This window comes from Lepidochelys kempii, chromosome 21 (assembly GCF_965140285.1).
Source record: "Lepidochelys kempii isolate rLepKem1 chromosome 21, rLepKem1.hap1, whole genome shotgun sequence".
In the NCBI taxonomy this organism is placed as follows: domain Eukaryota; kingdom Metazoa; phylum Chordata; order Testudines; family Cheloniidae; genus Lepidochelys; species Lepidochelys kempii.
Window position 1 is genome coordinate 13,360,436 of NC_136400.1, and position 142,273 is coordinate 13,502,708.

The window sequence follows — 142,273 nt, forward strand, 5'->3', positions numbered from 1 at the left end:
GGAAAGTATCTATTGATCTGATAGCTCACACACAAAGCCCACACACTCTGTCTAATTCTCACCGATTCTCCTTGACACAGGCCCCAATTCAGCAAAGCGCTAAAGCACATCCTGAGCTTGAATCACATGCTGAAGTGCTTTGCTAAAGCGAACTCCCCAGGTCTCGTACAGAAGGTCCTACAGCCCCTTACTCACTGGGTCCGCTCACCTGAGTACGGATGACTCACTTGTGTGAAGCTTGCGGGCTCAAAGCCTGATTCTGCCTCGACCTAACGCGGTGGACTTCAAGGAGATGGCATGGGATGTACGCAACAGCTTGTGACCACTGTTGTAATCTGGCTATTATTTATTCACTTATGCTTTAGGCCATGGCTACACCACAGGGCCTTATGCTGTATACTCACCCTGGTCTAGCACAGCCCTACCCTGACGGCAGGAGGCATTCTGCCACGGGAGGAACACCACCTCCCAACCCCTAGCTTTGCCACTATCTGGTTTTCTCACCCCCAACCAACATGTCGCTATGCCAGTCTGTTTAAAATGTAGATCAGGCCAGAGTTTCACTATGTCATTCAGCTGTTTGTGTTTATAGAGCTGTAACTATCTTATTAACCCTGTAATGCCTATGAAGCTATAAGTAGACATTATATTCTCTGGTCCATGGGGGACCTGATTCCAATCCCAGCCTACCTGCAAATTATAGCGCAGTTTCTCAGCTCCCTGCTAAGGGCCCAGTTCCTGTTACCAGCATAGGGCCTGAGCCAAAGTCCTTTGGAAGTCAGTGGCTGGCTTTTCCATTGATTTCAACGGGCTAATGGTGCAGACACATGGCCAGCAGAACACATAGCCTTCCCTCCAGGTGTAATTAACACAAGACTTTTGCTGCAGTTAAGTCAGGCAAATATTTCCCTTCCCTACTTGCAAAGTGTGTAACGAGCTGCATTTCCCCCCCTCTTCCACCTGCTTCTTTCACATGGGTGTCAGCACTTTGATTTGTGCCAAGCTGGCTGGTGTTATTCCCCAAGACTGGTGAGCAATGTGCAAGAGCACCCCCCCCCTTTCCAACCACCAACACCTGAAGATTATTGTCCTGCAACCATTACTCATCCCTGCCCACAGGTGTTCGCCCCTTCGCCCAGACCGAACAGGCACTTGAATGCCGCCTTGGCTTGGAAAGCTCTGTAACCTGATGTTCATAAAATGGGGGAAGAAAACAGTGGGGTGGGGGAGGATGTTTCTTGTTCTGGTTGAATTGCTTTTCATGCTCATTTTTCCTCGTTCTTTCCCCTTCTTGATGCTCGTTGGGGGGAGGAGGGATTTGGAGAACTTTGGAAGAAGAGGAAGAAATGTATTGTATTGCAATAGCTGCTCCTGGGAGCCTGTCAATGGAGCCTCGTGCTCGGCGCTGTACATATAACAAAGTGTTTGTTTTGTTGGTGGGTTGTTGTCTCTCCAGTTGGGTGTTTTTCTTGCTTTGATTTGATTGTGTTTAGTTGTTGTTGTGTCTGGGCGTTTGGATTGGGAGAATGTTTTTGTTTGGCGGGGGGTTTTTTTGCATGATTTGTATTTGTTCCCTTGGGAAGTTTTATGTTTCTTTTAAATATTTATTATGAATTAATATTATGAATTATTTCTGGTTGATCGGTTAGTCGGTGGGGGCTGTTTAGCTGCCTTTTGTTTCGGTGAGCTTTGGCTAGTTGGTTTTGTTTTCATATCAAGGGACTTTTTCTTTTCTTTTTTTTTCTTTTTAAACCCTGAAATTTTAAGGGGAGATTCTTTTACCTCTCAGGGATTCACTTTCCAAACTCTCTCTCCTGCAGCATCGCAGAGGAGACGGACGGCTGCGGTTGCAGTGGAAAGAGAAAAGCACTCAACCTTGAGCTCAGCCGCCCGCAGCCCAGCGGAGCCTGGCCCCGGGAAGACCGTGACCCCGCAAGGGAAGCAGGCTACCAACATGCCGAATACGGCAAAGCCAGCCGGGCCGGCGATTGCCGCGCAGTGCAGCCAAGGACCCCGGGACAGGCAGAGGCCCTGGCTAAAGCAGATCGCCCTCGGCAAAGAAGAAACGTGCCTAGGGGGGAGGATTAACCCCATTGCTCCCCTGGCCCCCGCATGTGTGGGGCGAACACGGGCGCAGGGTGCAATTCGGGCTCCCTGGGAACCCATGGCAGTGATTCAGCCCGCAGGCTGCAGGGGCAGAGCGGGGAGTCGCCCTCCAGGCCAGGAGCAGCGTGCCCCTGATGGAGTTCAAAGGAAGTATTTGTCCTCCTCTGGTCTCCGCCTCCCCGCGCCCACCAGACTCTCCCAGCCGGTCCCTATTTCCCAAGCCCTGGTGTCTGTTTCGGTGCTCCCCCTGCGAGGGCCGCTGTTGCATTCAGGGAATGGGTGCGGGGTGATTTACCTCTGTCCGTTTCCCTCCTAGACCGTGGATTCTGGAAGGGGAGGAAGAATAATGCCATTCTCTTCTTGTCAATTGCATTTACACAATGCCCCCCCACACACACCACCCCCACTGTAATACGCCCCTTGTGGCACAGTGAAAAGGGAAGCCCCTCTTTCCTGGGCGGCTTTAGCTTGGCTGGGAGGCAGTTTCTGCGCTCCAGATAGAGGGAAAAGCTCCCCATTTGGACCCCCTCTGCAATAAACTTCCACAAACCACGGGGCTGTTTTGCTGTTTTCCCCCTTTTCAAAAAAGTACTGATTTTTTCAGACGACATGTTCTCCTTTTGACCCGCAATCCTCTCTGTGCCTGTCATATACAATATGGAACAATGCAAGCGCTTCCCAGGCGCATCGACTTCATATACTGTGAGAAGGAGGCAGAGACTGTAACCGAGCACAGACCTCCAGCTTGGGTGGGACGTATGCCTGGGGACGAGACAGCCTATTCTAATATCAACTGTGTAGATTAGCTAAACCGGGAGGCTAATTACGTGCAGGTGATCGGAAGAAAAAATAGCCTGACTGACGAAAAGGACCAGGGGAGACCTGGGGAAGAAAAGCCAAAAATCTCATCTTCCTTGTCTCCAAGATCCGGTGGAGCCCGGCCGCTGAGACACAGAGCAGAAGCTGGCTCGGTTATTTGGCTTCTGGTAATTAAACCAAAAAAGATCGTGGAATTAAAACGCAAGCCCAGGGAAAGCCATAAGGGGACCCTCACCCCAGCTCTTCCAGCCAAATCCAGCAGATCCTTGCCAAAGGGAGAGCTGCCAGATCCTTCCCTCCCCGTTGGGAGCTCTGGGTGCTTTCCTGTGCTGGGATGAAGGTTTAAACAAGGACAGACCTGGCGTGGGTGACTGGGCGGTGCATTTCCAGCCAGTCCCAGGAAAGCTGAGGGGGAGTGGGGAGCCCTGGAGCGCTTCAGGCCTGCGGGCGGCAATAAGGACCACCGGGCTGTAGAGGGAAGGCAGGATAGGCCCAGGGGGAGTCCTGGTCCCTCTGTTTTAGCCCAGGGGGCTGGGCTGGGATTAGAGAGTTAATAAACCTGATGAGGGACGCACGTGACTGGATCCCTAGTGGTTTAAGTCAGGCTGAGCCCGGTTTTCTGAGGGGGGAGGGGGTTTGCGATCCCTCCCCGCTCGGCTCAAAGTCTGCGCCGCGGCTGGGTCCCCGCAGCCCCGTTATCTGCCGGCCATGGAGGCGCAGGGCTGCCTCTCCTTCTGCCCCAGCGCACCCCCGCCACCGCCCGCAGGCAAAGCCCCCCCAGCTCCAGGCCTGCAGCGGCGCACCTTCCAGGGCACCCAGAAGCTACCGACCCCCCCTCAGCATCACCCGCTTCCCCCGCAGCCCTTGCGGCTCAGCCCCAGGCCGGGCCGCTACCCGGACACGGACCCTCCAGCCCAGGAGAAAGCGGCCCACAAATACCTGGAGTCCCCCAGCCCGAGCCACCAGGCGCTGTCTGTCAACGGGAAGGCTTTCTACCAGGCCGTGGCCGAAGGTAAAGGGGGGTCTGGGCCCTGCACTGGCCTCCCGGGGGCAGGAATAGCCAGGGGTGGGTAAGAAGGGGCCGTGCTGGGAGCGAAGGTGGCCTTGCACACAGGCACCGACGGCCAGGGCTGGGGCAGCCGGACCCGGCGAGGGGGGGACTGTGTGACTTTAGCCAATCTCTCTGAAAAGCGTTACAGAACCACTGCTGGGGAGGAAGAGCCGTTTATGAAACGCATTGCCATCTGTTTCTCCTCTCCCCCTTCCTTCCTGGGATAGCGCTTCCCTTGTCTCTCTGTCTTTCCTTCTTGTCTGTCTGTTTCTTTCTTTCCTTCCTTCTGTTTCCTTCTTTCTTGTCTCTCCTTCCTTACGTTTCTTCCTCTCGTGTTTTCTTTCTTGTATGTGTGTTTCTTTCTTATCTCTATCTCCTTGTCTTGCTTGTCCTCTTCCTTGTCTTTCTTCGCTTTCTTTCTTTCTTGCTTTCTTTCTTGTCTCTCCCTCCTTCCTTCCTTGTTTGTTTGTTTCTTTCCTTCTTTAGTGTACGTCTCCTTCTTTCTTTTTTATTTCCTCGTATGTTCCTTTCTTTCATCTCTCTCTCCTTCCTTGTATACTTATTTCTTTCTCTTCGCATTTTCCCTCCGAGCCCAGTGATTGTATTTCAGACACTATACAGCGGTTCTGGGCTTTTCTCTCATTGTTTTCCAGAGCAATAAGCAGCTCAAATGAACCTGTGCAATCCGCCCCCATCCCTCCCCCCTGCATGGTAGAACTGTCCCGTTTTCTCCCTCATTTCATTCGATTCCAGGGTCGACCCTGCAATCCTCCGGCAAAGCTCCCGTTGAAGCCAAACCTGCAAGGTCGGGGGGTTTCAGAGGGATCTCCGAGCAAATTGCAAATTTCCCACCTCTCGCTTGCAAAGGGGAGGGGGGAACGTGGGACAGAGGACCAGGGAATTTATTTGAACTTAAAACTGAAAAATAAACTTTGTTTGGCAATTCACAGAAATCCCCGCTAATACTCCAGGAAAATCAAACGAGTTGTTTTCTCTGCCGGTTCTCCTTAGCATTGACAAGCACCAAATTGTAATAATCCTCACGGGATCAAACTCCCTGCATTTTTTCAAAGATAGACAAAGCACCGCATAGAGCAAAGAAAGATATTTTACATAGTCCTTCTCGGTCATTCTTCTTTCTTTTCTCTCCTCTCTTTCTGTTTGGCTTCTACACATTTATTCTGTGATCAGCTAGATCAGAAATCGAAGGAACTTTGAAGGGAAAGTATTTTTTTCCCTCTCAATCTTGTTCTGACTCCACATCTTATCCCTCCTTCCCGCATCTGTTTCTATTTGTGTGTGTTTTTAAATTCACTTTCTAAAATGTCTAAACTAATAATAATAATAAAAAAAAGCCCTTCCTGAAATGCTGGAACAGTTATTTCCTTCGTATTTATATTTAACTCTGGGTGGTGGTTTTCTTTCCTTTTCATCTATCGATCTAACTATTTCCATATTTGTTGGATTTTAACAATAATTGGTCATAGATACAAAAGGTCGTCGTCTGTCCCCCCCACGTGCTGCAATATTAAAATTGGGGAAAGGTATATTAGGAAACAAAGGAAAGCAGAGAGAAACGTCTATTGGTGAATGAATGTTGCCTATGATAGACCAATATATCAAGAGGTCAGTTTTCGTTTTATGGACCCCAGGTTAGCTTAAATTATTTGCTATTCCATTGTTAAGTATTACCACGATCAACATTGTGCTTAACAATAGATGTGAACATACTGGGGTTTATTATCACCATAATAATCATCTGCGATGTGCAACGCTGCATAAATCGTGCAGACAAATATTATCGAAATTCATTAAGAATTGCGCTCTTGCCAGCCTCCTGCGCGCAAAGATTTACGCACGGGCTTAATTTTACAGGCAACGGGGGAAATCCTGAGCCCAGTAAAATCAACCGAGAGTTTTGCCATTGACTTCAGCGAGGGCAGAATGTCTCCCCTGTAGGGCAGACCCTGCCCCTTGTAAGTTATTCCCAAAGTTCCCCTTGACTTCAGTGGCGCAGAGTCAGATTTAGTCAAGGAACCAGTGGGCAAAGTTAAGCGTGTGGGCATTCGGACTTTGAGAATCCAGCCGTGTTGGTGCGGGCTCTACCTGGAGAAATAAGAAAGGAATATTATACATACATAGAAATTAGAGTGCCTGTAATTTCTACTGAAAACTGTGGGAAGGAACTGGATGGAGATTGCTCCCACCGCTCCATCCTTTGCTGATGCAGACTGGGGGATCCCGTGTAATAACCCCCTTGTATCTTCCTCGCTCAGGCAAGCAAGCTGTTATTGAAGTCTATGGGAACGAGGAGCACAGGACTGTGGGGTCAAATCCGGGCTCCCCCGGAGTCAATGGGATTTTTGCCGTTGGCTTCGATGCAGCCGGGATTTCACCGCAGCCGGTGTGGACCTGGGCTTTGCTTTTTTTCCCATGCAAAGCGAGCATACCACAGTGATTTTCTCCACCAGCGAAGAGGGCAGTTTCAGAAGCTGAGCAGCACAAAAGGAGATGGGGGAAATCAGTGCAGAAAATAAAGAATGGAAAAAGCCGAGGCGAGGTGCGAGGGAGGTTGTAAAAGTTCTGGGCTCCTTGGCAATCGCACAAAGCTTTCGAGAGAAGAGAAGCTACTTTCCTGTCTTGACAATTCGCTGCTCACGTTTGTCTCCTTGTCTTTGCCCCGGATAATTGGCATTTGGGGCGCTATTTAAAATCCCCTTATTTATACACTCAGATTACTGCCCAAGAGGATTCGGACAGAGAGGGGTTAAAACACGGAAGGCGAGGGCATTACATTGACTGTGAATGCCGTCCTAATGCTTTGAAAATCTGCAAAGCCCCTTAGATCCTTTGGCCCGAAAACCATCCTGGATATTAATGCCGGGTGATCTATAGCGTTAGATAATGATGAATCCAAACCTACCAGTCTGCAAGCCAAAACACAACGCTGGGGGATAATAATCTAATCTAGAATAGGATTGTTTTTAACGTATTATTTCATAATACCTAGCTCTTAAAAATAACCAGACTTGAAAATGATAAAACACAAACAATATATACCTGAAGGATAATACTCTACGGACATTAATGCAACCTAATAAAAGGCAAATAACAACACACACTAACAGACAACATAATGATACCTACCGATACAACAAACTTTGATGATGCTGATGACAGCAGGAAAACAACACAACACACAAAATATTACACAGCTAAAATAATCATCCAGTATAATAATAATCAAATGCCAATTAATTATAACAATGACGGTTGCATTGATGTTAAAATAACTGAATAACAGAACATCAACAATGACTTTCAGCCATAACAATACAGTTATTAAAAAAAGAACAGGAGGACTTGTGGCACCTTAGAGGCTAACAAATTTATTAGAGCATAATAAATGCTCTTGGGGGTTGGACTAGATGACCTTCTGGGGTCCCTTCCAACCCTGATATTCTATGGTAAGTTTTCGTAGGCTACAGCTCACTTCATGGGATGCATAGAATGGAACATACAGTAAGAAGATAGATGTACAGGTTTCAGAGGAGCAGCCCTGTTAGTCTGTATTTCCAAAAAGAAAAGGAGGATTTGTGGCACCTTAGAGACTAACCCATTTATATATACACATACATACAGAAAACATGAAAAGGTGGAGTAAGAGGCCAATTAATTAAGATGAGCTATTATCAGCAAGAGAAAAAACTTTCCTAGTGATAATCAAGATGACCCATTTAGACAGTTGACAAGAAGGCGTGAGGATACCTAACATGGGGAAATAGCTTGAATATGTGTAATGACCCAGCCACTCCCAGTCTCCATTCAAACCCAAGTTAATGGTATCTAGTTTGCATCTTAATTCAGGCTCAGCAGTTTCTCGCTGGTATCTGTTTTTGAAGCTTTTCTGTTGCAGAATTGCCACCCTTAAGTCTTTTACTGAGTGGCCAGAAAAGTTGAAGTGTTCTCCTAGTGTCAGATTTGTGTCCATTTATTCTTTCGCATAGAGAATATCCAGATTGGCCAATGTTATTGTTCTTCTTTCACTCCATTTTTCACCATTAAATAACCTCTAGACTTCACTGCCACTTATTAATTACTGTTATGGTTAAAAAGTGTCTGTGAGTTCCAACGGTTAATGATCAGTTACTGTTCTTGTTAAAGTGGCCCTGAGTTCCAAGGGTGAGCTCAGGGTGACAATGCAGTCGCATAATAAACTAAAATAATGACACTACATCTTACCGAAAGGAATGCCCTGCAATTGCATCAGGTGTCTCCGTGCTGTTGGGGTTCCCACACATGGATACCCAGCCTGCCCGACCTGCAATTCCTACCCCCCCCCCAGATGTAAATCCTTTTCCCTTCAGATGAGCTTAAGCCCCGTTTCCCATCCCAGCAGCCCAGTCATAGACCCTGGCCCCGCTGCTGAAATCAAAGGCAGAAAACGGGGCATTTGTTGAATCTTCCATTAAAGCGCAGGCCCGAAGGGGGGGGGGGAGCAGGAGCCGCTCCCCGCAGCCCCAGAGCCTGCAAAACGCAAACGCAGCTCGGGCTTATTGTCCCCGCGCTGCTCCGTAAAGCTGGGGAGGAGAGCCCCCTTCTTTGGGCCAGAGAAGCAAGCATTCATCCTTCGCTTTCTCCTTGCTTTGTATGCTCACCTAGGGGCTACAGTACTTCACAAATCAACACTCTCTCCTGGCGCAGCTACTGGCTGTAGGTTTCAGAGGAGCAGCCCTGTTAGTCTGTAGCCCAAAGAGAACAGGGGGACTCGTGGCACCTTAGAGACCAACCCATTTATTTGAGCATCAGCTTTCCTGAGCTACCGCTCCCTTCATCGGAGGATCTAGCATTTGTGCGTCTAAAATATACCCGCGCAAATCCGAGAACATTCCCATCCCATTTGGAAGAGCAGTACCCATATTTTGGCTAAAACCCTAAACGGTTCTGCGTCTCTGTTACCATGTTCCAGTTGCTGAATTAATTTCAAACCTCTATGTACCTCTCTCGATGATGTATTTCCTCGTAGGAACGTCTGTCCATATTTATATCACATGTTAATTCTCAAGAATAATAATTCTCTCATGCTAATTATTCATAATTCTCGATCATTCTCAGTCTGTTAATCCCCAGTCTCTCTCGGTCTCGAGCCACACAAATATGTGTAAAGGGGTAAACAATTCTTCAGATGAAAATAATGTAGGTCTCATGCAAAGTCAGACATTTCTCTGTATTCTAGGCAGAAGTTCGTTCATGTTTATAGAGTCCAAAATGCTGCCGAATTGGATTTGATCTTTTATTGTGTACACACACGCGCATATCCACTTGCATTTATCTATACATATACACACCTGGCGATCCATCACACAGGATAGAGAGATTAGATAGTGCTGGTCAGAAATGCGGTATTTTTTCACACACCCCCCCAAAAAAAAATCAAACAAAATATTTTAATTTCATTTGCTCATGGGGCGGGGGGGGGATTTTTCCTGTTTTTGATCAAGCAAAAAACCAAAAGAAAAAAAGTGATTTGAAAACAGAAGTTTCAGGTTTTGGTTTCTCATTCGGGGGGAAGCCCAAGAAGATTTCTTGTAACACAAACTAACCTCTTCCATGGCCAGTTTAGTTTGTCCACAATAGCAAAAAATCCATTTTCGTGGGAAAAATTGGATCAGTGGAAACATTTCAACCCGCGGTGATTTATAGAGGCGCGCCCTTCTCTGAGAAAGGCAGCTCTCTGTCTGTGCGTTTCATATTGAACCCAAGTGCGCACTAAATCTGTTCCATTTTACTATCCTTTCCCCCTCTTCTCTTTCATCAGATTCACTTAACACCCTGGCACTTTCCTCCTAAATGAGCCGAGATGAGGATTACTAGAAACTCAGGGCTGAAATGAAAGGCCCCCCTGCTTCTCTAAGCACAACATAAATTCTGGGACGAATCTTTCTGCGAGTCTCCGCTGGACGGTCTTGAAATATTTAAAGCCAAATTCGGGGCAATCCCTAGCCCTTGATTTCCTTCCCTGCCAGACAGGGTCAGCTGTAGGAAACTATTTACTACGTGGCCCTTCATGTCTGCGCCCTTTGAATCTAGCCCTCCTGATAAAAAACACAGTTTGAGCTTAATTAGAAGCAGTTGGAATGGACGGACCCTTGTAGACTGGCAGGCAGCAGGCTGTGTAAACAACTCTGCCCCTGAGAAAGGGGAAGCAGGTACCGCAAACAAAGGAGAGGAGAGAGAAAGGCTGGGGGGGAGAGAAAGAGAAAAGGTCTGGGTGGAAGAAAAATGGCAGCCCCCACCCCGCTATCAGGAGACAGTTGTAGTCAGAGGTTTACCCAGCAGCCCCAGCGCTGCCCCCCCCCCCAAAATCATGTTCTCAGCTCCCCCTTTAAAAAGAAAACGGGGGAAGATTCTGGGAGCGGCGAATCTTCTGACCAGGCTCGCTGGGGTTCGCCGCTAAACAGGGGCACGGGCGGAGGAGAAACGGGCCCGCCAGTGCAGAGGGACAAGGGAGCGATTTAAAGTGTGAGAGGGAAAGTTTGACTCTCACTTTTTCCTGCTTTCGTCTCCCGAAGCCGATCTCTCTCATGCGGGGGGTGGCTTCCTTGCTTGTCTTTGGTACAAAAGCAGAGCGGGGAATCACAGCTGTCCCTAGGATTGAGCAAGGACAGACACAAAGCTCCCCCGCCCATAAGGGTCCTGGGCAGAAATCATTCATTCCCTGATGACTTTTCTGCTCCGTTTATTTCCCCAGCGCCCCATGAGATTGCGTGGGACGTACAATTAAAAACAAAACAAAACAACAAACAAAAAACCCTCTCCGATTTTTGCTTTGGCCAAGGAAAGAAATTGGCAAGGGAGGAATTGCTTAAGCCAAGAGACATTGACGAGGTGAAATTGACTAGGTTTGATGCCTGGTTAGTCCACAGGCTAACCGGGGCAGGGCCAGGTCTCCCTTGACTTCTTAGCGCGCCCAGATACCGCGGTGATGGCTGAGTATACAGGCCTGTATCCATTTCCTCCCCACGGCGGGAGAGTTTCTCTCTTGCCCCCATCCCTCGAATAATGGTCTCCGCGTTTTTCCCCTTTACCCGAGAATTGTGGAGCTGTTCCCCAGCGGCTCACCCTGCCAGCTTCATAACCCGTCTGTCTTCTCTGAGTCGAAAGAGCCCATCAAAATACACACGGGAAACTCTCTAGCACCGCGGAGCCACTTCTTCTCTCGTCTCTGATTTTCTTTATTACCCTGCCTGATTGATTTAGGTCCCCGTGTTGCTGTGTATAAATCCGCAGACTCCATAGAAATGGGATGTGTGTTAAAGAGAAGCAGCAGGAGAAAAACGGCAGGATCATTTTGTTGATCAGATTTGGGGGATCAATTCAGCCCAAGGATCTTTCCATGTTCAACAGAACAATCTCCCATCTCTTTACATAACAGTTGGGGTCACCCCCCTCGTTGCAAATTTAAAAATATAATCTCAGCTAAGGGCATTGCTAAATTTTGTCCCATTGATCGCCCTTCAATCCTGAATGTTTGCCTCTGTTGAGACCTGGGGAAATAAAATTGGGAAAACCCAGGACTTTGTATTTTTATCCATCCCAACTATCTAATTTAATTGCTATATCGGTCGCTATGTATTTGAAATAGCTCGATAAACATAGCTGTGGAAAAGAGAGAAAGCTCTCTAAAGTGTCCTGTTGTCTACCTCCAGAGAAAACATTGCCCCCGGTGGGAATTAGTCAAAACAACTAACTCAGTCTCGGCTGTTCGGATAAACCCCAAATTGGTTTAATTAAGAGAAATTCCTTAAATAAACCCACTTCCTCGTCTGGGGAGAGAAGGAGCCGATTCGAATTAGAAACGGTTTAAGAGAAAGGGGAGGCGCTGGGTTCCTATTAGGGTTACGTGCACGAATTCCGATTGATTGAGTTCTGTAAATTGATTCAAGGCATCCAGTGAACACAAGAAAGAGTCGACCTTCCTTTTTCAGGTTTAGGTCTAGGTGCAAGATCCCGACTTTAGATCCGGTGTAAATTCGGATCCTGGACGGCCATTCTAGTTCTCCAGAGCCTCGCGGTTGTTCTTGTTTTGTTAAATGAGGTGGAGGAATGAAATGGGACTTCGGGGCGGGTGCGGAGAACGGAAGGGACAGACGAGCCGGCTGACAAGCGAAGAAAGGAAGAGAGAAGCGATGGGGGGGGGGGGAGGAGAAGAAAGGAGGGAGGAGGGGAAAGACAAGACAGAAAGAGGCTACAATGGATCCATTCAAATGAATCTCATGCAATATTTCAAGGTAAACGCTCTGCTTAGCTGCAGGCCCTCGGCGGCCTGGGGTCAGTCACTTTCCAGCAGACATCTGAAAGGAACTTTCTCTCCAGCACCTTCAGACAGGCCGGTCTGCGGCTCACCCCAGCGCCAGCAGCCACCCTGCGGCACCTCGCCTTGGCTGACGCAGAAATTCTTGGGGGGGAGGGAGGGAGGGGCAGAAGCTCTGGGGCTGCTCTGTGAGCCCAGCTGCAAAACAAACCCTGGGACGGAACAGGAATAGCCCACAAGGAAGGCACCAGGCCATACCCCGGGTAGAGGACCCGTCCCATACAGTCTGTCCAGAATCCAGGGACCCTCTCATTCAGTCCGTACCGGATCCATCCCATACAGTCTATACAGAATCCAGGGCCCCACCCATTCAATCCGTACCGGATCCATCCCATACAGTCGCTACAGGATAGCGGGTCACCCCAGACAGTTTATACAGGATCCAGGGCCTGTCCCATGCAATCCGCACTGGATCCATCCCACACAGTCTATACAGGATCCAGGGCCCCACCCATTCAATCCGTACCGGATCCATCCCATACAGGATCCAGGGTCTGTCCCATTTAATCCATACTGGATCCATCCCACACAGTCTACACAGACTGGCAGGTCACTGCATAGAGTCTATACAGGATCCAGGGCCCCTCCCATTCAACCCGTACCGGATCCATCCCATACAGTCTATACAGGATCCAGGGCCTGTCCCATTTAATCCATATCGGATCCATCCCACACAGTCTACACAGACTGGCAGGTCACTGCATAGAGTCTATACAGGATCCAGGGCCCCTCCCATTCAATCCAGACTGGATCCAGTCTATACAGGAGCCAGGGTCCATCCCATTCAACCTATACGAGACCCTGATAAGCAAAGAATATTGGGCCCAATCCTGCCCTCACTGAAGCCCACGACCAAAATCCCCATTTGCCCCCAGTCATGCAGGATCAGGCCCAATATCAAGAAAGCAAGTTAAAGCTCTGTGCCCTGGGGCCCTTTCTGCTGGAGAAAGAGACCGTGATGGGGAGAGGAAACCCCAGAAGGCTGGATGCCATTAGGAAAGAAAGCATTCCCTAGACTGAAACCAGGACCGGAACTTCAGCCCCAGGGCTTCCTCTGGGCATCCCCAACCCCAACTTCCATGGTGTCCACATCTGCTGAGACCAAGTCCTCTTCCTCCCCTGGGCCCCTTTGCCCCATTTGCACCTGCTGAGAGTAATAGCCTGCAGGTGAGTTGAACCAGGTGTGAGGAAAGCAGTTTCCTAGCAACCCCTTTCCCCTGAGGGACTGAGGGGGTAAAATGTCCCAGGCAATGCAGAAATAGGGCACCGAGCAGGTTAAAGGGGCTGGCACGGCAGCTTCAGGGTGGGCCCCACCGAGAGCCCCGGATAACCTGGGAAAGTTTTGCCTGCCCACGTTGGTAAGAGTGCAGGGAACAGTCATCAAGATTCAGGGCCCAGAACATTCCAGGCCTGACCCGTCAACACACCAGCCGTTCCCTGGAACGGGCAGGCCGGGTTGCTGCCCCCTTTGCAGCCTCCCTCACGCTGGTATTTTAGACTTTGGCTTCTGACCAAGAGCCAGGTCCTTGGCTGGCAAAAATCAACAACATTCCACTGGTGACAACGATGCCAATTTCCACCAGCCAAGGGGCTGGCCCCAGAAGACCTTCCCCACTGGTGCAGTTCCCTCTTGTGTTCTGCTTGTCACCATCGCAGCCAAGCGTGTGCTAAAGAGAATGCTCCTGGCTTGCGGCTGGAAAAGACAGCCTGAGTTCCTCTTTCAGTATGTGGCTCTGATTTATTCCCTCCAACACATTTCAGTACAAATTCCAGACACGGGGCGGGGGGAGAAAAATGCAACATAAATATATTGCCACAGACCCCAACGGGCTGTTTTGTATAAAGCAATTCCTCAAACAATTGATGCGGGCTGGGAAATAGATTCCCTAGGCAGTGCCGTTCAAAGGCGCTGGGATCGCTTGCATGGGGGAGTTCTTTCCAAATAGTTTCTGGAGAAAGATTGAGATCTTTGGGGAGCCCCTGGCCTCCTGCACATTTGCAAAGGTGGTAGCTGAGTGGCTGCAAACCCAGGGCGTGCAAGAAGGGAGTCGTCTCCACGCGTCAGGGTTGTGCATTGCGTCTGTTTGCTGCCACACCAGGCAAGATGTTGCTCCGTCGGTGGCGAGACAGATATTGTGTCCATCTCGTCTGGAGATGGAGAAAGAGTGGGGGGAAGCACATTAGGCAGGCTGGGACAATCTCATCTTGGCTGTGCTTCGGGACAGATCCTCAATGGGTGTAAATAAGTGCAACGCCATTGAAGCCGTTGCTGATTTACACCAGCCGAGGCTCTGCCCCTGCAAGGGCACTCCGCCTAACTCATCCCGCTCACTAGCCTCCATTCATCTCACCAACCTCCACTGCTCAGCTGCTCCCCTCCTTACTCTTCATTTCACACCCCTGGCCTCCTGCTTCATTATACCTCACCCATCCCATTGCTAAAGACTCAGAGATCCCTGAAGCAGCAGGCAGCTGGGCAAGCCCTAGAATGAATGGTTCTGCATGCCCTCAATTCCAGTTGGAGGCAAGGGGATCAAAACATCGTCAATAATTGTCCTATAATCATAAGAATGGCCGCACTGGGTCAGCCCAATGGTCCATCTAGCCCAGTATCCTGTCTTCCAACAGTGGCCATCATGAGGTGCTTCAGAGGGAATCATAGAATATCAGGGTTGGAAGGGACCTCAGGAGGTCATCTAGTCCAACCCCCCTGCTCAAAGCAGGACCAATCCCCAATTTTCCCCACAGATCCTAAAAGGACCCCTCAAGGATTGAACGCACAACCCTGGGTTTAAGCAGGCCAGTGCTCCAACCACTGAGCTATCCCTCCCCAAACGAACAGAACAGGGCAATTATAGTGATCCATCCCCTGTGCTCCACTCGCAGCTTCTGGCAAAAAAGAAGCTAGGGCCATTCAGAGCATAGGGTTGCATCCCTGCCCATCCTGGCTAATAGCCATTGATGGACCTATCCTTCATGAACTGATCTAATTCTTTTTTAAAACCAGTTATACTTTTGGCCTTTACAACGTCCCCTGGCAACAACTTTCACAGACTGGCTGTGTGTTGTGTGAAGAAGTACACTTTCTTTTAAACCTGCTGCCTATTAATTTCATTGGGTGACCCCTGGTTCATGTGTTATGTGATGGGGTAAATAACACTTCCCCATTCACTCTCTTCACACCATTCCTGATTTTATAGACCTCTCTCATATCCTCCCGAGTCGTTCCTTTTCTAAGCTGAACAGTGCCACTCCTTTTAATCTCTCCTCATGTGGAAGCTTTTTCCTTCCCCTAATAATTTCTGTTGCCTCTCTCTGTACTCTTTCCAATTCTAATCCCATCTGTTAAATTGACAGGAGACACACATGTACCATGCTCTAGGCCAATGCAGATAACAGAATCTCTCTCTGTTTTAATAAAAGAACAGGAGCACTTGTGACACCTTAGAGACTAATAAATTTATTAGAGCAAAAGCTTTCACGGGCTACAGCCCACTTCATCGGATGCATAGAATGGAACATAGAGTAAGAAGATGTATATACATACAGATAAGTTGGAAGTTGCCATACAAACTGTGAGAGGCTAATTAGTTAAGATGAGCTATTATCAGCAGGAGAAAAAAAACTTTCATAGTGATAATCAAGATGGTCCATTTAGACAGTTGACAAGAAGGTGTGAGGATACTTAACATGGGGAATTAGATTGAATATGTGTAAAGAGCCAGCCACTCCAAGTTTTATTAACTTCAAACCCAAGTTAATGGTATCTAGTTTGCATATTAATTCAAGCTCAGCAGTTTCTCCTTGGAGTCTGTTTTTGAAGCTTTTCTGTTGCAAAATTGCCACCCTTAAGTCTTTTACTGAGTGGCCAGAGAGGTTGAAGTGTTCTCCTATCGGTTTTTGAATGTTATGATTCCTGATCTCAGATTTGTGTCCATTGATTCTTTTGCATAGAGACTGTCCAGTTTGGCCAATGTACATGGCAGAGGGGCATTGCTGGCACATGATGGCATATATCACATTGGTAGATGTGCAGGTGAACAAGCCCCTGCTGGTGTGGCTAATGTGATTAGGTCCTATGATGGTGTCACTTGAATAAATATGTGGACAGAGTTGGCATAGGGCTTCGTTGCAAGGATAGGTTCCTGGGTTAGTGTTTTTGTTGTGTGGTGTGTGGTTGCTGGAGAGTATTTGCTTCAGGTTGGGGGGCTGTCTGTAAGTGAGGACTGGTCTGTCTTTCAAGATCTGTGAGAGTGAGGGATCATTTTTCAGGATAGGTTCTAAATCTGTGATGATGCGTTGGAGAGGTTTTAGTTGGGGCTGAAGGTGATGGCTAGTGGCGTTCTGTTGTTTTCTTTGTTGGGCCTGTCCTGCAGTAGGTGACTTCTGGGTACTCTTCTGGCTCTGTCAATCTGTTTTTTCACTTCAGCCAGTGGGTATTGTAGTTGTAAGAACGCTTGATAGAGATCTTGTAGGTGTTTGTCTCTGTCTGAGGGGTTGGAGCAAATGCAATTGTATCGTGGAGCTTGGCTATAGACAATGGATCATGTGGTTTGTCCTGGATGGAAGCTGGAGGCATGTACGTAAGTATAGCGGTCAGTAGGTTTCCAGTATAGGGTGGTGTTTATGTGACAGTCGCTTATTAGCACCGTAGTGTCTAGGAAGTGGATCTCTTGTGTGGACTGGTCCAGGCTGAGGTTGACGGTGGGATGGAAATTGTTGAAATCATGATGGAATTCCTATGTGGCCTCCATCACATTAGTACCCAAGTGACTCTCACTCTTTAAGGAAGGAGCTAGGAAGGGCTATTACCTCTATTTGACAGAAGGGGAACTGAGACACAGGGTTGCTTGACTTGCCCAAGGTCACACAGAGCTCAGTGGCAGAGCAGAGAACTGAACTCTGGTCTCCTGAGTCGCTGTCTACTACCCAAAAAGGTGTTGTAACCCTAGCCCTTCATTGGCTTCCCCCAGGAGAAAACCTGGGCCTCACTCGCTGGCTCTGAGCTTTCACCTATTCCCCAACAGAGGAGTAGTCTTTCCCCTCTGGGTATATTGCAGTCGTCGGCAAGATGGATTTGGACCCACTATCTGTCCTGGTGTGTCTTCCCCCTTTTAATGATTTCATCCACAAATCCCACCAGCCCTGCCTTCCCCCACCCCAAGGCTGAGCCATTCAGTTACAGGAGTCCTTAATTCTTGCCTGATGGGGCACGGAGGAGATTTCCCCCCAGAAATACAGGCCCTAATCTCTCTGCACCCGCCCCAGACCCGTGGTGCTGTTTCAGTGTTTAAGGGGGAACTTGGAATGTGTGCTCCATGAATTTATTCAGAGCCAGCAGCCAAGCTCCTGGGTCCGGAATAGTTTAGAACATCCACAGAGAGCAACGTTTGAGGGGTAGGGGAAGCAAGCAACATCATGGCTCTGTGATTCCTTAACCCACTGCTCTGTGTGTTCCCACTGCAGCTGGAACGAAAAGCGCCAAAGGGCAGGGGTACCACCCCGTGCCCACAGACTGCAGAGCCCAGCTGGAAGAAGCCCCTGATCTCAGCTGCTCCCCGGCTGCTTCTCTGGGCAGCTTGAGGGAGCACATCTCCCCCGAGCTCACTGACGCCATGGAGCTAACCAAGAACAAGAACAAGAAGAGAAGGAACAGGACGACCTTCAGCACCTTCCAACTGGAAGAGCTGGAGAAGGTCTTCCAGAAAACCCATTACCCCGATGTGTATGCCAGGGAGCAGCTGGCACTGAGGACAGACCTAACAGAAGCCAGGGTCCAGGTAAGAGAACGAGGGGCAGGCAGGGGATTGGTCCTGCTTTGAGCAGGGGGTTGGACGAGATGACCTCCTGAGGTCCCTTCCAACCCTGATCTTCTATGATTTCTGCAAGGCCCCCTGCTCCTTTCCACAAAGTAAAGTGGCCTTTGCCACCCTACTAATCACTTCACCTGGGATTGTACAAGCCAAGCAGGGGCAGGCCAGGTTGGTACTTGGATTGGAAGATTGCCAAGAGATGCTTACATAGTGTCAGTGTTCCTTCTTCTGTCTCTGAAACGAACACAGCCTGGTGCTATAGGGCGCTGTCTGCTGGAGTACCAGCTTTGTAAAATGGAGTGAGCCACGGCCATTTGGGCCCATTAAATATCCCATTGTGGTATTTTGGCCTAGAGAAGGCTGGTTAATCCCAGCGTCCAGGGCAAATTCCAGTCGGAATAATTACATTGTAACCGATCTTTCTCTAGCAATCGTCTCATGTTCTAAAGTGCTCGGCATTGTACTGGACCTAGGCACAAGCCTGTCTCCCTGAAGTCCGCCTGTATTCTCAGATGGCTATGAAAGCCATCTTTACCTCTTTTCCTAAAAGGCCAAGAAGCATTCCTGTAGGGTCTGCTGTTAAACTTCTGCCACATTCCACCCTCCGTAATATCTTTTATTGGACCAATTTCTGGAACCCACACAGGGTATCGTCAAACAACTTCAAGCCCATAATCGACAGGGACCACATCCTGAACCCACTCTGAACCCATGAACCTTCTCTAAAACCGCTCCTCTGGCTTCAAACAACCCCCCAGACTCACCAAGCTCACTATCCGAAGCAAGCTTCTCACAGACCAAGACACACCAAGTCAAAGCAGCACTAGACCCTGTCATAACAACAGATGCAAAACCTGCAGACATATCTCTACTGCTACAATGATAAATCCCCCCCACACACACACACACCACACTTTTCAAGGTCCCTGGGTCCTACATATGCCTATCACAACATGGGGCATACCTCATCCATTGCATCAAATGCCTCAACAACTTGAAACCAGACAATCACTATGCTCTCAAAAAGAAAAGGAGGACTTGTGGCACCTTAGAGACTAACCAATTTGTTAGTCTCTAAGGTGCCACAAGTCCTCCTTTTCTTTTTGCGAATACAGACTAACACGGCTGCTACTCTGAAACCTATGCTCTCAAATGAACTCACATAGAAAAATCATAAAAGAAACACTCCCTGTCACCTGCGGGTGAAAACTTTTCACAAAACGACCACTCTATAGGTGACCTCTCAGTCCTAGTCCTCAAAGGACACCTGCACAATACCTTCTAAAGACAGGCCTGGGAGCTTAAATTCAGAACTTTGCAAGATGCTAAAAGCCATGGACACTGGATTTACTTCTCATAACAAAAATCTGTAACTCACTATCCCTCCTTTGTTCTGTGACTGTAGAGGTGTTAATTGCCCTCTTCATCTTGAATGGTCTCTTGCAACATGTGTTAAATTCTTATGCTTACCAAGCTGTTCCATCTTGTATTTAGCTGTGATACTTAAATTTCCCAGACCTGAAGAGGAGCTCTGTGTAGCTCCAAAGTTTGTCTCTTTCAACAACAACAGTTCGTCCAATAAAGGATACTACACCTCACCCACCTTGTGTCTCTCATATCCTGGGACCAACATGGCTACAACAACTCTGCAAACAAAGTTTAAACTCTTGTTCAATGTCTTTCTTTTAATAACAGCACCATCTTGCATTTATACAGCACCTTTCAACCCAGCTAAAGGGTTTCTACCACTGGCATCCCCAGGACATGCATAGGGACTGGACTGGAGTGGATAACTTATCCCTTCGCTGAATGGAGAGGCCACGCCAAGGAGACCTGGGCATACAGCTTGGAGCAGCCCAGCTTTTCCTCTGGCACCCCCTTCACATCAGCAGGGTTAACTCTCCCCACAGGCATTGGCATGTGGTTTCAGTCTCACACTGGAAAGCCAGAAAAGTTGGCTTGCAGGAATGCCTCTAGGAATGTGCAAAATGAAGTGAGTGCGAGTGATGATCGAAAGCAACAGGAGAAACTGGCGCTCAGAGCTACGAACACACATCTGGACAGGAATCCGCGCAGCCTCGCCACTCTGGTTATTAAATATCACTGTAGAGGACGAGCCAGTCTGCAAATGTAATGCTGGGTGAGGGAGAATGTCCCGTCAGCGGAGAGGGGGATGTAACAGGCCAGTGTGTCTGAGCCCGCGCTCATATGCGGGGACTCCACCAGGATATGCTTTGTCACCCAGCCTGCCACAGCTACAGAGTTAGCTGGGAAGCACATTCTGAGGCAGGATGGGTTCTGGGGAGAAGCTAGTGGTGTCCCCTGGTGGCAGCCGTCGGAGGAGACTAAGGAGAGTTGAAGCAAGTGTGATGGAAAGGAGGCTGCGGTTGTTTGCTTTGGGGACAGAATAATAATAATTCCTAGTTTTTATACAGCACTTTTCATTTAGAGACCTCAAAGCACTTTACAGAGGAGGTCAGTAGCATTCTTCCCATTTTACAGGTGGGTAAACTGAGGCACAGGGAGGTGAAGTGACTTACCAGCTCAGGGCAGAAATGGATGTAGAGTTTAAAGGAACGGGACGTTGTGAGATGGGTGTGGAGAGCCAGATCTGAAAGGGCCCAGAGTTTGGTCCCAGGGTTTTGGTTTGGCCTGTTACACAGTTAGGGGCCGGTCAGAAAGTTCTAATCTGGATCTGAATGGTTCAGGGACACCTGGATCTCAGACTGAGGCTTGGGTTCATCTCTAACAGTCAGTGCTGCAGCTAGTGGAATAAGCGAAGAGTCAGAAAGAGGTCAGCCAAGGAGAGGCCCTCCTAGCTATAGACTCAGATTTTAAGCCCAGAAGGTGCCCATCTAGTCTGACCTTCTGCACAGCAAAAGCCAGAGACCCTCCCCCAGTGATTCCCTGCATCAAGCCCATAGGAAGATACCTGCAATGCTATCTTGGGAAATTCCCCTGAATGCAGTTATTTGAGGTGGTAACTGAAGTGCTAGCAACCTCAGACTGGCACTTCCTGAGACAGCCCCACTGAAACCTCAGCATCTCTAGCGCCTGCCAGAGACACCGTTACCAGCATCTTGCTAGATAGCACCAAACTGCCGTCATCATCCGAGGCTTGCACCATCACTGCATCCCAGGACAGTGATGCCTGTACCATCAGACGGAGAACCCGCAGCTAGTTCCTCCAGGCCGAGGCTAGACCCCTGTGAATATACTCACTGTTAATGGACTGGAGTACATCAGAATAGAAGCAGCTTGGGGAAATCTGAGACCCAGGAACGCATGAATAGAGGTTGTGTGTGTGGTAACCGCCTGTAGGCTGCAGCTATTCATAGGAAGCATCTGACTACTTCCAGAGGGTGGGTCCATTTTACAGTAGAACAGCTACAGCGTTGTGGGTGCTTCCTACATCAACGGAAGAGTTTCCCCATCACTGTAATTAATTCACCTCTCTGCAAGGCAGTAGCTAGGTGGACGGAAGACTTCTTCCATCAACCTCGTTGCGCCTACAGTGAGGGTAAGATCAAGCTAACTATGTCGTACCGGGGCGAATTTTTTCACAGCCCTGAGTGATGGAGCTAGGCCAACTTAATTTGTGGGCGTAGACAAGGCCATAACGAGGATATAAAAATAAGTAGTCACCCCAGGAACCTGTGCTCTGTATGTTATGGGAGAGAAAGGACGTCTTCCTCCTTTCTGCTGTTGAATTCAGTGCCAGTTAAAAGGCAGACAGCCCTGGAGACTGAAGTCCTTTTGTTATCCAGAGAGCAGGTACAGCAAGGGAAAGCAGCATAAGCTTGCTCCAAACTCCATCTGACAGATGAGCCTCAGCCATGAACTGGAGGGACCAGCCCTACTGCTGTCATCTCTCCATGGTCCATTCAACCCTTGGCACCTCTGAGACTGCCAACAAGGGGGCGAGATAGCGATGGTATCACTAGGGCTCCTTGTGTGCTGTAGATGCCTGTCAGCTAGGAACCGGACCGACAGCCACCAGACACATCGTGGCAAAGGCTTTCAGACGCTGCCGATCTGCACAGCATCGGATCTGCTGGCCACAAGACGAAGGGCTCCATGCCTCGGTATCAACCCACCGCTCACAGCCCATGCTCTTAAAGGATCAGTTTGACGAAGTGACTCACCAGCCAGTGCGTTGCCTTGTGGCTGGGTATGATGCTGTTGGTTTTTCCCTCTCCATTGCCGCACTGACCAGCCCTCAGGTCTGCCGGTGGCCCTTGGTCCCGTGACTCAGCCCTCCAGCCAGGTCAATTTCTAATCTCACCCCTTCTGAGTTAAGGGGGAGACGAGTCCAATAACAGTCCAGCAGCCTTCTGCCAGGGCTCCAGCCCGACTCTAGGCCAACTATGGCTCTTGCCCAGGACCTTCACCAGGCCTTTCCATGGTGGCCTATAGAGACTGGATTCCCTACCTCTAGTCTGGGTTCCAGCCCAGGACCCTGGAGCAGATCTGCTTCTAAGATCTGCTTCTTCTGACCTCTTCCTTCTTCCCCAGTCTTCTTCCTACTGTGGCCCGCCTCTAGGCCTTTTCCCCCAGCCCTCGGGGAATGGTAACATAAGACAGACACAATGCAAAAATAGCCCAGACACATCCCTGGTCTCCCTCCTCTGGGGGGACACTGGATAAGCCATGGCCCTGCTCAGCATCCTCCGGGTAGCATTTGCAGTAACCCTCTGCCAGCTTTGGCTCCGTGGTGCTTCTTGCTGGGAGTTAGTTGGGAGAGATCTGTCCACCTCCCTAGGCTTGGCCCTCTTCAACTGGGCTTTTCCCTTTTAAGGCTCCTCTCCTCCATGGTTGACATGCCTGACCCCAAAGCTGTTCCTTCAACCCCTTCTTGCCTGGTGTGGGGCTTGTACAGCCCATCACCAACATCACAATGGAAGGTAACTTTCTGGGGCTAGCTGGTTTCATCTGGGCTAAGGTAAGACTTGGGCTCAATCCTTTTGTCAGGCCATGGGTGGAAATGTGTTTGGTGGTCTTGTACCAACCCCGAATGGGACCAGAAATGAACCCAGGAGACCACCACGGAATCTAGCGCTCCGAATGGTCTCCATAAATGAGAGCAATAGGGATGGTGCAGTCGCGGTGCCAGGTGAGGACCGAGGTGCACTGGAAGATGGAAGCTTGCCCAGTGCTCACCCTGCCAGTGCCTCCATCCCCTCGCCAAAATCACATGCACCATATGGACCCATTTATAGCTCAGATAGGAACCAATGCATGCAAGTACCCCACATTCCACTGCAGGGTCCCCTAAACCCACTTACCAGACAAAATAAGTTTTGTGCTAATAAAGTGGCAGAGTCCGCTACACCATACCCCATATGCCAGTGGAACCCCGGACACTGCACTGCCCCCTAAGGCCCAGACAGATACCAACATAAACCCTGTATTCCTTGGGTGTCTCCAGTCTCCTGCCCCCCCGTAAGGTCATGATAGGTCTAAAGTTGATCACTTTCAGTTGGGTCCCTGCTGGGTCTGACCCTTGGCTGTTTCAGTGTCTCTGTGTTGATTGACAGTCTCAGCTCACCTGGGATTTGCACTGTTCCCCCAGGTTTGGTTCCAGAACCGGAGAGCAAAGTGGCGGAAACGAGAACGTTATGGGAAAATCCAGGAGGCGAGAAATCCCTTCGTGGCCACCTATGACATCTCTGCCCTGCCCAGGGCTGAAAACTACCCTCAGGTACTGAGACAGAATCAGGAACAGTGGCCAGACCTCACCCTCATCAGAACGTGCTGCGCCAAATTAGGATTTCACGTCCATGAGCGTAAATCTAGATTAGCTCCACTCAAATCAATGCAGTTACTTCAGATTGACACCATGTAAATGAGAAGACAAGGGGGCCCTAATCTCCCTCATAAAGGGAGAATAATGCAGCAGATCAGAGTGACACCATATTACGCCCCATTTCCAAGCCTTTTGAATCGCTTCACTGGGGAATCTCACACTTCCCCAGTATCCCCCTAAGCCCTTGGCCCCGCAGACCAGGGATAAACACAGCAGAATAGCCCGACTGGTGCTGCCTTCACATTCACCCTTCATATTTCTAAGACAGCTGGGAGAAATTTTTCCAGATTAAACATTTTTTTCCCCCTGAAAAATGCAGATTTGGGTCGACCAAAACATTTCGCATCGAATTCACCAAATTGTTTCAGTCAGAAACAAACAAACCCTTCAGAAAAAGTCAAAACATTTCATTTCAACATTTTTGAAATGAAACGTTTTGATGCAAAATGACTTTTTGTTTCCAATTTTACTTTTATGAATTATTTTAACAGGTAAAAAACCAACCCCCCCCCACATCTTCAAAATGAAACAAACTGGTTCATTTGACCCCAAAACATTATTTTATTTTTGTTCTTCAGTTCAGCCAAATCACCAGGAACAAACAAACAAAAATCATAGTTACTGGCTAAGCTCTATTTTCTAATGCCCTGGAGACACTTCTCTTGTCCCCCAGTGCTCCTGGCCAGAGTCAACTAAAGACAAGTCTGGCCCCTCTCAGAAACTCCATCCCAGATTTTACACCACCCCCTGCACATGCTGGAATAGGACTTTGGGAGCGTGATCATTTCTCTCTGGAGCCCCATACAGCGTGGGCATGATCAATTTCATGAGTGACCCCCTAGTTTTCGAGTGCCAAATGCGTGTATCCAAACACACCAGAACTCTGGGGCACTGGAAAGACAGTGTTGACTGAGTACTTAAGACCATTTCTACCATTGAATGTCACCCAGTAATTAGTGGACCCCTCTAAGATTTCTGCTCTCTGCCCTCTCATTAGGTGCCCGATCACACAAAGTTGGTGGGATTTAAGGGCACTCACAGGTTCGGGTCAAATGTTCCAGGGCAGAAGAACGTGCAGCTCCGGCATTGGGAGTTATGTAGCAAGGAACCCACCGCTCCTCGCAGTGTTATCCCCGGGGCTCTCCTATGCCCTGGGAACACCAGACCTAAATTGCGTCCTTAAATTACGTAACACCCTTTTTTGCTGATTTTCAAGACCCGCCCAGCCCTTGTAAACATTTTGCAAAACTGAAACAAACGAGCAGAGTTAAGGACCCAGCCACTCCTTACTGTGCGATGTAATTTATGGACAGCCCCTTTTCCCTCCCAACAATTTATCGATGGAGAATACCGTTTCCACAACATTTGACATTTTCGACGGGGAAATTTTGTTTTTTTCTGAAATTTTCTGATTTTTGGTTAAGCAAAACTGAAACAAACTATTTGGGGCCAATTCAACTTGAAACAGCATTTCCCTATTGTGGGGCATTGCCTCACGGGAGTTGTAGGTAGAAGGCCTGATGCCCCCATGCTCTCCTATGGGCCAGTTTTCCTGGCTAGATGACATCTTTGTAGAAGGGTCAACTCACTGCTGGAGCGCCCCCTCGTGGCTGGGCATGGTGTAGTAATGCTTTTCCCTCTAGCACCGCTGCCGACATTCGCTTTGGTCCTGCAGGGTCTGTCTTCTCGTGACGCTGGCCTCCAGCCAGATCATGTTTTAATTCCACCCTTTCCAGGGGAACAGAAAGTTCAACACAGAACAGTCCAGTGTCATTACAAAAGGCCTTTGGCCCCCAGCTCTGGGTGACATGGTGTATACACCCTTTTCTCAGGGCTTCCAGCAGTCTATATCCCCTTCTCAGGGGCTTCCCCACCTTCCCCAGTGACTGGTGGGGGAAGCCCAGACCCACTTTCTATGCTGGGTTCCAGTCCAGGGACCCTATCCCTGCAGCCAAGGTCTGCTCCTTCAAACTGCTGTCTCCTGGACTTTCATCCTACTGTAGCCTCTCCCACAGCCTCTCTAAATTCACCCTTCGTTCAGGGCAGGATTCTCCTCGGGAATCCCCCAACATATCCCAAACTTAAACCAACTTCTCGGGCTTGACCTTTCATCCCTCCTAAGTTTCTCTTGCTCAGTTCCTCAGAGGAACTCCTCCCTGGGCTCGACCCCTGGAAGTCCAGATTTTCTGCCCCTTTATCAGGGCTCATCACCAGAGCCTGTTACACCCCTGTGCCTGCTCCATATCTCTCTCGGCCTCCTAGTAGACTTCTCTACTCAGGAGGGGATCCCAGGGCCAACTCTTCCGCTCTGGGCTTCCTTCTTGACTCTCCAGTCTCTCCACGCTCGAATCCCAGGGAGTGACCGCACAGTTCTTCCCTCTCACAATGCAGCCCCTTCTGATCTGGGCTTCCTCTCTTTAGTTACCACTTAGCTCCATCCCCAGCTGGGCTTCATCTTAAATAATGCCTGGCCCACCCTGCAGGTGCAGCCAGATGGGTTAATTGGCCTCTGAGGGGGTACACACCCCTGCACAATCTCCCATGATACCACACTATCTCCCCACTGGTGGAGGGGTATCATGTGAAATGTAGTCCATCCAAGGCGTCCAGGAGAGACCGAGGTCCTTCTCAGACCCAAACGGCAACGCCCAAGAGGCAGCGTGCCCCACATGGGAATATAGTTTAATGTTGAATGGACTCATTTTAACACTTGTGACTCGAAATTTCGATGGTTGTTAGGAAAACGGAAACAGAACATTTCGTTTGGGGTCAGTTCAAGATTAAACTGGGATGTTGAACCAGTGGAATTCCCCCTGGGATGGAAATTCTGACTTGCACTCAGCTGCACTCCATCCCCCGCAGCAGGCATGCAGGAGGGACAGCACGCCCTCCAGACCAGTCAGCAGCTAACCCAGCCTTGTCTGTCTGTTTTCCCTTGTTTCAGCTGCAGAATAACCTGTGGCCGAGCGCCGGATCGGGGAGCCCTGCAGGACCCTGCCTCATGCCCCCCGAGAGCATCCCTTCCCCCTGCGTGTCTCCATACCCGCATGCCCATGGGAACATTGCCGGATTCACGGGCATCCCTGGTTCTCCCAACCAACACCCCGGGATCAACAACCTGTACTCCATCCACGGCTTCCCCCCTTCCCTCGGCAGCCACGGCTTTCAGCCCCCGCCGGACAACGACTACAAGTCCCCGGGCCTGGTCACGCTGAGAGTGAAATCCAAAGAGCCCGCCAGCCTGCTTAACTGGACCACGTGATCACCCTGGAAGGAGCTCGGCTGAGGACACAACCCACCCAGCAGGTGGTAGGCAGCTCTTTGAAGCCAACTTTCCACACGGGGTAGAGAGAGCTCCCAGTCTGTGCTCTTCCCTTCCCTTCAGCCTCCCTGCACTCCAGGCCAAGCAGCTGGCACCTCAGACAGGATCCCAGGGCTAATGCGAACTGAGGAGCGCAGCGGCCATCTTTCTCCTTGTCTTGGCGTTGAGGTGTTGGAGTCAGCCCCCAGGAGATTTCTACAGAGGCTGGAAAGCTCTTATTCCAACTCTGATTCCCTCCTTCCAGAATCCCTCAGGCTTGCTCTGCAATGGGACCTTTTTGCCCCACGCTTCCCACTCAGGCTGCCTCCAGGGGGAGCCAAAAGCAGTGGTAGCAACTGCAGGAACCCTAGTGTAGACAAGACCTTATCACCGTGTTGTGTAGACAGTCTCTGTTAGGGTAAAATGCCAGTGGGCCGGAGAGTCCTACCTGTGCTGTGGCCATCACTGGTGGGGTTGAGACATTGTAGGGGGTGGAAACATCCAGTGCAGACCCACACACGCTTCTTCAGGGAAAAGGGACCAGGAATGGCACAGTCAGCTGTCCCCTTAGTTCCCACCCAACCCAATGTCCCCTTCTCCTGAGTGGGAGAAGCCACTGGAGATTCTCCTCCCATAATCCACTGCACCAAGACGCTTCTTCAAAGCCCTGACTCCCCTCCGGCAAGCACTTCCATGGGCAGGGACAGGGTGGGGAAGGAAAGAGGCAGGAGCTGATGGGGTGGGGGTGGTGATGATCCCCCATTTACCATGGAACGCTGGAGTCTGCTGCTATTCACTTTTACTGAGCTGTGCTCTGCTACCTGCCCCTGGTCTTAGCAAGAGGGGAGGGGGGGGGTCCCAAGTATAACCTCACCGAAAGCCCCCACAAAAATACATCCAGCCCAGGAAGGAGAGGAGGGGAGCCGAGCCTCGTCCTGTGTGCAGGGGCTGGATGGGGGATTTGCTCCCAAACTGCAGCTGCTTTAGATGGAGATTTCTTAGTAGAATGGTTTCCCTTTGGTCTGAGCCATTAGCCAGCACCTGAGGCCTTGCTGGGTAAGGGTCGTTTCCAGTAGGAGGAAAAATTGATGCTACGAGCCAGGTATATTCTTTGGTGCAATCCTGGTGGTTTACTAAGAATGCACAGAGCCCTCTTCTCCTGAACACTGCAGGAACAAGCAATGTTCCTGGCTCAGAATTTCCACACCTGCCCCTCCAGCCAGCACTCTGCCCAAAAGCTGTCCTCTCTCTTGGCTTCCTCCCAGGGCCACACTCCTATGGCGCCTCTCGCGGTCTGCTCACCTGCTCCCTGCTTTCTCATTCCTTTCACTCACGTACAGCGATCACCAACATCAATGTCCCAGCCCCCGTGCTTGCAACCAGGCTTCAGGAACACCCCTCTGCCGTGTGGCTTAGCTCAGGCCTCGCCACGCTGGTCAGTGCCTTAAGCAGTGGCTTCTATTGCTTCAACTCCCACTAAACAAAGGGTATTTAATTGCTCCCTCTGTTAGTCTGAACAAAAGGTAGCTGCACGCCCCTCGGCTTCGAGGAGGCAGCCACCGACGCAACAATAATAAAAATGCCGACACTACACAGCCGCTCCGATGGCAGAGATATGGTAGCACCAGAACGTAGACACTTCCTCCATCCGGCTGATGTAGTCAATCTACCGGCCTGCGAGGCAGTAGCTAGGTTGACAGCAGAATCCTTCCCTCGACCTAGCTGTGTCGACACTGGGGGTTTAGGGGAACTTCACGACATCAGGGCATGAACCGTGTCGCTACCCTGAGAGACGCAGCTAGGTCGACCTAAGTTTTATGTGTAGCCAAGGCCTAAAACAACCCACCGGGAGGGGAAATGCTAGCATGGTGCATTGGTTACTGCAAGTGCCTTCTAGGCGGTTCCTGCAATGCCAGTAAGATTCACCCCGCTGGGGACACTTCACTGTGTTATCAGAGCAGGAGCCGTTTTCATGGCTGGAGCCGTTTGCAGCCACCACCCTCGGAAGGGACTTCCCAGAAACCATCCCCAGCTAATCATCCGTCCGCAGGGGGAGCCAACAGCTTTGAAGCAGGCCCAGAGGAACAACTGCAGAGACAGCCTGTCAAAGCACAGACCCGAACTCCAGAAGTTCACAAAAGTCTGGTTCCTTTACAGAGAGAAGAACTGGGTTCGAGGTTCTAGCACAGTGATGGGGACAGGGCAAGGTTTAGTTCTAGATTACAAGCCCAGAAGGGTCCATTATCTATTCTAGATCATTTGGTTTGACCTCCTGAATAACGCAGTCATCGACTCCTGGCACAGCCAGTGACTCACTATGTGATCTTGAGTAAGTCACTTAAAGGTAACCTTCAAAAAGGCAAAATGAGTTTCAGCCTTTTATGCTTTTTGTGAGGGGTTTAAATTATCCCCCCCCCTCAGTCTCTACTTTTTTTTGGTTTACTAGAGCTCATAAAAAAAAAATTAGTTTACAACAATTGTTTCACAGGAAAATGGCTTTTTTATTGAAACTGAAAACAATTCCAAAAATATGTGACAACAAATGTTTTAGTCAAAAATTTTCATGGGGAAAAAATTCATTTCCAGCCCAATTCTTTACATGAGAAGTATCAGAAATGCCAAGTTTTACTGGGGGTCTCCTTGGAATACTCAGAGATTAGGCTGGAAGCTCTCTCAGCCCTTAATTCTGAATCTTTCACAAGAGTTTTCTCCCAATTGTTTCTTAGATGTTTGGGGTAAACATGTATCACTAAAAACACAAACAATGTTCATCACTCCTTCGCTCACTTAGAATTCATAGGTTCCAAGGACAGATAATCTAGTTTGACCTCCTATATAACTAGAGGCTAGAGAACTTCCTCAGAATAATGCCCAGAGCAGATCTTCTAGAAAAATATCCAGTCTTTATTTAAAAATTGTCTGATGAAGAATCCACCATGACCCTTGGTAAGTTATTCCAATGATACATTTTTAACACTGAGAGAAAGGAATGCCTTATCTCCAGCCTGAATTTGTCTACCTTCAACTTCCAGGCATTGGATCATGTTAGACCTTTCTCTGCTTGATTGAAGAGCCCATTATTAAATATCCGCCCCCTCCCCCCACCTCCATGTAGGTGCTTATAAACTGTCATCAAGTCAGCCCTTAACCTTCTCTTCGTTAAGCTAAACAGATGGAGATCTTTGAGTCTATCACTGTTAGGCAGGTTTTCTAATCCTTTAATAATTCTCATGGCTCTTCTCTGAACCGTCTCCAATTTATCAACATCCTTCTTGAATTGTGGGCACCAGAACTGGACACAGGATTCCAGCAGTGGTCACATCAGTGCCAAATACGGAAGTAAAATCACCTCTCTGCTCCTGCTCAAGATTCCCCTCTTTATGCATCCCAGGATGGCATTCACCGTTTTGGCCACAGCATCACACTGGGCGCTCATGTTCACCACGACCCCCAAATCTTTTTCAGAGTCACTGCTTCCGAGGGTAGACCCCCCCCTCACATCCTATATCTATGGCCTACATTCTTTGTTCCTAGATGGATACATTTACATGACATTAGCCACATTAAAACTCATATTGTTTGCTTGTTTGTTACCAGCTTACCAAATGATCCAGGTCTCTCTGTATCAGTGACCTTTCCACTTCCTTATTTACCACTCCCCCAATTTTTGTGTCATCTGCAAACACGATCAGTGATGATTTATCGATGACCTGGAAGAAAACATAAGAAGTGTTAAATCGCATCGGGAAAACAATTGATCCCTGCGGGGCCCCACTACAAACACATCTGTTCAACAATCATTCACCGTTTGGGGTTACATTTTGAGACCTATCAGTTAGCCAGTTTTTAACCTGTTTAAAGTGTGCCATGTTAATTTTATGCATGCTGTGTTGTTGTTGTCATGTTGGTCCCAGGATATTAGAAAGACAAGGTGGGTGAGATTATATCTTTTATTGGTGAGACCAACTGAAGTTGGTCCAATAAGAGATATTACCTCACCCACCTTGTCTCATATTAATTTTATATCTTTTTAGTTGTTTTGTGGTACCAAGTCAAAATGCCTTACAGAATTCTCATATATGAGATCAACACTATTACCTTTATCAACCAAACTTGTAATCTCATCCAAAGGAGATATTTGCATTAATTATATTACCCTGCTTTAATTTTTTATTAATCGAGTCCCATTTCAGTGACTTCATTATTTTGCCCAGGATCTATGTCATGCTAATATGCCTATAATTATCCAGGTCATCCCGTTTACCCTTTAAAAAAATTGGCACAACATTAAAGCTTTCGTCCCATCTTCTGGAACTTCCCCAAAACTTATTGAAAATCAACACTAACAGTCCTGCAAGCTCCTCAGCCAGCTCTTTTAAAATTCTTGGATGCAAGTTATCTGGGCCTGCGGATTTAAAAATATCTAATTTTAATAGCTGTTGTTTAGCAGCCTTATGAGATACGAGTGGAATGGAAAAAGTGTTATCATGTGATATGGCTACATCATCTCTTTTTTTTCCTCAAATACAGAACAGAAATATTTATTAAACACTTCTGTCTTTTCTGATAATCAGATTTCTCTCCCTTGTTACCCGTGATGACATGTCACCACCAGTTCTCTAATCATCCAGGGAGACTTCCAGGAAAAACAGGGAAATGTAAACAAAGCAACCGCTCTCCCCTTTTTAGGGAGCCTTCCAGGCTTCTTTATAAAGAAAGAAGCAAAAAGCAGGCACAAACCTAATGTATTTCTCCTTTAACCTCAACATACCTCAGTTCCCCAATCTATAAAATAGGTAAAACAAAGCTGTCACAAGGGTTAATAAATATTGGTAAAGTTATCATTAATAATAATGGTTTATATTACAGTAGCACCTCAAGGCTCAGGATAAGATCAAGGCCCAATTGTGCTAGGCACTGCCCATAGTGAGAGACACCCTCTTGCCCCCTAAAGGAAGTTTTATTGTTGCCATGTTGTGGTACCGAGACCTTATGGTTGGGGAATTTTCAGTGGGACCTAAGGGAGTTAGGGACCTAAACACCATTGATTTTCAGTGGGAGTGGGACTGCTTTTTTTCTTTAAATCCCTTTGAAAAGCCCATCCTAAATGACTTACCCAAGGCCACTTAGGGAGTCTGGGATGTAAACCCAGCCCTCTTGCGTACAGACCCCGGGCACTATCCACAAACCCAAGCTGCCTTTCCAGAAAGTGCTTTGAGATCCTCCGATGGAACAGGCTGGTGCAAGTCACACTATTATCCTGCGGTGGGTTTTGTAATTGTTGGTGCCTGTGTGTTCTTGACAGGATTGAAACATCCCCTGGGAAGCCATTCTCGTGGCACTTCCAGCCCATCCCAAACCAGAGAGCACTAAAGAACTTGTGAGAACACCCGACGCTAATAGATTCTGAGCGCAGAGACATCTGGGGAGCTGGGAGGAACAGCTGAACTCTCAGAGGCTTATTACCTGTGCTGGAAAATTCAGAGCTGGCTCAGGCCTGCCTCATGGATGTGGGAGCTCGAGCTCCCAAGCAGCAGAAGACGAAGAAAAGCATCTCAACCAATTCTGTCCCCTCCAAATCCTTGAGGCGGCAGAAGGCGGCACAGACCCTGCACGGAGATGCACGCAGGCAGACCCTGCGTAGGTGCAAGGACCTGCTGCCTGGGAGCATCTCATTGCAAGACTGGAGTCTCGGTCTGGGAGTCTCCTCAGAGGAGGCATCCTTACGCCATTTTTACTGCTTCCTCTGCTTCCGGTCAGATCAGGAATCACAGCATGAACAGCCTTTGTGGCCACAGTCCAGCCCCGCTCTTCCAGGCTGCATGAAACTGACAAAAAGCAGTGGAGGAGATAGTCAGTCAAACTCTTTGGAACTTCTGGAGAGATTTGGTTTGGATTTGGGGCAAAGGTTCCGGCAGATCTTCGGCGGGAAAGCGCAGACCAGTGTTCAGGAATGGGAATCAGGACTCCTGGGTTCTGCCACTGTCTTGTTGTGTGGCCTGGTCACTGCTCTGTGCCTCGTTTTCCCCACTTGGCCAGGGGGATCATGACAATGTCCTACCTCCACTGGGGAGCTGGGAGGGTTATTTTGCCAATAAGTGTCTAATATTATCATTGCATCCAAATCAGTTTGCCAGCCCCTCTGTGTAACCTGCCTGAATCATGCTGAGCTTGGGAACCTTCTGAGCCCATTCTTGCTCTGAAAAAAACCCTTGGTCTTCTGGATTTATTGATTTCCCATTCCCTGCTGGTTGTCAGATCCAGAAACTGAGAAGGATCCAGGCCATGACACATGGCCCTGGATTCCAGCTCCCGATTTCCAACCCCAGAAGTTTGGGGGTGCTCGGGCCCAGATGTTTGGTGGGAGTTCACCTCCACCTGGGAGCACCAGGGTACTGACCAAAGAGAGACCCTTCCAGCTCGACAGAGCGGTCTCTGTGAGATTATATCATATGTGGGCGTGCCATGCCGGAAGCGTGTCGACACTAGAAATGCTACAGCAGCGCTGCGGGAGTGCAGACGCTACAGGAACGGAAGAGGTCTCCTGCCGCTGTAGTAAATCCACCTCTCTCAGAGGCAGACGCCAGATTCTTCCATTCACCTAGCGCAGTCTGAGTGGGGGCGTACATTGGCTTAACTGCATCTCTCAGGATATGTGTGGATTTTTCACACCCCTGAGCAATGTAGTTAGGTCAACTTAAGTTTTAGGTGTAGACCAAGCCTCTGAGGAATCTCAGGACACAAGCCAGAAGGAGAGCTCTCAACGACACAGAGTCCTCCTATATACTGGTCTATAGAACGCTCCTTACAGAAGGCAGCAAAATTCTCTAAACAGGAGCCCTCTTATAGAAACTGTATGTGTCCTATATTGGGGGATAGCTCAGTGGTTTGAGCATTGGCCTGCTAAACCCAAGGTTGTGAGTTCAATCCTTGAGGAGGCCATTTAGGGATGGGGGGGGGGGGAAATTGGGGATTGATCCTATTTTGAGCAGAGGGTTGGACTAGATGACCTCCTGAGGTCCCTTCCGACCCTGATATTCTATGACAGTTCCAGTTTCTATAGGGGAGACCAATACAGGAGTCCCCCAACTATGGATAGGCATACTGTCTGTGCTGGACATCCATGTCGGAGAGCCCACATAAGAAAGACTATGCTGGAGATGGTCATATTCTGCAAAGAAGACAGCCAAAAATCTCAATACTGGAGATTCAGTTTGGTAAATACAACAGATCCCATAAAGGAAACCTCAGATGGGAGCTGCTGGCTTTACCGTCTATACAGGTCTGTGTCTTTTACTCTTCAGACAACAAACATAATACGAAGACAGAGCACAAGCCCAGCTGGGTCCCAAATAACCAGGTTTACTAATTGTATGCACATAGGCAAGGCCTGGCTCCGGCCACACCACTGCTCTGGCTGGCTTCTGCAGGCTTCTCAACACAGAACATGGTGAGCACCACTAACCAGGCATACAAATTATTCCGAGAAACGCTGCCCTATTCCTGCACCCTACAACAGAACACCTCCCCCATAGGGCACCCCAGTGCGGCTACAGCCATGCTTTGTATGAGGGAGACTGCCATGCACTCTAGACACTCTCCCATATCGGAGACCCAAACTGGAGATGGCTGTGTTCTCCTTACAGGAGATCCCCTACTTTGCAAACTGGAAGTCTCTCACCATGGAAACAGGCCTAGCAGCACCAAAGCAAGCACAGAAATCCCCTCTCCCCACAGCAAGGGTATTAAAAGCCTCTGGTAACCTCAAGGCTGGTGCATCCTAGCACTTGCCCAAAGTTTTAGACAATCGATGGCAGCAACCCCACCCCCCCAGAGGTGGGGCCTGGAATCCAAATCCCCCCCCCGGCACTGGCTGGTCCACTGCATGCCCGTTTTGGACCGATACATCTGCAAAGATTTTGCGATTCATTTGTAAACGATAAAACACATTTCCAATGAGATCTTTATGGCTCCCGCGGTGCTATAAAGGCAGCCAGCAGCGCTCGATCGCCCCACAGCTGGGGAACGTTTCTGAGCGAGACGGAGATCAGGGTGCAGGGTTTCCAGGGCATGATGAAGTGCTCGGCTTCTCCTGACACCTCATCTAGAGGAGGCCTCTGCGTTCACACTCAGCCACTCCCGGCGCCCGGCTCCCTTTGCGGGCGCACGCTCAGCCAGGCCGGCCTTGTCGTCGCCGGTGAAAAACGGGCCCCGCGAGTCTCCAGCCGCGCAGCTCTGCAGACGGTGGCGGAGGTGTCGACGGGGCAGGTGTTTGTAGAGGACGTGGGGTTTCTGCCACAGCCCTGTCTGCCTAGACGCAGCTTGAGAGCGTCTGTCCCATTGCGTATAGCCCTTCGTGGATCACCCCGTCATAGCGTTGCAGGCCAAAGGGCCCACCAGATCACCTAGTCTGATCTCCTGTAAATCGCAGCCACCATCACCGCCCAGTGCCCACACACTAAACCCAACAACCGAAACTAGACCAGAAATGTCACAGCCCGCAGGAGACTAACCTGTTCCGTGCCGCAGGGAGAGCATAGGAGGGCCCAAGGTGCACCAGTGCCCCCCCCCTCCCGGCAATGGCAGGGAATTGATGAAGTGAGAGACACCCAGATAATCCCAGTGTGTGACCCGCTGCCACATGCTGCAGAGGAAGGCGAGACCTCTCCCCAGCCCAAGGTCACCGCCAATCTGAAAATTCCTTCCCCGCCCTGCATACGGCTCCAATTTATGTCACGCCCCCCCCCCCCCCAGCGTCTCCTGGGTCCACCCTGCACTCTGAGCACAATGAAGAAGAGGCACGCCCTGGCTTGGCTTGGGGCGGGGTCACACTGCGGAGGGATGGTGCCGGGGCCTCATACTGCAGGAGCCCGTTACTGACACGGCATGAAGGTGGAGGGGAAAACACAGCCCCAGAGAGGGCGTCCCAACTAGAGTGGGATGAACCCCTCATTTGGGGCTGGTGAATTGCCCGGCCTGCTGATGCTGATCTCTGCAACGTGCTTGTTGTTCCCTGGATCAGGCAAGTATCACTCCTCCTGCCCCAGGGGTTTGGAAGCCGTGCTGTACAACGGGGCACCCGCATTCCCTGCTGGTGTGTCTGTTCCCTGATTGCATGGCGCCCGAAGAGCTGTCAGGATGCCGGGGGAAATACTCCTGCTGGTACGACCCTCGTGAATCCTGGTGCCAATGCTTCCTTTGTGGAAACCGGCAGGCGCATGCCTGCCAGCTCTCACAAGCACTTTCCATGCACTTTCTCAGACGGCCTGGGGCAGCCATCTGTGAACACACGCAGGGAAAGTAAAGCAAAGGAACTGACGCAAACGAGGCTGTTTTAACTGAGGGAATGTTCCTGGGGGCTGCTCTGAGCCACCCACCCAGCTCTGATCCTGGCTGACTTGTTTCAGAGCATCGTGTGCTCCACACAAATGCTGGATCCGCTTTGGATCTAGAAGAGACTGTAGGAGCAGAGATGGGGAGGGGGCACTGTCTCATGAAACCCACGGGGCTACAGTGGGGCTCCATTGAGTCCCACCAGCTGAGGGTCTGGCCTTCAGTCCCTTTCCCTGCTTTAGGGTCCCCATCTATGGCAGCCCAGCTCATCAGGGGTCCTCTGACCGCATCCCACAGGGCAGCCTGACCCTTAGCTAGAGAGAGGCGCACAGGTTGTGTTGAATGGAGTTGCCACGCAAAGCACCAGGGGGATCAGTTACAGCGGAGAGGAACTGGTGAACTCTGATCTAGCTCCCAGAATATTATTTGGAAGGCGGATAACACCTCACGCTGCACCAGGCTCCCCCATCATCCTGCCCCTCAGGACACACACCAGAGGAGCCTTTCCCTTTAAACTTCATGCTCGTTAGAGTGTCCCTGTTCCCATCCAGCACCTCTCCACAGAACCAAATCCCACCATAAAACAGCTCCGCCCCGTCCCTGCCCAGTGGGGCACATCCAACCCTTTCAATCCATGGCAACCCCGATAAAATACAGCTCCATCCCCTGCTGCTTTTTACCCGGCCGTTACCTGTATTACGGTAGCACCTAGAGTACTCGAGTGCAATCAGGGCTCCATTGCGCTAGGCGCTGTACATACATATGCTGTCATAGCACACACTGTGACAGTCCCTGTCCCTGCTTGCAATCTAAACAGACAAAGGCATTGCTGCTATCCACATACAGATGAGGAATTGAGGCTCTCAAAGCACTTAGCAAATATTAATTAATGACTCACAGCCCCTTAGGAGGTAGGACAATATCACTGTCCCCATTTTATTGACAGGGAAACTGACTCAGAGAGGGGGAACGTGACTTGCTCAGCATCACACACCAAAATCTGCAACCACCTTAGGAACAGACCCCAGGAGTCCTGACTGTGGTCCAGGGGTCAGCACTGGGTTGAGGACTGCTGGCTTCTGTGGAGTCCAGGAATCTGAGCTCCCAGCCCCCTGCTCTAACCCTAGGACTCCTGGGAGCTATTTCAGGACCTGGAAAGCAGTGGACAGAACAGAGGCCTGGGAGTCAGGCCAGCGAGGCGAGAGGCATACAGCCACCCCTTCCATTTTGCTCGCCTCTCCAAAGGACCTCGGGATCCAGAGTCAGCAGAGCCAGGCCAGGAGTTCGACTGACAAAGGAAATTTGGCGGGAGCCGGACAGGAAAGGGGAGGAGACGGGGAAGGACCCCGGCCCACTGACTGAAATGCCGCAAGGAAGTGCAGTGGGCCTGGGCTGGGGTTGGCCATCTGCAGCTGCAGTTCCCAAGCACATAGCCCCCTGACGGATGTGGGTGTCAGAAATGCTCCCAGTAGCCTGTCTGCTTCCCTTTGCCGCTACCTGAGCCTCTGGGCTGAGATGAAAGCCAGAGCTCTTTCTTGTGGTTTCTGCAGCATTAACTACTCAATCCTACCTTATCTCGCCAGGACCCCGGCAGGCTTTACAAGGGGAATAAATTCAAGCTGCACAGGGCTCCAGTTCCCAATAAACACAACCACATTGCTCCAAGATCAGCAGCCCCCCCACCCCGCAAACTCTCCCTTTTGGGGGAAATACAAGATCACTAAAGAAACTGAAACTCTTCCGGCACCACTGGCCAAGGCCTGGCCAATCACTTTGTGTGGCAAGGAGAAACACAGGCAGTAAATCCCTAACCTCTGCCCATCTGTAGCATGGAGATGGGGGAAACTGAGGCACAAAAAGAAGGCAGCAACACACCCGAAACAACAACAACTTTATCAGTGGGGACCGAGGCCCAGAGAGATTCAGTGATTTGCCTATGGTCACACAGTGTGTCTGTGGCAGAACTGGGAATTATACTCAGATCCCCTGAGTCCCAGGCCAGACCCTTAACCCGAAATCCACCCTCCTACCCCAAAATGTTCTGCTTCACTCTGTAAGCTGGTCTGGGTTTCCAGGCCAGGAGAACAGAGCTCAAGTCAAGAAGATTCTGTTCCATACCTTGGCTTGGCGAGAGGGCCGTCATTTCAGAGCAGGGACCTTGGCTGGATTAAAAGCTAAAGATAAATTCAGAAAGAAAAATGCCACCCAGAGACAGAAGCACCCACTCGTGGGGAACTCCAGTCCTGAGGAGCCCAGACTACCATGAAGTCAAGTGAAAGTCCTTGCATTTCAATGGGACTGTCACTCCACTTCTGGACTGTTTTTCTGAGACAACCACCCCCTTGCACAGCAGAGGGATTAAACTGGCGCCTTTTAAGAAATTAAGGACCAGAGCCTCTCCAGCTGGAGCTAAAGGACCAGAAGCTGTTGATGGCAGCAGTAAACCGACTCACTTCCTTTATGGATCAGGTAATACACACTATCATACATCTGCACTAGGGAAATTCAGATGCTTAATTCACTCCTGGTGCAGCTTCATTGGTGGCAGCGTAATCCACATCCACTCAGTGCAGCGCTCTGTCCCCGGCAGAGGCAGCTGGGGCCACACAGGTTACGTCTACACTGCACACTAAGCCCAGACTCGGGTTTGAGCCCAAACCCCCAGCTTCCCTCCACACAGCAATCAGTCTGACTTGGGTCAGCAAGCACTCAAGACGAGGGCTTGAGGACCCTGCTAGTGGGGTGGGTCAGATCTCAAGTCTGGCTGTGCCTTGGGTCCAAGCCCTGTCCTTTTGCAGTGTGGGCACAGGCCAAGCCAGTCGGTCTGTGTAACACAGTACGGACAGGTTAGCATGGCTGCGAGACCTGGGTGCACAATGGTACACCCAGGTTTACAGTGCAGTGTGGATGCTCAAGGGCCGACTTGGAAACACAGAGTCCGCAAGCCCAGGTCCCACACACCCAGGTTTACAATGCAGTGTGAACACGCCCACCTAGACCCCCTGAATAGGGCTGGGCAATATGTTTCAGCTAAAATGTTTTTCATAAAAAAAAAAATCCAGATTGAGGTCGACTGAAATGTTCCGTGAATTTGTGCTGGTTTTTCCTGGTTGAAAACACACACACACACTTTTTGGTTCAAAACGCCCCGTCATTTCAAATTTTCCTTCAGCTTTATTCGATTATTTTAAAAGGTTTAAAATAACCACTACATGCAACAAAACATTTGTTCCTCCAAACATGGTTTCAACATTTGCTGTTCAGCTAGCGAAGAGAGAAACCAGCTATTCTCCCAGCTTTGGCTGCCACAGCATTGGTTGACGGAGGGGAGTGTTTTAGAGCCGGCGGAAGGCGCTCGTAGCTTTAGATCTGGAGGGCGCAGGTTCAATCCCCTCTGCCAACAACTCAGCCAGTGGCCTGGCGTATTAGCCATGGTGCAAATGCTGGTGTCGATGGGCCTTTTAACCTCCAGGGACAGACAAGATGGTGGTAAAACCCCAGGTGACAATCTATGAGGGGGCTTTGGATCAGGCCTTTGATGTACACGGTGGTCATAGGTGGAGCCTCTCCAGTGTGCTAACCCTGGCCCTTGGTGTCACGTATGGGCAGCGCGGGTTCTCAAACTTTATTGCACCGTGACCCTCTTCTGACAACAAAAGTAACTACACAACCCCAGGGGAGGGACTGAAGCCTGAGCCTGGCAGAGCCCTGCTGCCCCGGGCTGGAGGGGCCAAAGCCCAAGGACTACAGCCCCGGGCTGGGGCCCTGTAACCTGGGCTCTGTTGCCCGGGGCTGAAGCCCAAGCCCAAGCCCCGCTGCCCAGAGTTGAAGCCCTCAGGCTTCGATTTCAGCCCCAGGAAGTCTAACGCCAGCCCTGGCGACCCCATTAAAATATCGCGACCCACTCTGAGGCCCCGACCCACAGTTTGAGAACCGCTGGGTTAAACACTCCCTGGGATCCCGGTTGCACATCCCGTGGAAGACAAAGGGGCCCTCTCCTCCCCATTACCGGAGGCCCGGATGGATTCATGATCTGTACCAGATGGACAGCACCTAACCTTCCCTGACCAGCCGAGAGCTGGATAATTTGGAGAGCGGGGATATTTCATCTCGGCCGGGCGAGGGAATTCAGCAGGGAGAAGCGGGCCGAGTGCCTTAGGCCCGACTCCAAGAATTAATAACTGGCTGAATCATCTCCAATCTCCCAGAAAGCCGTTTATACATCCCAGCCGCCAGCACACACAAGCTCTGACTGGAACGCTGCAGAAACTCAAAGCAGCTGTGGACAGGCGGCACCAGCAGCTTAGCTCCAACCCGGGGGGGTGGAAGAGAAGCCGCAGCTTCCAGGCCCATGGGCTAAGCCAGCCCTCGGGGTGGGGGTGTCTCTAACGGAGCTGGGGGAGTCTCAATCCAAGGAGGAAATCTCCTTCTGCACTTCAGCTTAACACATCTCATCACAAGCTCGTGGTGGGAGATCAGACCCCGTCCGGAGCCACGCAAGAGTTGGCAGGCGGCAGCCCCTTTGGGCAGAGCTGCTTTTGGAGTTTCGCCTCCTGTTTTAGGCAGAGCAGCGACCCATCGGCCCCTTGCCATCCTTAGAGGGGAGTTTTTCCCCTCGCACGTGCGCCCATCCTGACCCGGCCATGCGCAGGGCATAGAAGAGCGGCCCCCTCGGGCCGGGCAGCAGCACAGAACCGGGTGAGCCCACCTACATGCAAATGCTATCGGGCCCGGTGGGAATCGCACGCAGCCGCCCCGTCGGGAAGGTGCGAGCGCAGCGAACAGGAGTGCAAATGTCCGTGAAAAGTCATCCACCTCCTCCCCTCCCCCTCTCATCAGGCAGCCGGGTGCCACCCTGGGCCCATCGGTGACCGCAGCCTCGGCGCAGGGAATCGTCCGGGAGCCGCCAGAAAGCGAGGGCGTCATTGTGTTGGGCGGGCAGCAGAGATGAGCTCAGGCGACGGATCTAGGCTGAGAAGGAGGGTAGCCTCATGGTTAAGGCAAGGGCTCAGGAAACCGGGGTTCAGTTCCCAGCTCTCCCAGACTCCCTCTGGGACCTCGGGCAACTCACCGAATCACTCTGTGCCTCGGTTTCCCCCTTTGGAAGAGGGGGATGACGACGCAGCCTGGTCTATTTCAGCTAAGCTCTTGGGAGCAGGGGTGCGCTCTCACTGCATGCACATACAGTAGCTGAGACGTGACGGCTGTTAACCTGGACCACCGCACTGTGGGGGTGGTGGGGTGAATCTGGAGGCCAGGCCCTGTCTCTAGCGAGCAGAGATGACAAGACAGCGAAGAAGAAATCGAGGCAGCTCGCGTGTCTCCAGCTAAGCAGAATCTCCATGGCACCGGCTCCGTGATGGAAGGGAGGAGAGGGGCCAGGCCTTGCTCCTGGCCAAGCTCCAGCCAGGCTCTGGAACAGCTCATATTTCTTTGCGCAGTGACAGCTAAATGAACAGAGAGCTCACTTTACAACCGCCCGGTTCACACTTAATGAATATTAATGGTAATCTCAGAACCTGCTTCTCGGCCTTATCTGGAACCTGACAGGACGCCCCCGCGTCAGGGCATGCCCATCACTTGGAACTGTCCCCCACTAACCAGCCTAGGAGGGGCTGGCTAGCTGCACAGACTCCACCTGCTTCCCATTAGACTTCCTCCCAGCCCGCCCCCCCGCACAGCTCACCCCAAGACTGCAGCACTCCACCCAGACTGAGAGGAGAGGGGCTGTGTACCCCCAAACTCCAGAGACTCCCATCCCACACAAAAGGGACAGGCTGTGTACCCCCCAAACTCCAGAGACCCCCAACCCACACAAAGGGGACAGGCTGTGTACCCCCCAAACTCCAGAGACCCCCAACCCACACAAAGGTGTCTCCAACCCACAGCACTGTGCGTCCTGGAGGCCGACATCCCTCGGTACTTCACAGCCGCATTGTCTTTCATGGCGCCCCTGGAAGCAGCAGGATACCCGCCGCAGCAGCTGTGAAGCTGGAGATGGGGATGGAATTGGGCGCACTTGCTTTTCCCTCCAAGGCCCAGGGGAGGGGAAAGGGAAGGTGTGGGGTCTGTGGCTGGGGAGGTTCATCTGTGCAGACCCTTTCGGAGGCAGCTCAGAATCCTACTCCCAGATCAGCTGCTGAACCTGACCGGTCCTCAAACCTTCAGCTAGGCCATCCTACCATCTGGGGGCTGGAAACAGCTCCAGGAAGGCATTGCCCCAGGGGATTTGCCTGGAGCCAGGGAATCAGGCTGCTCAGGTTTCAAGAGACCAACAGAGCTCACCTGGCTTCCCACAGCTCTGGTGGCTGGGAAACTGGAGTTGGCTCCAAACCCGGAATCCTCAGAGCGTTGATATAACAAGACCTGGATCCAAAGCACTTCACAACCACAACCCAGCCTCTTCGGGACCCAAATCCATTGGGAACCTGCTTCCGACCCTATCCTGAGCATCCATGCCTAGTCCTAAGGTCCCCGGCCCAGCTGATCTAGGAGCACCCCTTGGGGAAAACAAAGCAGCCCTGATCTTCCCCTAGGAGCCTCCTCTGACTCCCTGGCCTAGCCCTGCTTAATGCTCAGCTCAGATGTTTCTTCCAGGCACTCTGGACCCCAGTTCCCTCCAGCGCAGGGATAGTCACGTCCCCAGCATCCCAGGAGCCGTGGCACGCTCTGGCCAGTCGCATGCGGCGTCACCAGGCAGCCAACTGCTGCTTGTTAGAGAACTGGAGCCCTCGTCGAATTACCAGCTAAGAGCCATTACAACTCCTCGGCCTCCTCTGGAGCCTGCCCTGGTGCACGCCCGGCCGACGGGCAAGCGTAGCCAGGGATTCACAAGGCTCTGTCATGGCATCTAAGGTGCATACCCCGGGGCTGGCAGCAGCTCCCAGATGGGGGTCTGGACTGGCACGGCCTGGGGCAGAATCCAGCGAGAGGATCTTTCCTGTCCCGGCAGCTGGAGGAAGCCGAGCCGAGCCGAGCCAGCCAGGAACGTAAACAGAGGAAGCGCGTGGGGCCTGTGCCGGCCACAGGGCTTGTTGCACCCACACCCCCGGTCCCCTAGCGAGTCTCTCTGAGTGCACTCCTCATGCTGGGACTTTCCCTGGGGTAGAACCCCACAGTCTCCCACTCGCAGCCTGGGCCACAGCACCCCGCTTACCCAGCTGGAATAAACCCCCTTACGGCGTCTGTGGCCAGTGGTGAGCAGCGTCCGCACCCCCAGCTTGTGAAAGCAACAGTCTCGGCTATTTTATCACTAGGAACGGGACATTTAGAGAAAACGACAGACAGTCCACAAACATCTGTCTTCCCCAAGGCGTAACCATCCCACAGTGGTGCCCTAGGCAGGCCTAGCTTCTTCAGACACCCCCGCAGATACCTGTGTCTCAGCCAGATTCCTCCTCCAACAGGTCCTCACCAATTCCGCCCCCCTTTATACATGGCTAGCATCCTTCTGAGCTCTGGGTCCCAGGCCTCTCCTGCCCTGGCGTGGTCTCAGAAAAATGCAATGGGGGGCAAAGTTATGTCAGCACATAGAATGTTACATGGGATTAGATTATATCCTGCAAATTTGGGTGAAAACCGGGGGAAGGGGCAAACAAAGGTCCGAGGGCAACTGCCCCCCTTGTCCCTTGGCAATCAATGTCCCTGCCTTCAACCTTCAAGCATTTGTTTTGGGGTGGGCCTGTCTTGAGCCGTTCTTTACTCCTCCAGCTAATTTCCTCTACAGACAACTGCTGAACGAAACCAACATTTACAGAGTCCCGATCCCGAGAAACTGGTCACCATCCATCATTGTGCAGCAGCTCCGCAGCCAGGGCAGGGCCCTTCGCTAGTGCACACGGGACGTGGCGATGATGGACACACAACGAGCACGGCGTGGGGGTACCATGCCGGGAGCCCCACCTTGCAGCAGACAGCGTCACGGTGACGGGTCCGGAGGGAGTGGGTGGAAATGCTGGCCCTGAAGGTGCAGCTCCCCGTGGCGCCGGTGAGGGGTGCACCAAGGAGAAGGGGGAGATCATGATCCTGGCAGCAGGTCCAGACAAGAAGGGGATCAAAGCAAGAGGTGGCCCAGGCAGGAGTGACAGCCACTGACCAGGCAAGATGCAGCTGGGATGGGGATACACCCCTGCAGGGTGCTGCAGGCTAGGACAGTGGTAATGCCATGCATGAGACGGACACACCCCGTAGGGCATGTGGAGGCTGGGGCAGCTTCCCTCCTGCTGCATCAGATTAAGCTGAATGGAAAGAAGAGAAAAACAAGCATCTCCGGGTATTGCTTTGGCAGGGAGAGAGGGAAATTCCATTCCAGCAGCCCCAAAATGCCAATTTCTCTCCAGCAAGCCTGCCCGTGGCTCCCCGTCCAGCCACTCCCATTTCTTCCATCGCCCGGCTGGATTAGAGCTCGAGCGACGACAGAGCTGGAAAATACCTAGTCCAGAGAGTTGCAAAGACCATCGATCCTTCTGTTTAGTTTATGAAGTGCCAGGCTCCGTGTTCGGCCAGCAGTTTGAAAGAGGCAGCAAGGGGGTGCAGAGATCTTGTTAGACACACGTGGATCTTGGCAACTAACAGAGTGGAGCCAGCTGCTGGAAGAGCATCAGTGAGAAACAAATCCCAGGCCTGAGAGCCAGACACTGCGCTCATAGCCCTGCCTTGGGCCATGGAGCATGATCCCAAGAGACAAAAGTCCCCCGCTGGGCACTTGCCCAAACCCGAGTTTGGCACCACTGGTGATCTCAGCAGAGAAAACCGCGGCCAGAATTGCAGAGAGCTGAAGGCCAGGCGTGTAGCCCCTCGCCCGGGTGCTGTGGCGGGCCCGGAATGGGCGCTCGGTGCAGACTTCAGGTGCATTGGCAAAGCACGAGTGGGCCGGGCAGGATCAGCACAAGGTGCTGCACATGGGAGTGAGGCATATGAGCAGAGCAGGAGGAGGGAGCAGTTCTGGAACAGAAGCGGAGGAGCTGCAGGTTATGACTGAGGAGCATCCACAGCAGCCTGCGAGGAGCCCGGCACTGGGCCTGCCGCTTGGGCCTGAGGGGCGCTGGCAGAGCTGGGGGGTCAGGATTGAGGGGCATTGTGGGAAGAACCTGCTCACACAGCCCTTATCCTAGGCACCGCTGCATCCCCCTCTTCTGAGCCCTGAACTCCACAAGAAAAACAGGTGCGTGTCTGCAGCATGCACGCAGCCGCTCCTGGAAGCCAGCCCCAGAGAGTCAGGCTGGGAGCTGCCGGCCCACGGGGAAAGCTCCCAAACTAACCCCCACGCTGATCCAGCAGCGCTGGAGTGCGAGGAGCTCATGCCAGCCTGGCCTAGCCTTGCTTTGAACACAGCCACGAGCTGCAGATTTAAGGGCTTGTTTTCCTAACCCCTCCCTCACCTGCCAAGGCAGGGGTGGCCCACCCCAGCTGGAGAAGGAGCCAGAATTTACCAATGTTCATTGCCAAAGAGCCACAGGAATACGTCAGCAGCCCCCCATCCGCTCCCCCTCCTCCAGCGCCTCCCACCCACCGGCAGCCCCGCCCCCTCCCTCCCCGCACCTCCCGATCGATCAGGGGAGGGGCGGGAAGGGGTGGAGTGGAGTGGGGGGCAGTGAGCAGCGAGCCCCCCCGGCACATGGGAAAGTTGGCGCCTGGAGCTCCAGCCCCGGAGTCAGTGCCTAGACAAGGAGCCGCACAGTAACTGCTGAAGAGCCGCATGTGGCTCCCAAGCCACCAGTTGGACACCCCTGTGCTAAGGGGACAGAGGGCATCCCTGCCCCTACCCGAGCCAGCCCGCTGACTTATTCCAGAGAGCCGTTGCCAAGGCCTGGCCATGCCCCTCTGCTCCGCCAGCCTGCGCCATTGAGGTGGGCTGAGGACTGGGAGAGTGAGAGTTAGAGGGGACAGGAGATGCAGGGGCATAGGGAGGGAGAAGCTGGAACTAGAAGTTTGATCAGAGTTGGGGGGCAAAGGGGGGGGTTGCAAAGGGCCCCATCTTGGCAGCACCATACCAAGACTGCAGACTATAAGATCGATGGGGTGGAAAAGGAGGGGACCTGATCTTGTTGTTAGATTCCTAGCAGGGGAGCCAGATCTCACTGTGTATCTAATGCACTTAGCATTCACGTGTCTACAACTGGCCTTTCTTCTTAGCTGTGCCAAAGACACTCGCCTGGGGTCACGGCCCCCAGCTGTCTCTGCCCCCCCCCCTTTGTAATATGGGGATAATGTTTGAGGGCTGCGGCAGGAATCAAGCTTTGGCTTGAAGGCCCAGTAGCAGGGCTGAGTGGTAGGTCAAAGATCACTCAGTGAACCAGCATATCCCACGAGAAGGCGTAGCGGGAGGTTATCACACAGCATTGTACGGGATGGGCCAAGAGGACTAGCACTGTTTGTACAGATAGGAAGGGCTAGCAGGCCGCAGGAGTCAGAGTCATAGAGTTCAAGGCCCGAAGCCACCATGAGCTCATCCAATCTGGCCCCCTGTACATCAAAGGCCACCAGCATCCCCACACCACCCCCACCAACCAGCTGGAGACCACAGGCTGCGTCACAGGGACAGAACAGGAAAAACCGAGATGCACCAGTGCCCCAGACCCCTGCAATGACAAGGAATTGAGTGAGAAAGACCCAGATGATCTCAGCAAGCGACCCGCACCCCAAGCAGCAGAGCAAGGCAAAAACCACCATGGTCCCTGCCATTCTGACCTGGGCGATCGGCTAGACACTGAGCCTGTGGACGAGAAGCAGCCAGCCAAGTGCCTGGGAGAGTGACCGCTCAGTGCCACCACAGAGCCCTGGCCCACCCCACCCAGTGTCCCTTCTCCAGCCGTGGCCAAGGAAGGATTAAAAAAAGCCCTCCCACAATGCATTGGGGGGGGGAAATTCCCTTGCTGGTGGCCAGCTGAAACCCTGAACCATGAGATCTCCTGCTCCCAGGAGATCTGGGTTCAAACTGTAACCATGTCTGACTCCCCCAGTGACTTTGGGCAAGTCCCTTCATCTTTCTGTTCCCATCTGTCAAGGACAGGAACCCCTCCCTTTGTCTGCACAGACCATCAGCTGCTTGGGGCACGGGCCAGCTCTTGGCACATGTTTGTGCATCACCTAGCACACGGGGGGCTCCGATCTCAGGAGGTGCCACTGTACCACATGGGACATGCAGGCTGAGCATGGGAGGAGCTGTGGGGTCTGCAGTGATTTCTCTGGCCAGGGGGTGTAGAGGATACCCGACATGGTCCATCATGCCGTATAGAGACTACCCACCTGCTTTAAAACCCTACCTTTCCACATCCATTCCTCCCTCCCATCAAGAGGGCTCTGGCCCAAGGGCAAAGCAGAATTCCGTTTTCACTGGCAGCTCAAGCCGGGCTGCGAAACTGATTCCGTCCATTTCGCCAACAGCAAAACATTCGGGAAGCCTGCGCTGGCCGGCACCTCCCCGGCCGCTGCTCGAGCCAGAAACGACGTCTCCCCGCACGGCCCCCAACCGCAGCAGAGATAGTGGGAGCAGGAAGGGGCTGGTCCGTGACCGCAGCAGCCATATGCTGGAAGAGCCAGGAAAGGGAGTGGGACTGCATCAGAGGGGCTCTGAAGACAGAGCCTGGTTCAGGTGTAACCCCAACCTCAAAGCACCAGCAGCCACATTCACGAGCACCGCGGCTTCCCTCCTCCCCATCTTTTTAATCCCTGTTTCGTTCCTTGCTCTAGCCTACCTCAGTCATGCGGCTGGTACAGGAAGCACACCAAGGAGGCAGAGGCAGGCAATTGGCAGCCCTGCCAGCCCCCACAGCACTGACAGCAGAAGACGAGTTTCACACCGTAAACTGCTGGCTAACAGCAAACTTGCGTCAATGGCAGCCACAGCACCACAGGCCTGCAAGGGGAGCTAGCCCGTGGGTCCTGACAAGGTGGGAGAGGGCCCCACAGTCTAGCCACTCTCAGGCCCTCATGCCCACAAATGGCCCACACAAGCCTTCCCCGGCTTCCCTTAGGAGGCCCCTCCACGGGCTTATAGGTTTCCCATGTAAGCAGATTTCCCACGCTTGCTTTCACCCTATTCCTCTTCGTTGTCAGATGTGGGCGGTCATGCCTACTGGCTGGAGTGAGAGTCACACCTAGTTGTTAGTACAGGAGTTGGGAGCCAGGAATAGGAGCCCAGGGTCAGAACTGGAAAAGGCAAAGCAGGGGCAGGGCTGGGTCCAAGGCAGGAGCAGGGCTGGTCACAAGTGCGCCCAGAAGCTATCACAGCTGTGGGCGAACGCTGCTGGGTTTAAGAGCTGGTCTGCTGACTCTTGCCACCAGTCAGGCAGGGCAGCCAATGCAGGCCAGCTGTGTTCGGCAGGTTCCCCAGAGCCGGCTCTGCTGCAGGCCCTGATCCTTGACATTAGCTAAGCACCTTTAAGACACCAGCCCACTGGTCACCTCACCCTCCTCATCACTGGGGATATGTAGTCCCCACCCCAGCTTCAGTGGTCACTTAGCCCAGCGATGCTCCTTGCCTCCCTTGTCTGTCAATCTCTGCAGCCCCCGATCACCCATGCTGGTCAGAACTACCATTTTATCCAGCCATGGACCCAGCAAGACAGGGCACATCCCACCAGAGCCATGTAGAGAGGGATCAATAACTCATCCCCACTCTGTGTGACCCGAACCGTCTAACGTCTGCCCTTGTCCCCACTTCACCCGCTCTGCTAGTACCTGGCTGTGGCTGGCGTGCATGGGGATCGGCTGTATGAACAGACCCAGGGGCGAGCCGAGTACACTGGAAACTCTGCCCGGCTCAGGGTAATTGGCAAAGGAGAAAAACCTTGTGTGTCTAAGAGGGGCTAAGGCTGGAGCAGCCATAGCTGCAAGCTAGGAAGGAGCAGGTTGGTCCAGCTGGCTGAACAGCCAGACATCCACTGCGGGCACAGCTACCAATATAGGCTGGCCAACAGAACCTTGGGACAAGGCCCGATGGAAGAAGGGGAGACTGGGCCTCAAGAGAAGAAAAGGCCCAGTTGGGGAAGGTGGATCGGGACCTGCTGGATATCTACAGGGAGGAGCCCCAAACCTAGCTCAAGTCAAGTCCAAGCGCAACAGATTGTTTAATGCAGAGTCACAAAGACATTAAAAACCTGGCATTTGGAGTTACACAGGAGAAATGGTTACAGGGCTATTTATAGATATGTACAGCTCCCCTGCGCCACCCAGCGGGGTGAGGCGGGAGAGCAGCCCAGCTCCACTTCCACCATGTCCCCTGCGTCCTAGCATCAGCCGCCTCGCTGCTAGGGGTCTTTTCTGCTATGCCCAGCCCTGGCGAGAGCACAGGCTGCTGCTACCCCTCTCTCCACCTACCTCCTCTACACACTAGGTGGCAGCACCGAGCCTGCTGCTCCCCACACCCTCTTCCCAAGCCCCTCTGCCCCCCACACCTCTGCCTTAACTGGAGCTGCTTTCCCCTCCTCCGTCCAGGGAAGGAGGGCAGGAAATGGCAGTGAGAAAAGGCAGGTGGCTAGAGTGATGCCAGGCCCCTGGGTGAATCATCCTCGGTGGGGATTGAACCCGGGACTTGTGGTTCTAAAAGCAGGAGCCTCTGCAGCCAGAGCAGAGACCCCCGGTCAGTTGGCCAAAGCTGTAGCAGGCTCAACCACCACTAGAGGGGGGATAGAGCACCACATTGCGTGGGCAGGAGTGACTGGTTTGGGACCATAACGGGCAGCCACATCCAACCCCCGGCACTGAGACAGAGCATAGAGCCCAGAGCCCTGTCTGAACCAAGCAGAGGGGCCAAGGAACGTGCTTCCTTCGGATGGGATTGGACTCTAGTGTCTTGGGGATGATGGAGGGGCTCTGTCCTCCCCCCAGACCTCTCACTGAACAGCATGGAAGCCAAGCGACCCAGGAACGGCAGCGACTGTCGGGTCCCCACAAAGGCCCGTGGCTGGTGCTGCTGTGTCCTTGGGCAGGTGGGATGAAGCCAGGTGGCCAGCTGGAGGAGGATGGAGGAACACCTGTTCCAAGCAGCCTAAGCCACACCTGGAACATGCCTTCAGCAGATGAGGAAGAGGAGCTCGGCCATTCCCGGCACCACCCCTTTGGCAAGTTAGCCCCAGCTCTGAGTCTCTGCCGGGCCCCCTAGTGTCACACAGGCATTATTGTAGCAGTTCTTCCCAGGAGATAGGTCTGGAGAAGACTTCCCTTTCTAGCCACAGGTCATAGTTCATCTGGAAATCCTCCGGCAGCTCCACCCTCTGGCCCAGCACGCTCTGTAAACAGTTATCCACGGGCAGGAAGTCAGGGTTGCTGTGCGCCCGGTCGTAGCGCCGGGAGTTGAAGCGCTCGATGCTGGCTCGCAGGGCGCACTCCTCCGCCTGGAAGTCCCAGGGCCGTGCATCCAGATCTAGGGCAGAAGGGAGAGGACATTAGGCCTAGATAGCCAGGGAGAGGTGGCCTCCTGGTCAGACCTTGCCTACCCTCTCCTCCCTTGGACAGGCAGATGCCCCTGCCCAGTCCATACCTGCGAGTCAGGAGTATCAAAAGAGGAAAAGCCCCTTTCACTGGGAACCCTAGGATCAGGGCTCCCAATGCCCAGGCTTCAGGGCTTGAGCTGTCACCAGTGGGAGTCAGGGAGGGAACTGGGCAGTTAGGTGCTTTATGGCTTTTGCCAAGAGGGGATACCGGGCTAAGCGCACCACTGAGCTGCTGCCATATTGCAGTTGGGATGGCACTTCCCCATAAGGGGAGGTTGGTACAGCTGCCCTGGGGAGCGAGTTTCTACAGCTGCCGGTTCCTGATAGCTGAGGGACAGAAACAGGAGCGGCTCAACCACAGCTGCTAGGTCCAATGCCCCTGCCCACATCTTCAGGGTGGAGATGAAGCCTGCAGTGCTCCATCTTCACCCACCCACGCCATTCTCCCAGCATACAACGCTCCATCTTTGTCCAGGCAGCTGCCCTCATCTGTAATATGGAGGGACAGCCTCCTGGAGACTGCAGGTCCCAGCATGCAATGCTTCGCCTCCCCCTGGTGTATTAAAGACCTATTCTGTTTTATGCCAATTAGCGATGCCCTTTGGGCTCCTGGCCAGGTGCCAGCCTGGCCTGCTATTGGGCAAAGTGAGCAGATGCCCCCTGGGATAAGCACTCCCACTGGGCTCGACCCAACCCTGAGGCAGCAGGCACATGAGAGGCCACGGGGCGAGGGGTACCATTTCCATAGGCCCAGTCATCGTTGAGCCGGTGCCGCACTTTCTGGTAGATCGCGGACATGGTCTTCATGTTGCTTTTCCTCCACTGCCGTCCCAGGTACTTGGTCTGCACCTTGAGCAGCTTCAGGACGTAGAGCTGCATCATGGCTTGCTTCACCTTCAGGGCTCGTTTCAGGATGGGAGCCGACTTGAACACCACCAGCATCTAGGAGGCACACCGGTCACACCGCGCCGGGGGGCACCTGCTCCCTCAGCACGCACGTGGCTAACGCTGTGCCAGGCACATGTCCACCGAGCCCATCCACACACATCCCCGGCACCGGGACAAGGCCTGGATCAACGACTCACCCCACACTCCACTTGCGGAGGTTTTTAAGAGCCTTACACAGCCCCCACCCACACAGGTCTCTGCACCTCGTGGCGCCCAGTGGACTCCCACTCACCATGGTCCTGGAGTGCTTCCACTTTGTCAGCTTGTTCAATATCCTCAAGAGGTTTATACAGGAGAACAGGTTCCGCCAGCAAAACTGATTGTTGTCCCCGGCTTCCTACAGGGAGAGGAGAGCCGGGTGGGAGGGTGAGCAGCCAGCTTGGGGGTGTGCCGCACAGGGCTGCCTGTGGGAGGAGGCTCACGCTGAACAGGGCCAACCTGAAGGACAGGATTCCCTTTCCACCCAACCCTCCCCTAGTGCTAACTGGAGCCCAGTCACATGTGCGGGGAGCTGATCTCCGGAAAGCCTGGGTTGTCACAGCAAGGCAAGGAGCCCAGCACTGCCCCAGTCCTCTGAGCAGCAGCCTGCCCTGGGGGAGGAGCGGATCCTGCTGGGTGCTTACACACCTGCTCCCGTCTGCTAGGCCTCCCAGTGCTGCAGAGAGCTCTCCTGGTTTGCTCTACAGCCCCCCTCTGCTCTGGCCCCAGCAGGGAAAGGACTTGACAACCAGGAGGGAGGCAGGCCCATGGGTACCCTGCAGGGCACTCACCAGACTCTCTGCCGTCAGCTCCGGAAGCTCGTGTACCACGCAGTAAGGGTAATCCAAGACCGAGATGCTAGAAGGAGAAGAGAGGGCCTCAGCCTCTCCTACTTGCTGATGCACAGCCCCAGCCTTGCGTGGGGGGATATCTGTGGAGTCCCCTGCACCCCTTGGGGCAGCTTCCTAAAGAATCCCATGGTGGGGACAGCTGACAACATCCATTTACTGAGAATGGGTCCCGCTGCCTGTGCCACAACCGAGGGGGGGCGTTGCTGGGGATTCAGGCAGCATGGAAGGGAGCCTGACAGGAGAGATTAGAGAACAGCTCCCTTCCCATGGGCCCCACAGCAGGAGCAGCGTTTGGGGAGGGAGAGCAGGTGCTGGGTATCCCATTGTGGGTGCAGTGTTGGGAGCCCTCAAAGCACCCCACAACCCACTCAGTACCTCATGCTGGGCTGCTGATGGGGGGGGGAAACCAGGTACCGCATGGCAGTAATGGTGAGGGACCCTCATCAGGTACCCCAAAAGGTACTTGGGTACCCCACTGCAGGGCCAGGGATGGGGGCCCTCAAGGTGCCCCACAACCCACTCGAGTAGCTCACTGCAGGGTTAGTGATGCTAGGGGGCACCCCACTGTGCAGCGATCCCACCCCATGGCAGCTGCAGGGTCAGCGAAGGGCCCTGGCCCCCCGTTACCTGTTCTTGGCAGTGATGTAGGACATGATGTTCTGATTGAAGAATTTCAGGATGAGTGGGATGCAGTTGGCAAACACCAGGTGCTGGGCCATGTACTCAAACTAAGAGCAAAGATAAGGGAGGCAGGTAAGCGAGCAGATCTGAGCCCCCTCCCCCGCAGTGCTGCATGCTCCCCCAGTGTGTGGGGGGGTCCCCCGCCCAGGTTTACCTGATAAACGTGATTCAGCTTGAAGTGTTTGAGCAGCAGGAGCAGCACGGCGGAAATGGCCTTGACGATGATCTCTTTGTGCCGGTTCACGTCCACGCCCAGCTTCATGCTCTGCAGCACCGTGGTCCTGGAGGACAAAGCCCCAACCTCAGCCCCCTGTCTCAGGGAGGGGGTACCCAATCCCCAGGAGAGGGGATGGCCAGAGACAGCCAGACCATAACCCCGCCAAGGGAATACAGCCCACCGCCAATTCCCCCTGCTCTCCCTCTCCACAGCCACCACTCCGTTGTCCCCTGAAGGCCTTTCCTGCATCTCCAACTCTCATGCTACCTTCAATTAATGAATAAGGTTTCCATGGTACGTTTTACCCCAAAGATCCCAAGGTGTCCAGCCAACAAACTCATCTCTGTGCCTAGTTTGGAGCCACTCCAGCCCACTGCTGAAATGCAGCCATCTCCGGGGCGGATGGCAGCAGTGACTAACAGAACATGGGAATGTTCCGCAACAGTTCAGGGGAGGACAAATCCCGTCTCGGATTGAAACCACAATTCAGACTGGCACACCAGTTGGAATCAGGCCAGGACGCTGGGCTAACCCACCCTGGAATCTGTACCAACATCTCAGCAGAAAGACAGCTCCTCTGCAAGCACAATGCACCCAGTGCTGCAAGTCGTGACTCAGAGGGAAGGTGCCTCACCAGTCACCAGCACCGCAACCTACACCATCTTGGGCATGAGCCAAAGAGCTCCCCCTCCAAGCGAGGGTCAGGCCTAACCCTGCTTAGCGTGAGAGAACTGACAGGATCCAGGGAGTCTAGCTCCAGGCCATTTCCTAGCTCAGAGTTAAGACTCGCCCTCAGCACAGGAAACTGAGTCACCGGCCACAGCCCAGGTGCTGGCTTAGACTCCCCAGCTCCAGCACAACCAGCCAGGCCTTAAAGCGCTGCCATGCAAAGCCAGGAGGGGCCTTCTGCCTACCGGAGACCTAGTCACCCCCATTATCTCACCCCCCGTTCACCCCGTTGTGGGCTTCTCCAGGCCACCAGAGAAGGGCACTCACGGCATCTCCTCCGGCAAGACGTCCGCGAGGATGTTAATGGAATCCGTCTTGGCTTTGGAAGTGGGGGCTGCGGCCAGCAGGATCTTCAGCAAGGCAATCTGTGGAGGGCATCCAAGAGCTGGGTGAGGGCAGGAAGGGCCTCCGAGGGCAGAGAACAGGGCTGGGGGTGCTGACGCAAAGGTGCTTAATGGCCCTCAATTCGGCATGCGGTGGGGAAAGGCGAGAAGATGCCACCAGGCGTGTGCCAGTGAACACAGAGGGGGCACATACCAACGGGCGGGGGGGGCTGAAGTCATGTGACTGGGAACATACGCACAAGCAGGGGCAATCAGGCACTTGTCAGGAGACGGTTCTGAAGCAGCAGAGGGCACAATCAAGCACACGCCAATGGACAGGGAAAGGAGGAGTGATCCGGTATGACTTGGCACCTACCAGTGGAAAGGGGTTGAGATCATGGGATCGGGCCCACCCCAGTGTAAGTTTGGTGAGGAGAGCCCAGCTGTACTGGTCAAGACGGGAGAGCGGGAAGGGACGGGGCTCGGGCTAGGATCAGTAGTGTGGCCACAACTCACCATGTACTGGGGCAGGCTGGGAAGGAGGCCCTGGTACAGGGCTTCCGTAGGAACTTGCTCCACTTCCTCTTCCCCCTAGTACAGAGATGAGAGAACCTCACCCTGAGAATGTCTCCAGCCCTCGGCAGGTGGCCGATTTGGACTGGGGTGCCGGGGCCTGCCTGGCTCGTGGCTCTGCAGAACCAGACGTGAGCACAACGCAGCCTCCCAGGACACGGGCCCAGCCCTCCCCTCCCCCAAAGGACAGCCTAGCAGTCACACAGCATGCTGCCACATAGGGATCAGAGCTCGTGAGGGGGGAGGAACCTCCCCCCGCAGGTTACCCTTGAGCAAACCTCTCTGGCTAACTGAAGACGCAGCAGTGACAGGCTCCTGCATGCAGTCACCTCCTCAGGGGATACAGGATTGGCAGGGTCCCCGAGGACATCCAGCCACCCAAAGGAACCCCAATCGGCAGCTCTGCAGGCCCCACAACCAGCCCCCTGGCCTCCTCCTCACCCTCCCCGAAGAGCCACTTTACGGATCTGCCTCCCTGCAACATGTGGACTCTCCAGAGAGGGGAGCACCCCTGTGGCACTCACCCCGGAGAGCGGGGAGCGCACGTACTCCTCTTCCATCTGAACCTGAACCTCCGCGATCGACGTGTACTTGTGCTGCGCAGAGACAGAGCAGGGGAGGTTAATGCCACCGGCGCGGGGAGACTCCCGCAGTCCCTTCGCTGACAGCATACATGCCACCAGCTGCAGCCCACCCAGAAGGGAAGCCACAGCCATGCTTGTGAAGGCAGGTGCCTGTAACATTTTATGACTATTACATGTTCTGTCCACCTGACTGTTATGTTGTTTGCTACCTGCTCTCAAGGGGTTCATTCCAACAGGAAAGCGAATGGACCTTTCTGGTAACCCTCCACTGACCACCACTGGATGGTTGTCACAGCAGGGGAAGGGGCTGACCTGGTTCAGGAGACCCAGGGCAGACTAGGGAACTTTGCAGGGGAGAAGAGGGAAGTCCTGGGAGAACAGGAGAGAGGGCAGGCTGGAGGCCTGGCACCTGGATGGGTTGCACAGTCTGGGAGGATCAAAGGTACAGCTGGCCCTCAACTGGCAGGAGGGGTTAGAGGCACCCGCACACACAGGCAGCGTCGAGGGGAGCCCGTGAGGGGGGCACTCACCAGTTTCAGGGTTCGGATGCTCTCGTGGATGGGCCTGGGCAGCCCCACCACCGTGTTCGTGTCACTAGAGAGAGGAAAGAGCCAGACTGACATGGAGGCTGAAAACACCCTCTCCTCCTGGTCAGAAAGGAGAGGATCCATTTCTCCTAGAGGGCAGAGAGCAGCCATCGAGCTGGGGAAAGAGCCCAGTGGGGTCTTGTCCATCAGCTGTCGCCTTGCCAGTGCATCAGCATGAGGCCAAAGTCGGACGAACCACGAACTGGCTCTGCCCAGGACCCAAAGTTTATACCTCCACAGCCTGGCTCTGCTTTAACTCACTTCCCCAGCGTGTAGCCAATGAACTTGCTGCGGCTGGATTCCAGGAACATCTCGATGTCCTTCTCTCTGCGGGAAGGAGGAGACCACTTACCACGCAGTCAGGCCCAGGCCTTCCACCACTACCGTGGTGGAGAGCTAATTACAAGCAGAAAAAACGAATCAGCCCAACAGAGCTCTCCTGGGTCAAGTGAGATTCAGAGACAGCAGACCTCCTGCCTCCACTCCAAAGTCCCACCCCAGGAGGGTCCCCACCCCTAGGTGAGCTCCAAAGAACAGCACTGCAGCCCATCTTGTCTCTAAGACAACAGCCAGGCTGGGCTCCAGTGTGGAACACGATAACCCATTGTTGCTCCAAGACAATGCCACCACCCTGGAGGCTCATAACACTGGGGTGGTTGATCTCGACAGCCTCACTGCTGGACAGTTCTGCGAGGGTCCTGTCTGTATCCTGAAGGATAGTGGTCTCCATCTGGGGAGCAGAAATCTGTCTCGCACTTTAACCATCACCCCTCAGTGTTCATTAGACAAGCCGATGGCAGAACACTGCCAGGGGCCTGACACAAGGTCAGTCCTAGTGGTCCTGAGGTGACAACTCACCTGACCTTGGGAGCCCAGGGCAGCCCCTTTGGGCAGGCGAATCGGTCAGTGGGAGGGTGCTGGATGGGTGGAGGCATCACCTCGTCTCGTTCCAGGGGGAATGTCTCCCCCTCGAGGCTGCTGTCATCGTCATTCTCCTCCTCTTCCTCACGGGAGTCGTCAGCTTTGTAAGGGTCCCGCTCATTGAAGGCATCGAGGTTGTCTTGCTTAATCAGAGCCTGGAACCAAGGGAGAAGGCAGCTGAATGGGGAGCGGGTGAACGTCAGATCGAGAGACATGGGGAGACAATAACTCTGGGGTGCAAGGCACCCCAAGATCACACCTGACTCCCCAGCATGCCAAGGGCAAGAAGCTGGCTGCCCTGTGTCACCCTTGTTAATTTCACTGTCCCCTTGAGGAAAAGGTGACGTTCCCTCCACGACTGCCCCTGATCTCGCCCAGATTCAGCCTCACCTTGTGTTCCCGCCGGCCCCGTTTCTGCTGCTGTTCGATCAGGTCGGAGGCCGACGCCGGTGGGGACGCAGCCCTCATGTTGCGGATCACTTTGATGCTGTCCTCTGGAAGTGACGGGAGGCCCAGTATCTCCCGTTTCTCGGCTTTCATGGCTTGGAGCTCCTCGAAGCCTCCCAGAGTGCACTGCAACACAGACGCCCCCCACACACCCGGGATTGTGACTGAGGCGACTGCATGGACAAGCTCCCGCCGGACCCACAGCGTACAGGGTTCGCTCACGCGTCAGAGGTCCAAGCACCCAACGCTTCCTGGCAGAAAGTCCACGCGAACAGATCCCCAAGGCAAAGAGCTCTGCCCATAAACCTTACGTATGGGGTCTGTTATTTAGGGTCTATCTAGGCTAGATCCTAGAACGTCAGACACTGGACTGCTCAGTCTGAAGACAGCCCAGAAGCCAATGGACAGAAGGCACCGCTGGGGTTCTAGCTACAGGACGTCACAGATCTAGTGAAGTGAAGGGCGCACTTTCCTTTGGTCAAGAGGCCATTCAGGAAAGAGGAGTATGGTCTAGAGGTGGGAGCACAGCGCTGATAATAAGAAGCTCTAATCCCACTTCTCACACCATCTTCCCTCTATGACCATGAGCATCCAAAACACTTGGCACCTCAGGTCTCCCATCTGTAACATCTATAACACTGGCGACAGGCCTAACCACACCGTGAGAGGATCTCTATGGTGCGCTCTGACTGTGAAAAGCGCAATGGGATTCTGCCCCGGGGGCCCTACCATTCTACCTCCTCTGAAGGAATGGAGGATCTGCTACAGGAACCCAGCAGTATTCAGCACAAGGGCAGCTGGGAGTTAAAGGCTCCAGGAAGTCAGCATAACCCTTGTTATTCATACACGGAAGGAGCTTTCAGCTTCGACAGCTGGCAATGTGTTTAGCAACACAAGGAGGGGGAATTTAACAGAAAATCGACCCTGTCAATAGCTCCCTGTAAACAGATTATGGAATTTCACCTGCTCCAAGCCACAACTTTCACTGGGGACTGTCTACATTACAGACTGACACTGTGTTGATCTCACATACTGTTTGTGTCTAGCCAGTTATCAAGCAGTTACTCATTGCCAGGATGGTACAGGGACATGACCCTGACCGTGAGCAGAGCTGTCACACACTTGTTCCAATGGTTAATTACTCTCACTGTTAAAAATGTATGCCTTATTTTCAGTCTGAATTTGTCTAGCTTCAATTTCCAGCCATTGGATCCTATTAGACCTTTCTCTGGTAGATCAAAGACCCCATTATTAAATATTTGTTCCCCGGGGTTCTTACGGACTGTCATTAAGTCACCAATTAACCTTCTCTTTGTTAAGCTAAACAGATTGAGGTCCTTGAGTCTATCACTAGAGGACAGGTTTTCTAATGCTTTCATCATTCTCGTGGTTCTTCTCTGCACCCTCTGCAATTTATCCACATCCTGACTGAATTATGGGCACCAGAACTGGATGCAGTATTTCAGCAGCGGTCGCACCAGTGTCAAATACCCAGATCCCAGAGATCACAAAGAGAGGTAAAATAACTTCTCTGCTCCCAGTCTGTTTATGCATCCAACGATATGTTAGCCCTTTGGGCCACAGCATTGCATGTTTACCTCACTGTCTATCTCAACCCCCAGTCTCTCTCAGGGTCATTGCTTCCCGGGACAGAGTCCCCCATACTGTCAGTATAACCTACGTTCTTTGTTTCTAGAGGAATACAGTTACATTTAGCTGTATTAAAACGCATATCTAGATCGCTCTGAATCAGGTGACCCGTTCTCTTCACTCTTTACCACTCCCCCAATTTGTGTGTCACTTGCAAACTTTATCAGTGATGATTTTATGTTTTCTTCCCGGCCAGGGATAGAAGTGTGAAATAGCGTAGGGCCAGAACCAACCCCTGCAGGACCCACTGGAAACACACCCACTCCACAACGATCCCCTGTTTACAATTACTCAGCTGCATCTCAGGGCGGATGTACCAAGTTTATCACAGGACAAGACAGTCAGGGCCCCTATCACTTGCTTCCAGCCAAGTCGGCCCCAGATGAGATGTCAAGGAACGAATCACTTGGATGATGGCTTTAGAAACCTTGTCCCAACTCCCCGGCTCAGGCCAGGGGATTCTTACCAGCGCCGTTTTCCAGAGCAGTAGCAGCACCTTCTTCATAGGGAAGTGCGGGGCATGGCCGCTGCAGAATTTGGTCACCATTCCGAAGAGCATGACGGAAAACGGCTCGTTGTTATACAGCGGGGCCCCTAGAAGCAAACACACCCATGACAGCCCGGCTCGCCTGAAGAGCGCCCACCCTCCCATCACCACCTCACTCTCAGGGCAGAGCTCCAGCATGTTCCTAACCTCACCATTAAATCCCCTACATGCTCACCCCCACCCTCATCCTCTCTCCAGCCAGCTCGTCTCCTCCCTTCTGAAGCCCAGGACCTACCCTATCTGCTTATAAATAATTCTGATGTTGGGCAAGGATGGCCCCAGAGACCAGACTCCACAGCAGAGATACAGTACAGGCAATGAGAATGCTGGCTGCCTTTGCTCTGCCACCTCCAGTGTGGCTTAGCCGTGCCCCAGAGGAATCCTCCAATAACAGCAAAAGAATCCTGTCTCCATGGCCCATTCAGGCTTTGGCTGATTTGCCAAGACAGACAAGAAGAGCATTGGGAATGGATTCTGCAGAGTGGGCCCATGTTGCCTGGGAATTGGAATGGGACCCAGTAATTCACTTCACACAGGCCACTGAACTGCTGGTCACTACCAAATGGGCCAGATTCGAACCACTACAGAGATTCCAGGCCCTGGCTCATCACCTTGCAGGGAACACTGCTGTAATCTACCCACCCCACCATTACACACCCGGGACATTCCAGGGGAGGATCCTACCTAGCTCTGCTCGGAAAGTCTGCCTAATGGTCTTCCACTCAATCTTGTCTCCCTCAGCCTCCTGCCGGACAGTCTCTACGATCAGGTACATGATGTTCAGCAACACCCTGCAAATCATAGAGAGTCAGACAGTACCATGGGATGACCAAGGGGGGAGCAGGTCTCAGAGGAGCTGCCTATGACCTGCTGGCTCCAACAACACTTAGAAAGGCAGTCATGTTCTGCTCCCATTTGTCAACATCCCACAGGAGGAACAGATCAGACTCAAGGGGACTAGAGTTAGATATCGGAGTTGGGGGTAAGAAACCCTCTGGAGGAGTGTTACCCAACTCGGGGGGGGTGGGGGTGAGGCGGAAATCACGAGATGTTGAACATCTTATTATAATCTAAAGCAAAGAAACCCTCCCCCACACCTCCCCCAACCCAGGTCCTTCAAGGTCATAGAGTTTAAGGCCAGAAGGGTCGCCATGATGATCAGTCTGACCAACTGTATATTACAGGCCACGGAACATCCCCCAGTCAGCCCCGCACCAAGCCAACAACCAGATTTAGACCAAAGCGTTACAGCCCTCAGAAGACGAAACTATCATGTGGCACAGGCAGAGAACAGGTCAAGGATCCCCTCTCTGGTGACACACAAACTAACCAATTATCTAGGCTCTGCATCGGCATCACTGATACACTTTTTACTCTTCGTAAATAAAAGTGGGTCGTGAACATTTTTAACTTCAGATAACGGGTCACCAACCTGAAAAGACTGAGAAAGTGTGCTCCACTCCTCACCCCTTTGCCCCCCCGTCTTTTGACCCCGTAGCAGTAATTCGCTGTGTACATGGATTAGGAGATGGTCTGACCCTGTATGGCAAGCCCTACTGGTCCATCAGTCCAGTATCCAGCCTCCGGCAGCAGCCTGTACTTGATCCTGCAGAGATGCTACCGAGCTTAGCATGTCTACAGTGCTTTTCGAGCCCAGAGCTCAACACACTTTAACAAAGGTGGGTGCCATTAGACCCATTTTATAGGTGGAGTAAATGAGGCACAAAGAGACCACAGGGAGTCAACACTCTGGAAATGGCGCCCGATCTCTAGCCCTCTCTGCGGGACTGCACATCTCTCAAAGAGGGAAACAAATCCCATAATGCACCTGCCAAAGCTCCTTTCTGAACCTCCAGGCCCTCAGCTTAGACCCTCACCAGCCTGTCCCCATCATTTACTCACCTCAAATCTGTGCTGTCGGCCAGGGAGATGGCGGGCTTCCTCACGGCACTGCTGCAGGCGGCGCTGTTACTGAGGGAGGAAAGAGACTCAGACCCTCAGATCAGGCTGCCCACACCTCCCCCTGGGAAAACGCAGTTTGGATGGTTTAACACCGCCGTAAACAACCCATTAAACCACACAGGGTCGCTGCTGCTGGACTCTCACACATGACTAGCATCTACGGATGCCAAAGACTGGAAGCCTTCAAATCAAACTGGCGACGCAGGGAGCAAGCTCAGAGTCCCTGGGAAAGAATATGACTCTCTCCTAGGGGAAAACTAAATCACATTTAGTACTTGCTGCAGCTGTGCTTCTTAAACATCTCACTAAACCTCCCCCAGAACTTAGCCCCATTTCTCAGATGGGGAAACAGACACAGCAATGCAGTGATCTACCCTAGGCCTCAAAGGGAGTCAGCATCAGAGCCAGGACTGGCATTCAGGAATTCCTGGCTCCCAGGCCTGCTCTCAGAAACCCCTCCCTCAAGTGCAAAGCTCTCCACTCCGGAGCCTGCTGCTGACGTGAAAGGGCTTGGTCCTTAGCGGATTCTCCCCCACAGGTGCCCATCAACAATGGACTCACAGTCTATGCTCAGGGCAGACCTAAGGCTGCACCACATCTAACATGCTCGCTGGGTAAATGGACTAACCCCCGGGAAGAACCATTCTCTCCAGAACGGGTGTCTGACCATGCGTATACCTCCCTGCCCCTCTTCCCATTGCAGAATAAAAGTGTTCTGGAGAGCATGCAGGAAGAGATGACTCTTTGCAAACATGCCTTTCATCATTGCGTGAGCACGCTTCCTTAGGATGGCAAGGGAAGTACAGCTCAAGGGACTGGAAATGGGACAAAGAGCCTTTCCACTACAGATCTCCAGTTCAAATCCAGCCCAGCTGCCACCAACCAACCACTGGTTGGAAGCGGGGGGGAATTCCGTTCCTAGTAGCCAAAACCCACCCCCACTGTTGGCAGCCTGAATACAGAGACCGAGGATTGACCGGACTGAGCTAGAGGCAGTATCTCCAGGACACGCGTGAAGCACTCTGAAACTTGCAAAACTCACTACTGCCTACATTGCCCCGGTCCTTGGAGCCAAAGCCCAATCCGACTCCCGCTGGCATCAACAGGAGCCTTCCCGCTGACTCTGACGGAAACTGGATTGGGAGCAGAGAGCTGCTGGGAAGTGCACATCTTTCATAAACTGGAAAAAGATCCAGGGGGAGCAGTTCACACTCACGTTATCAAAACTCCTTTGGCAGAGCTTTTCATATCCCCAGCCCCATGGTACTTACTCAATCTCCATGTTCAGAAGCTCCACCAAAGCGTTGAAGGTCCCAACTTCCAGTAGCAAGAAAATGTTATATCGCATCCAGGCTTGAACTTCAGCCTCGGAGCCGCACTCTCCAAAGGTGCCTGTAAGAACGGTATTATTGGGTCACCTTTCCACCAAGAATCTCAGCGCACTTCACAGACATCGAAGCAAGCCTCAGAGAGCCCAGGCAAATCTGATCCATGGATTACAGACAGGAAGACAGGCACTGAGAGGGGAAGAGACTTGCTCCAGGTCTCAGGATAAAAAGAAAAATTAGTGGCTGAGCTGGGCGAAGAATCCAGATCACCCAACTCCCGTTCCAGTGCCCCATCTACTGGGTTAGAAGTTGGACAAAAGCATTTAAGAGAAATATTTTTCCGTTGAAATGATCCACTTGGATTTAAAGATTTCCCCTGAAGCATTTGCAACCCAAACGTTGCCACATTGAGCTAGTGCAGGGGAAGCAGGGGCCAGATTCTGGCCCCAGCCCATATGCGCTGATCTGATATAGGGACTGTAAAATGGACACAACCGCCAGAGGGAGGATTCCCCTTGCTGTGGCAGCTCTGTAAGGCTCAGGTGCATGGCCCCATGATGCCCACAGCATAGGGGACAGGCCTGGGGGTAGGAGAGGGAGTAGGGATAGTGCTCAGCACCATGGCCATTCTGGCCTGTGGAGCATTCCACTGGCAGACAAAGGGAGACTGCTCCAGGCCCCCTAGCTGCTGTTAATTTGACTGGGGCCACATCAGCCCTCAGTGCAGGAAGAACGTGGGTATTGCAAAGGCGGTTTAAACAACATAATTTTTTATTTATTAATTATTATTATTATTAGAGGCACCTTTGGAAAATGCAACTCTGCAGCTTAAATCAACCTTCACCCCAGACCCTCCTGGGCTACCCCTTATGTGCTGTACTTAAGAATCGAGCCCCTAAACAGGAACCCAACTAGAAATAAAGGTGAAAATGACTCATCGATTTCGCTGCCTGAGCCGAGTGAAACGCACAACAGGTAAGATGGCAACAATCGTACCAAGTTAATTCAGATCGAACAGCTGCAGGTGTGACCAGGGACATGAGGAGGGAAGCTGGTTTCTAACCTGCGTGCCCGTGTAATAAAAATTCTACATAGAAAAGTTAACAGGGATTTCAGAACAGGACCAATTCTTCTGCCGACATTGCAATGTACCTTGTGCAACGTAGAGGATGGCTCGGGCCACCTTGAGCCTCTTCTCCCTGGCAGTGACCTCCAGCCCATCGAGGAGCCGCATGGCATGGGTTCGATGCTGGCTGCTGTCCAGCTCGGTCCATTTTTTATCCAGCACTGAAAAGCCAAAACACAGCTAGTTTTGTCAGAGGTTGCTCCCCGCAGCTGGAAGGGGATGTATATTTCTTCCCCTCTCCAAAAGCCAGGAAACTATGAAGCAGTTACAGCTGCAATTCTTTCATAGGATGTAAAACAAATAGAGGAAAATTCAGAGCATTCAGCCTAAATGGAGCATCAATTTGGACGGGGTGTTCATCACAGCCATGGGACAAGGCATAGGTATGTCTGATCATCAAGGGGCCAGGTGGCAGGAACTGTCTGCCTTCTAGTACAGCACAGAATTAATCAGACTCATCGGTCTGATTCCACATCAGCAGTGATCAGAAGCCAGTACTGTCAATGACCTTCATAAAACGAGATGGTTGTTCTTAATGGACAGACTTCCACATCTTACAGCACAGTCACAGTTGGCACCAATTAACCACCTAGCACATTTTGATAGACTAAGTGCTGATTGGGCCATGGACACTAATCTACTCTTTCCCCTTCAGTTCACAGTGAGACACATTAGGTGTCCTGTGAACACTGACAACATCTGTTAGCAAAGGTAAACAAGGAATCAATGTACATGGCTGGTTCCTTCCTTCTGACACAGGGATAGGCGCACATCAATACTTCTGTCTCCTATTGTCTATGTTCTACAGGTGACAACATCTCTTACCGTGGACCCTAAAATCTTCCTCAAAGCATTTTCGATTCAGCTGGAACTCCGGACCCTCCGTGTAGCTGTATAGTTCTGCCAAGAGAGCACACTGGTGTCTGCTGGTTGCCAATTTCATTTCTGCATCCAACCAGAAAACACCTACCAAAAACTACACAGTTCTCAGCTGTGAAACTAAGGAGCACGGACTTCACTTCAGTCATATCACACTTAATGTTTATTGGAATCTGTGGTCATTAGAATCTGCATGGTTTTACTTGTCACCTGGGAATTGCTGCTATGGGTTATTTCTACACATACTAATTATATTATTTTTTTTTAAAAAGATCTCTCATCACTGAAGTTTTCTACACTTAGGGCCCATTGTTTTCAGTTTTTATTTTATTTAATTTTTCCAGGCAATTTATCAGTGTTTATTACCACAGCAACAAAAACAGGTGAAAAATCAGTGCAAAAAATATTAGTAATTTTTCTGGGTAAATATCGGGGTATATTTTGGCGGACAGAAAGATGGGGGAAAGCTATTCACTAGATTAATGCTTTGAATTCCGTTCATCAATGTAGTTTGCTGTAAAACTAAAACAGAACTCAAAACACAGTGCCACCGCTGAGTAAGAAAACAATACACCTCTAATCCCGAAATAAAACTTTTCATTTGAATAAATGGTTTACTGTTGTAGACTTAGAACTATTCGCCTATAAATATTTACATTTAATACTTGGGCCACACTATTTGCAGTGCCTACACTCAACTTCATCCTTTCCCTGTTTTTTTTTTTTTTTAAACTTTCGAATACTTCCTTGGGTTCTGAAACGTATCCTGATACAGATTTTCATTTTCTTCCTATTTTAGCGTGTCAAAACTTTAAACTGCTATCTGCTAACAACTTGAAATGTGTACGTGGCGGGTGTGAGATTCCTCAGTACATACCGATGCGCATACACTTCAGAGTTTGCATGCATGCCTGCCTGTTTGTTTATTGTGTGCATCTTCTAGACTAATACATAGTCTTACTTCAACAGGCAGTTTTGCATATACACACAAACTAATGTATTATCATAATACATATATCTCATGCAATGTATTGTATTTGCCGAATAAAAAGTTATTTTTTAGATATTTGAACGATACAAAAGTAGGGTGAAAATCAGAAAAAAATGAATAATACTTTTTGTAAAACCTGGACATTTTTCAATAAAAATTGGTTTAAACTGAAAACGAAGTGGCTTATGTATACTCAAACGCTCAAAACATAAAAGATCTCAGAACAATGTTTTACATAAGTGAAATTAAATAGAAATTATTTTTGGTATTTAAAATATTATTACTAGTGAAAAGAGTTTATCTGGATGTAAATTTCTCAAGTATTTGGGATCCAAACACTGCATCCACTAGCCTGAAAACTGAAAGCTGAAACTGACAAGAAAGTCAAGTGAAACTGATTAGCGTGGTTGTCCAACATGGGAAATAAAAAAAAAAAAAAAAAGCAGGGTATATGGCAAAAATTAGTTAATTAAAACGAACAGAATTTTAACAAAGTGTTATTAAGCTAAAAACAGCTATATGAAAAATATATTATTTTTTGAGTCAATAGTGTTCTTTTACTGACCAGTGAGCAAAAAACAATACATTTAAACCTAATGGTTAAATTATTTCCTTACCCGACAGCTCTGCAGACCATCTATCTGTGTCTGCATATTCAAACTCCAAGTCTGGGGATTCGGAATAGCCCTGATGGCAGAAGAAAAACAGTTTTAATGAGTCACTATTCAGTAAAAAGAAAAGGAGGACTTGTGGCACCTTAGAGACTAACAAATTTATTTGCGCATAAGCTTTCGTGAGCTACAGCTCACTTCACTGGATGCATCCGATGAAGTGAGCTGTAGCTCACGAAAGCTTATGCGCAAATAAATGTGTTAGTCTCTAAGGTGCCACAAGTCCTCCTTTTCTTTTTGCGAATACAGACTAACACGGCTGTTACTCTGAAACCTAGTCAGTAAAACAAATTCACTCTCTGTAGCTTTCAAAATTCATCCAGTTGCAAGTTCGGTACAGTATTTTCAGTCTAACAGATATGATATTTACCAGTGCATCAACAGTATCAAGGTAACCTACTAAAATGCCTTCTGTATTTTAAATGGGTGTAATATTCAACATTTCTTATTCCTACCCAATTGTGTAATGTTGCTCTGTGCTGTTGAAAAATCATGTTCCATTAAGTTGTATTTCAGCAGTGAGTGACCCCTGTTTGTATACAGCCTATAAAGCATTCTGGGAGCCTTTGAAGGGAAAGGCACTGTGTAAAATTTTATCTATCCACAGGCTTATTTAATCCTAAAACTGGAGCAGACTAGTCTGGACCAGGGAGCTCTCAGATCTAGTCAATTTAGAATAAATGTGAACCACTCTGAAGTCTGGGATGCTACCACAGTCCAAATCCTCACCCTCACCTTTAAGTACTAACAGAATACAAAGAATAACTAAGTAGGTAAGTAAGTAAATACAGAGTAGAGGCAATATTACTGACACTGGAAAAAGATCAAGACTGCAACAAGATGCAGTCGCTTTTAAAGAAATGAACATAAGTCATCAACAGGCTCCCTTGGCTAAGCTTTAGGCGAATCTTGGGCCATCTGCTATCAGAGGACAGGATGCACCACCTTTGGAAAAGCAACCAGGAGTCCGGTGGCACCTTAGAGACCAACAGATGTATTTGGGCATAAGCTTTCGCGGGGGACGGGGACGGGGACGACACACTTCTTCGGATTCACCTTCGGGACTGGGATCAAATGAAACAGCAGCATCCATGTACTCATCTTAAGGCCGAGAGTCTCAACCCGTTTACCGCGGCGGGCTGCCCGGGTCACCATCCACGCAATGCGCCTCCTGCCCGTGGGGCCCCGAGGACGTGACCTGGGGGGGGCCGGTGTGCTGACGGGGCCGCCCGCGGGCGGGGGAGCGGCTCTGGCCGGGGAGCAGGGGCGCCGAGGCGCGGGCCGACACGGAACCCCCCAGGCCCGGCCCGGCCCGGCCCGGCGCCCAGACACCGCGCCGAGGGGCGCTTTGCCTGTGCGTCCACAGCCAGCCCGGCCGGGCCCCAGGCAGGGACCCGACTCCCCCCGCGGGACCGGGGCCCCAGGGACCCGCATAGCAGGGGAAGGGGGCTGGACCCGGCCCCGGGACCCCCACCCCCCGACACCCAGAAGGGGGAGGGGTCTGCTCCATTTGGACCCGGTACCCAACGGCCCCGCCCACAAGGCCCCGCCCACTCGGAGCCGGAACCGGAGCGACCCCGGCGGACCGAGGTGGGAGCAGGGCCGCGGCCGCGCTCTCACCTCCGAGTCCTTGCGCTGGTTGCGGTTGAACTCGCGGCCCTTCCCCGCCGGCGGCGGCAGCAGCAGCCCGCCCCGCTGCTTGTTGTTCACGATCAGCGGCCCCGGCCCGCCGACGCCGCCCGGCTCCATCGCCGCCCGCCCCGGGCCCCGCCGCTCTCTCGCGAGAGGCGCGCGCGCGCTCCCTTCTCGCGAGATCGGCGGCCCGGGAGGGCGAGGGGTCGAGGCGGCCATGTGCGGTGTGGCGTGCAGTGGGGGGGGGGGGGGGGGCGGCCCAGGCGGCCATGGCGGGTGTGTCATTCAGCTAAGAGGCGGCCGACGCGTGGGTCGCTTGAGGCAGCCATGTTAGGAGTGGCGGGAGCTGCATCAATCCGCCTTTTCAGGGCCTGTGCTGGCTGCTGGGGGGGGCTGCGTGCTTGTCCCCCCATGGTCTTGCCCTAGGGCACCTCTGGGGCTAGAGCTGCCATCACATCAGCATCCAGCAGAGCCAACCCCTCCCCCTCCAAAAGCCGCAAATCAACCCCGGCCGCCTGGGTCCTGCTCCCAGGCCGAGGCCCACGGGGGACAGGGCCCTCCAGCCCAGCACCCTTCCGGCTGGGGTGCCCTCCGCCCGATCTTCAAACCAGAGCTGTGCCAACCCCGCACTTCCGCGCGGCCCGCCACAGCCTCCTGGGCGTCTCACCCAGCCGCAGGGCCCGCCGGCCCCGCCCTGGCACCGAGCAACCACGAGGCAGCCTCAAGCCAGGTCCTGGATAAATGCCGCAACCCCCAGCCAGGCCAGGCCCAGCATCCTACTTCTCGAGCTCTAAAAATCACACGCCCTTAGCTGGTGCGAGAAATGCATCTTTTATCCTCTGGGATGGCCACCCACCTACTCAGTCCTACAGCCGGCTCGTATCTTTCACCAGGCCCCTGCAGACTCGAACAAGGGTGCTTTCACGTGAGGGACCTGGAGTCCACTCAAGAGAGCAACAGCTACCCAGGTACACAAGGGGAGAATCAAACCCACTGACTTCAGACCACAGCCTCCTCTTGGTCGGTGCTGACACCCCTTGCCTTTGAGGGATCTCACAGACACAGCTTAAGGGTGGAGGTGGCTGCGGTGGGATTTGTCTTCCTTGACACCAGTTCTACCCTTCCCTCCTAGCTTTTAAACAGCTTTGATCACCCTCCAAAAGGTTGACATGACCACGATTTTCTCTCCCTCTCCCTTTTCCCAGACATCAGCTACATTTGTTCATGCTAGTGAAGTTGGAGGTGGCTTTCATACCAAACAGCCTCTACACTGACACTAGCCTGCACAAGTCCAGGCAGTCAGGTGCTCTGTTGCCTGCTTGGCTGAGACTCTGCTATGAGGAGTGGTGGGTTGGGAACTCAAGGGAAGGGAGTTTTTTTCCCTTTATTTATTTAATCATTTCTATAAGCTCCATTTCATTTAATGGACTGTAGTTGAATTAAGTGCCCCTCTGGCTCGAGATCACTCTAGGCTCCTGCAAGGGGCCTGAGCCAGGCTCAGAGTAAGGATGTTCCTCTGGGCCTCTCCATATAGCCCAGCTACTTCACTCCTACCCGTCCGTATCATTATTCCTGTTTTACAGATGGGGCAACTGAAATACAGAAAGTGACTTGCCCAGGGTCACCAGCAGGCCAGTGGCAGAGCTGAGATTAAAAAGAAGGTCTCCCGAGTCCCATCCTGTGGAAGTAATTTCCTGTGTAACCTTTAACTCCTGCCAACCATCTGTCTGATTAACTCAGTGACTTAGTCCTAGGAGAGGGGAACTCCAATTGCACCGCACTGGTTTGGAGCAGTGGCCGTGGGAGTAGGAATGTCTACTCACCACAGCAAGCAGCTTTGCACACGAATGCAAGGCAGTTTCCAAGCGTAACAAGCAGTTGCAACAGCAAAAGGTTCAGGTGCAGACAGGGCTTTAAGTAGTTGCCTTACGTGCTCCATCTATAAGCAGCCCTGGTGTAGTTCAATATAGCTTTAGAGGGCACACGCATTGCTGAAGTTAACATTTTAACGCCTAAACTCCTACCCTTTTTAAAAGGTTGCATTAGGGTGCCCATGTTTTCGTCATGGAAAATGAGCTATTAGTACCAGCAAGCCAGACTAACGCAGGACCCTACGGTTCTCAGCGTCCCACTCTGACCCCACACAGCAAAATTCACTGCAGGAGGCATGATGGTGAAACTGACAAAATTGCTATTCTCCCAAATCACCAGAACAGGATTCTTGTCAGTTTCAATACCCTACAACCTCACAAGAACAGAGCAGACAGAGAGGAGGCCTGGCAGTGCAGACATGTGACCGCAACAGAGGTTCATGAGGGGCTCCTTAGATTTCAAACAGGACTGCAGTGAATTATCTCATTAGAGATTGTGAGGTATATACTTTGAGACAGTACAGTCTTAACCTGTTAACACTTTAGCATTGTCTATGCACAGATCTCAGTGCTTTACAGAGGGTAAAAGTTATCCCTGCTGTACAGCAGGTAAACTGAGGCACATTAAGTACCAGACCTAAGAATACAAACCAGATCACCCATCCCACTTTTTCTCCCCTAGCACATTGCCCCTTTGTACATTGCTCTTAGGCAAAAGAGGTCCAGGGAGTTGGTTAGATTTGTAGATTAATTTGAACCGTTCTGTGTAAGACAAGACCAGGGAGAAAGAAAGTTTTGAGATTTTGAACCCATTGTCTTCAGGGAACAACAAAATGAGGGACTGATTAGCACCTCGGCATCTCAAATCCATACAGCACCCACTGAAAGCAGCCAAGCAGAAAGGACCCCAGGGAAGTTCAGGGAGGCTGGTCATCAGCGATGGTTTCATAGAAAGTGACAGCTCAATCCTCACCCATGTGACAGTACTGCAAAGCACAGGGCTTTTAGGCATCTCAAGAAAGATCTTAAAGGGACACTCAGGTTAAATACAAAACTAGATGGCAGTGGGTCAAAGGCAGAGCTAAACAGCAGATTCCCTTGGGGGCCGGGGGAGAAGGAGAAGATGATAACCTCAAAAGGAGGCCGGTTTTAATTTGCTAGCCATGGTAATGAGCCCAATACACAGGATGTTAAAAATTCTTATATGGTATTATAACAAAGCCCAATGACAGATCCTCTCTCACTGGTGCTAATCTACATACACAGAAGAGTTCCATGGTGTTTTCATGACTCTAGCAACTGTAGAGGGAGAGATTTTTAGGTCTATGGGTGACGAGCTGGCATCTACAAGGACATGACCAGTTAATTACTGCAGTCACATGCCACCATCTAAGGTGTCATAAGTGAGGTACACCACAATTTGTTTGTGTGGTCTGTGATTTTAAGTGGACAAGTAGCTCTGTTCTTGTGCCTTCAGTAATAGCAACTGATTCACGGATCTGAAGGCTACCATGTTAGACCTTGAAACAAAACCTCAAGGAAAGAGAAGTGTTTTTCTGATCATTTTTAAATTAGACTTTAATGATTTATTGCTCATCTGCAAGGATTAATATTGCATCCATTAAAAATCATTCATATACAAAATAAACCTATCTCACCCGGATTGGTGCTAACATGCTCCCTCTGACAGAATCAAGGCTTCTCTAGGCATAAGACCAATTGTTCCCCTGTGTCTTTTTCGTTACATGGCTTATACAGAGATGGAGCCCTTAAGCTACGATTCCTATTGACACTGTAACACTGAGACAGACAAATGGAACAGAGGGGCCCCTCCCAACAGTCATGACAGAGAACACTTAGGATGGTACATAAACCTCTGTTTGGCTTAGAGTGGGAAAACCAAGCCTGCTCTGGGATACTAGAACTTCTATGCGAGCAGGAAGTGCAGAGGGAGAAAGAAAGCCGGGAGTTGTGGCATGGGGGCAAACCCCCTGGACTGGAGCAATGATTGAGCGGGAGCTTCCCTATGCTCCTGGTCATGTCCTCTTCCCTGAGCAAGGAAAGGAGAGCAGGGCCCCCAAAGGATCCTGGGCTCAACACTCCAAACCCAGCTGCATCTTGATGGAAATTCAGGTTATGGGGGGCAGAGGGGGGGAGTACATGGGCGGACTCGGTAAGGTCATTGGGAACCAGCCCTGGCAGTCTGAGTCAGCCCAATGCAGCAGTGAGTCAATGAGAAACCAAGAATCTATCAAGGGGGGCGGGGGCAAGAAAGAACATGATCAAGGAGCTGGGCAAGCTTGTGAAGAAGAGTCTGGAGGAATAAGGGGGAATTATTGGAAGTGCTGGAAGGTTTTGGAGGATGAAATCTTAATCCCGCCCGTTATCAGAAAGGAGCTATTTGCTCCCAGAGAGGGAAAGCAGCCGGGGTCGCCCATAAACACACACAGGGAGGTTCCTCAGAGGTGGTGCTAGGAATGGATCTTGTGTACTTGGGCGAGGGTGACAAGGGAGCACAGGGTTGGGTCAAGGGTGTTTGCTACACCCAGCTGCAGTGTCTCGATTGTCTTTGTACCTGTACATTCGTGAAGTGCTAGACTGACGCCATATACTCAGCAGAAACACCCTCGTTAGCTGGAGCTGGGCCTTTAGGCCACTGCAGCTGAAACTCCTTCCCTTTTACATGTCACTGAGCAAAGAATTGGAATCTGGATTGTTGTGCTGTGATCTTTGTTGAGCTAAGCCTGGAACACAGGCCTGAAAACCACGGGGCATCAGGCCCTTCCAGAGTGGGACCGTAACGTGGTGAACCAGATGAAATAAGACAACCTGCCACCTTCTGGGCTGGGGAAGGAAGAGGTGATTGGCTGACCGCTTTAGAAGACAGCAGTGCAGCTGGCCAGGGATTCCACCTCCCACAGTCATTGGCTCTGAGTGGGGCCAAGTGCTTTACAGAATGGTCCACTGACTGGAGGATTTTGATTTCAACATGACAGCTCGCCGGTAAAGCTGATGGAAAAGTTGCTATGTCATCAGAACATCCCCTGCACTCTGCACGTTAAGGGGACAGGAGCAGAAAGGGTCATCTGTGTTCAACACACGGAGGAGTTCACGGGAGGTGTCATATGCTGGCCCCTCTCTGGCCAGGCCTGCCCATGGCTGAACGGGCTGCTGCATGCTCTCAGCTGCCCGACTATTCCACAGAGTTCCCACTTGGAAACACTTTCTCCTTTGAAACAACATTTTAGACTTGGAAAAGAAAAGAAAAATGGTCTGAAGTCAAATAAGATGCAGTTTAAAACCTAGGAGAGACAAGGAGTCTGATGGGTAGGTGATCCCCATTCAGATTCAGACTAGCACCCTGAAATAGACAAGTTAACACCCACCTGGGCTTATCCGTACCAGGCACCATACCACCTTCCCAAGTTCACATAGGAAACCCGGTCTGGGGTCACACACCTTTACCCTAACTGGCCACTAGGTGCCACTCTGCTCCAACACAGGGATAGGAGCATTGCTCTAGCAGCTAAAAACTGGGCTCATTAAGGCAATTTAGAAGTTGCAGATAACTCCACACAGGAAAAAAAAAACAAACAGTACAGTATCTCAGTGTTTGCAAATATCCTGACTAAGGTGCACTGGAAAGATAAAAACCCACTGTGGGAATGAATTGCCCTTCATACTCAGGAAAGGAAACCCTTCCCATGAGTGAAAGTCTGAAACCACACAGCCAGGTTTCAGTCATAAAGCAGTAAGCAAATCCCAGGTTGTCTGCCAAGATCAGACGTACAGAGAGACGCGATCATGTGAAAATGTAAAACAAAGTGACATTAAAATCAGACAGATAAAAGAAAAAAACCAACAGCTTTTAAAAAAAGAAAAGAGTAAAACAAAATAAAATGATTTTTAAAAATAATTTCTCTAAAGTTGTCTTGTGTGGTCTGGTCCGGTCCTTAGATGTTATGGTCCATCAGTATCTGAAACACAAGGAAAGGAGACCAGAGTCAGGCAACAGGTACCATATTAGAAGCCACACCATCGGTGCGACATCTGGCACCTTCAGAGAGCAGCCATCACCTCCATGTATCCGGAAGTACTTGTTCCTCTCCAGTGCAGTTCTTCCCCAACCCTGCCAAACACCAGCTGTACTCACAGTCTGGGTGACTATCATCCAACGCAGAACTAGCTAAGCAGACAGCTGGTCCATATCCCAACCCCCAGATGGCATTACCCTGCCCCAACAAGCAGCAGGATATCTCCACACCCACATGCCACTGCAATAAAGAGGCACAATCCATGCCGCTACTGCTGGAAGAGGCCTCAGAAGGTACCAGAGGATAGATTCTTTATCCCCCTCACACAGGTCTTACCTGTAATAGTTGGGTTTGAAAGGCCCGTTTTTGTTGAGTCCCAGGTATTTCGCTTGATCATCTGTTAGTTCTGTCAGATGGGCATCAAATGAAGGCAGGTGCAAGCTGGCAACGTATTCATCTGAGAAGAGTAAATATGAAGCCATGGGCAATTGAGTTTGATGGCCAGGCACACGGGAACACATTCAACAGTACCAACAAACACACAACAGATGTTAAGTCATGTCACTTAATGCACGACTGGAAGGCACTCAAATACTACAATGATGGGCAAGGTATAAGACTCTAGAGACTTCAGGATAAGGCCAATGTAAAATCTAATGAGGAGTTCAGAGGTGCGATCAAATTTCAGGCCAAGGTACATCTTAGCAGGGCACATCTTAGGCTAGGAGAAAACTGCACAGATTTTAACAACTTGTTCACTGATTCCCAGTGTAACGAGTTCAGTAAAAAAATAGCATATTCAAGAGATTGTGTCCAGAACTCAAGTCGTTTTAGAATCTAACTTTTCAGGATCTTCAGTGTTAGCATGGAGCAAACTCTACCCCACCTGCAAAAATATCTAATATTAACGCAATGGGGTAAACAGTGCAGACTTGAATTGAAAAAAGGATTGCACATGTCATACGGAAAGCATCTGCAACTATATTATTATTAACCATGTTCATTATGGTAGTACTTGTCCAATGTATTAGACACTAAACAGAGTAATAGACAATCCATCCCTGCCTGCAGAGCTTACTATCTAGACATGATAGATGGAGAGGCAGAGGAGAGGGATAGAAGCAGACAAGCAGAATGAGCTCTGAAAACTACAAGGGCTCTCGATCCTCATCTTTCAGGATAAAAGCATCACCATTGTAAGGTCAGGAAGTAACTGCTCCATGGAGTGGTGCTTCAACTACAGGAGTTTTATGCCTTCCTCTGACAAGGCTGGCAATGGACACTGCCAGATTAGATTGATCAATCCAGCATGGCAGACCCTGTGCTCTAAGTAACAATAAACTAAGAGCCCTGAAAAGCCGTATCACCACTCAGAGAGTTAATATGCATGTGATGGGGTGGACTAGGCCCAAAAGCCCCTGCTGGAGGTCTCAGGTTCCTGCCACACTCATCCCAGGAAAGGAGCAGTGGACAGGTCCTCCAAGCAGCCTAGAGTGGTTGCAAGGAAGCAATCAATCAGAGGGGCTGCTGGAATGGCCCGTCAGCGGCCAGGAGGACCATATAAAAAGCAGCTACAGAGGCCAGAACCAAACACAGGGCAGTTCTTCACTAGAGCTGGAGGAGCGTAGATGATATTGCTGGCTGAAGGAACTGCAACACGACAGACAGCCCAGTGCTAGTTGGGACAGGGGGAGCACGGGAGAGCTCCTGGCTGGCTACTGGGCCTGAGCTTAGAAGAGCCCTGAGCTAAGGCTAAGACGCTGGTGAAGGCCAGGGCCCCGAGTAGTGGGCGGGCCCAGGTCCCCCCATAGGCCACTGGAGAAGGGCCTACAATTGGACAGCACTAAACCCCCAGAAGGGGACTGAACTTCAGCTGGGCCTCCTGACTGACTGGGGCCAAAACAGACTAAAGGGCAAAACCATTGCCTCCAGCGAGGAAGCCCGGGAGGGGTGGGGGGGACAGCCCGAAAGCAGGGCTAGGACTGATTTAAAGACCACGGACAAACCCAACCAGAGGGGGGCGCTCACGAGAGGTGGGTGCCGACCCCATTACAATGCATTAGAGGAATAAGTGGGTATTTAAATGACTGATCAGGGCAGTTACAGGCCACTGGGGAAATTATGTATTTAGCCAAGCCTCAAGCGTGCCAAGAAAGGCCACTTACTGGCAAATGTTTCTTCAGTAGTCCTCTCTTGCACTTCCCACTTGTGCAGCTCACTCACTTCCACCACCACACCTTGAGCTGATGTGAAAGACAGCCTGACCTTGGAATCGCCTACAGCAGTGGTCCCCAACCTCTCTCTTGCTATAGCATATTCATGTTTCCAGAAGAATGTGGCGGGCGCTGGACAACCAGCCGCTGAGAAGTGGCGTCATCAACAAGCGTTGCCGCTGAAATGCCGCCAAGAAGCGGCTTCTTGGCGTTGTCACTTCTGGGCAGCGTTTCGGCGGCTGGTTGTCCGGCAGCTGCGGGTTGTCCGGCGGAAGCGCTTCCTTGCCATGGCACCCGCAGGCACCGCGTTGGGGACCACTGGCCTACAGTTTCCTGCTAAGTGTCTCGGCCTCAATATTTAAAAGCATCTTGTTGACTCTCACTTTCAGTCAGAAGAACAATCAGACAGGGCATCTAGCTTAAAACACTGCTGGGTAGGACAAGCAGTGACTAGCTCTTAGGGTTTCAGGAAAAGGTTTGGGAGTGAATGGCAACAGGTCCAATCCAGCCTGTTGCACAAAACAGCCAATTCGCTTACAGTACATACGCATCACCCCAAACTTCTTGCCTCCTGCAATCTCTGCCGAACAATCGTGCACAGTTAGCTTACATAAGTTGCTCCTTATAGGAGCAGGAAACATAGATCAGAGATCTCGGTAGAGTCTGGTGAGACTGTGGCTTCTCTAACAAAGTGGCTATCAGCCTTTCCAGACTACTGTACCCCTTTCAGGAGTCTGATTTGTCTTGTGTACCCACAAGTTACACCTCACTTAAAATCTACTTGCTTACAAAAATCAGACAAAAAACAACAGAAGTGTCACAACACGTGATTACTGAAAAATTGCTTCCTTTCTTATTTTTACCATATGATTATAAAATAAATCAGTTGGAATCTAAATATTGTACTTACATTTCAGTGTACAGTATACAGAGCAGTATAAACAAGTCACTGTCTGTATGAAATTTTAGTTTGTACTGACTTTGCTAGTGCTTGTTATGTACCCTGTTATAAAACTAAGCAAATATCTAGATGAGTTGATGTACCCACTGGAAGACCTCTGTGTACCCCGGGTTGAGAACCACTGCTCTAACAGCTTTGCTGGGCCCTGATCAGATCCCTCACAGCCCTGTTGGCTGGGGACAACTTCAACTCGGGACTCAAGTAGCTTCCTTTGCTCACCCATCTTTTTAGGCAGCAAGTACACGTCTTGCTTGTAACGTCCCTCGGGAGCATTGTAGAGCTCAATCAGAGCTAGAGCCTGCGGAGATCAGAAAGGACAAGTCAGTCACCAGTACAGAGCTCACCAACAGCACGGGGCCAGAGAAGAGCTGACCAGAGGCCAGACCATAACAGGTGTGGATGTTGTGATACTGACGACATGTAGGCACACAAAAACAGCATGCAATGTCATGCAATGCAAGAGAGTGGGGTCCAAGGTCTCGCTTTTGTAAAAACCCTTTACAATACCATCCCTGATAAATGTTTCCCTTTGGAAGATAACCTCACCTCCTTGCCAGGTGACTCAAATACTGCAGGGTCCCTGGTGCTGGAGAACCAGAGAGAAACTGACCAGCAAGTCCCAGTTTGCAGTGCCCCCACCTGAATGCTAGGTAAAAGCACAGCCCTCGGACGTGGTGGAAAAGTAAATCAGTGATAAAATTATCTTTTGTAAAAATCTAAGGCTGTCAGTAACAGGCAAGGAAATTCGTTTTAAATGGACATTCATTTTAACCTGACAGTGTCCCTTTGAAAGGCAAATGACCAGCTCTCCAGCTGGTAGAAGCTCCCTTGAAGTCACTGAAACTCCACCAATTTACAGCAGTTAGACCAAAATGCTGGCATTGTACATGTTCCACCTGGCATGAAAATAACTCAGCATCAAGGGAAAGAAGTGCAGCTAATGGTCTGTAACAATCCCCCCAAAATTCCCTTCTGCAATGCCCATAGGTAGAGAGTTTCCTTTAAAACAAGTTTAACCATGTGCCACTTCTGGATTTCCCAGTGTATTGCATTCCCTTCATTTCTCTTAGATCGGGGCAGGGACTGCCTTGATTTTGTGTATGGCAAAGAGCTGAACACACAGCTGTATTTATTTATAATCCTGTTTACAGAGACAGCCTCGTGCCAAGAAACGCAACGGGTGGTGGTGATGGCTGTCCATTCGAGGTAATATTGCTACCGAGAATGATTTAAATCATTTTAACCTCAGAGCCAAAAAACAGATTTGAGAATTTATTTTACCCAAAGAGAAGTTCAAAGAAATAAATGCTCTAACAACTTAAAATGCAAACCCAAATGGTTGAAATGTTGTATGTTACAGAAAGCGTCTCCTGCTGCTTAGTGGTTATGTCGAATCCCAAGACCGCATGAGGCCCTGAAACACTAACCCCCACACCTCGAAATACAGCATTAGGCAAGGTGGGCAGTGTTGATGGTTCCAGTTACATACCTGAGTGGTGGCTGTGATGGACAGAACAAAGGTGGGAACTGTTGAACAGCTCAGATTGAGAAGACGACCCTAAAATGTCAACAGGATGAAGACATGTTAAGGACAGTGAACTCATTACACTGGGGCAGCTTAGAGTATTGAAAATGGGGGGAATTTTTTCCCCCCGATGCTTCAGATTCACCCATTTAGTCGGGTCACCAGTTGATGGAGCCAAAGAGCACAGCCTCATTACTGCCCCACCTCCAGGGGTCCACGCTCCATATCTAGTCTCACTCCCTGGGGCAGAGGTAAGTCATGCTCTCAGCCCAGCTATTTGAGAAGGTGCAGTATCCTGCTATTCTGGAGGCCCTAACTTCCCACCCAAATGGGTGAGAGCAGTTCCTGTCCTTAGCTAAAGGTCAGAGAAGCTGTGTGGTCCTGACAAAGGGAGAGACAGAATCACTCCAACTGCAAGGCCTGTGGGGTGCCCGGAAGGTTGGAGTGACCAGCTGGAAGGAAAGAGAAATGCAGTGTTTTGTAGCCATTGGGTCCTTCCCAAATCAAGACAGATATTGGGTCTGGCTTGCATGGATGGGCAAGAGCAAGCCAGCTAGTAACTGTGTTGCTGAGAGACCCGTGTGTATGATAGGTAACCCTGCACCCCTTTGAGAATAATCAAACCAAGAAAGTTCTGGCTGCAGTAGTCCATGGTTACAGGGTCCCCCACAGGCTCAAAGACCTTCCCAGCCACACAGGTTACTCTGTAGTCTTTGTACTGAGTTACATCCCAATCTCAAACCAGTGCCCACAATATCTCCTGCATGCAGAAACTCTAGGAAGAGACACAGGACCCCCTGCAATGTGATGCTTTAGCCCAGATGCTCTGCTGCAGCTTCTCTGGCCTGACTTCCAGGACATACCTCAGCCAGCAGGACCACCCGTTTGCCATCTGGCCAGATGACATGGTCCACCTGTGAGCGGACACGCTCCCAGGTCAGCTCCGGGGTACGGAGACTGGTCTGTGAGGAGAGAAACAAGCAGGAGTCAGTTACCTGTCATCCAAGGCAAGTGGATCCCAGTGGGAAGGAGGTAACCCAGGAGCATGGGACTGTCAGGAGCAGACTGATAGGCACTCATGGGCTCGCTGCTGGAAAGGTTGATGGGGCAGATAAGCGGCAGAGACTCACCACATCAATTTCAGTGTTGGAATGGCCCATGTTACACACAATGCAGCTGTTCTTCATTCGGTCCAAGTGTTCCCTGGTCACCACGTTCTTATTTCCTATAGAGAAAGAGGATGCTGCTAATATGAGCCCAAACAACTGTAACTTGTGCCTCCCGATCCCTCTCTCTATGGCTGGTGCTGAAGATTTCTGCCCCAAAGCCAGGCGCAAGGTTCAGTCTCTGCCAGAACACGACTGGCTGGTGTACTGGAGCGCTTGTACTTTCTGCTGACCAGAGGGCCATGGGTGTGGTCTCTGCACATGAGCTGGCTGTGGTCTTGGGAAGATCAGTTCCTAGTGCCTCTCCTCAGGGTGAGCTCCCATTGGTGGCTGTGGAGGGGGAGGTCACCGAGGCAGCAACGAGAGCCCAAAATGGCAAGAAAAAAGTGCACTCCCTACGTCACAATCTCACCCTTCCCAAGGTAAGGGGGAGTCCCTTTGACTCATCTGGATGCACTGAGGACAGCAAGTGGAGCTCAGATTTTGACATCAGCACAGAAGTGGATTGGGTTTTCCCCTCACCCTGCCCTCCAGTGTCTTCCCTTGTATGCTCACTACTCCCCTAGCTACGTTTAGTGCCAGAGGGGACCTGCTCGGGCATGGTCAGCTCCCTCCACAGGCTAAACTAGCAGAGGAGCTGCTCTAGCCCCCTCCACAGAGTTTTGGGAGCCCAAGCTCACAGTTCTACCCCCCACGCTGCATGTGCAATATGTTGACTGAGATATCTAAGCACAGGAATCAGTACATCCTCCATGCACAGTCACTGGAGCCCATCACCTACTTTCTGACGTGCGTGAAGCAGGGAAGTCCTATAGAGATTCCTGTTCCAAGTACACGGGCCCAGGAACGGTTCCACAGAGCTTGAAGCAAGCATCACCCACCACCTTTCCCCCCAAATCTCCGTACCTGTGCAGGTTATGACCACATCCACCTGGCGGATCACTTCATTGAGTTTCACCACCCGGAAGCCATCCATGCTGGTGAAAGGAAAAGGGCAGAGTGAGAAGATGAACCGTAACACCCCTGCCTGCCTGCACAACACAACCTGGAAAGGTGAAGCCAGGAGGGAATGCAACAGAATAGCTAAAAATCTACTCTGATCAGTAACATCAGAGGAGCAGGCTTCCCACCCACACCCTGAGTGCAGTAAGTGCAAGGTGGACCATGTGCAAAGGAACCTGTGTGAGCTTGTGGTTGTGAATGCCATGGCTAGTGAGAGAGACCTGGGAGTGTGCACCCAACACGGCATGGAGAGCATTATGGAGTCCCACACCATTCTTCTATTTTAGTTAATTTTCAGGCACCTAGGTTTCTAAGTCCAGTTGGCTGCCCTGGGCCAAGGACACAGGAGCTCAAATGGGTGCACAAATGATGGAAGGTCCCCAAGAGACGTATACTTTCTCATGAGACTAGCCATGGGTTATGAGGTTCCGGGTGGATGAAGGCTCTTCCTGAGCAGCCTGACTTCAAGTCAGCCCTCTGATGAAGCTCAAAGACCAGACAGACAGTAAAGGAACAGGTGCTCACTCAGCAGCATTTAACTCTTCATCTCTTACCAGGCTTGGAGAGCACAGATGGGGTCAATCTCGGTGATGTTGACTATGGCTCCAAGGGCTTTCAGAGCTGCGCAACATCCCTTCCCAACCTGCAATGCAATGAAGAGCCTCCAGACACAGGACCCAGGAGGTCCCCATGGACAAACTGCACCCGTTTGTTTATACAGGTGGCAGCGCTAGGAGCGAGATTCTCATCGCAGACACCTGCTTAATGCCAAGGTTCAGTTCAAAGCCTGGCTCAGGAGCAGGAATGTGCTGCATCAGCTTTACAGTAGGCATGGCTACAGGCACTTGGCCCCTCTCAGCCCAGTCTTCCCCTCCCAGAAGTGTCATTCCAAGATCACCTGCTGGCATTCACGGCCTGGGCATAGCATCCAGCAGGTACAAGGGTTCTAAGATGAATGTCCTAAGCTGTCGAAACAGCCATCAACGCCGCACAGAGGAGAGATCACAGCTAAACTTTTCTTTTTAAAATAAATAAATGCAGATCTGGGCCAGGACTAACCTCCAACTGCCTTTTTTTTAAAAAAAGAGAACATGGGTATGTTTATAGCTTTGTAACAGACCCCCTATTTTATTTAGCACGTGCATGGGGTAGTCAGTATGGCCCCATAGTTCAGCTTCTGGCATCTCATATTTAATATGGCAAAGCAGCCCTGAGGGACTACAGCCCCCAGCATGCAATGTTGCAGCTTGCTCCGAGCAGACAGGCAAATTACATGCAACCCTCGAGTCCCCGGCAGATTGCCAACACAGCCTTTCGGTTGGGCAAAGTTTGGGCTCCTTTGGTGTATAAACAAATTAGTACGCATATTCCTGGGGAGAAGAGCATTTACTGCTACCGCCAGGCCCTCCACTGCAGTGGACTCAGCTTGTAAGGTAAACACGCATACAGACAGCATGCGAATGGGGCTAGGTGTCAGATCCCTGCTTTGCGCCGTCTCTTCTAGAAGGATTTACAAGCATGACCCCCCCGCCCCATAAACGTAAATCCAGGAGTTCCGTAGACACCAGGGAGTTTCAAACCACTCAACAAGAGGATCATTTTATTATTACAGGCCTGCTTTATAAAGCCAAGGATACAGCAGTGCGGGATGCAGTCAGTCCAGAGCTCCATTCCACACCAATCCAATCACCATTACCCCCACGGCTCTGACACCGTGGCAGGCACGGTGTGGCAATTCAGAGTGTTACCAGCAACAACTGCGCTGAAATATGGCAATTCAGACAAATCTCCAAGCAAGCAGGGAAACAGAGACTTTGTATATAATGTCTCAGCAGCTTCTAGCAAGGCTTTCCTGCACAAGCATGACAGAGTGGGCGTCCATCTTCCCATGATTTGAAAAGAATTCTCTCCAGGATCAGCAGTCAGCCATGCACTGACATAGGGAAAACTGTCTAGAGAGACACTGTTTCCTTCTATTACGTATGAACTCTTCGTAACGCTCCTACTCTTAGCAAGGGTAAGAGGTCATTGCTCGTCAAAGGCAGATAAGGAACACTGGGGAAAGGATGGATCTTGACTATGCATCGCGGAGAGATGCTGCCTCACGTTCGTTCATGGAACTCACCTCACCATAGCCACACACCACCACTTGTTTCCCTCCAAACATCACATCTGTGGTCCTCTTTAGGCTACAAGACAGAAACAGACCTGTGTTGGGATTAGTCAGTTCCAGACAGAGCAGTCTGCATGGGGTGATACTCCGAAGCGACAGCTGATCATGTGACCAGACACTGCAACATTCAACTTGGACACGACGGAGTCTGATTGAAATGCCACAGAAGCCAGAGAAAGACCAATCTATCGGCATGAGTTAAAGGAAGGGAATGGCTGTGTATCCTGAAGGATTAGACTCACCCGTCCAAGATGGACTCTCTGCAACAGTACAGGTTATCGAATTTCTGTTTGGTGACAGAGTCATTGACATTCATGGCTGGGACACACAGTTTCCCAGCCTTGGACAGCTGGTACAGCCTGCGGGGAGAAAGGACACTTCAGATACCGCTCCATTAGACACACTAGAGCTCTGCACACAGCAAAGCAAACGGAATCCAAATTAACACCATGCCCCAGAGAAAGACAGGACCACTGTAACCTCCTAGCCTAGCACTAGCAATGGGGAGCTGGCAGTCCCGGATGCAAACTGCCACAGAACACGTAGATCCCCAGCTGCTCAGGCTCTCAGGACAGATGCAATCCAAGGCCAAACATTTTCAGCAGAGGAAGTGAATGCAGAGCTAAAGCATGCACCTTGACCCTCAGAGCCTAAGGCCCTTTACAATTTCTGTCACTTCCTGGAGGCAATCATAGTGCATGTGTAAACAGCAAGGATCAGGGAAACCTGCAGACCTTACCTCACATGACCAGAAAAAGTATATTGACTGCTAGTCTCTTCTAGCTACCATGCAAGAGCAGATACCATGGAGAATAGAAACAGCAGCTGCCTGCCATGAGCAAAAGAGCAGTGAAAGGCCTAAATTCTGGCTGCCCCTGGGTCCAATACCTGTGCACACCAGTCACGCTCTCCTCTACGATGCCACGGATCTTCTTAAAAACATTGGGATATTTCTTATAAACCCAGTGGGTCAGATCTCCACCATCATCCAGGATCTAGGGAACATGCAGAGAAACACAAAGGACATTCAGTCCTTCCACTGCCAGCAAGCCAGGTCACTGTCAGCTACAGAAAAGCCCCATTAAAACACGAGGTGATAGGAGGATTTCTGCTCCTGGGTTCTATTCCCAGGTGAAAGACTTGTCGTGTGGTTCTGGGCGTATAACTTGACTCAGTTTCCCCTCTGTAAAATGGGATAACTACTGACTCACAGGGGGACTGGAAGGGTTGCTTGTATACCACTTCCAATCTTTAGGTTGAGAGGCATTACTAGTACCTAAACATTGCACGTGCTCACAAAGGGGCCAAGAAATCTATGCCCCACTCAAAAGGTAACCGTCCCGGGGACAGGCTTAGACACAGCTTTGCTAAAGGGCTTGTTTCCTAGGTGGGGGAGGAAGATTGATATCAGTCAGGGAGCAGATCCCAAGAAACTGGACTGGGGGGGAACAAGCCACCCCATGAACTGCATGCGAGTTTTATAGGACCCACAAGCAGGGCTCTGCCAGGACATACTGCTGAGCCGGGGAGCATAGGGACTGCTTTGTACTCCAGTCACTGAGTTCAATCAGACTATTTTGGGCATGGCTTAGACCCCAATACATACAATATCTATAGGCCTCTTGAGACTTGCAGGAATGTATGACTAGGCAAAAGTCTCCTCTCCTCCCCACAGCCAGTTCACCTTGGCTATCTAGTCACAGGCTCTAAAACACAGCATGAAAAGCACACAATCTCTGGGAACTCCCCTTTCTGACCAGCATTCAGCCCTATTCAATGCAGAGGGAGAAAAACGTTCCACCGATACACCCAGGGACCGGTCGTACAAGAGGACGACTGGACAATGAAAACCACCAGGTAATCTAATCTATTTTCCAGCAGCTCTTGGAAAGCAAAGTAGTGCTGGGGGGGGGGGAGGAGGACAGGACGTGGAATACTCTGCGGGGGAGGAGTAGAGAAAAGGCTGTGAAATGCTCCCATTACCATGTTGGCCTGCCAACCATCCATGTTAACACAACGGTCAATGCACCACCAGAAATCATCCTCTGACTCCCCCTTCCAGGCAAACACAGCAACACCTAGGGAGGAGACAAAGTCATTTGCTGCTGCTCTGCTGGGAGGCAACAGACACCACGGCCAGGGCCTAACACATGCGAGGTTGTCCCTGTGGTGCTGAACTTCCCCCAGCTCCCCAAGTCTACACTAACATTGCTGAGAACAAGTGCAGCTGAACAGAGGTGAACAGCAAGCTCAGTCAAGGGCAAGCCAGTGTTATAAACTTGCCCTGACCTCTTGGACCATGTTGCAGTGCGCTGTTGAATAACTGTTGTATCCCACCCCAGAAATGACTGCACTGACGTGGTGGAAGAAGCAATTCCTACACACAGTCTGTAAAGTGGCTTGGGATTCCTTGAAAGGCACCGGAGAAATGTATGATGAAGTAAAAGCAAGCGCCTCTGGCTTGCCAACTGATTTGGAATACGCAGGAGCAGAAATGGCACTGGCTAAGATGTCCAGAGTATCCAAACTCTCCCTTTGTTTAGGGGTAATCTAGTCCTGGAGCTCTGTGGACTCCCTGGAATGTTTCTCCAGACATGGGGGCAAAGTGGCAGTCAGGAGTCTGGGTAAGCATAGTATTTCCAAAAACACCGCAGCACAATTCAAAACCAGGGAAAGTTGGCTTTACATCTCTCCCCTCCTGCTGCTCACACACTACTCACCAGCCTCCGCTAAGGCAGCAGCCACCTCGTTCTGAGTGGAATAGATGTTGCAAGCAGACCAGCGGCACTGAGCCCCCAGCGCGCACAGTGTCTCAATTAACACCTGGAGACAGAAGCAAACCGACAGTCAGCCCAAGAGGAAGCTGTAATGCCCGTCTGGATTCAGGGAACTCCAGCACAGAGCAGGAAGGGGACAGTGTTATTCAACCATAGACTATTTGCAGAGTGGAAACATCTGCTGATTGGGATCCTGGAGCAGCCATATTGGAAAATGCAGCTGCAGAGCACTTACACACACACACATCCACATCCACCCACCCACCCCTAGGAAGTGTGAAAATGGGGACAATTTGCTCATGTGTGTTTCTGAAATATTGAAGCACTTCCTCCCCAGGGCTGCGAAAGTTCCCAAGATTATCCGCACAGATAACAGAGCACAGGAAAAGCCAGTCTCTGTTCTTCCTCCTCCCCTCCACCCACAAAGCCGTGAGCCCAAGGAGTACTCACCGCAGTCTGTGCTGTAATGTGTGTACAGCCCACTATTTTAGCTCCAGCCAAAGGTTTCTCTCCCTGGGCCCGTTTCCTGAGTGAAATCAGAGCAGACATGTCTGTGAAAGGAACAGAGGGTTTTTAACGAGGTCTCTGTCCACCACACAGGCCTCTTTGCCAGGACACCTGGCCAGCTCCTGCACCCTACCTCTCCATCTAGTCAGACTACACTCATAGATATTAAGGTCAGAAGGGACCATTATGATCATCTAGTCTGACCTCCTGCACAATGCAGGCCACAGAATCTCACCCACCCACTCCTGCGATAAACTGCTCACCTATGTCTGAGCTATTGAAGTCGTCAAATCATGGTTTAAAGACTTCAAGGTGCAGAGAATCCTCCAGCAAGCGACCTATGCCCCATGCTACAGAGGAAGGCGAAAAACCCCCAGGGCCTCTTCCAATCTGCCCTGGAGGAAAATTCCTTCCCGACCCCAAATATGGCAATCAGCTGAACCCTGTGCATGTGGGCAAGATTCACCAGCCAGATACCCAGGAAAGAATTCTCTGTAGTAACTTAGAGCCCAGGAACAGAGCGGGGTATTTTAAAGGAAGCATTCAAGGTAAGAGATTATAATGCATTCCTTCCTCCCAAGACGGTCATCCTGCAAGCACCTTTACAATGGGAATTTTTCCACCTTCCATGGCTTGGACAATGTGTGGGTGGATGGAGTTTGAAGGCATGTCCATCATTCCCTGAACCAGCCAAGCTCCATCAAATCCCAGTTGAAAATACGAATCACCACTTTTCATGAGATCTAAAGAAATGGGCCTCCTGGTGCTACCAGTTTTACTTTCTGGAAAGTGCTTTGAGCTCTTCACATGTCGAACTTCCCCATCCAAGTCTATCAACATTCCTGCTGCTCACAAGACTGGGTACTTAAAACCCTGCATGTCTTGTCATTAATGCACCACCTGTTGGAGGAGTTCAATTCTTTCCTACATGGCTTGCTGATGCCTCAAGGAGAACATCAGGATATTTGCTGACCATAACTGAAGGTATCAGGATATACCCTGGTTTGATTTATGGTACCAAGGAGGCATACAGCCCAGTTGGCTCAGAAGACATCCCGTTACCTTGTTCAGCGATCTCAATCTCCCGGCGCCCGAACTCTGCCTGCTTGATGTTCTTCACACAGAAGTTGCTGCTGCCCTTGGAGTTGGTTTGCTGTTTCTCTCGTGGGGAGACCTCATCATCAGAACTGTCTGTGTAGGATGCAGCTAAACCAGGAAAGAAACAACATGAGAATCTCAGAGGCTCAGCAACCCGATTACCTTCTACCAGCCGCGTTTCTAATCAGTTTCACTTCCTGTCTGTCATGAGCTAGCACAACTATCATCAGCTGCAAGGGAAAACAAACGTCTCACAAGAACTTTGCATTTAAATTCTGTAATTTCTTAATGGCATCTCTGTTAAGAAGTTAATCATTCAGGAGTGTAAATGCCAAAGGGGACAAGGTGGTTTTATGATTTAGCAGAACATGAAATGTTCTATAAGGGGAGCTGCTTTGTTAAGAATTTCAAAACTACTTGAAAATGGTCAAAACAATTGTAAAGGGGTTGTTCTGAGTTGTGAGAAGGAAGCCCATAAAGTGTCTCACCCAGCAACAGATTGGCTTTAATTGCATGTTAGACGAGAGAAATGTTCTTGTTTTCAGGATGTCTGGTTTCATTGCAAAGCCCACTCCAACAGCGAAGGTACGGGCCACTCAAAGTGTTCAGGATGTAACAAAATAAGGACAGACCTGTCAGTTTCAGGCGTTAGCACAGGCTTTAGAGCACCAGCAGTCAGCAGTCACCTGGGGAAGAGGAGCCTCGGCAAGACAAAAGCCTCTCTGGCTTAGTGAAGGAATTTGACCAGTATGCAAGCTGGAGGCAATCCCCACAATTATTCACATACTGCACCACATCCCCAGCTCTGCTGAGTGCTTCCAATTCCAGATGGGAGGGACTGTAGCATGGAAACCAGAGTGGGGCTAGGCCCACACTTACCAGAGCTGTAGCTGTCAGTGGAAGATTGCGAGATGGAGCGAGACAAGGACCTGCGGCCAGTCTTGGTTGGGAACTTGCTGAACTCCTGCATGTCATCCGCAAACTGGATTTGCTGAGAAGTGCAAAGGAGTAAGAGTTAACAGCAGAAATTCGCAGGAAACGCTCTAGTGACTCATTCTGCTCTGCCCCTGGGCTCCCTTCTCTGTCCCTACTGCTGCAGTAACAAGCGAGCATTACACAATGTTCCCTTACCAGAGCTAACAGCTCTGCCTCCCTAGGAACCGAAGTTACACTTTGCTCAATAATGGCTATTCTCTCTTCAGTCATCTCGGTCAGCAGCAGGTTAATGCAGATTAGTCACCCCAAGTTACACCCAATGAAGTGAGCTGTAGCTCACGAAAGCTGATGCTCAAATAAATTGGTTAGTCTCTAAGGCGCCACAAGTCCTCCTGTTCTTTTTGCGGATACAGACTAACACGGCTGCCACTCTGAAACAGGTTAAGCAAGGATCCAGCATACTTCCCTGCAAACCTTGAAACATCTGCTTTAACCCTTCCCAGGCTCCCTGAGACACAAGCCGAGAATGATTAGAGTAACCCTTAAACCACAGAACACTGGGTGATCATCCCTTATCGGCAAACCTGCCGGCAACAAATGCACAGGTGTCACTCTTACAGCAGATTACGCATTGAAACTGAAGCTTCACACTGAGCACCGATTTGGTTAGACTGAGTAGCAAGTGAAGATGCAATGGCAAAAAAGTCAGGGTAGTAGGGAGATACTAGCTGGATCTGCGTGAACGGGGCCTCAAAAGACATTGACCCCAGAAGGGAAGAAGCATCCTGTGGACTAGAAACACTGCAATCCCAAAAATGACATTGAAGGAGGACCTGGCACACTAGGGTAAAAGCTGAAAAGTAAGAACATTTCAACAAAAAGCAGTTGACATCGTATGAATGTTCAGTTTCCTCTGCTATTATTACAGATGTTTCAATTGTAATCAGAGCTCTTAGCTGGCCTCTGCTTCCACTTCATCCAGCAGCGAGACTCAGTTCAGGACTGTATCGCCCGCTAGCTCACAAAATCCTAGTATGTAGGGCCTGAGAGGAGAACGAAAGTGCCAGGGTTAGTCCCAAGCTGCTTCAGAATTCAGTTTTTTGAACATACTGTATGATCAGAGTGAGAAAATCTTTATCACCTCAAGGTACAGAGCAAGAAAGACGTGAAAGGGAAACAAGTGCAAGTTTTGGGCACAGTATTTGAAAACCTCTTCCTCAGAACCTCTTTAAACGGGAAATAAAACTGGCTTTGAAAAGCCAGTAAATATGGTTTATACTCCACTTTTATAGGGTGCAAAAGCAGAATCCCATATATGATGATAAACCCCCCAAAGCATCCCCTGGTCCTGTTTGACCCCGTCATTGATTATGAGGCATGTGACTTAATTGTACCTCTTAGCAGGGATGAAATATCATCCTGAGGAGTGCAGATTAACAGAGCCCCCCACTGAGCCAGGGCGCAGCACAGTTAGAAGACAGTCCTGAAGAGACAATTAAGAAGTTGAGACAGGTAGTAACAGGGGGGTTCTACACAGCAAACTAGACCTGCAAAACCATTAAAACCAAAAGCTTCCTTGGATGCTTTCAGAACAGGGAGGTACAAACTGCGATGGACCTCAGGGGAGGGGAGGAACAAATGCTTCATCCAAGGTGACCCACCCCATGGAGAACCTGTCCACCCACTGAGCCCAAATACACAATGGGAGTAACACTATCACAGTCAGTCAGCTGTACTGCTGCAACCAGAGAAGTCCTGCAGGAAGCACGGCTAAAAACGGAGCAACAATCTTGGCCTGTTCGCAGCCAGATTCCAAGGGGATGAGCATCTTAGGTGCTCAGAAACCCCGGTGATGGGCATGGTATAAGAATCTGAACAGAACAGCATTAGCTAAGATAAATAGTAGCAAGGGTGCATGTTGTTGCAAAGTTGTGTGGAGAGGAGTTGCAGCTGAAGTGTTTGTACCAGGGCCAACACGAAGGGACTTCCCCTGGGGAGGGCTGGTTGGAAAAGGTTTTAATCTGACTCAATATATCTGAACATCCCACTCTCAGTAAGTGGGAATACAAGAAGAGCATAACAAGGACAAACACCTGCAAGGCTTTTGTTTTCCCGGCTTAAGAGATGTGATCAGAACAATTAAACGACCTTATAGATCATTTGTAACAAACACTGTCTCAATCCCCTAATAGCAGCTAGAACGCAGACTGAAACCCATCAGCCAAGAGAGGGAGGATGATCCAGTGGGAAAGATGCTACCCTGGAACTTGGGAGATGTGTGTGCAATTCCCTGCTCTGCCACATATTTCCTGGGTGCGCTTAGGCAAGTCACTCACTCTCCATATGCCTCAGATCCCCCATCTGTACAAAATGGGATAACCGCACAGCCATACCTCAGAGGGGTGTTGTAAGGATAAATATCTAATATGTATTTATCTGCCCCCATCACAGTAGTACCTAAATGCCTCTCAGTCATTCATGTATTTACCCTCCCAACCCTCTGTGCAGCACAGCACTGCTATTATCACTACTTTACAGACGGGGAACTGAGGCAGAGAGGTTAAGTGATATAAAATAAATAAAAGTGTGAGGCAGTACAGTGACGGGGGACAGATACGTACCTCAGATTGACCAATCTGCACTGTCACAGTCATATAGGAGACACTTGAGCAATTTATGTGCCACCATGAAACAATGGGCGTTACCATACACAGTTACAAGAGTGATTATCACTAAAAAAGGTTTCCCCCCCCCCCCGCTCTCCTGCTGGTAATAGCTCACCTTAAGTGATCACTCTCATTACAGTAAAAAGAACAGGAGGACTTGTGGCACCTTAGAGACTAACCAATTTATTAGAGCATACGCTTTCGCGAGCTACAGCTCACTTCATCTATTCAGCATGGTGGTTTTTCTCACAGCCAGGGCTTTCAGGCTAGTAGATAGGGCTTACATTTACCACACGAAGTCTGTACCACCTCCATTTGTTCATAACGGACAAGGGCTCAAGGCAAAGTAATAGCTCGAGCCCTGCAAATCCGTGGACCACTTTTGCAGATCATGGATGAACGAGGAACCAAATTTTATATCTAAAGCCCTGCAAATCTGCGGATATCTGCGGATCAGATGCAGAAACAAATTTTGTATCCATACAGGGCTCTAATAATAGCCATTTCAAACTTCTGTGCCATGTTCTTGTAAGTTACCTTGACACTGCTCTTCATAATGAGTGCTAACTTTTAAGGAACCCTCAGGCTAGTGAAACAGTCGTACTGGCATCCAGAAACCAGAGCACAACCACTTGCACTAAAAGCAGATTAAAACAATCTTAGACGCAACCAAGAAGGCCGTATGTTTTAAAGCTGTGATTGCAGAAAGTAACTCTTTTTAGCTTGCTCTTCCTTATCAGGATTGTTGCAGTTTGGTATGTCCTCGAGTCTGGATTTCCCAGCAGACATCATGTGACTTGCGTGCAGTAGGATGAATTTGGTTTACGGGAGTGGTTAAATATAGTTTACACAGTTTGCTATTGCAGTTATTTTACACTGATTTATTTTAGGTGGAAAATAATAAAGAGGCCATCACAACAACGTCCTAGAATATTTGGTTACTGACAGATAAAGAACAAACAGGTAGAATTAGTGTACTCTGTGTGCAGATCAGGAGTTGGCAGGCTGACAATCAGATGTTAAAGAATGCACTAAATTTTCAATCCAGGAACAGTTTGTTGGACTCTGTTCATGGCCTGTTGCCTGCAACAATCTTCCTCAAAGAAGGTGTGGGGTTTTTCAAGCTGATTGGAGGGGAAACTCATACACAACATTACTGACATAACTTTACGGAGAAAGATTAGCAGCTTTAAAAATGCAAGCTCCCACTTCCTCCAAGAATTTAAAACCAAGATGGGAGGGGAGTGCCCCCAAAGCAGCTGCAGACATTAAAACAGCTTAAAATGTTAGTTTGAGAATTTTCTTAGACCGAGTTAAAGGCAGGAGAGGCTTTCAGGGCTGGGAACATGGGAGGAGAAAAGCATATACATGTACTTTGTGAGAAGAGGAGGTAACTGCTTAATTTTGTCAGTCAGTGCCTGGCATATGCTTGGACCATTGCTTCTAAAGCTCTTATCCCCAGAATCATCCAAGTTCACTGTAACTATGGCATGGTCATCAAGAGAGTCATGGGAAAAGCCTCTTTCTCATCCAAGGGTGATTTCAAATTAAACCCCCCTCTGTAGGAATATTCTCTTGAAAAAAGCTTGTTCAGTATTTGACCAGAAGCAGGAGAGGTTACATCAGGGGTCGGCAACCTTTCAGAAGTGGTGTGCCGAGTCTTCATTTATTCACTTTAATTTAAGGTTTTGCGTGCCAGTCATACATTTTAACGTTTTTTAGAAAGTCTCTCTCTGTAAGTCTATACATTATATAACTAAACTATTGTCGTATGTAAACAAGGTTTTCAAAATGTTTAAGAAGCTTCATTTAAAATTAAATTAGAATGCTGATCTTACGCCGCTGGCCCGCTCAGCCCACTGCCGGCCCGGGGTTCCATTCACCTAGGCCGGCAGCGGGCTGAGCGGGGCCTGAGGCTAGGACCCCGGCTGGCAAGGGGCAGGCAGCCAGAACCCCAGACCGACAGTGAGCTGAGATGAGGATGGGAGTGTGCTGAGAAGAGGGCTGGGGGTTGGGGTGCAGGGTCTGGCCAGGAGCTAGAATGAGGGAGGGGGCTCAGGGTTGGGGCAGGAGGTTTGAGTGTGGAGCGCTTACCTGGGCAGCTCCCATTTGGTGCGAGGAGTGCAGGTGGGAATGGGTGGGGCTGTGTGTGTGTGCAGGAGCTCCCGTTTGGTGTTCAGGGTGGGGGTGGGGATGTGGAGGGTGTAAGAGTCAGAGCATGAGGCGTGGGGCAGCTGGGTATGTGGGGGGGTGCAGGAGTCAGGGCGGGGGTGGGTGGGTATGTGTGGGGGGTGCAGGAGTCAGGGCTGGGGTTGTGGGGGGGGTGCAGGGGTCAGGGCATGGGCCTGGGGTGTGGGGGGGGTGCAGGGGTCAGGGCAGGGGGTGTGGGCTGGCATCGTGGGGGTCTCCCAGCCCCCTGACCTGAGCGGCTCATGGCAGGGGGCTGGAGGGGATATGCCCTGATTCCAGCCCCTTCCCCAAGGTCCCCGGAGCAGAGAGCACGCTGCGGCTCCACTTTTACCTCTCCCCCTCTGCAGCAAGGGTCACCAGCTGATCAGCTGCAGGGAGGGAGAGAAGGAGGGGCAGGAACCCAGCCCGCTGGGGGAACAGGCGGGGAAGGGGGAAGCTTGCCTGCCCTGCAAGGAGAGAGCAGTGGGCGGAAAAGAGTGGGCCGGGCAGGATTTTTAGTGGCACGCTGCTGTCTGCCCAGGTCTGCCCATTATGTCAGTAATGTTGTGTATGTCTGCCAGGTCTGGCAGACAGCAGCGTGCCATTAAAAACTGGCTCACGTGCCATAGGTTGCCGACCCCTGGGTTACATGATGGTCTATCACTAACCCACACAGCTTCTTTGCAGTCACCAATGCTGCATGGATAATCCCCACCAGTACACCCAACCCCCTTTTCCCAATCCTAATGCTGCCTCCACTGGCAGTTCCTTTGCATCATGTTGTAGGCCAGGAGTAGGCAGCCTGTGGCATGCAAGCTGATTTTCCGTGGCACTCACACTGCCCGGGTCCTGGCCACCGGTCCGGGGGACTCTGCATTTTAATTTAATTTTAAATGAAGTTTCTTAAACATTTTTAAAACCTTATGTACTTTGCATACAACAATAGTTTAGTTATATAGTATACACTTATAGAAAGAGACCTTCTAAAAACGTTAAAATGTGTTACTGGCACGCAAAACCTTAAATTAGAGTGAATAAATGAAGACTCGGCACACCACTTCTGAAACGTTGCCAACCCCTGTTGTAGGCAAATGCCATTTTCATTCTCAAAAGGGTTCCTGTCTTGGCATTTGCACCAAGATTTTTCAGTTCTAAAAAGGCGAGTTTGGATCCAGAGAAATCGGTTGCTAAAGAAACCAAGTGCTGAATTAACCACAGTAATCCCTGGGCCGGCTTTAACGGAGCTCATCTGAACTCTGCAGCTTAGCAAAATCTGCCCTGTCTAAAAATATTATCAAACATTGCAAGCAGCTTACTAATCAAATGAATTATTCCAGCCTTAAACCCTCTTCAAACCCCGTCTGCAACAAACTAACAGGGAGTTTCCTGACTGGCTGAGAAGGGGGCTGGGGAGGCGAGTTTACCCAAGCCAGGGTAAGAGCCAGGTCTGACTGCACACTCAGTGATGTCCTCCAGTTAATTCCAGCCATCCTACTTGTTCATGTGCCGGGATCTCTAGCTGGCATTAAGGGGAAAATCCTCTTTGTAATCTCTCAAACTCCAATTACATACTGAGTGTGCAGAGTATCTCCTGCACCGCACTGCTGTGGCATGCAGCCACCCAAGCCGTCTCCTTTGGATGGGCTAGGTTTGCTGGTAAGGCTCACAAGCCAGCTAGTCTGGTTCTTCCCAGAGAGGCCTGGAAAGTACGGCTCCCCACCTTTTCATTGTGAATACAGGCAGCTCTGGGCTCCCAAGGCCAAAAGCAATCTTTAAAATGTCTTTTATTGGAACCCAAACTTCTCACTCTGCTGGAAGTGGCTTTTCCGACTGGGTGGAGCACAGCATTTAATAGCAAGGAAAATATTTTTAATCCCAGCACGTCAATACTAAGTAGGCAGAACAACGCAATACTTAGCTTTTACACAGAGCTTTCTGTGACTACAGCTCAAAGGACTTTACAAAGGAAGGTCAGCAAGGCCTTCTTTTTACAAATTGAGAAACTGAGGCACAGAGAGGGGAAGCAACTTGGCCACTATCTTGCTGGGTGACCTTGGACAAGTCAGGATTAGAACCCAGGTCCACTCCAGTGATCGATCCACTGGACCGCACCAAGCTCAGTTCTTTCAGGGAGGTGCTTCTAACAAGAAAGATTCTCATCTGTCAACCTTTAAATCTGCCACAATATATTTAGAAGTCTAGTATCAAGCACTGAACAAAGTGTATCGGCCCTGACGAGCATAGGTACACCTCAAGTGCAGGATTGGGGCCTTGATTTTAATTACACTTGTCAATAACTGAAAGGTACAATTCCTTGCAATCAGCGAGACGTAGTGCAGTTCCACTGTATTTCAAGCAGTTCCAATACTTTCCAGCTATGCCTAAGTGCAACAATGCAAACAGTATTTAATTTTCTTCAGTCTATGGCAGGAGGACAGAAGACAAAGACATTCTGACCTCTCCAGATATAGTGCTGTGTCTTGAGAAAGACTGAAAGGTCAAAATGACCCCCGTTCTCACCTAGCCATTTGAAACTAATGCTGGAAACGCAGGTCAGCTATGCTATTAGATACTTCCATTCTCGGTCATTGTGCAGCTGTGTTACAGACCAACCTCAATGCCACACTACAGTCTTACTGCGTTAACTGCTTCTTCACTGATGGATAGCCCACAGTCTTCACGGGTAGGCCACAGCCTAATCTAGTGCTGTATTCACTCATGGCAAATCTTGATCAGACAGATATGTAAAAATGTCCTTAGTTTTTCATGAGCATGGCAAAAGGCAGGCAAGTAGGTTCTATACCTGGCTGGTAAGTTTCTTTGGCAGTTTTACCTGGCTGCTCAAATCAACCAGCAACTCATCAGACCTACACCCGCCAATTCTTCCAGCAACATAGTCACTCTGCATGGGATGACAAGCCATCTGGATTTTGTCCCTGAAACATAGTGGGGGTTCTACAGTTCTCTGAGATTATGAATGTGTTTAGGCAATTAAATGACCTTTCCTGGAACAGTGGGCTACATTTGAGCTGCTGCATGTAACTTCTGTACAAATCTAATTTTATACATATGGTTCTTATAAATGCCCCCAGAAACCAGACCCAGTGCCCGGTCTCCCAGAATGAACTGGAGCTTAAGGGAAAATACAAACCAATCCCAAAGCACCAATTGCAGGGAAAGGTACCTTCAATTACTAGTATCTAGCAAGTTTGAGTGAGTTCCATACTGGGGGAAAAGTGCATCTACAGCAATTTCAATGACTGGAATGGGGGAAAATATCCAGCAAGTGTCCAATGACAATTTAACAAGAGGGGAATTCAGTGTTTGGACAAGGGTTTTTAGTTTTTACATCTGTTGGCTGGCTGAGGTAAACTCTAGAGAGGCCCCAGGGCAAACCTCGACTTGCTAACACAGGAAAACTAATACTGCTTTGGCTACATTAGGATGTTACCATGTGATAAAAAGCGCATTTGCCTGGTAAAGCCAACGCCTATGGAAGAAATTTGGCTATCAGTAGGTTTATTACTGGTGATAATATGCTAACCAGAAAGAACCCTGCTCATCTGTCACATTCCAGGCTGCTTTAGTGTGGCTGGGAGATTTTAAAAAAGGGTGTTTTTTCTATTTGCCAGCTGAGAAAATGCCATCAATCTCAAAATCTCAAAAACTTCCTCTGTAATCGTTTGTCAGACTAATCACACCAAGAGTACACACACACAGACTCGCAACACGCAGCAGCAGATCGACATCGCCACCCAGGAGAAAATGGGTATGCATGTCCTTCCAGGACTCTGGCATTGCCAGTGAATTAGGCACCTTCGCCACTTGCTTGAGAGAACAATGCAACTGCTGCCCCAGGGGGCTGCAGAAACCCAGCAACAGAGAGATCAGGACACAACTGTGAGCACTGTGTTCCTTGATTTAATCCACTTGCCCTAGCAATAGCTTGGTGGATCTGGGGACTATTGGTTGCACGCTTTGCTCTGCAGGTCACGTCCATGATGCCCTGATGCTACCTGTTCTTTTACGGGTTATTTTTTCATTCCGAGACTAGGATTGTAAACTTATCAGAATAAAAAGCTCAGTATCAACCTGCATCCATCCTCTTTATGGCCCAAAGCCCAGCAGCAAGGTTAGAAAACTGCAGCTTTGATTCTGTAATTCGTATTTACAGTTACTGATTTTAAGAGGCCTGGAAAACTGTCTTGAAATGCTACTGCTACCATCAGTTATGAATTATTCTACAGAAAGATTATTTCCTCCTGGGAGGTTGGAATTGTTTTCTCGTAAGCAGCAGGCTCTCGCTGTGCTTGTGAGTTCAGAAGCTTTTAAACGGTGATGGTTTTAATTCACGTATTTTCAGAAGAAAATCATCATGTTTATTAACTCTAGCCACAAAAAGGAAGCGAAGGAAGAACGTTACTATTCATGTCAGGCATACAAGCGCCTGGTGAATCCTCAGACAGGCAGAAATTTGGCTGCCATGCAGCTTCTTTTTCTAGGTCAAGAACAGGAGCGGACTAGTAAGTTAATTTGTGGCCATCTTCCATCCTCCAATGAAACCGTTATGCATACCAGAGTAACCAATTCTCAGGATGCAGATCTGAGATCATCCGAACTCCACTTCGAATGAGAGTCCACTTAAAATACTATGCGTCAGGCACTCTGTGCATAGTCACCTACTGTCCTTTTCTACTTATGTAATGTTCACGACCCACACCTACCACTGATCCATCTTGCCCAGGTGAGTCTAGTCCTTCAGGTAATTCCTGCCTATGGCATGTCCTAATACCCCTTACATATCCTAATGGGGACACTCTCTCTCTCTCTCTCTCTCTCCAGAAAGCAGTTCATTAAAAACCATCTGAGTAGGGCCAGCTGGGAAGTATCTATTGCTAGCTTAAACCAATGAAAATTTAGCAACTGCTTTCTTCCCCAATCCTGAAAAAACAGAGCTATAACTTGTCACAGAGTCCTCAGAGTTGCTGTTCTCTGAATGGAGGGGGCTGGCAGCTTCACCTGGCTGGAGCACCCTGAGAAGCCTCAACAGCAACTCGTCATGGCACAGATATTTAGTAAGTTTCCTATTCCAGACTTTTCTGGGGCCTTGGGAACAGGAACTGCAGCTGACCCTCCTTTGTCAGTCTCAGCGGGAGCCCTGAATGGATGACACTGCCATCCAACTACCACAAAGCTGGTTAAGTTAAGGGGCAAATACATGAAAGATTGCTTGTGCTGCGCCAGGGCAGCGTTCCCGACAGTTCACACTGAGCCATACCCACTCTCCCTCTCTCGCCAAAAGACTGAGCTGCTTGCCGGTGCCCTTAGGCCCACTCTGCCCTAGTTGTGGAGCTAGGGGTTACCCAGTTCTGTTTTCCCACAACCTCCTGAAGGGCTCATCTGGATAGTCCTTAAAAGTATCTGAGAATGCCCTGCTCAGACAAATCACAGCCAAAGCTAGGACAACTCTGCCTAGCAGTTTTGCAGTCTGGGGCCTTCTACTGATCCACCCCTAGCAGGGCTAATTCTGAGGCACACTTGCCATTTCAGACACTGGTAGGTCTAGGTGTTTAACATCAAGGCCTCCTTGCTCTGATTTTGTGTCACTGCAGCTAAAAGCTGCTCAGAGACCTTCTTACTTTCTGTAGCACACATGGCATTGGTTAAGGAGCAGGAATCATGAGGGGGAAAGGAGTCCAGGAGAGCTGGCTGTATTTTAAAGAATCCTTATTGAAGTTACAGGGACAAACCATCCCAATGTGTAGAAAGAAGAGTAAATATGGCAGGCAACCAGCTTGGCTTAACAGTGAAATCCTTGCTGATCTTAAATACAAAAAAGAAGCTTACAAGAAGTGGAAGATTGGACAAATGACCAGGGAGGAGTATAAAAATATTGCTCGGGCATGCAGGAGTGATATCAGGAAGGCCAAATCACACCTGGAGTTGCAGCTAGCAAGAGATGTTAAGAGTAACAAGAAGGGTTTCTACAGGTATGTTAGCAACAAGAAGAAAGTCAAGGAAAGTGTGGGCCCCTTACTGAATGAGGGAGGCAACCTAGTGACAGACGATGTGGAAAAAGCTAATGTACTCAATGCTTTTTTTGCCTCTGTCTTCATGAACCAAGGTCAGCTCCCAGACTGCTGCACTGGGCAGCACAGCATGGGGAGGAGGTGACCAGCCCTCTGGAGAAAGAAGTGGTTCGGGACTATTTAGAAAAGCTGGACGTGCACAAGTCCATGGGGCCGGACGAGTTGCATCCGAGAGTGCTAAAGGAATTGGCGGCTGTGATTGCAGAGCCATTGGCCATTATCTTTGAAAACTCATGGCGATCGGGGGAAGTCCCGGACGACTGGAAAAAGGTTAATGTAGTGCCCATCTTTAAAAAAGGGAAGGAGGAGGATCTGGGGAACTACAGGCCAGTCAGCCTCACGTCAGTCCCTGGAAAAATCATGGAGCAGGTCCTCAAGGAATCAATTCTGAAGCACTTTGAGGAGAGGAAAGTGATCAGGAACAGTCAGCATGGATTCACCAAGGGCAAGTCATGCCTGACTAATCTAATTGCTTTCTATGACAAGATAACTGGTTCTGTGGATGAAGGGAAAGCAGTGGACGTGTTGTTCCTTGACTTTAGCAAAGCTGTTGACACTGTCTCCCATGGTATTCTTGCCAGCAAGTTAAAGAAGTATGGGCTGGATGAATGGACTATAAGGTGGACAGAAAACTGGCTAGATTGTCGGGCTCAGTGGGTAGTGATCAATGGCTCCATGTCTAGTTGGCAGCCGGTATCAAGCGGAGTGCCCCAAGGGTCAGTCCTGGGGCCGGTTTTGTTCAATATCTTCATTAATGATCTGGAGGATCGTGTGGATTGCACCCTCAGCAAGTTTGCAGATGACACTAAACTGGGAGGAGAGGTAGATACGCTGGAGGGTAGGGATAGGATACAGAGGGACCTAGACAAATTGGAGGATTGGGCCAATAGAAATCTGATGAGGTTCAACAAGGACAAGTGCAGAGTCCTGCACTTAGGACGGAAGAATCCCATGCACCGCTACAGACTAGGGACCAAATAGCTTGGCAGTTCTGCGGAAAAGGACCTAGGGGTTACAGTGGACGAGAAGCTGGATATGAGTCAACAGTGTGCCCTTGTTGCCAAGGCCAATGGCATTTTCGGATGTATAAGTAGGGGCATTGCCAGCAGATCGAGGGACGTGATCTTTCCCCTCTATTCTACACTGGTGAGGCCTCATCTGGAGTACTGTGTCCAGTTTTGGGCCCCACACTACAAGAAGGATGTGGAAAAATTGGAGCGAGTCCAGCGAAGGGCAACAAAAATGATTAGGGTACTGGAACACATGACTTATGAGGAGAGGCTGAGGGAACTGGGGATGTTTAGTCTACGGAAGAGAAGAAGGAGGGGGGATTTGATAGCTGCTTTCAACTACCGGAAAGGGAGTTCCAAAGAGGATGGATCTAGACTGTTCTCAGTGGTAGCAGATGACAGAACAAGGCGTAATGGTCTCAAGTTGCAGTGGGGGAGATTTAGGTTGGATATTAGGAAAAACTTTTTCACTAGGAGGGTGGTGAAACACTGGAATGCATTACCTAGGGAGGTGGTGGAATTTCCTTCCTTTGAAGTTTTTAAGGTCAGGCTTGACAAAGCCCTGGCTGGGATAATTTAATTAGGGATCAGTCCTGCTTTGAGCAGGGGGTGGGACTAGATGACCTCCTGAGGTCCCTTCCAACCCTGATATTCTATGATTCTATGGCCAGCTGCCAGACTCTAGTTTGGGAATCCAAGCCACACCCAACCAGGAACTAAAGGGTACTAAGCTCCTGATAATGCAAATAAAACCCTAAAGTCTATCTGGGTTCCTCATTGAAAGGAAGGGCTTCTGTGCTAGTGAGCATTAAAGAGAAGTCTCCATCTGCTTCAAGACGAGGGTTAAAGGCTTTCACAAGAATCTGAAACCCAACAGAGATTAAGACGCTCTTGAAAGAAGCAGGCAAGTTACAAAGGTTAATTGGGTGAAAAACAGCTTCTGGTTTTCAATCATCATATAATGATACGTGTGAAGAGGTGGTTAAGGGAATAATAAATGGAACACAACATTAAATAAAATAAATGTGATCTTAAGGGTCTGATGGTTAAATAGTAACTGGGAACAATAACAATTACTGTTTTATAAAAACCTCAGGGTCAAAGTAACTCATTTCTCAAGGAGCATAGGCAAAGTTTTGCCACCAAAAGGAGAGATAAAGTATACAGCCCTTGGACTCTGGGAAGGATTTCAGAGCAGGAGATTGCACAGATTATACATATAGGGATCAATTTTTAAAAGCGTGCCTGAAGGTTAAACGCCCAGGCTGGGATTGTGAAAGGAGACTGAGACCTCGCCTATATTCAAAGACAGGCTGTAACTGCAGGTGAGAGTTTAAAGCAATTTAGGGTTTGGCTACACTTACAAGTTAGAGCGTATTAAAGCAGCCCCAGGCGCCCTAATTCCTGAGGTGTCAACATTGGCAAGGCACAGAGAGCGCTCGGACTCTGCAGTTGGAGCGCTCCTGATAATCCACCTCCACGAGAAGCATAAAGCTTGCTGCGCCCCGACTGAAACGCCCGGGAATCAGTGTGGACCAGGTGTTGCATTACTGTGCTGATCAGACTCCGGAAACGTCCCATAATCCCCTGAAGTCCGGTGGTCACTCTTCATTGTTTTAAAATCGGCTGCATGCATGAGGATATCCCCTTTCAAAGCTCCGTTTCTGAGAGCCAGCTATTTATCTGCTCTGGGACAAAGCAAACCATGATTGTGGAATGCTGCTGTTGTGGGGGAGGAGAAGAGGGGAGAAGGGTCTGCTGCTGTCTGAACTTACAAGAGAGCTTGCTGACACACTCTCAACCCCCCAAAACACACAGTCTCTCCCCCAATATATACACAACACACTCCCTGTCACACTCCACCCTCCCGCCCATTTGAAAAGCACATTGCAGCCACTTGCACACTGGGATAGCTACCACAATGCACTGCTCTTCGTGGCGTTGCAAGAGCTGCTAATGTGGCCACGCCAGTGCGCTTGCAGCTGACAGTGTAAACACACGGCAGCGTTTTCCCTGCTGTGGTCTCCAAAGGCTGGTTTAACGCCCAGCGCTCTACATCTGCAAGTGTAGCCATGCCCTTAGTTAAATTAGTGCAGCTGTGTAGGCCAGCTCCTAATCTGACTTAAACTCGGCCTATAGAGCATCCACTTCTAACCAAATCCATTTTAAAACGAATTTAAAGTTAATCCAGTGCAATTTTGAATGTCAACAAGACCCAAGAGAGTGAAGTGTGCATTTTGTGAGTTTGGCACTTACCTCCCTCTGGATCTTTGGAAGAGCCCAACCCTAAATAAAGGGTCCGTTTTTCAGAAGTAGAGACCACCACCCACCAAAGTCAGTGGGTGAGGAGAGCTCAGTATCCTGAAGCTCCTTAGATGTCTACCTTTACACAGTCACATTTGGAACTGTTACCCATTATGCCACAAACTAACAGCAAAGTGACTTTAAATAAATAATGGTATTTGGATACTACACACACAGCCAGGAGGACTGTAGAATTGGGAATTTTACTCAATTCTTACATTAGTGTCATACTCCAGTAGCAACTCCCTTGTCAGAGAGGTCCAGGGAAGCGCTGACGCTAAGCTCCAGCTGTCAGGGGCTAAGAGCTTTTTATAAAAGCTGCCTTTTGAACTGAAGATTTCACACTTGCTCTCCAACCACAGTGTTAGTTTCCCCCAAAGCATTTACACAATACTGCACACATGCATACAACCGCATCAGGACACACTTCACAAGTGGGCATACTGAGTCAACACAAGGTTAAGCTAGGAGGCCAAAGTCACACCGCTGGTGAGCAGCAGTCTGGTCTCCTGACTCCCAGCCCCCAGGGCTCAATACAGAGCCCTGCAATTACCCCAGGGGGTTGGGCTGAGTTTTCTGTAGCAATCATAGTTGAATCTTTACCTTGAGGCAGTAAAGTCTTATCAGTGTTGCATTAATGCAATTTTAAGTATTTAATTTAGAACTGTTTGGGGATCATTTACTTCAGGCTGCCAAACCAGCTGCACACCAAGTTTGCTATATTTCTTATACAGGCTGAATGGTGACAGCAGCATGGAAGGTACCTGCAATGTAATGCTGATCAGCAGCAGAGCAGGAAGTGTGTTTAAAGGTGACCTGCAAAGGGAAAAAAATACGTAGAGTCTGGGCCCTTTTTGGTTATGAGGCTGAAAAGCCGCTTTGAATTTGCAAAGAGATCTTTTCCACTTGATTATTTTTTATTACTCTTTAGAGATTTCAAACATATCAACTGGAGGTCTCTCTTTTGAAGACCCAGGAATGGGCTAGAAAGTTAGATGATGGGAGGAGATGTGCTGAATCTTTAGCAAAATAACTTTTCTCCCAGCTGGGTTCGGTGTTTGAGTTATATACGCAGAACCATACACAAAAAAAGTTTTAAACAGTGCAATTTAAGTCACTTCCTTTCCTAAGTAATGGGACTGGACTTCCCTGGTATCCATGATGTTATAAGCTTATTAGTTCTCCAGTTCTTCAGAGAGTCTTACAGGGTAAACACAAGTACAAGTTATTTACCATAACCTTTCAGGCCTTATATGTATTGTGATAAGGTCATGGACCAGGACCCTATGGTACCTGGGGTATATAAACAGAACAAAAAGCTGTATGAGCTTCAATACCAAGCAGACTTCAATGGCCCTCACATGACTATTTAGCCTATAGGATATAAAGGACATTGAGCGTTATGATATCCTTGTACTTTTTCCTGTCTCACGAAAACTGTAAAAATTGTAAAACAAACGTAAAAACGGAGAACAAAACTCTGCAACATCAACAGCCTGAAATGGGACCAAGACGAAGAAGAACATACAACTGACATGATTTTGGCCAATTTGCTGTGATTGGTACCAGCAGAAAGACAAGTTCACTGACAAGCAAAGTGCCAGTTTAAAAGCAAGCGGCTCTTCCACAGCAGCCTGTCAGCATCGGGATAAGCAGCGTAACCTCAATGTGTGTGTTACACTGAGATTAAAATCCAGACAGGCCTAACCATTTGAGCACTGCTCTGGTGAGAAAGCTGAAACTGCATCTTGGCTGGCAGACCATCAGTGCAGAGTTCAGGCAAAGGTGAGGGTATGTTCTAGAGCTGAGGTCTCATTTATACCCAGTGCAATCTGTGTGCAACTCATCGGGACTGGAAAATTACATTTAACTCCAGGAGCATGAGCCTGACTGGTCATAAAACTATTCCAGACAGACTGCAACCCATGGCCACACTGTGATAGACACCCGCTCTGAAACACTAGACTTACCCTTCATTCAGCTATTCCTCACTCAGGAGGGCTAGAGTCTCCAGCTAGTTCCATCATTGGGATCCAATGTGCAGGTTTCCCCACCATTCACCTCTGTCTATGGGACGAAGAATAGATCTTCCATCTCTTAAGGCTGCATCCACTCTTTACAGGAACAAATCAGCATCTTTACCTACTTAATTCAGCAGATCAAATCGCCTCTGGTTTGTGACTCTCACGCCCAGAACCAGCTCTTGTACCTGTTTAGGTCAGTGGGATACCACGCATTCGATGAAGTGAGCTGTAGCTCACGAAAGCTTATGCTCAAATAAATTGGTTAGTCTCTAAGGTGCCACAAGTACTCCTTTTCTTTTTACACACAAGACAGAATTTCAGCAACAAAGCTCCTTGCTGCAGCCGACCTAAGTGATCTAAATAAACCGCTTAAGCAGGCGATTGAGAAGGACCCGAGTGGTGGTGGATCCATGCTTCCTTATATGCAGAGTCCTGCACATAGGAAGAAAGAATCCCATGCACTGCTACAGGCTGGGGACTGACTGGCTAAGTAGCAGTTCTGCAGAAAAGGACCTGGGGATTACAGTGGATGAGAAGCTGGACAGGAGTCAACAGTGTGTTCTCGGCATATTGAACTGTATTAATAGGAGCATTGCCAGAAGATAGAGGGAAGTGATTATTCCCCTCTATTCAACACTGGTGAGGCCACACCTGGAGTACTGCGTCCAGTTTTGGTCCCCCCATTACAGAAGGGATGTGGACAAATTGGAGAGAGTCCAGCGAAGGGCAACAGAAATGATTAGAGGGCTGGGGCACATGATTTACGAGGAGAGGCTGAGGGAACTGGGGTTATTTAGTCTGCAGAAGTGAAGAGTGGGGGGGATTTGATAGAAGCCTTCCAAAGAGGATGGAGCTCGGCTGTTCTCAGTGGTGGTAGATGACAGAACAAGGAGCCATGGTCTCTAGTTGCAATGGGGGAGATCTAGGTTGGGTATTAGGAAACACTATTTCACTAGGAGGGTGGTGAAGCACTGGAATGGGTTCCCTAGGGAGGTGGTGGAATCTCCATCCTTAGAGGTTTTTAAGACCCGGCTTGACAAAGCCTTGGCTGGGATGATTTAGTTGGTGTTGGTCCTGCTTTGAGCAGGGGGTGGGACTAGATGGCCTCCTGAGGTCTCTTCCAACCCTAATCTTCTATGATTTCATGATTCATTTGGGAGCACAAGATGCTGCTCTGGGAAGGCCCATGGCCACTGCTTTGTATTCTCCAGTCAAGAGCTCACAGGCGCACGTACATGCTACAAGGGAGCACCCATAGGGACATATACTTGAAGAACCACCAACCATGCACTGCAATTCCTCCACCAGCTGGGGAATGAATCCGCCCACTTTCCTGTCAGTTAAGTAAAAGGGGTCATTAGGAGTCAATTTTTATCTTGCCTCCACCTGATGACAGGATGAAATACAATAGCCCATGGAACTGCATCTAGGAGATTATTGGCAAATAGGTTGTTTTACATGGGAAGATTGCGGCCACACTATATGTATGCAGTCTCTTGATCCAAGTTCAATAGGAATTGGCAAAATGCTCTCATTCCACACATGCCCAGCTTGGAATTAGTCTTCTCCCTGTGGTACCAGGGAAAAATGTGCAATATTCTGATCCTGACTTTTGATGAAGGACGGGGAGGGGGAGAACATCAACATCCTGAAAACAGCAGGCACAAGTGGCAGAGCTTCCAAAGCACCAAGGCCCAAGTCACTCAATGAAAGGAAAGCAAAGAGAATCTTTGCAGGAGGAAGCTGCTCTGAGGCAGGCTCCAGCCACCGCCCCCACCCTGAGAAGCCTGATCCCCCATTGGTTCAGGCACCTGCTGCCTCACTCTGGTATTTATGAACTCAGCCACCCCCTTGTGAGAGCCAGGATGGCACCAGGATCTGATGGTTCTCTCAGGATAACAGTAGGCAGACTGAGGCAATACACACTTCCCCTACAGCAGCAGGCTTCCCACCCTGCATTACAATGCTGCCTGTTTGACTAATCGGAACATTGTGTCTCTGGCCAGCGAAGTCCTTTCTCTGCTACAAACCTGAAGTAAACAGATTCTACAGCAGCAATGAGCCCGTTACCAAGGTCACGGTATTGATCAGACAGTGTAATTAAAATTCACAGTTCAACTGGCCCGATGTGACAGGGCAGCTGGGTAGCCCCACGAGCGGCATGAACGGCTGCAACGTCCGTGTCGTGCCTTCTCAAAGGCACAATTCCCACAAGACTCCGGGTGCAGCAGAAGCTATTTTCCTAGTGCAGAGGCAGCCTCGATTTCAAGAACAAATTTGCCACGACTGCTGCTCAGAATTCACTCTATATGCTCTGCAAGGCTGAAAACCACCTCTCTGCCTGGAGCCTCCACATTCTGCCTTACACATTCGCCCCACAATGTCTGCTGCCACGTTGCCAGCATCCCATGGGGTCCAGGTCAACAACCGTTCTTGGCTTGGGTGGAGAACATTGAGCTACATTTAGCCTTCGGAAAAAGGGGCATATTTCAAATAATTTTTAATGACAAATAGACACAGTCGGACCATAAATAACCATTCATAAAGGGCTGCTTAGCTTTATGGCTGATGGACTTGATAAAGCCATTAAGTCGACACTGATGGCATTGTTCAAACCTGCTAAGTTCCAGTCCACTGCTGGTCTCAAATGAGGGGAGTACCTTTTCAATGTCCTATTTACATATGGTTGCCCCCTCACTTTGGAGCACATTTTGCATTAGGGTTTGATTCTCTCAATTACAAAACACCTCAACTGATCAGAGAGCTTAACAGGAAATTCAAGAACCTTACCACAAAATGTAACATCTCCTGCACTGGAGACCATATAAATATATTATAATGCACTGAAACCCGTACAACAAAGGGACCTCCTTTATTAGACAACGTCCTGTTCTTAAAACCAGGCAAACATACTAAGCATAGTTCTATTTGCACAATTCTGTTCCCCCCTTTACTAATCCCTTCCATTAAGCAACTAATTTGCCACTCCACTGGGTAGCCATCAAAAACAGGATCCTCTGTATGTAAAAACAGATGAATACACAATGCGCTGCTAAAAATGTCAAATGTTTATCTCCAACAGTCAGCTCAAACCTGGCTCTGGAGAACAGATTCACGTAGCAAGATTGAGAAACCCTTAACAATTGGGAACAAATGGACGCAAACACTGTCCAAGCTGGAATCCAACTGTGGAAAGAATTGTCAGGATCCCAAAGAAAGTATTGTTATAGCCTGTTCCATACTGCAAAACAACCTTCCATTTCAGGAAGAGTTTTAAAAAACTATCACCACTAGATCTCCTATACTCGAGAACGGGCACTGCTTGTACCAGAACCAGGTTCCCATCAGGAAAAGCCTCAGGACCTCTTAACAGGACTAGATAACAGTTTGATGGAGCAGACAGGGAAATTTGCACTATTCAAAAAGGGTTGTACCTGCATGATCTGTGATCCCTAATCATCTAGAACTGGCATTTTTATAATGAGACTCTTGAGAAGCCTGCCAGAGCAGCTGTACAGGAGGACAGGGAATACAGGGAGGATTTTAATCACCCTTCTAATGTCCAAAGTGTCATAAAGTTGGAAACTCAGCCTATTTCCAATGGCCACAGCAGCAAATATATGGAGAATGAATGGACTTGATCCCTGGAATGTCAGTCCAAAGGACAACGCAGAAAGGATGCATGTGCCATTCAAGTGGACCCCAAAGGTCACCCCCATCTTGGTGTGCAAGAATGGGCCCCCTTCCGGTTCTCCACATCAGCTATGGTCCTCCTCCCCTAAACTTATGCAGAATTATTTTAAAATCTATGTTGGTGAATCGAAAGAGTCAGATCACTTCCCCCTCGTATCATTGGAGAGACGCAAGGAGAATTCCCCTTGGAAAGAATCACAGGTTGTTGCTATGTGCACACTCCTCACCCCAGTCCAACTGCAGCAAAGATGCACAGAAGGATCTGCTCAGCCCCCCTGTGGGAACGTACAGTAGGGTCCTATGGCGATCAAAGCAAGGTCCAGTTCAATTTTAATTCTACATTACAGATTTGGAAAGGAGGTAAAGAGTGTGCTAATGAAATGGACGGACAATACTACACCAGCAGGAGAAGCGAATACCAGTGCTGGCAGAAATATAAAGGGTTCTAGCAATATCAGAAATACGGAAGGTAACAGAATGAAATTCAATTTGGAAGAGTGCTGTTAATACTTATAGAAAAATTATACAAAAAATACAGCTGCGCAGTAACGGGAATAACCTAGAAAGCTGTAATGCTGAGAGCAACTTACAGCAGACAGCAATTAGAAGAAAGGCCACTAACGCCGGGCTGTGCATATGAAAGCATCTCAGTACAGAACTGGGGAGGTGACAACCCCTCTCTCTGTGGCTCTGATGGAAGAGCACCTGGAATACTGCATCCAGGCTTGGGCGCCTTGGCACCAGACAAACAAAAAACAAACAAACAAACTTCAGGAAGATCAGAAAGAAAGTCAGGAGGCAGCAAAGAATTACTTAAGGAAGAGTGACAAGGTGAGTGAGGTAATATCTTTTATGGGACCAAAAGTAGTTGGTCTGGTAAAAGATATTACCTCACCCATCTTGCGAGTCTTGTATCCTGGGACCAACAGCTACAACAGAGCCACACACAGTTAAGAAAGACTGACAGTTAAAATGTGCGGGGTCTGGCTCATCAGTGTCTAACGGTACGTCTCCACTGCAGAGTTAATCCTGGGCTCTTACCTGGGTTTTAGCCTTAACTCTCCTACCATCCAAAGAAACACCTCTGACCCAGGTCTGGAAGTACTTTAAACCCAGGCTTGCTTACTCAGCTGGAAACGTGGAGTAGAAGGCAAGCTCTGCTTTAAGTCAGGCTGAAACTTGCCCACTTTGCATTGAGAAAACGGGCTAAATCACTCAAGTGCTGATAGTCCTCCAATGGCTTCCCACAATTCCCCCAGAAGGACAGAAATTCTCCCGCAATTGACACAACTGATCAGGAAAGAATCCTAGAGCATCTCAGCACAAAGAACCACGGGATATGCTCCCAGTCACACACAGGCAAGTGTGCAACCAGTGGACAGATAGGGCTTTGCAAGTGGGGATGCTCACATCCGGGCTAGGCTAACCCAGCTCCTCAGACTGGAGGCCAATAACCCGGGTTAACTGTACACTGTAGACATAGCCTGTGGAAGTGACATGGTGGAGATATAACCATCTCCTAGTATCTGAAGGGTGGAGAAGGATTTATGGGTGATAATTTAATCCCAGCAAATCTATGTCAGAAAGAAATTCAGAATGACTTGATAAGGAAATCTATTGGATAGATTGTGACAGCCTCCGGGGATTAATGGAGGAAGCCCCAAAGTGTACTGATCCTAGATGGAAACATCTTATTGTTAGCAGGGGACAGGAGAGCTAAGTGGTCTTTTCCATCTCTAATTTCTTGTTCAATCGAGAGATGCTGAGAAATGCAGTCCAGAACACATTTCCTTCCCAGACTGTCAGAGCAGCTTCATTCACTGGTATCCTGCAGACAGCCAGCAATCCAGCAGGGGCTTAATGGAGTACAACATACCTCTTGGGAGTAATCTTGTATTTACAGAAAGAGGCCGTGAAGCATGTGGCAATTCTGCCCTGGGAAGGACACAACTAGCCATCCTCTGCTAGAATGCTCTGTTGGGGGGAGGGATAGCTCAATGGTTTGAGCATTGGCCTGCTAAACCCAAGGTTATGAGTTCAATCCTTGAGGGGGCCATTTAGGGCTCTGGGGCAAAAACTGGGGATTGGTCCTGCTTTGAGCAGGGGGTTGGACTAGATGATCTCCTGAGGTCCCTTCCACCCCCTGATATTCTATGAACCTCATCCACAGAAGGACTGATTGATGTGCCAGGAGCAAACAGGCCCCATTTATCAAGGCTAGCCAGCACCAGAGCAGCTTGTGCAAGTGACTTCAAAAAAATTAGCAACAGACACAAAAACTCTAGGGAATTCACCGAGTGCAATCCGGAGAGATTTAAATCGTATCTCTAATTGATGGATCCCATATGCACCTATACCCCCCGCCACCCCAAATTCAGTCCTCCCAGGGTCTCACTTCCCCCCACCCCCCAGTCCTCCCTGGCTCTGTCCTTCCCCCACCACGCACAGAATAGCTCTGAATCTGTACCACTGCAAAGCTGCAGCAGTACATTAGCATTCTCCTTGGCACCTCTAGAACACAGCCTCAGCGGGATTCCACTGATGCCATCATACACAGGTTCAGAAGCAAAAAAAGCACAGAGCCAGGGCAGCTGGTTTCATGCGGCGGGAGGGGCAGGAATACACCACACTTACCTGGTTCTCAGGCCAAGGAGGACAGAGCCTTGGGCAGGTGCTGCGAGCTCCAGTCTGCCCGACAGAGCAGGGAGCATGAGACAGCTTTTGGCCCTTGTGAAATGTGAAAACATTTCAGTTCTGTTGCATGAATAAGCATAATTGACTACAGGTCAACCTGATGAAAAGTAGCTCACACCTGGCAAGTAGATCAAGGTGCGAGCTGGGCTGTTAAGCTTCATAGGTAGGGCCCTACTAAATTCATGGACTGTGAAAGCTGGTCTTTTGTGTCTACTCTCTACTATCTAGATTTCACAGGGGAGGCCAGCGTTTCTCAAACTGGGGGTCCTGACCCAAAAGGGAGTTGTGTGTGTGGGGGGGGGGAGTCACAAGGTTATTTGGGGGGGGCGGGGGAGTCGCAGTATTACCACTCTTACTTCTGCACTGCCATCTTCAGAGCTGGGCGGCTGGAGAACGGTGGCTGCTGACAGCTCTGCAGGCGGCCGCGCAGAAGGGTGGCGATACCAGACCAGGCCGTCCTTACGTCTGCACAGCTGCTGGCAGTGGCGGCTCTGCCTTCAGAGCTGGGCTCCCGGCCAGCAGCCGCCGTGCTCCGGCTCTGAAGGCAGCACTGCCGGCAGCAACAGCACAGAAGTAAGGGCAGCAGTATTGCAACCCCCGCCCTACAGTAACCTTGCGATCCCCTCCCCACCCCCCACACGCTCCTTTTTTGGGTCAGGATTCCTACAAACGCTGTGAAATTTCAGATTTAAAGAGTTGAAATCATGAAATTTATTATTTTTAAAATCCTATGACTGAAATTGACCACAATGGGCCATGAATTTGGTAGGGCCCTATTCATCGGTGGCATGGCAAGAGGATGCTGCAGAGATATGTCACTAAGCTGATGCTGTTTCAGTCCATGATAGAAACCCTGGGTAGATACTATGCTTTGTAGTCAGCCCTTAGTTAGGGTCAGGGCTCCCTGATCCTGAGGTTCTACCATTCACTACTATCTCAGCGCGTTTTCCCCACTTAGAATTCGTCCCACCTTAGATCAAACAGCAGATATCACTCCCGCCTGAATATACAATCATTTGTCAGTGAAATAAGATCCAAAGCCTCAGAAAGCCCTGCTCACTGAACAGGAGGGACTTGAGGAAACTGGTATTCCTAATGAAAACAGCTCAAACCATTACGCACCCTATACTGAACAGCCCCTGGTTTGACAGTGAAATGTGGGGAAGAGATTATTTCGGTTCTTTGCTAACAGGGTAAGATTCCTGAGCCATTACAAGAATATGATCCTGGGCGTAGCTCTGCCCCCCTGGCCGACACCCTGAGAGCGAAGAGCTACGAGGTGCAGATGGAAGCCCTGATCGTGGGAGCCCTGGGTGCCTGGGACCCCTGCAACGAGCATGTGCTGCGGACCTGTGGGATCGGTCGACACTATGCACGGCTCATGCGGTGCCTCACGGTCTCGGACACCATCCGATGGTCCGGGGACATCTACATCGAACACACCACCGGCCACCAACAGTACCAGGAGACGGGAGCTGGAACGACATTGTGCATCAACTACGAGAAAGGGACCAAGAGACTTTTTCCATTGGACCATATGAACTGGAACCATAAACTCACTGAACATTAAATCTCACCAAATGAGGGTAAATCCATCCTTATCATATCCACTCCATTATACTCCACACCTGAACATAGCCATTACAAGAACAACATACCCTCATATCTCAATGTCTGTACTTTGACCTGTCAACCTTTTACCCCCAATTGGAGATATTGCAGATTGTATTCCTTATGCCATCCGAACCTAAACCAAACTTCGCACCCCTTAATAATTTGTACCTTATTCCCAGATAACCAGAAACTTCTACGCTTAAACTCTGTACCGTTTTTTTATTTTAACATCTTAATAAAATTCTTAAATCTATAAAACCCTCAACACAATTCACCACTGGAGGGAAACCTGTTGGTGGCAATCCATCTTTTTCTAAAGTTCCTACAACCATCTAGGCCCTACAGTACAGAACACACTGGTTAACGTCCTAGACTAAGTATACCTCTCTGCCTTTCTTCAACTGCCCACTGCACTGGAGAACAAAGCTGGAATTATTTTGCTAACAGAAAAGACAAGGCAAGAGGAGTTCCATTAAGTAGACTGCAGTCAAGAGGGAGCCTCAGCTAAACTAGCTTCCCCAACCTACTCGGGGGGAAAAAGACCACATGTTTCTATGCAGGGTCGACCTCGCCTTCTTTGGCCTTGAATTTAAACCCAGAGTTGATACATTTAATCTCTTAATCACTTACCTCCTGCTGCTTCACTTTTTAACCTTTACCAACTCAATGACAAGAGAAGAAATAGGAGCTCCTCAAGGCCAGGATATGTAGCTAACCGGGATCTCACCATCCAGCTCTTTCAGGCTGATCAAACATGAGGAACACATCTGCTTCTGCAGAAAATCCACTGATGGGGATCTTCCCACAGCCCAGTTCCTATCAGAGTCGCTTCTCGCTAACGATCCCTCCAGCTTCTCGAGTGCGGCACTTAGCCTGGGAAACTGAACACATTTGCCCCCATCCAAATGAACGCTGAGAGATGCTTATTCCTGTCAGCACTTTCACTGCACTTCTCAGCAAGTGACACAAGACTGCTCTTGGAAAAGCTATTCTAGAATGGTTAGTACAAAGGAGACGGAGCCAGTACCAGCATTCTCAAATCCTGGAGATGTTCCCATCCTTCCCCTACGTCTGATCTTCATGCCCACCAGCCTTTAGAGAATGATATGTTCAAAGCAAACCTGCTGTTGGACTCTCTCTCCAGGGAGTCACTCTCAGCTGTTTGCCTGAGATGTGGAGCTAAGGTTGGGGGGGGGGGGGGCCTGTGTGAAAGGAGGGAGTTTCAAAGCTCAAAAAAGGGACATAGAAGTCACATCAGCTTTGCATTAATAGAAAAAAATACAAGTCTCAAGAAGGAAAGAGGCCTGTTAATGGTTAGGATTTTGTTATGAGGCAATTTGAAAATGCCTTGAGCTCTGAGATAAGCTGCAGGCACTTAGCACTGTACACTTTGGAGTCTTTGCCAACGCCTCTGCTATCAGTGCTATTCACAATCACCGGGTGGGCTGGGAAAGCGGTGGCCTGAAGCATTCATTCTTACTGATGGCAATGCCACCCAAGATTTCACTGGCTACGGAAGTTATCCGCCCCAAAGGCCATTCATTGCATGTCCTGAAGTGCTCCCGACAAGGCCTTGGCAGCATTGCAACCTGGTGACTGCACATCAAGCTATGAAAGAGGCCTAGAACTACAGCAGTAGTTTCAAGGGGCGACTATTACCTCACATATACCCAAGTATATCACCCCTCCCAGAGCCTCTCCCACAAGAACACTGGATTGAGCTAAACCCTAGGTACCCTCATCCGCACATTAAAGGGGTTTCCCACACCACCACCACAGCAGCTCCCCCCGCCCCACAGGCTGCTTAAGTGTTACAGTACATGTGTCTGTCAGATCACTGCCAGTCTGGCTTATGTGGTCACAAGCCTCAGACTGTTACTTTCATATCCATCCTGCATGATTGGAAGGAGGTAACAACAATCAGAAGGAAATAGTTTGCTTTAGCTCTCTCTAAAGCCGGGCTACAGCTGCAGAACCACCTCTAGAAAGAAGCAGCTCTTAGCCTCTGCATTCTTCTGCTTCTTCCTCCGGGCTGTATCCACAGTCTGCATAAACAGATCTATTGAGTTTCTCTGTCACTGGCCGCTGAATGCTAGTTATTTGAGGAGATTAGGCAAGAGGGGATATCTCAAATGCAAATGATTTTAAGTGGCATGTAGATGAAACCAGTTACCCCCACCCTCTAAAATTCCAGCACCTATGTCAACAATCAAAGAATTCCCAGCAGGAAGGCTCTGCATTTCCAGGGTCTCAGGACTTGAACAGGGTAAATGGGAAAAACACCAAACACTGAGGCATGTGGCAGCCGCAGCAGCTTAGGGGAGAACATGATATTCAACACAGCAGGGACCGCCCACAGCAAGTCTAAATCCTAGAGTCTCAGCTGCATCTACACACGCAAAGTTAAGTCACCATTAGTGCAACCCTACCAACGGTGGCTGTAGTTGACCACCCCCTTGTCTAATCCTACTCAGACAGAATTTAGAGGACGGAGCGGTAAAAGCACAGTGACCAGTTTCTATTAGGGCTCTCATCTTTGCTAGCACTGAGGAGCAGATGGGAGAATTTCACTCACTTTAAGGGTGAAGGGACAAGAGGGGAATGCTGAGTGCAGCAAGCACTCCAGGAAGCTTGAGTTACATTCCCACAAACCTGCCTTCAGATTGGTCTCTCTCTCAAAGCTGTCATCAAATCCCTCCTCTCATTGGCTGCCCAAACGTGTCCACTGCACCCACAAATGTACATACCACCCCTGCTCCCCAAAATGCCTGGCTTGCTGTAGTCTCTTAAATACCCCTTGAATATTCCATCACATCTCTTGGGCCACCCAGCACCTTGCTATCATGCCCTAGTTCATAAGCTACTTTCTCCTCAGCCTCCACCCTTCCAAGCCACTGCACTGACCCTGAGTTCAGGGTCACAGCCTAACCTACCCAGTTCGAACCAACCCCCAAATCTGCCCACCTGCCTCCTGACAGATATCTGTACCAGGGCAGCACAACTCCCCCACAAAGCCTTGTGCATTGTACCTGGCATCCTCCCGACAACAGCGGGGCACCCCATCCCGCAAACGGCTCCCCCATCCACATCCGGCGGGCTCCCACGCTCCCCCCACCCCCTAGTGCAACCCCTGGGAGGCACAGCAGGTGGCCAGCTCCCCCAAGATCTGTAGTCCCCACTCCTAGGGCACACGCTTCCCCTTCCCAGGCCTTGACAGTTACCCACTCCCATCTCTGGGCCCTCCCAAACCGAGCCTTGGATCAGCTGCCAACAGGGTCTCTTGCAGAGCAGAACTGTGTGCTCACCACAATCCGTACCCCCCCGCCCCGAACCAGAGCCCCCTCTGCCCAGGGACCCGCCTCCCCCCCCCCAACCAGAGCCTGCTACCCGGGACAGGCCTTCCCCCCCTCCACTCCCAGACCCCTCTCTGCCCCGGGACCGGCCTCCCCCGCAACTAGAGCCTCGTACCCAGGACAGGCCTCCCCCCCCCTCCACTCCCAGACCCCTCTCTGCCCCGGGACCGGCCTCCCCCCCCAACCAGAGCCTCTTACCCAGGACAGGCCTCCCCCCCTCCATTCCCAGACCCCTCTCTGCCCCGGGACCAGCCTCCCCCCCCCCCCCACCAGAGCCTCTTACCCAGGACAGGCCTCCCCCCCTCCATTCCCAGACCCCTCTCTGCCCCGGGACCGGCCTCCCCCCCCCCCCAACCAGAGCCTGCTACCTGGGACAGGCCTTCCCCCCCCTCCACTCCCAGACCCCTCTCTGCCCCGGGACCGGCCTCCCCCGCAACTAGAGCCTCTTACCCAGGACAGGCCTCCCCCCCCCCCCCCCCAACCAGAGCCTGCTACCCGGGACAGGCCTTCCCCCCCTCCACTCCCAGACCCCTCTCTGCCCCGGGACCGGCCTCCCCCCCCCCCCCAACCAGAGCCCGCTACCTGGGACAGGCCTTCCCCCCCCTCCACTCCCAGACCCCTCTCTGCCCCGGGACCGGCCTCCCCCCCCCCCCCCCCAACCAGAGCCTCCTACCCGGGACAGGCCTCCCCCCCTCCATTCCCAGACCCCTCTCTGCCCCGGGACCCGCCTCCCCCCCCCCCCCCAAACCAGAGCCTCCTACGCAGGACAGGCCTCTCCCCCATCCCAGACCAGACCTCTGCCCCGGGACCGGCCCTCCCCAGCCAGACCCCACTGGGACCGGACCTCTCCCCCCCCAACCAGAGCCTCCTACCTGGGCCCGGCCTCCCCCCCTCCACTCCCAGACCCCCCCTCTGCCCCGGACCGGCCTCCCCCCCCCCCAACCAGAGCCTCCTACCCGGGACAGGCCTCTCCCACCTCCCCACTCCGACCCCCCCTCTGCCCCGGGACCGGACCCCCCCCCGACCGGACTGGACCGGACCGGACCGGACCCGCCCCCCGCCGGTACCTTCTTGGGCGCCTTGGTGACCGTGGCCATGAAGGAATACTTCTCGGCGTCCTCGATCTCCTTGGCCTGCTTCATTTCGTCCCCGACGGCGGACTCCGGCACCGACATCCTGGGGAGGGGGGCGGCGGGGCGGGGGCGCGAACCGGGGGATCCGGGCGGGCCCGGCGCGGGGGGGGGGCTCAGCGGGGAGACTCCGGCTCCGAGCGCTCTGCAGCGGGGGGGGGGGGACTGCGGCCGCCGCGCGCACCGGCGGGGGGCGGGGCTCGCCACCGGCCGACGTCACACGCACGGGGCGGTGCCGAGCGTCGCTCCGTACGCAGGGACCGGGCAGGCGACGCCGTGCGCGCAGAGCGGGCAGGTCGAGCGGCGCCCCCTGGCGGAAAGGAACGGAAGCGAGCGAGCTCGGGACAGGCCGTGGGTCTGGCATGGGGGGGTCCCATTGTCCACACCTGAGGCTGCAGGGGCCCCTCGTTTGGGCCTGGGGTGTGTGACTGGGGCCGGGGAGCAACTGGGGGGGGGCTGAGCTGGGGGGGGCTTCCCATTGCTAGGGGGCACTGCTGGGTTTGGGGTGCTGCGTATGGGGGGGCACTGCGTGGTTTGGGGGGGTTGCAAGGTTGGGGTGGTGCTGCTCAGCTTGGGGGACCTGCTGCTGGTGGGGGGGGGGTTGCAGGGTTGGGGGGGGGACACACTGGGTAAACTTGGCACCCAGAGAAATCTGGGCCAGCCCAAAGGGTGGGTGGGATCTCAGTGCCGGGGCAGTGGCAGGGTGGCCCCTGCTCAGCTGGTCCTGGCTTCCTGCTCTGGGTGTCGGGGACTGTCCATAAATTGCATAACAATTTTTTGAGTGATTTTTCAAGCCTCCCCCCACCACTTGTAACAGTGAAACAAAGGTGCAAAAGGAAGGATACGCCACCCCCATAGTGTGTTATGTAATTTATGGACAGCCCCCCGTCAATCTGGCACACAGGGTTACAGCATCCCTCTGGTTTGGTCATGACGGAGGGGTGGCTAGGCCAAATCTACCTGAGTGACATCCTGACCTGGAACACGGGGTCACAGCATCACACGACCCTGTGTGCCGTGTCACAGAGCCAGGACAGGAGCCGCCACTGCTGAGTGAGTGCAGGATGGGCTTACTCTCCAGCCCCATGCGAAAAGTCGTGGCATACACCTCCTTTTGTCAGTTCCATAGTATGATGTATAACGCACTACCCATACACTGAAAGGCCACAAGGGTGGCAGTCACCCTCCTTTCCCCCTATTAGTTCTGCCACTGGGCTGGGGGAGATATCTGGGAACAGGTCTGAATCCCTCAGCCCTTGGGGAGAATCAGGAAGCACCCACATGACTCAGGATTTGGAGTTTGTCTCTTACCTAGGGTCTTTTGGTTGCTTTATGGAGTATGAACAATTGAGATGCTAAAACAGCACTCAAGGAAGATAAGACCATTGTGGAGAAACTAAATGAATTCTTTGTGTCCATCTTCATGGCTGAGGATGTGAGGGAGATTCCCAAACATGAGCTATTCTTTTCAGTGACAAATCTGAGGCACTGTCTCAGATTGAGATGGCATTAGAGGAGGTTTTGGAACAAATTGATAAATTAAACACTAATAAGTCACCAGGACCAGAGGGTATTCACCCAAGGGTTCTGAAGGAACTCAAATGTGAAATTGAGAATAACTGTGATATGTAACCTATTATTTAAATGAGCTTCTGGACCAGATGACTGGAGGATAGCTAATGTGATGCCAATTTTTGTAAAAGGCTCCAGAGGCAATCCTGGCAATTACAGGCCGGTAAGCCTAACTTCAGTACCAGGCAAATTGTTGAAACTGTAGTAAAGAAAGGAATGATCAGACACATAGATGAACATGATTTGTTGGGGAAGAGTCAACATGGTTTTTGTAAAGGGAAATCCGTGCCTCACCAATCTACTAGAATTCTTTGAGTTGGTCAATAAACGTGAACAAGAGTGATCGAGTGGATATAGTATACTTAGATTTTCAGAAAACCTTTGACAAGTTCCCTCACCAAAGACTCTTAAGCAAAGTAAAGAGTCATGGGATAACAGGGAAGGTCCTCTCACGGATCAGTAACTGGTTAAAAAACAGGGAACAGAGGGTAGGAATAAATGGTCAGTTTTCAGAATGGAGAGAATTAAATAGATGTGTCTCACAGGGGTCTGTACTGGGACCTGAACTGTTCAAGATATTCATAAATGATCTGGAAAAAGGGGTAAACAGTGAGGTGGCAAAATTTGCAGATAATACAAAACTACACAAGATAGTTAAGTCCAAAGCAGACTGCGAAGAGCTACGAAGGGATCTCACAAAACCGGGTGACTAGGCAACAAAATGGCAGATGAAGTTCAATGTTGATCAATGCAAAGCAATGCACACTGGAAAACATCATCGCAACTATACACATAAAATGATGGGGTCCAAATTAGCTGTTACCGCACAAGAAAGATCTTGGAGTCATTGTGGAGAGTTCTCTGAAAACATCTGCTCAACAGGCAGTGGCAGTCAAAAAGGTAACAGAATGCTGGGAATCATTAGCAAAGGGATAGATAATAAGACAAAAAATATCATACTACCTCTATACAAATCCATAGTACGCCCACATCTTGAATACTAAAAAGAAAAGGAGAACTTGTGGCACCTTAGAGACTAACCAATTTATTTGAGCATAAGCTTTCGTGAGCTACAGCTCACTTCATCGGATGTGTACTGTGGAGAATACAGAAGATGTTTTTATACACACAAACCATGAAAAAATGGGTGTTTATCACTACAAAAGGTTTTCTCTCCCCCTACCCCACTCTCCTGCTGGTAATAGCTTATCTAAAGTGATCACTCTCCTTATGTGTATGATAATCAAGGTGGGCCATTTCCAGCACAAATCCAGGGTTTAACAAGAACGTCTGAGGAACGGGCGGAGCGGGGAGGAAAAAACAAGGGGAAATAGGTTACCTTGCATAATGACTTAGCCACTCCCCGTCTCTATTCAAGCCTAAGTTAATTGTATCCAATTTGCAAATGAATTCCAATTCAGCCGTCTCTCGCTGGAGTCTGGTTTTGAAGTTTTTCTGTTGTAATATCGCAACTTTCTTGTCTGTAATTGCGTGACCAGAGAGATTGAAGTGTTCTCCGGCTGGTTTATGAATGTTATACTTCTTGACATCTGATTTGTGTCCATTCATTCTTTTACGTAAAGACTGTCCAGTTTGACCAATGTACATGGCAGAGGGGCATTGCTGGCACATGATGGCACATATCACATTGGTAGATGTGCAGGTGAACGAGCCTCTGATAGTGTGGCTGATGCTATTAGGCCCTGTGATGGTGTCCCCTGAATAGATACATGGGCACAGTTGGCAACGGGCTTTGTTGCAAGGATAGGTTCCTGGGTTAGTGGTTCTGTTGTGTGGTATGTGGTTGCTGGTGAGTATTCGCTTCAGGTTCGGGGGCTGTCTGTAGGCAAGGACTGGCCTGTCTCCCAAGATTTGTGAGAGTGTTGGGTCATCCTTCAGAATAGGTTGTAGATCCTTGATAATGCGTTGGAGGGGTTTTAGTTGGGGGCTGAAGGTGATGGCTAGTGGCATTCTGTTATTTTCTTTGTTAGGCCTGTCCTGTAGTAGGTGACTTCTGGCTCTATCAATCTGTTTCTTCACTTCCGCAGGTGGGTATTGTAGTTGTAAGAATGCTTGATAGAGATCTTGTAGGTGTTTGTCTCTGTCTGAGGGGTTGGAGCAAATGCGGTTGTATCGCAGAGCTTGGCTGTAGACAATGGATTGTGTGGTGTGGTCAGGGTGAAAGCTGGAGGCATGTAGGTAGGAATATCTGTCAGTAGGTTTCCAGTATAGGGTGGTGTTTATGTGACCATTGTTTATTAGCACTGTAGTGTCCAGGAAGTGGATCTCTTGTGTGGACTGGACCAGGCTGAGGTTGAAGGTGGGACGAAAATTGTTGAAATCATGGTGGAATTCCTCAAGGGCTTCTTTTTCAAGGGTCCAGATGATGAAGATGTCATCAATATAGCGCAAGTAGAGTAGGGGCATTAGGGGACGAGAGCTGAGGAAGCGTTGTTCTAAGTCAGCCATAAAAATGTTGGCATACTGTGGGGCCATGCGGGTACCCATAGCAGTGCCGCTGATCTGAAGGTATACATTGTCCCCAAATGTAAAATAGTTATGGGTAAGGACAAAGTCACAAAGTTCAGCCACCAGGTAAGCCGTGACATTATTGGGGATAGTGTTCTTGACGGCTTGTAGTCCATCTTTGTGTGGAATGTTGGTGTAGAGGGCTTCTACATCGATAGTGGCCAGGATGGTGTTATCAGGAAGATCACCGATGGATTGTAGTTTCCTCAGGAAGTCAGTGGTGTCTCGAAGGTAGCTGGGAGTGTTGGTAGCGTAGGGCCTGAGGAGAAAGTCTACATAGCCAAACAATCCTGCTGTCAGGGTGCCAATGTCTGAGATGATGGGGCGCCCAGGATTTCCAGGTTTATGGATCTTGGGTAGCAGATAGAATACCCCACATCGGGGTTCCAGGGGTGTGTCTGTGCGGATTTGATCTTGTGCTTTTTCAGGGAGTTTCTTGAGCAAATGCTGTAGTTTCTTTTGGTAACTCTCAGTGGGATCAGAGGGTAATGACTTGTAGAAAGTGGTGTTGGAGAGCTGCCGAGCAGCCTCTTGTTCATATTCCAACCTATTCATGATGACAACCGCACCTCCTTTCTCAGCCTTTTTGATTATGATGTCAGAGTTGTTTCTGAGGCTGTGGATGGCATTGTGTTCTGCACGGCTGAGGTTGTGGGGCAAGAGATGCTGCTTTTCCACAATTTCAGCCCATGCACGTCAGCGGAAGCACTCTAAGTAGAAGTCCAGTCTGCTGTCTCGACCTTCAGGAGGAGTCCACCTAGAATCCTTCTTTATGTAGTGTTGGTAGGAAGGTCTCTGTGGATAAGTATGTTGTTCAGAGGTGTGTTGGAAATATTCCTTGAGTCGGAGACGTCGAAAATAGGATTCTAGGTCACCACAGAACTGTATCATGTTCATGGGGGTGGAGGGGCAGAAGGAGCGGCCCCGAGATAGGACAGCTGCTTCTGCAGGGCTAAGAGTACATTCTTACAACTACAATACCCACCTGTGGAAGTGAAGAAACAGATTGATAGAGCCAGAAGAGTTCCCAGAAGTCACCTACTACAGGACAGGCCTAACAAAGAAAATAACAGAACGCCACTAGCCGTCACCTTCAGCCCCCAACTAAAACCCCTCCAACGCATTATCAAGGATCTACAACCTATCCTGAAGGATGACCCAACACTCTCACAAATCTTGGGAGACAGGCCAGTCCTTGCCTACAGACAGCCCCCCAACCTGAAGCGAATACTCACCAGCAACCACATACCACACAACAGAACCACTAACCCAGGAACCTATCTTTGCAACAAAGATCCGTTACCAACTATGCCCACATATCTATTCAGGGGACTCCATCACAGGGCCTAATAACATCAGCCACACTATCAGGGACTCATTCACCTGCACATCTACCAATGTGATATATGCCATCATGTGCCAGCAATGCCCCTCTGCCATGTACATTGGTCAAACTGGACAGTCTCTACGTAAAAGAATAAATGAACACAAATCAGATGTCAAGAATTATAACATCCATAAACCAGTCGGAGAACACTTCAATCTCTCTGGTCACGCAATTACAGACAAGAAAGTTGCGATATTACAACAGAAAAACTTCAAAACCAGACTCCAGCGAGAGACGGCTGAACTGGAATTCATTTGCAAATTGGATACAATTAACTTAGGCTTGAATAGAGACGGGGAGTGGCTAAGTCATTATGCAAGATAACCTATTTCCCCTTGTTTTTTCCTCCCCGCTCCGCCCGTTCCTCAGACGTTCTTGTTAAACCCTGGATTTGTGCTGGAAATGGCCCACCTTGATTATCATACACATAAGGAGAGTGATCACTTTAGATAAGCTATTACCAGCAGGAGAGTGGGGTAGGGGGAGAGAAAACCTTTTGTAGTGATAAACACCCATTTTTTCATGGTTTGTGTGTATAAAAACATCTTCTGTATTCTCCACAGTATGCATCCGATGAAGTGAGCTGTAGCTCACGAAAGCTTATGCTCAAATAAATTGGTTAGTCTCTAAGGTGCCACAAGTACTCCTTTTCTTTTTGCGAATACAGACTAACACAGCTGTTACTCTAAAACCTATCTTGAATACTTGGTGCAGATGTGGTCGCCCATCTCAAAAAAGATATGTTGGAATTGGAAAAGATACAGCAAAGGGCAATGACAATGATTAGGGCTATGGACCAGCTTCCATATGAGGATGGATTAGTAAGACTGTGCCTTTAGCTTGGAAAAGAGATGACTAAGGGGGGATATGATAGAGGTCTATAAAGTCATGACTGGTCTGGAGAAAGTAAATAAGGAAGTGTTATTTTCTCCTCGTAACACAAGAACTAGGGGTCACCCAATGAAATTAATAGGCAGCAGGTTTAAAAACAAACAAAAGGAAGTAGTTCTTTACACAACGCACGGTCAACCTGTGGAACTCCTTGCCAGAGGATGTTGTGAAGGCCAAGACTATAACAGGGTTCAAAAAAGAACTAGATAAGTTCCTGGAGGATAGGCCCATCAATGGCTTTTAGCCAGGATGGACAGGGATGGTGTCCCTAGCCTCCGTTTACCATAAGCTGGAAGTGGGCGACAAGGGATGGATCACTTGATCATTACCTGTTCTGTTCATTCCATCTGGGGAACCTGGCACTGGCCACTGTCGGAAGACAGGATACTGGGCTAGATGGGCCATGGGTCTGACCCAATATGGCCTTTCTTATGTAGAAATAAGCAACATCTAAGGGCAAGGAAAGGATTTCCCAGATTCACAGACAGTCCAGCAACCGAAATAGCCTGAGAAGACCAGATTGCTGCCCGGACAGTTCCTTGCGGCATAAAAAACCCTGTGAAACATGCAACTGCAGATAAACACCAAGGCACCCAAATGCCCAGCCCCCCGCAGGCACCCAGCTATGGGGACGGGCACTATCAGCCCGCAGCAAGCTGGCACTGTGTGTGGTCACACACAGTGCAGGCTTAGGGCTCACTTGCTGGGCAAGGCCCCCAGGTGGCGCAGTTGCACCTCTCTGCACAGCTGGTACTAGGTGATTTTCATAGGCCTATCGGGACCATAATATCTTCCACTACCCCTCCACTCCGGAATTATAGTTACATATGTTCCATATGCTGACACAATGCTCTCTCCTCTCCACCCCCCCAATTTTTCTGAAATAACGTCTTTGCTTGGCTGGCAGGTTGGATGTGACCTCTGTGCCTGTGGACTTTGGGGTGTAGGCAGGTCCTAGCAGATGTTTTACTTTTGCAAGCATTTGGGCCTGGGTTTCCCGGGAGTGCGGCTGTAGCAGGCTATGGTTTTTGCCAGGAAAAGCTGCCGACAGAAAAGTAAAGTTTGCATAAAGAAAGATGTCTCTTTACTTCCCTGTGACTTCTTACGCTTGGTATAATGCTGCCCTCCAAACTACCCAGCGGAAGACACAGAGAACAAGACAAGCTAGCGCCACAAGAGATCAAAATCAGGACAGGAATTTGGACTCCAGTGATTCTGATAGCGAGAGCAAAGATGAACTACATTGTGTGATGGAGCAGATACTACCCCTGAAACAGTGACTCTGCCTGCATCCAGAGGCAGAAACATTCAATCCATGTCTGAGAAATGAGGATGTCATTGATCCTGTAAACATGGAAACTGCTGATCAGATTGATGTGACGTTCACACCCGCTAGTGAAAGACGTGAATGCCAAAACAAGCCCGTGGAACCTGAAACCAGGAGCACACAAGAGGACAGATCATGAGAGCTTTCCACTGATTCGTAGACTTTAAGGCCAGAAGGGACAATCATGATCATCTAATAGTCTGACCTCTCGCACATCGCGCAACACAGGACCTCACTCACCCACTGCTGCAGTAGGCCCATAGCCTCTGGCTGAGTTACTGAAATCCTCAAATCTTCATTTAAAGACTTATGGAGAATCCACCAATTACTCTCGTTTAAACTAGCGAGGGACCCAACATGCATGGTCATCTGACTCACAAGAGAAGACATTGACATATGAACATTAGAGACATGTACTTATCTGTGTCTAAATCCAACTCCTGGACTGGTGAATGAACCCTGGGGTTATCCTCATGTTTGTCATAGGCCGTGCAAAATACCTATTCCGGCACCTTATTCTGCATTATATCCAAGCCTGATGGAATATCGGCAAACGAAGTGATATTGATTTAAAGTATGGATGTTGCTCTAAATAACATGCTTTATAGTTCTGAACAGTTTATGATGTTAATTTAGTAGATTTTTTTTTCTAAATAGCTTGCCATTTGCCCAGTGACTTGGAGAGACATGGTTATACCAGGGATCACATAGGAGCTGTTAGGGCCTAATCACATCAGCCACACTATCAGAGGCTCGTTCACCTGCACATCTACCAATGTGATATATGCCATCATGTGCCAGCAGTGCCCCTCTGCAATGTACATTGGCCAAACTGGACTGTCTCTACGTAAAAGAATAAATGGACACAAATCAGATGTCAAGAATTATAACATTCAAAAACCAGTTGGAGAACACTTCAACCTCTCTGGTCACTCGATTACAGACCTAAAAGTCACATATTACAACAAAAAGACTTCAAAAACAGACTCCAACGAGAGACTGCAAGTAGAGTAGGAATTAATTGGAATTAATTTGCTGAATTGGAATTAATTTGCAAACTGGATACAATTAATTTAGGCTTAAAGAGAGACTGGGAGTGGATGGGTCATTACACAAAGTAAAACTATTTCCCCATGTTTATTCCCGCTCCTCCCACTGTTCCTCAGACGTTCTTGTTAACTGCTGGAAATGGCCCATCTTGATTATCACTACAAAAGGTTTTCTTCCCCGCCCCCTGCTCTCCTGCTGGTATTAGCTCATCTTAAGTGATCACTCTCCTTACAGTGTGTATGGTAACACCCATTTTTTCATGTTCTGTGTGTATATAAATCTCCTCACTGTATTTTCCACTGAATGCATCCGATGAAGTGAGCTGTAGCTCACGAAAGCTTATGCTCAAATAAATTGGTTAGTCTCTAAGGTGCCACAAGTCTTCCTTTTCTTTTTGCGAATACAGACTAACACGGCTGCTACTCTGAAACCTTCGTAAGAGATGAGTATCTTTAGGGAATTTACACTTATCATAGAAATTTCCTGTTTAATGTGGAGAGGTGCAGAAGTTTCCATTCTAGGTACCAGAACTGGTGACTCAGCTGAGAACAACTGTTTAAGAGCTGGAACTTGGGGACGACTGTTAATAAGTCAAATGGATAGACTGAATGTTTTATATTTTAACAGAAACATTGGGAGGACATTACATTTATGAGTGGGGAGCGTAGCACTCTTGAGAAAAGTCAGGGTTATATTTACTCTCTGGGTGATATTTATCTGCATCTTCTGCTTTAGGAAGTTGAGGTTCTGCAGAAAAGGTCAGAGAGAACATAGCGGGGAAGTGGGAAGAGGACCCAGTAGAATGGGTAGGGTGTTGTGGTCAGACTGAGTTGATGGGTGGGGGTTATGGAAGCTGGGTTTGCTGTTGGATATTAACTTTAATAAAACCCCAGTTTTACTACCACCCCTGGTTTGGGAGTTTAATATGGCCGCCGCCCAGGAGCTGAAATACCACCCACGATATTTATTTCTGCCCCTGGAGGCATCAGATTAACCCCTGGAGAGTGAAATGCAAATCCAGCCAGTAGGCTGGGGCCCACCTTAGGACCCAGATAAAGAGGCCCAGAACCTGACTTGGGGAGAGCGCTTTGAAACAGGCTAGGGGTAACCCCATTACATCCCATCCTGCTGATACCACAGAAGAAGGGGCTGTCCGCCAGTCCTGCAGCATGTCCCATCTCTTTGGAGAAGCCCCTGGAGAATTCAAAGGCTGCGTCCAGAGTTCATCCAAACTTTAGGCTCTGAGGAATCAGGCTGGACATTTCTTCCGCATCCCTCCACCCTGACCCAGAGCGGACAGTTCAGGATCCCTCAGCCTGTTCAGTCCTCAGCTTCTCTCTTGACACTGGCAGCTTCCCAGCGGCGCTCGAAGGAGCTGGGTGAGAGCTTGGTTTTGTTCACATCCGCTCAGCTTTGATTCTGCAAAAAGCCAGAGCCAGAGCCAGGCTCCGTTTCAGGCAACCCCCGGATTTTGCAGGATCAATCTCAAGTAACCTGTGTGTCTCTTGAACAGCTTCCATTCAAAAGCACTTGTATTTTCTCCTCTATGCAAATAAGTCGGCGTAAAGCCACTGGAGCGCTTTGGAGGAAGGTGGCCGAGCTCTGTTCTTAGAACCACAGCAGCAGCCCGCAAGCCGCGGAGATTGTTATCACAGAAGCATCAGCACAAAGACAAGCTGCAAGACTCTCTGTCTGGCTCTGTACCTGGCCTGATCTGGTTCCCTGGGGTTGCAATCTCCAGGGCCTCGTACGGTCCCAGAGCCCGGTGCTCTCAGCATCGCCAGCTTTGGTGTTGTCATCAAGATTTGTATGCTCTCTGGTGTTTTCCTTAAAGCCCCAGCTCCTGAAGTCAGGTGATTCGGTGAGAATCTGAGCTTGCTTTTTTCTTTTTAAAATCGCCTGTTTTCCCTTGTGATTGCAGGGAAGTGCTAGAAAAATCAGACCCCGAAAGGCTCAAAGCCAGAAGAGTCTCACATCTATTCTCTGAAGAAAAAAAATGTCGGGAGTTTTCAAGCAGTGAGGCTTGCAGGCCTGACTCATCCTTTGTGAATGTCTGTGGTTGGCAGGGCTGCACACTGGAAAGTCCCTTTGCAGATGAAGCAACGACATCCTTCCTGGAGTCCCTTGGGGGAAGAGAGCAGCATGCATCAAAACATGAGAGCACAGGGATCACCGTAGCCCATCGGAAAGGTTCCATTTAACCTTGACGAGGATCAGTGCCAGCTACTTCAGAGGATGATGCGACATACCCCTGAGTGGACAATTATAGAATAACCAGCAATTGGGGATGTTTCTTCCTCTCCCCTGTCCGCTAATGGTTGGCTTATGCCCTGAAGCATGAGGATTTATAACCCCTTATCATTTTTATCTGATCTTTATTAACTGTGCATGTTTCCATTACCAATTTAGGGGGAGATCTGACACCCGCACTTCTTAATCCTGTACACACTTTTTGAAAATCTCTCCCATACGTGGGTATCTCCTTGAGTGAGCCTCACCAAGCCCTTGGATTCAATGGGCCAGACCCTCAGCTGGCATACATCATTGTTGCTGTGTGGATGTCAATGGCGCTACACCAATTTACACCGGCTGAGGATCTGGCCTGATATCTTGTAGCAGCGAGTTCTAGAGGATAAATTATGGGTAGCATAAAAACAAAGTGCGATCTAGTTCTAAACCTGTTGCCTTCTCTAGATGCCCCCCTGTCTCCACTGTGACTTCTTTGAGAGTGAAAGCAAGGACAGGGAGGTGGAAAGCAGAGAGGGGCTGGGATGCATGTTGAGGAGCTGTGGATGTAAGGGCGGACGGGGGGAAGTGGATTCCGAAGCAGTAGCCACCAGATTCAGGACATCCGATATACTGACCCCTGCCATGACACATGAGTATTGACCTTGTCATGATAAGCAAGGGTTAAAAGTAGGCCAGTTTGTGCTACACCCTTATGAAGTATCAGAAGAAAAGCGGAGCAAATGAAGCTGCCTGAATCCCTCCCCTTGGAAGGGACCAGGCGGAGAGCTGGGGGAGGCAGCTGCCAATATTCCTAGCACCCAATTGCATGGCAGAGAATTCGGAGGGAGTGGAATCCTGCCTGGGGCACCAGAAATACAGCCTCTGGGCCAGACCCTCAGCTGGTGTAAATTGGTGCGGTGTAGACTGGTGCAAGCCCCACTGAGCATCTGCTGGTTTACACCACCTGAGGCCCTGACCCAGGCAGCCAGCTGCGTCCTGGGTTTTGTTTAGATCCTCTTATGGCTGGGGCAGAGGGAGCCTGAGTGGGCAGAAAAGAGAGGCTGAATGGGGGTGATAGCATCTACCCTGCTAACCAATGGGATGCTCCTGGTGCTTCCCACCCTTGCCCCAAACACTGGTACCCTCCAGGGGCACCTTGCCAGCTAAACACCTCAGTCCAGCAATGGGCCTTCTACTTCCCCCTGGCTAGAGCATTGGGTAGGCAATGTATCTCCTTCCACCCAGGCATAGCTAAGCAGGAAACCGGAATGCCTTGGGGCTGGCTGGCAGGAGGCCATGGGGACTGGATGAGTTTCAGAGGGAGACGCCAAAGTCCTTTTTCCCTGTGATCGGTTTCACCAGGGAGGGGCATGTGGCAAGCCCTCCTCCCCCAGCTCTAAGCTTTGGATCTCAGCATGGGCCTGGCCTCAGGCCCTGGTGCCAAGTGGGTTGCTGAGCTGATCCCTCTCCATGCAAGGCAGTTCACGGAGCAGAATTATGTAACTTCCAGATTACTAGCTGGAGCACAAACCACAGAAGCTTTGCCCTCTGCCCAGAGTGGTTGCAAGATCCCTTAGATATTCCCTAGCTTTCACTAAACATTAACAGGCTGAGCAAGAGCTTGCTTGCGAGAGCTCATAGATATCCCAGGAGCCCAGGCTAGCCTCCTGCAACATGAGGTGCTTAGAGGAAATGGGGCGCCAGAGTTGACACTGGGGGAATTTGCAGATGCTCCAAGTCCTGGCCTCTCCCAGCAGGGGTGTTGCGGGTAGCATTACAGGAACACAGCCCACTGTCAGAGACAGGCTAAGATGGGCCCTACTGCACGATGCTTGTGTTCCTCTGGAGAGCAAGTGCAGGTCAGATTCTCACCCATCCTTACCCTTCCTGGCCCCTTCACTGAGGATAAGACTCCCTGTCATTCCCCGCTCCAGCAACATCCCTCTCCAACACCATCCCATTCCCTCAAGAGCATGCTCCACCCCACTGCCATCCCTCCCCAGAGCACAGCCCACTGCCCCTCCCCAGACCGCCCCCCATCACACCCCTCAGGGGTGAACTCTGGCCCCCGAGCAGAGCTGCCTACAGTCCGCGTCCTGCCACCTTTGGCCAAGCTGGGCGAACGGAGCATCTGGGCCAGAAGAGAGCAGCAGTGAGCCGGTGCGGTGTCTGCTTGGGAACAGCAAGAGGAAGTGAAGGCTGAGCAAAGGATCCAGTCTGGACCGGAGCCTGCAGTCAAAGTCCAACAGAGAGGCAGAGCTCAGCATCAGATGATGATCCTAACCTGCAGCGTGTGGACATAGAATCATAGAATCATAGAATCTCAGGGTTGGAAGGGACCCCAGAAGGTCATCTAGTCCAACCCCCTGCTCGAAGCAGGACCAATTCCCAGTTAAATCATCCCAGCCAGGGCTTTGTCAAGCCTGACCTTAAAAACCTCTAAGGAAGGAGATTCTACCACCTCCCTAGGTAACGCATTCCAGTGTTTCACCACCCTCTTAGTGAAAAAGTTTTTCCTAATATCCAATCTAAACCTCCCCCACTGCAACTTGAGACCATTACTCCTCGTTCTGTCATCTGCTACCATTGAGAACAGTCTAGAGCCATTCTCTTTGGAACCCCCTTTCAGGTAGTTGAAAGCAGCTATCAAATCCCCCCTCATTCTTCTCTTCTGCAGGCTAAACAATCCCAGCTCCCTCAGCCTCTCCTCATAAGTCATGTGTTCTAGACCCCTAATCATTTTTGTTGCCCTTCGCTGGACTCTCTCCAATTTATCCACATTTTTAACCCTGGCAGAGCCCGTTTAATGCCAGAGGAGCAGAAAGGAAGTCAGTTTAAAGGAGGAAACTTCTTCCTTTCAGGACAGGGTGACTCCACACCCCCACCCCTATTTCTCTCTAGGTGGGAGAGGGGTCTTTAGCAGCAAGTCCCATGACCCTGTTTAATTGTGAGGAGACCTTCTGTTCATGGGACCTTTTCTCATAAGCCTGGATTCCAGGGCTCCTCATGGAGTAAGGTGCTACTTTGCATGAGTAACAGGGAGAAACGCAGGTACAGAGGGTCAGATTTCCATCCAGCCCTGCGTTGTGATCATCGGCCCTGACCACCTGCGTGACAGGTCCAACAAGCTCAGGGTCAGGTTTTTGAGGGCTCAGCACCTACCATTGGAGTTGGATTTTCAAAAGCTCAGCACCCCTTTAGGCCCTGTCTACACTAATTAACCATACAGGCTCTGTCCCCCTGCCTCCCCTGGTGTGGATACAGTTATAACAGCATAAAGAGGCAGAGTGGCTGAGTGCATAAAGCACTGGACTAGGATTCAGGAGACCTGCTCTGTTATGGGCCGGCTGGGATGGCTTGGGCAATTCACACCTCCCTCGACCTCAGTCTCCCCACATGTAAAACAGGGGAAATGATACAGACCTCCTTTGTAAAGTGCTTTGAGGCCTACTGATGAAAAGTGCCAGAGAAGAAGCTATTGTTATCCTAGGTGCTCAGATAGCTCCAGGATGGGGAATAAGCTGTACTGGTAGGGGCAAGCCAGTGTGGCACAAGAGGGCTCTGCAGGCCCACTGGGCTCCTCTCCCGGTCTTGCAGTGATTTACTCCCAGAACAAAGTATTTAAATCAAGATCCTTCCCAAGGTGGGGGGGGAGGATATTGATTAGCTCTTTTTTTAAGGAGCCCCTTAAATCCACCTTTCTCTTGGGAGCCTGGGCACTAATTCTGACAGGCCTCCTCGCCTAAAGCCAGGAGTCCCACAGATCTACCCCTGGGCAGGCAGCCTTACCCTCCTTGCATGCAGGAGTCCACAGCTCTCCTCCTGGGGCTGGGGAGTGACTCAGGGCTGGCGGCCAGCCTCAGCCAGCTTCTTCCCAGCTGATCCCTTTCTCCTGCTCAGGCCTTTCCCCCTCGGCTTGGAAAGCTAAGTAGGTCGTGGTGGCAACAGCAGTTGTGGCCGCCTGCTGTTTGGGAGCATCATCTCCTTAGGTGCCCCCCCCCCCCGGCACTGGGCTCTGGTAGCCTTTTCTCAGGCCCAGGTGCCCCCACAGTCAATTAGCTGCCCAGCAGCCACCTGAGCAGTTAGCCCCAGCTGAGTTAGGAGCTGAAGTACCGTTGTGGATCTGGGCTTTAATGACGACAGGTGGGCCGAGCTGGGCTAATTCTCCTTAAAGGAGCCCATCACAGACAGACTGGACCACTTCTGTACTGGTATAAATACAGCCGCACTAGGGGGCCGATCGGCATAACCATTTCGGGGAAAAATCAGCTCTCACTGCCCTGGCTCTGCCTGTACAAACATGGTGGATTAGGTGTGAGGCCCCTCAATGAGGGCCAGCTTTTCCAAACTGCTCAGCACCCTCCGCACTGAGCTTTATTGAAGATCCAGCCCCCTGTACTCAACTGAGAACCGACCCTTTCGATACACTGTGTCATGACAACCACCGGCCGTCTTTTACCATACACAAGGGAGGAAGTAACACCTAGTCACTGCGTCCTGCTTGGTGACGCACAAGGCTGCTTGTGGGTGCTGGGTTGCGTCACCGACACCTGGGTGCCATAAGCGATTAGATACACAGCCCTGGGTGTTGGTTTATTGCTCTGTAGACACTATTCAGTCTGGTCTTCACTTCAGTGTTCGATATAGACACCTTTGTGGCCCCGCTCAGGTGTTTTCAGAAATCACAGTAACAATCATGAAATTTCTTGAGTCATCTGTAGGGGGGTCCTTTCAGTAGGGATTTTAAAGTTTATTTATGGTATGTGTGGGCCATTTGCATTCTGCAGCATGCTGGCCCTACGCTGTGGTGCACCGTGACACCGCTGCCCTGTGACGTGGCTCCGGCGTGACATCTCGTGACCCGACGATATCGTGTCCTGCGTCGTGGCGAGGACACATCGCAGTGGCGCTTCAGGGTAAAGTCATGGCCTTCCACGCCGTGACAGGCTGACGCCGTGGTCTGAGCCGTTGGCTCCAGCTGCAAAGGTGGCAAGCCGGGCAGGCGGAGCCCGGCTGAGCAGAACAGACCTGTCGGGTTTTCAGATCATTCGCCCTGTGTCTGTCTAGGCGTGTGACTGTTTGTGAGGGTGGTTGTGTGGTGCGCACACACACGCTGTGCTTGCAGCCTGGAATTCCAGTTTATAATCGCCCAGGGAGCATGGACGCGGCTGCTTTCCAAGCAGCCAATAAGGCGTGAGCGTGTCTTAATGCTGTTTAGCAACACGGGGAAGGGAGGTAGTGGGCTGGGTTTGCACAGACTGAAGGCATAGAAGGGAGTGGCCACTGGGCCTGGGAACGGCTTTGATTAGGAAACTGTCTGGCTAGGCAACGGAGCCGTACGGACAGCCAGGAGAAAGCTCCTTGACCTTTGTGTTGGGCCTGGCACCTCGGTCCTGTCCGCCCATTGCTGCTAGATCCAAGCAACACTTCATCTGGATCAGTGGGGCGACTCAGCAAAATCCCAGCCTCCGTGGGGGGGGCCTGGCCTCCTCGGAGCTGAGGGATGTATATCTGCCAGGGATCTGGGAGGAGCAGGTGGAAGGAAGCAGTGCTTAACTTGTAAGTAATTAGGCGCCAGGGCTCAAGCAATTTTTTTTACTTTCATAACTGACGTGGCCCTGGCACAGATGAAGCACTGGGATTAAGGTGGCAAGGAGTAGAGTGGTGGGGGGCAGGCGCGAGGGGGAAGGGGCTGGATGCAGGGATGGGCTGTAGGTAGGAGGCCTGGTCCTCCCTAGGAGTAGTGTGACCACCTCTTCAAAATGCAAAAATGGGACATGCAGGAGTCCCGCCCCCTCTGTGGCCCCACCTCCTGCTCCTCCTCTTTCCCCTGAGGCCCCTCCCCCTGGCCAGGCCAGAAACTGGAGTCGGGTAACGGTAAGAGATGCCCGGGGACCCCAGGCTGCTGTGGGGAGCCACGGAACCCTCCACCTGCCCTGGGCAGGGGGTCGGGGGGCCCAAGAGCAGCTCCCAGCCTGTGTCCCCACCGTCCAGAGCACGCCGCCCAGAGCAGGTGGAGGGTCCAGGACTCTGGGGCTCCCCACAGCAGCCCGGGCCCTCTGGTCGGCCGCTTACCATCTCAGTGCCCCCTACCCCCATCAGGAAGAGGCTGGTGCCACCCGTGAGTGTCGGGCAGGTGTGGTGTGGAGCGGCAGGGAATCTGGGACAAATGCGGCCCTAGAGTCATTCAGCCCGGGAGCAGGACTTGAAATGTACATTTTGGGACTGTCCCACCCAATTAGCGACCGGTGGTCATCCTACCTAGGAGTGGAGTAAGCAGGACAGATCTCAGGCCTCAGACCTGGGATCAGGGTGAGAGGACAGTTGCTGCATTGTAGGTTTGCCCCTGATCAGGCTGGAGGCCGCGACACAGTGTCGGCAGGGCTGTCTCCTCCCACCCCACACTGCAGGATTCCCGTTCCAGTTCCGGCTCTGACAGTGCACCGGAAGGTGACAACCAGGTCACAACTAAGGTGCTGTGTGACTGGGCACAAGCCGGGAAATCATGCTGAGACTCTCCCCAGTCTCCTCTGCTGACATGGCCACATTGCCACCTCTGGGAGCTTTCTAGCCAGGCAGGGTTCTCCATGCCAGGGTCTGCACTGCTGGCATCTCTCCAGCTGCTTTATGGCCCCCAGCACTTCAGCATCTAAGCACCATCCAACTATTCAAATAGAAACAACAATACTAATCTCACTCTCCCCCTTCCTTCCTTCCCAGCCTGGAGGCAAAGCAGCTGGCTTGGTTGGGGGAGGGAGGGCGTTAATTTGTGCGTGTTTGTGAGAGAGAGTGAATGTGTGAGACAGCGTGTGTTGTCTAGATGTGTGTGTGTGAAAATTGGACTGAGGGAAATCTAAGCAGCGAGCTTTGCATTTAGTTCTGATGGCAACGACGCTTGTGGGCTCTGATCTCTTGTGGCAGTGAGTTCCACAGTCTCTAGATTCAGCTGCTCGGACAGTTCTGTCTCCCACCCCCACAAGCCTGCCCCTCTTGGTCAATGTCATCCCACTGATGGTGCCAAGGGAACACAGCTGTCCTGGTAAGGCAGGGAGAGGTATCTCTTGAGTAGCAAGGGTTGATCTCACAGAGATCATTGGGCAGAGACCTTGCACTGTTCATAGGGGAGCGAATGCAGAGCCCTGAGTTGATGCATGCATGCTTACCTGGGTTGCTACGCAGAATTGCTGCTGCATTTTGCTTTTTCAGGGTGCGTAGCTTCATTGCAAGGTGCTATGAGTTGTAATAATCAGGTGAAGAGTTCACCAATGCCTGGATCAAAGGCTGCTCAAAGGTGCAGTCTTCTGGGGAGTCTCAGATGGAAGTGCCTGGGGCTTACGGCCAGTTCATGAAAGCTTATGCTCAAATAAATGTTAGGCTCTAAGGTGCCACAAGTCCTCCTTTTCTTTTTGCGGATACAGACTAACACGGCTGCTCCTCTGAAACAATGTCTGTGTTTGGGAAAAAAAAAAAAAACCCTGTAAAAATAAAAAATCATTTTTCACAAACAGAAAAATTCTCCCTCCCCCCAAAAATGTGGTTTCCTTTTTTAAAAAATTTTTTGCCCCAAATTAAAACATCCAGCTTGCTCAAAAAGCCATGTCCCACCCCCCCACACACACCCCATTAACGCTGCTCTCTAGGAACTGGAGTTAAACGGCCAGATCATCAGCTGGTCTAAAGCAAGGTAGCATCATAGACTTCAATAGGATTATTGGGCCAGTTTGCACCAGCTCAGGACCTGGCCCCAAACCACCAAATCATTTCACACGGGCCTCCCAAAAGCCCCTGCTGATCTTGGCCAGTTTCGAACCAGCGATGTTGGCACCGTTGAGAAAGTGAAAGAGTCTGGCTAAGGGAAATCCTGTCTCCAGCTCCTTTCCGGGAGGATTCTGCCCCGTCAGCCTTCTTGGTGGGCTTGTGGTGTGTTTGTGGGAGAGCGCGGAGCAAAGATTTCCCAGGATGGGCTGAGTCTATCTGATCTGGGCTCTTTTTCCCATGCCCAAGGTATTCGGTATCTGTCTGGAGTCAGCCGGAGCAGGGTTCTTTATCAGGAGTTGGGTGTAGGACTTGAGCGTCTCTCACCGTCCTATGGCAGCAGGCAGGTGCTTTTGCCCTGGGAAGTCTGGGCTCTATTAGATGCTGCATTGTACGGCTCATCGTAAAACACGCCCAACTGCCACTGGTCAATATCAGCCAAGCAAATGGACCTGTTTCTAAGCTCCTCCCCTTCGTTGCATAGTCAAATACCAAACCCGCTTCTGCGACGGCTACAACTGGACACCATTCTCTGTGTCATCGATGGTCCTTCAATTGCATCTGCCGCTATAGTGCCCGGTCCCCTCCCCCTTAGCTAGCCTCCTACCGCAGCCAAGGCTCCCCCACCCCGTCTCATCCAGGCCTCCCGCAGCAGTTCCCCGGTGCTGCTCTTCCTATAGCCCAGGAAACCCACAAGCCCGCTAGAGCGCCCCCTACTGACCAGAAGAAGCAGCCAGGGACCACTTAGCTGCCTCTCACACTGTGTGACCTTGGGCAGGTCACTTAATGTCTCTGCTCCCCATCTGTAAAATTGGGCTAGAAATACTCCCTTCGCCTCTGGCACAAAGGGGTGGGAAGATCAGCCCCCAGGCTTGGTGTGAGGTCGATACATCCCCTGGGCATTACACAAAGACATCAACTCATTGCCTGTAAGGCAGAAGAGGTGACAGTTCCCAGTCACTACTGTGCTGGGCTTGAACCCACAACAGACTCCACAGCCCTGTTCCCAGTGGGTTTCAAGCATCCTTGTGTTTGCAGGCTGGCGAGTCGGTGGGGGTCCTGTTTGCACTGCCCTGGGCCCCCATCCCGGCAGGTTTAAGTTTGATGCTCCATCAGCAATAAGGCCCAGCTGCCCTGAGGACTTTGCATAGCGGTGGGTGCCTGGCTTACTCACAGCCAGAGCAAGCCTCCGGAGGAGCCATCCCAGACACTGACCCAGTGCGCCCAGCGAGGGAGGGATCTGCATGCGCCTGTCCCTGGCTGATCCATATGGCTGCCAAGAACAGCTCCACCAGTGAGTCACAGGGCAGCATAAACAAAAGCAGATGAGGCAGCTCTGTGGGTGTGCTGAGAGGGGACAGAAAGCGATGAGAACCCTCCTTAAAGGAAGGATGGAGTTAGGTCCACTGCAACAGAATTGCACTGACCTTAGGGCCTCCCCACCTTCCTGCTGTGCAGTCCCCTCGCCTTCCTTCTCCAACCCCGCTCCATTTCCAGGTCTCCTCCATTCCCCTCTCCTCCTCTACGTTTCCTTTCTTCCTCCAGTCTCTTTCATCCTCGCCTCCTCATCTTAGCTCTTTCCTCCTCCTCTCTTCCCTTCTCTTCCCCTCCATTCCTACCTCCTCCTGACCCATTCTCTCTTCTCCAGTTCCCTCCCTCCGCTTTTTTTAAAAACTTTTTTTTTAACTCCAAAGCATTAAAATAAAACACACATGTCACAGAGTCCCCGGGCGATGCTCTGGAACTGCTCCCTACGAAGCCAGTCAGGACTCTGGGGAAGTCTCCTTTCTGTGAGCAGACTGTCTGCAGGACACAAAGCTCACACAGCTTCCACCTTCCTGGGTCTGACCTCGGAGCATTCAGCATCCTCTGCCCCTCCGTGCGCTCCCCACAGCGAGTCTGCCCAGGCGGGGTCCTGGGGAAGCCAGAGGGTCCTGCCCCTCAACTCCATGGTCAGACATGACTCTCAGTCAGCCAGTAAAACAGAGGTTTATTAGACGACAGGAACATGGTCTAACACAGAGCTTGCAGATGCAGAGAACAGGCCCCTCAGCCGGGTCCATTTTGGGGGGCAGTGAGCCAGACAACCACATCTGCCCTTCGCTACATGTCCCCAGCCAGCCCAAACTGACTCACTCTCCACCCCCTCCTCCTCTGGGCTTTGTCCCTTTCCCGGGCCAGGAGGTCACCAGATTCCTTTGTTCTCCAACCCTTTAGCTCTCACCTTGCAGGGGGGAAGGGCCAGGCCATCAGTTGCCAGGAAACAGGGTGTCAGCCATTCTCTGTGTCCAGACCCCTGCACACACCTGCCCTTTACAATGATCATACACCCTTGTCCCACCACCTAGATACTTAAGAACTGCATAGGGGAAACTGAGGCACCCCCACACTATTCAGAGGAAACATTAAGAACAGTCCCGCTTCAACACAACACACCACAGCCGAGATGGAGACAGGAATGAAATACCCATGATAAGAGGGACCGCAGATGGCTCCTTCCCTGATCTGACTGTGCATTAGGCTCAGGCCCTGATTCAGTTAGCATACCAGCTGTATAGCATTATAAATCCATTGACTTCAATGGAGTTACTCCTGATTTACACCCCGAGGGAGTGAGGGGGCACTTAGCCCTCCCCAGGGCAGCAGACCCCTTGATTTCACAACTGTACCATTGGGGAAGGGACATGCAGTCTTGCCAACCCCAAATGTTCAAATATCATGAGTCAGGCTCACCAAAACCCACAAGATTGGCTTTAGATCCATGAGATGATGTAAAACCAATAGATTTCATGTTCTTTGGATTTGCCTTCTGCTTTTTGAGCCTTTAGGGTGCACGGGGGGAGGGGGGGTGTCACATTGTGACGCTTTCTCTGCGGCCACAAGGGTTGAAACTGACCTTTTCTTTAAGAATGAAGGCCTCAATCATCACATATCCACTTGTTCCTCCAGGAGCTGGGGCTTTAAGGAGACAATAATTATCCTGAGACTCACGAAGAATCATGCCAGTTGGCAACACATGGCGAAAGAGATCTTGAGTGACAACTAAGTGTTTTATTGGGACAATAGCCTGGGGCTACTGACTTCCCTCCGTGCTCAGGAATCCCCAGTACCGATGGGCAGGAAGATTAAAGCAATTAGCAATGTACCACACAGAGCAAATTCCAGTTAGTCAGTTTCAGATAAGTGTTCTCCGGGCTCCATCAACCTTGGCGAGTATGTCAGAATGTCAGCATCACGAGCACTGATCTGCCCTCGCCTTCAGAGACATCTCACATCAAAGATCTCCAGATCACTGGAGACTAGTCCCATCTGCCTCTGAAACAGGGGGCCACCCTTGAGAACACCCCTTCACAGTCCTGTTGATGCACTGCCCTCAGCACCCGCTTGGGCTCTCCATTCAATTACCCAGACCAGATTGCTTCAAACAAAATGCCCCCTTCAGAGGGTCTGGTGTATTAACCCTTTTTTTACAGAGTGCACACCACTTCTTCTTGTCTCTCCAGCTCATCCCTGCTCTAGGTCCACAGAAGAATCCTGATGGCTTGCCTTCCCCCAGCTCAGGAGCCCCCAGCCCTCCTCCTGGCACTGGGTTGCACTTCAGGCCAGCTGCAGGGTCCGCAGTCAGCTCCTCCAGCTGGCTTCTTTTCCCCCAACCAGTTCCTTTAACTTTGGGCTTGGCAGGGCCTATCAGCACCTTCCCTTGCTGGTGTCTTTCCTCATATGTGAGAAGGAGGTAGTATATATAGTGGTCCTCTTCCCAAAGCTCATCCCAATTGGCTGGGATAGAGGGGAAGTTTGTCCCGCTCACTCTGAAGTCTCTTGGTTCTGGGCCCTTAAAGAAACAGTAATGGGCTTCCCCCCACTACTTAATTCCCAGGACTGCTTCCTCTCTTCCCATATCTTTTATTTCCTAGATCTTTGCATTCACAAGACCTCCCAAAATCTTAAAGGGCCGCACCCCAGGACAGGGTAGGGTTGACCCCTAGGCCCAACTAGCCTTAAGGGGACATTCTGTATCAAGTCTCTCAGCACTCCTCGCGTGACGTCTCTACCTTGCTTGCTCTCAGAGTGAAATTCACAGCCGAGCAGAGGTCTGGCACCAGTCCCACATGCAAGTCCCTCTTGAGCCCTCAAAGTAAGTCCTAAACCGGGGTTTAAATGATTCCCAAGCCCTTGGCATAGGAGTGAATTTCCCCCAGCTTTCTTCTGAGTGTGGGGGCCACTGCAACAAGCTGGCGTCTCATGGGGGCCGCAGCACCAGCCCATGTGGTCTCTACTGGCACTGCTGAGCTATGTAGTAGCAACCGGACCTCCCAACATCCCCCATCATGAGTCTGAAAGATTTGGGGGTCGTGGTGGCCAAAAGAGCTAATGTGACCCTGGGATGCATAACCAGGAATCTCCAGTAGGAACAGCAAGGTTACCTCTCCATTTGGCACTGGTGTGACCACTGCTGAAATCCTGTGTCCAGTTCTGGTGTCCACAGTTCAAGATGGATGTTGATTTTTGACAACAGGGAGTGCGACTACCCCTGAAATGGATCTTTTTTGGCTCCCAGTGGAGCAGATTACTGTCATACCAGTGAAAAAGGTCCACAGTACTTATCTTCAATACACAGCAGTTTATTGAGAAAGAATTACACAAGCCGTAAGGGGTCATATTTAGCACATAGCTCCTATGTTAAACATTAAGAGCTATACATTCCTCTTAACGAGTCTCTCTGTCACAAACAGGCCCTGCGCTAGCCTCACGCAGTTCCTGCTTGGCAAACAAAGAAGGTGGTTACCAATTTTATAGACGGCTTCTTTCCTCCTGGTCTGTTCTTCTCAGCCCTCTGGTCTGTCTTGGGTTCCCTCGAGGCAAGGTCTTGCGCCTTGAGACCCCTCTGGGTCACAGTCCTACTCAAGCCCACAGAGCAGAGTTTTGGCTACTGTGTCTAGCAGCATTGCTTCTTCAAGCATCAATTAAGGAATGCCAACCACAGTAATGTACTTTGCTTGATTTTTATACTTTTTTTCCTCGCAAAGGAGTCACCTGTCTTAAAAGCATGCCCAGTGGGTGTGTGGTTACTAATTTCACCTAATTAGCATTTTAGAAGGGGCTGGGGTGGGGGGGGGGGTGGCACCAAATGAAGATCACCCCATGTTTACTCACTCATCAGTCATTCACTCTGGCTCTTTGCATGGTGACTCCCTACAACCAGGTCGACCTGTGCTCCATGCTGGAACTTTATACATGTGATATTTACTTTTGCATGGGCCCATATTTGCTGACCAATTGGTTCAATATCGATTGTATGAACAGACTTTGCCAATTCTTTATCAAATTTGCTTCTGCTTAAAGGGAACCTGCTCCCCTGATCCTCTGCAGCCCGTCAGCCATGTTTAAGTCATGTCAAGTGATGTTCACCCCATTCATTGAGTACGGCCACAGCAATTTGGCACCATCCCAACAGTCTCCCATTCAATATTTAATTACCAAAGTTAATTGTAATATTGCATCAATCATACCCACAATTTGTACGCTAATTATTAGATCTTGTATCTCCTTTTCTGGTTTCTATAAAATGTCAAGCAGTCTTTTACGATTATTAGTAACATAATTCGACAACTCCATTTGATAAGTTTTTCACAAAGCTTGGGTTTTTTTTATATTGCTTACACATCTGATATCCACAACAGAAACATCCACAGAATAATACAGCAGTTCCAGAAATCCAAAATAACATTGGCCATTCAACCCCTTTCCATGTTGTTACTTGACATACAACATTGTACCAAGCACACATTTGAGACCTTATTTTTTCTATAGCTTTTTTCACAATTTTATACTTTCAAACAAGCAGAGCTTTTTACAGATA

At 50.5% G+C, this 142,273-nt stretch overlaps 3 protein-coding genes across 10 annotated transcripts; 1 reads left to right on the forward strand and 2 right to left on the reverse strand.

Annotated features, from left to right (window-relative positions):
• The first annotated feature begins 3,633 nt into the window (after positions 1 to 3,633).
• Positions 3,634 to 27,252, forward strand: ALX3 (ALX homeobox 3). Its single transcript, XM_073320418.1, has 4 exons — positions 3,634 to 3,937; positions 17,817 to 18,130; positions 23,736 to 23,864; positions 26,914 to 27,252. The coding sequence occupies exons 1-4, from the start codon at positions 3,634 to 3,636 to the stop codon at positions 27,229 to 27,231; spliced, it is 1,065 nt and encodes a 354-aa protein (XP_073176519.1). The 3' UTR covers positions 27,232 to 27,252.
• Positions 27,253 to 49,656: 22,404 nt separating this feature from the next.
• Positions 49,657 to 68,829, reverse strand: STRIP1 (striatin interacting protein 1). Of its 6 annotated transcripts, none has more exons than XM_073320233.2 (21): positions 68,653 to 68,829; positions 66,979 to 67,048; positions 65,317 to 65,391; positions 64,518 to 64,652; positions 63,309 to 63,429; positions 61,978 to 62,046; positions 60,760 to 60,866; positions 59,995 to 60,122; positions 57,822 to 58,004; positions 57,369 to 57,586; positions 56,772 to 56,837; positions 56,454 to 56,517; positions 55,864 to 55,935; positions 55,283 to 55,357; positions 54,711 to 54,808; positions 53,652 to 53,778; positions 53,444 to 53,544; positions 52,757 to 52,823; positions 52,219 to 52,323; positions 51,776 to 51,980; positions 49,657 to 50,968 (listed from the first exon to the last, which is right to left on the reverse strand). In XM_073320233.2, the coding sequence occupies exons 1-21, from the start codon at positions 68,779 to 68,781 to the stop codon at positions 50,721 to 50,723; spliced, it is 2,463 nt and encodes an 820-aa protein (XP_073176334.1). In that variant the 5' UTR covers positions 68,782 to 68,829; the 3' UTR covers positions 49,657 to 50,720. The 6 variants fall into 6 exon arrangements, with proteins under 6 accessions (XP_073176334.1, XP_073176333.2, XP_078705889.1 ...); XM_073320232.2 differs by lacking the exon at positions 68,653 to 68,829 and adding an exon at positions 68,089 to 68,513; XM_078849764.1 differs by lacking the exon at positions 68,653 to 68,829 and adding an exon at positions 68,089 to 68,517 and having other exon boundaries at positions 50,879 to 50,968; positions 52,219 to 52,390.
• A 3,129-nt stretch (positions 68,830 to 71,958) lies between these two features.
• On the reverse strand, positions 71,959 to 117,820 carry AHCYL1 (adenosylhomocysteinase like 1). Of its 3 annotated transcripts, XM_073320235.2 has the most exons (18): positions 117,611 to 117,820; positions 88,871 to 88,982; positions 87,956 to 88,099; positions 86,837 to 86,937; positions 86,330 to 86,432; positions 85,593 to 85,687; positions 84,498 to 84,604; positions 83,852 to 83,968; positions 83,562 to 83,625; positions 81,991 to 82,079; positions 81,341 to 81,411; positions 80,399 to 80,493; positions 80,132 to 80,230; positions 79,233 to 79,301; positions 77,963 to 78,041; positions 74,906 to 75,026; positions 74,484 to 74,512; positions 71,959 to 71,970 (listed from the first exon to the last, which is right to left on the reverse strand). In XM_073320235.2, the coding sequence occupies exons 1-17, from the start codon at positions 117,716 to 117,718 to the stop codon at positions 74,506 to 74,508; spliced, it is 1,581 nt and encodes a 526-aa protein (XP_073176336.1). In that variant the 5' UTR covers positions 117,719 to 117,820; the 3' UTR covers positions 71,959 to 71,970; positions 74,484 to 74,505. The 3 variants fall into 3 exon arrangements, with proteins under 3 accessions (XP_073176336.1, XP_073176335.1, XP_073176337.1); XM_073320234.2 differs by lacking the exon at positions 71,959 to 71,970 and having other exon boundaries at positions 72,087 to 74,512; positions 117,611 to 117,819; XM_073320236.2 differs by lacking the exons at positions 71,959 to 71,970; positions 74,484 to 74,512 and having other exon boundaries at positions 74,902 to 75,026.
• Positions 117,821 to 142,273: the final 24,453 nt, after the last annotated feature.

Excerpts from the sequence above, each read along its gene's own strand:
- ALX3 (XM_073320418.1), top strand. The coding sequence starts at position 3,634 with ATGGAGGCGCAGGGCTGCCTCTCCTTCTGCCCCAGCGCACCCCCGCCA. Across the intron at positions 3,938-17,816 it reads CTACCAGGCCGTGGCCGAAG|CTGGAACGAAAAGCGCCAAA; the intron begins GTAAAGGGGGGT and ends TTCCCACTGCAG. Across the intron at positions 18,131-23,735 it reads TAACAGAAGCCAGGGTCCAG|GTTTGGTTCCAGAACCGGAG; the intron begins GTAAGAGAACGA and ends CTGTTCCCCCAG.
- STRIP1 (XM_073320232.2), bottom strand. The coding sequence starts at position 68,466 with ATGCGGGTCCCTGGGGCCCCGGTCCCGCGGGGGGAGTCGGGTCCCTGC. Across the intron at positions 56,518-56,771 it reads ATTGGCTACACGCTGGGGAA|TGACACGAACACGGTGGTGG; the intron begins GTGAGTTAAAGC and ends TCCTCTCTCTAG. Across the intron at positions 52,324-52,756 it reads AGCTGACGGCAGAGAGTCTG|GAAGCCGGGGACAACAATCA; the intron begins GTGAGTGCCCTG and ends CTCTCCCTGTAG.
- AHCYL1 (XM_073320235.2), bottom strand. The coding sequence starts at position 117,718 with ATGTCGGTGCCGGAGTCCGCCGTCGGGGACGAAATGAAGCAGGCCAAG. Across the intron at positions 85,688-86,329 it reads TGCTGCCTTAGCGGAGGCTG|GTGTTGCTGTGTTTGCCTGG; the intron begins GTGAGTAGTGTG and ends TCTCCTCCCTAG. Across the intron at positions 75,027-77,962 it reads CTTGCTGCCTAAAAAGATGG|ATGAATACGTTGCCAGCTTG; the intron begins GTGAGCAAAGGA and ends TACTCTTCTCAG.